Source organism: Hemiscyllium ocellatum, chromosome 1 (assembly GCF_020745735.1).
Source record: "Hemiscyllium ocellatum isolate sHemOce1 chromosome 1, sHemOce1.pat.X.cur, whole genome shotgun sequence".
Classification (NCBI taxonomy): Eukaryota; Metazoa; Chordata; class Chondrichthyes; order Orectolobiformes; family Hemiscylliidae; genus Hemiscyllium; species Hemiscyllium ocellatum.
This window is the reverse complement of record NC_083401.1, coordinates 76,152,097-76,296,275: the sequence shown is the minus strand read 5'-3', so window position 1 is coordinate 76,296,275 and position 144,179 is coordinate 76,152,097. Positions and strand designations below refer to the sequence as shown.

The 144,179-nt window shown below is 41.3% G+C and overlaps 2 protein-coding genes across 2 annotated transcripts; one reads left to right on the top strand and one right to left on the bottom strand.

Annotated features, from left to right (window-relative positions):
• Window positions 1-55,862: 55,862 nt before the first annotated feature.
• On the bottom strand, window positions 55,863-65,916 carry LOC132812189 (probable glutathione peroxidase 8). Its single transcript, XM_060822907.1, has 3 exons — window positions 65,677-65,916; window positions 65,099-65,360; window positions 55,863-59,397 (listed from the first exon to the last, which is right to left on the bottom strand). The coding sequence occupies exons 1-3, from the start codon at window positions 65,878-65,880 to the stop codon at window positions 59,234-59,236; spliced, it is 630 nt and encodes a 209-aa protein (XP_060678890.1). The 5' UTR covers window positions 65,881-65,916; the 3' UTR covers window positions 55,863-59,233.
• A 777-nt stretch (window positions 65,917-66,693) lies between these two features.
• LOC132836606 (cell division cycle protein 20 homolog) lies at window positions 66,694-143,531 on the top strand. The gene is made up of 9 exons (XM_060856375.1): window positions 66,694-66,786; window positions 71,839-72,376; window positions 95,649-95,768; window positions 100,349-100,536; window positions 102,301-102,395; window positions 104,911-105,142; window positions 112,059-112,184; window positions 115,239-115,356; window positions 143,371-143,531. Exons 1-9 carry the CDS (start codon window positions 66,694-66,696, stop codon window positions 143,529-143,531), a joined length of 1,671 nt encoding a protein of 556 aa, XP_060712358.1.
• The last annotated feature ends 648 nt before the right edge of the window (window positions 143,532-144,179 follow it).

Genomic DNA, 144,179 nt, shown 5'->3' with positions numbered 1-144,179 from the left:
ACTATTGAGAACACCAAAAGGATTTGATTTGATCAGCCAATTACTGCAACATACAATCTAAGCACTGGCATTGCATGGGCACGGAAATGTATACATGCAGAATACACACAGACAATACCTTTCTGGACTGATGGCAGCAGTCTCTTAAGGGAACTTACCACCCACTTAGTCACTAGTGTTAACCTGAAATGAGTTGTTTAACCTATTCAGGAAAATAAATGCGATCCACTCTCACAAGGTTTGGTTGAAGTCCATCCAGTAGTTTGTGAGATATATCATTTACAAAAAAGCAAACAAACAGAAGCAAAAACACTGCTCCATATTCTTCAATGGTGGAGGTAATTAGGAGCCAGCACTGATATGAAGAAGACTACAAGAAAAGGACAGTCACATTTAAAATAGGATTTGAAATGCTCATATATTCACAATAAAGTGTACTTTAGTATAAAGCAACTCCTGGTTCACAGTCACTGCTGCAATGTATACTATCTTGAAGATGTGTTGCAGTAAGTCAGGAAGATTTCTTCAAGCATGTTTTCCAAAAATTTGGAAATTCCTACCAGTGGATGGACAAGTACAGAAATTGCATAGGAACCCCATCACCTCCCAGAACCTCTTCCACTCCCATATTATCTAAATTTGATGTGATTCAGCTTCTTTCATGGTTACTGGGCTAAAGTTCTGGAATTTCTTGTCTAACAGCAATGTGTAACATAGACATGCAACACACAGATTAGAGTATGTCAAGATGGAGACCCCTTCCTATCTTCTCAGGGGCATTTAACATAGGACTATAGAAAACAGAAGTAGCAGTAGGCCATTCAGCCTTTTGAGCCTGTCCCACCATTTGTTATGATCATGGCGAATCATCCAACACATCTTCCTCCATATTCTTTGATTCCTTTAGCCCTGAGTGCTTTGTCCAACTTCTTCTTTAAGTTATACAGTATTCCTTTCTGGAATAGTGAATTTCATATGCTGACCACTCTCATCTCTTCATCTCAGTCCTAAATGATTTACCCTATATCCTAAGACTGTGATTTCTGGTTCTAGATTCCCACAATCAGGAACATGTTTTCTGCAACTACACTGTCTGGTCATGTGCGAATTCTATGGTTTCAATGAGATCCCTCCTGTCATTTTTCTCTACTCCAGTGAATATACTCCTCACTCATTCAACTTCTCCTCTTACGTTGATCCTGCCAATCCAGGAATCAGTCTGATAAACCTTCATTTAATTCCCTATGTAGCAATAGCATTCTTGCTGAGATATATGAGAACTGCACATGATATTCCAGGTATAGTCTCTCCAAGGCTCTGTATAATTGCAGCAAGACATCTCCTTTTCTATACTTAAATCCTCATCCTTAAGGAGGAACAATAAATGCTGGTCTTGCTAGCAACACCTGTACTCTGAGACTAAATTATGATATATGGCCAAAGATAATGTATGGAGGAAGCAAGAATAGGGAAATTTGATAACTATCTTAAAAGTAAAAAAAACCTTTCTTATTTATATATATAAAATTGATTCAATAATACATTTAAGAAAAGGATATTTGTATTTTTCTACTGTACCTCTCCCACCAAGTGAAACAGCTTTGATGTTAATCATTTTGGATGATCCCCTGAGGGCAATTTCAATCAATTACTCAGTCATTTATCTCTTTGCTGTTGTGGGAGCCAGTTATGTTTAAACTTACTGTTTTGTTTCTCTCATAACCATTTACATGTGAGCTTTAACATATGAAACTTCAAAACTCATTGTGCATTTTCATATATTTGGTGATGAATATATGAACTGACTCTGTGTTCTAGAAGGTGGAAATACCATTTTGTACCCACCGGATATGAAATACACTGCATTCTGAAAAGAAACCTCAGATGTCAATTTTCATTGCCCTTGAATAGATGTAGGGGCAGACGTTTAACTTGCTGCCTCAGTGTGTTATTAGTGTCACTGATCAACCAACAACTGCCAGGTCTTCTTTCCATTCAGGATTTTTACTGTCAGCCTGAAAAGGTAACAAAAATGGGACGAATCAATACAAATTGATTGCTGCTGATCAGTTGTGTGAAGAAATCTGACTGTAATCAAACTAAAATGCATTAATTTAAATGAACAAATTCAAAAGCATGGAGTTTTCTGACAGTTACTATAACTATGAGCAGCTGTTTAAATACAACATTACAAATTCAACACTTCCTTTCATGGAAACTTAGGTTAAGATTAATTTGTTTACTGTTCTGGAGAATTGTATGTGTTGGGGACTCCTTTCAGTCAATAATTGCAAAATCATTCACACAGCCTTATGAAACAGAAAAGCAATGATACTAACAGAATGAATCAAAAATTCTGGCGTACAACAGACAAGATGCTATTAAGTAAGAAACCATTCAACAACAACAATCGATATATTTCTATCTTGAAATGTCTTGAGGTGCTTCACAGGAACATTATGGAACATAATGTGACACTGAGCTACAGCAGGAGATATTAGATGAAGCTTGTTTAGACTTCAGGGCCTTGTCAGCTGGCTGGAGATCTATGAGAAGAGATCTGTGCTGCGAGCTCACTGCCTGATACTCAATTCCTTGATCAAGTGAAATGTACCCGAATGAGTGACCACAGCCCTCCCACCCTGAAGTGAAAATCTGCCTGGTGTAGCAGCTATTGGTAACACTGCATGACAACAGTCCTGCTTGCAGCTGAGTGACTTCCAATGGAGTCTTTAATATACCACTTGACCGGCTCATTTGGTAGTAAGGTAAGAAGAGTCTTTCTGACCTGTTGGTGAATTATGAAGCATTCAAACCATTCAGGAAACATATTCAATATTTATTTGAAAAGGTGGCATTGACCTTGTTGGGAAAATCACGTCATTCGAATGAATGCAGATATTTTCTAAGCAAACTCTTTCAAGATGCTATTACACATCTCCGGAGCAGCTGGGACTTGAACCTAGGCTTGCTGTCTCAGAGATAGGGACACTACCACTGTGCCACAAAGGTTCTTATTCAAATGAACACCCCTTTATTAATGAGGAAGAACTACAAATAGAGAGGATTAGTAAATCCAAGAATTACTGATTGCCACAAATTGCTGAGCAATTTGCACTTTTTCCTCACAAGAACTGGAACCACCATCAAGTGAGTTCCAAGAGTGCTGCATTTGCACTGTTCAAAGAATTAGATTCGCTGTAGAAAGTTAGACCAATATTTACTTATATAAATAACAAGTAATTACATTTTTAGTTATAAGATTTATATTCCTGCAAGTCAGTTAACCTCAGAGTTCAGAAAGGGAATAATTGATGCTGTGGAGTCTTAAACCGTAGGTTGCAAATCATAGCAAATGTGGAGCTTATTCAAGGAACAGCTACTGCGTATCCTTGATAAGTATGTACCCATCAGGCAGGGAGGAAGTGGTCGAGTGAGGGAGCCGTGGTTTACTAAAGAAGTTGAAGCTCTTGTCAAGAGGAAGAAGAAAGCTTATGTTAAGATGAGACATGAAGGCTGGTTAAGGTGCTTCAGAGATACAGGTTAGTCAGGATAGACCTAAAGAGAGAGCTAAGAAAAGCCAGGGGGGAACGTGAGAAGTCACTGGTGGATAGAATCAAGGAAAACCCTAAGGCTTTCTATAGGTATATCAGGAATAAAAGAAAGACTAGAGTAAGATTAGGGCCAATCAAACATAGTAGTGGGAAGTTGTGCGTGGAGTCTGAGGAGATAGGGTAAATGCTAAATAAATATTTTTCATCAGTATTCACACTGGAAAAAGACAATGTTGTCGAGGAGAATACTGAGATACAGGCTACTAAACTAAATGGGATTGAGGTTCACAAGGAGGAAGTGTTAGCAATTCTGGAAAGTGTGAAAATAGTTAAGACCCCCGGGCCAATGGGATTTATCCTAGGATTCTCTGGAGATTGCAGAGCTTTTGGCTTTGATCTTTATGTCGTCATTGTCTACAGGAATAGTGCCAGAAGTCTGGAGGATAGCAAATGTTGTCCCCTTGTTCAAGAAGGAGAGTAGAGACAACCCTGGCAATTATAGACCAGTGAGCCTTACTTCGGTTGTGGGTAAAGTAGTGGAAAGGATTATAAGAGATAGAAATCTAGAGAGGAATAAGTTGATTAGAGATAGTCAACACAGTTAGTGAAGGGTAAGTCATACCTCACAAACCTTGGGTTCTTTGAGATGGAGGATCAGAGTAAAGTGGTTGATTTGGTATATATGGATTTTAGTAAGGCATTAGATAAGGTTCTCCATGGTAGACTATTGCACAAAATATGGAGGTATGGGATTGAGGGTGATTTAGCAGTTTGGATCAGAAATTGGCTACCTGAAAGAAGACAGATGGTGGTGGTTGATGAGAAATGTTCATCCTGCAGTTCAGTTACTCGTGGTGTACCACAAGGATCTATTTTGGGGCCACTGCTATTTGCTATTTTTATAAATGATCTGGATGAGGGCGTAGAAGGATGGGTTAGTAAATTTATGAATGACACTGCTGGACATGTGGATAATGTCGAAGGATGTTGTAGGTTACAGAGGGACATAGATAACTGCAGAGCTTGGCTGAGAGGTGGCAAATGGAGTTTAATGTGGAAAAGTGTGAGATGATTCACTTTGGAAGCTCTAAAAGGAATGCAGAGTACTGCGCTAATGGTAAGATTCTTGGTAATGTGAATGAGCAGCGAGATCTCGGTATCCATGTATATAGGTCCCTGAATGTTGATAGGTTGTTAAGAAGGTATATGGTGTGTTAGCTTTTATTGGTAGAGGGATTGAGTTTCGGAGCCATGAGGTCATGCTGCAGCTGTACAAAACTCTGGTGAGGCCGCACTTGGAGTATTGCGTACAGTACTGGTCGCCACATTGAAGGACATGGTAGCATTGGAAAGAGTGCAGATGAGATTTACTGGGATGTTGCCTGGTATGGAGGGAAAGTCTTATGAGGAAAGGCTGAGGGACTTGAGGTTGTTTTCATTAGAGAGAAGAAGGTTGAGAAGTGACTTATTTGAGATGTAAGATAATCAGAGGGTTAGATAGGGTGGACAGTGACAACCTTTTTCCTCAGATGGTGATGGCTAGCAGGAGGGTGCATAGGATTAAATGGAGGTGTGATACATATTGGACAGATTTTAGAGGTAGTTTCTTAACTCAGAAAATAGTAGAGGTGCGGAGTGGCCTGCCACAGTAGTAGACTCGCCAACTTTAAGGGCATTTAAATGGTTATTGGATAGACATACGGATGAAAATGGAATAGTGTAGGATAGATGGGCTTCAGATTGGTTCACGGGTCAGTGCAACATCGAGGGCCGAAGGGCCTGTACTGCACTGTAATGTTCTATGTTCTATTCTGAAAAGTTTTTAAAACTAAAAGTCAAATGATGATAAATCTAATTTTCGTTTCTCTTGTTTTGCCTCACATATTCTAATCTTTCTTTCCCTCTGTTTAAAAAGAATCTTGGGCTGCTGCTGAAAGTGGGAAGAAAAGTGGATGACGGAACTTAACTGAACTGAAAATCTGAAGAAGGGTCATTGGCTTCAAAATGTCAATTCTGTTTTCTCCCCAAGGATACTGCCAGACATGTTGAGTTTTTCTAGCAATTTGTTTGTTTCACATTTCTAATATTCACAGGTCTTTATTTTGTACGCTCCTTTCAGCTGTCCACAACATGTTTGCATGGTTTAGAGAACACAGAACATAGAAAAGTACAGCACAGAACAGGCCTTTCGGCCCACGATGTTGTGCCGAGGATTAATCCTAATGGATGTAGGTTTGCTCGCTGAGCTGAAAGGTTCATTTCCAGACGTTCTGTTACCTTACTAGGCAACATCCTCAATGGACTTCATGCGAAGCAATGCTGAAAATTCCTGCTTTCTATTTATAGGTTTGGGTTTCTTTGGGTTGGTGATGACATTTCCTGTGGTGATGTTATTTCCTGTGGTGAAGTCACTTCCTGTTCCTTTCCTCAGGGGGTGGTAGATGGGGTCTAACTCGGTGTGTTTGTTGATAGAGTTCTGGTTGGAATGCCATGTTTCTAGGAATTCTCGTAGGTGTCTTTGTTTGGCTTGTCCTAGGATGGATGTGTTGTCCCAATTGAAGTGGTGTCCTTCCTCATCCATATATGAGGATACTAGAAACTGACATTGAAAAAGCCGTCTTAGTAAGAGGATTAAATTACAACTGCCAGGATGCGGACAAGAAAAATTTTTCAGCAGCATTAGGAACAACACTAAAAGACAACCAACTCACAGAAGAAACGCAACAATCCATCCTTACCACCCACTTAACCTTCAACAACAAAACTTACAGACAAACCAATGGAATACCCATGGGATCTCCGATATTAGGGTTCTTAGCAGAGGCAGTAATGCAGAGACTTGAGCAAACAGCTTTGCCAACCATCCAACCCAAACTCTGGGTCCGCTATATGAATGACACCTTTGTAATCACTAAATGAAACAAGTTAGAGGAAACCTTCAAGACCATCAATAATACCCTTACTGGCATAAAATTCACTAAAGAGGAGGAAAACAACAACAAACTGCCATTCCTAGATGTCACAGTAGAGCAAATAGCCAATGGGGAACTTCAAACCAACGTATACAGGAAAACAACACATACAGACCAAATATTGAACTACAGAAGCAATCATCCTAACACCCACAAATGAAGCTGCATCAGAACATTATTCCAGTGAGCCACCACACACTGCAGCACACAGGAACTATGCAGAGCAGAGGAAAATCATCTATACCATATTCAAAAAGAATGGGTACCCAATGAACACAGTCGCCGATTTCTCAGCAATAAACCCAAACAAGCAGACAAAACACATCCAGAAACCCTAACCACTCTCCCCTACATCAAAGACATCTTGGAAATGACCGCCAGACTATTCAGACCCCTTGGCAATATGGTAGCCCACAAACCCAACAACACACTAAAACAGCAGCGAATGAACTTGAAAGACCCTATACAGACAATGATCAAAACTAACGTCATTTACAAAATATCATGCAAGGACTGTAACAAACACTACATTGGACAAACAGGCAGAAAACTAGCCACCAGGATACATGAACATCAAAAAGACATGACCCTTTCTCACTAGTATCCTCACATATGGATGAGGAAGGACATCACTTCAATTGAGATAATATATCCATCCTAGGACAAACCAAACAAAGACATGCATGAGAATTCCTAGAAGCATTACATTCCAACCAGAACTCTACAACAAACACACCGAATTAGACCCCATCTACCACCCCCTGAGAAAAGGAAAAGGAAGTGACTTCACCACAGGAAATAACATCATCAACCCAAAGAAATCCAAACATATAAATAGAAAGCAGGAATTTTCAGCATTGCTTCACCTGAGGTCCACTGAAGATGTTACCTAGTAAGGTAATGAAGTGTCTGGAAATGAACCTTTCAGCTCAGCGAGCAAACCGACAACCAAAACCTCAACCTGAGCTACAAATCTTCTCAAAACTCGTTAATCCTAATGTAAAATGAAATAACCTAACCTATGCACCCCCAAGTCACTGCTGTCCATGCACATGTCCCTAATGACTCTGCTTTCACCACCACTGCTGGCAATGCATTCCATGCATTCACAACTCTCTGTGTATACAGGAGATGTGGGGAAATGCCTGCTCCAACCAATTTTGGGCAATCTGAGGTATGATTGTTTCTTCACACAAATTTCCAAATTTGCATTGACTTTGTACATTTCATATCAGCTAGGCCCTCTCTGTCTCACTATTAGCTGGGAAACCAACCTGCAGTCAGGCCACTAGTGTATGGACATTGCCTTCTGCTGGTAAATTATCAGCGAGGATGAGAGAAGTCCCTTGAGTAGGACTTAAGAGTCTCAATTGTCCAAGAGTCCAAGACCCAAAACCTCTTTGACTGCTGGTAAATTGCTAAAATAATAATAGATACCGATGTGTGATGGGCATGGTACTCCCACCATTCTACCCAATTTCAGGCCCCTAACCTGCCCACCAGCCCACTTCCAGGGGATATAATTCCACAGCAGCTTAACAATTCTTTATAAACTTCTGTAGTGTACAGGTTTGATCACATTGTATAGCATTGGCCAATCTAGACAGTGATCCTATGGTCTGTTAAGTGTCACAAAAGGCCAGCACCAAGCTTACTACCAATGCTAGTTTCCCAGATGCTGCATTCTCACATGGGCCCGTGTTTAAACATAGACAAAATTTCAAAGCAGGAATGTTGTTGCAAGGTTAAGGCTAAACAGAACAGATTGATGTACACAAATCAGGTAAGAATGGCAGGCTTCCCTTCCTAAAGGGTGTCGTGAGTTAGTTCAGTTTTTATGACAAATTGGTACTTACTTGGTTGCTGTTTCTGTTCTAACTTTCTAATTATCAATTTCTCTGTGGTGGGATTTAAAGTCATTTCATCAGATGACTAACTTACTTTTGGGAATTGGTTTAGCTCAGTTGGCTTGATTGTTGGTTTATAGAATAGTGTGATACTAACAGCGTGGGTTCAATTCCCATCATCAGTTTGAGCTTACTATGAAGGACTCTTCCTCACCTGAGGTCTGGTGGCCCTCAGGTTAAATCACCACCTGTTACTTCTTTCTCTAATGAGACAGCAGCCCCAATAGTCTGGTAAGACCATAACAATAATTCACTTTTACTGGATTACTAGTCTAGTAACATAAACCACCATTGCCACCTGTTAAGATCTACATTGACGATAAATCCTACACTTTGATGGTAAGTTTAGAGGACAGTGAAACATTTGCTTCTGATGAGGTATAGCCCTTAAACCTCGAAGTAGCTGGATTATATTTTTACACATTGTTTTCCAGACTTTTGCATTCATTTAATTCATATTATGTTCTTTTGCCTCACATTGTGCGTAGGAGGATGTTATGGGTTTCTTGGCACAGTTGCACATTCCATGCTTCACATCAAATGGCCACCCATTTCTTATTGAACCTCAGCTAATCCTGAATGGAATGAAAAGTCACTAAGCCACCTGTGCTATTATTAAAGCATTTGAAAAAATGCCAAGGTAGCATTTCTTTCTTTGATTTCTATTTACAATCACCTGAATCAAAAAAAAGGATGTATTTCCTTTCACTCTTACTTATTTATGTATTGCACTATTAAAAGAAAAACAAATATACAGAAACCTTCTATAATCTTTCTGTAGTTAAGCAATAACACAAAATCATTCAATAGATTGGGTTTAAATCTCTGTTATGTCTTCAAAATCATGCAAAACCAATTGACTTACTGACAACAGTTTAGGGAATTTTAAATGTAAGCAAATTTTGCCCAAAATTGATTAAATTCCTATTTGGAGTCCTGTATTACACAGTCATGGTGTCTCTACTTCTGGGCCAGAAGCTTGAGGTTCAAATATCCCTTCAGGACTTTATGGTTATGACGGGTGGGCTGTACCATGACCAAACAGGCCACTTATCAATCTTGTGATTTTTTTTGATCTGCTTATGTCCCATACTAAGAGCAGGGGAGTATCTTTATTAGCCTGAGCCATTTTCTGAAAATGAGAGATGTTCTGATTTGCTGATTCTAGAATTCTATTTAAATTGCACTGATTTTCTCGGTGCACAGATACTAAATAGACAATAGACAATAGGTGCAGGAGTAGGCCATTCTGCCCTTCGAGCCTGCACCACCATTCAATATGATCATGGTTGATCATCCTTAATCAGTATCCTGTTCCTGCCTTAACTCCATAACCCTTGATTCCACTATCCTTGAGAGCTCTATCCAACTCTTTCTTAAATGAATCCAGAGACTGGGCCTCCACTGCCCTCTGGGGCAGAGCATTCCACACAGCCACCACTCTCTGGGTGAAGAAGTTTCTTCTCATCTCTGTCCTAAATGGTCTACCCCGTATTTTCAAGCTGTGTCCTCTGGTTTGGCACTCACCCATCAGCGGAAACATGTTTCCTGCCTCCAGAGTGTCCAATCTTTTAATAATCTTATCCGTCTCAATCAGATCCCCTCTCAGTCTTCTAAACTCAAGGGTATACAAGCCCAGTCGCTCCAGTCTTTCAGCGTCAGGTAGTCCCGCCATTCCAGGAATTGACCTTGTGAACCTATGCTGCACTCCTTCAATAGCCAGAATAAATGGAAAACTTAAAATGGTTTCTTCATGTCAAAAATATTTAATTTACTGAGAAACTGAAACTATTTCATTGCCTTGTCTAGTTTTTATTTAAAGTAATTTCAATAGTGTTAAATTAGATTACTCACATTTGAAAGCCATGACACACTTATTAAAATAGCTTATTTTTAGTGGTAAACTTACTTCCAATTAATTTAATAAAACTACATCAGGTTACCACTGTTAAATGCATTTAAATAAATGGAAACAACTGTATTCTGTCACACTGCCTGAAGGCAGTGGTTCGTGGAAGATTTTCCATTTTGCATTCAGTAAATTCAGTTTAGTAGCAATTTGAAGTCTAACCTAACTGACGTAATTTCAATTGCAAATTGGTTGCAATGTCCCAATTACACCAAATGCAAAAACTCTAACTTATTTTGTTTGAGGTATTTATTGCGATATTTGCCAATGATCATCTTTTTTGGCATTTAAATATGAATGAACAACTATTTAAAGATGCAAAAGAAAAAAAAATCCAAGCTTATTTATTCTGTTTAGAATGTTATTTTGGTTACAGTCTTTCAACAGTTTTTACATAACCTGCAATCTTCTAATTTTTGGAAGAATACATTAATGAATCTAAAACCAAGGGACTTCTCAGAGCTGATGCACACAAAAATCAGCTTCTGGTTTTATCTATGCCACACAAATATATTGCACATATACATTGAAACACAGCATAGATTAGCATTACTGCTCATCTTCCACATCAACTACTCCTGTCTCACTTTCCTGACATTAACTGTCTACCATTGATCAATGAGCTAAGAAAATCATGCCCCTTTGTTGTAACAAAATTGACTACTACCACTTTGATGTAAATTGTCAAAACTTCCAATTTTACTCCCACCTGTCAAAGTTAGGGGAGGAAAAGCATGCTCATTATGTATCACTTACCAGTATTGATACTGCACACCCCAAAATTTGTCACTCAGTTTTGCACATTTAAAACTTTTTGCACCATTCACTTTTTTCTTATTTCCTTTGAAATGGGAATCTCTCAGTCTGATGTATCCTGCGTAGATCAAAGAGAGACCAGAAATCTGTATTTGTTCCGATGTTAATGCTGGTCATTGAGGTAGATCATGACTTTATATTGTCGTGTAAAATGAATGATAGTGAGGCAGCAACTCAATTTTTAGTTCCATTGATTTCAAATGCAGCTCACTATCACATTTTCTACACTATCACACAAAATCAAGAAGTACCCTAATTTGTGGCAATGAGATGTGTTAGGCTGATAACTTTTCTTTATTGTCTGTCCATGGACCACGTGGTTTCTGGACATCATCATGTACAATGGCACCGGAAAAGTTGTAAATCTTGATGTGAGAATGGTTGGTGTGAAACTGCTTCCTATTGTTTCCCTAAATAATAGTCCCAGGCTCCAGACAACTGTGCACTGTGCCACGTAGTTAGCTTAAAATTAAGTGTTTTTGGAATAATTGTAAATTACTTTCACTGCCTTATTCATTCACAGTGGAAGGAGTATTCAAGTGAAGCTAACATAGTCCGATCACGCCTCCCTGTGAGTTAACATGTCAAGATGGCTGAGGAGAAAACTGAAGAAAAACAATTATTTCTTTCTGACAATTAAGACTGGAGAGAAGGAAATATGCAATGGGCATCAAGCGTGTTTAAATGTCTCCCAGGGAGGTGACTGATGTCCATTATTGAGACATTCAGGAGTAATTTTTCTTCATTGCTGTCATGCATTGTGTTATGCGATGGTAGCACAGGAAAAAATGATAAAGAATCAGTATCTTCAGACCCTGGAATCTGCTCCCATGAACAAAATTCAAGCAGGGTATTTGTCTGTCCCTCCTGATCCACCCCACCTTGTTTTTCTTGTCTGGGATTCATTCCATATGCATCCCAGGCTCTCATTGAATTTCTTGCTGACCAGTTGAGAGCCTATCAATGTGATGATGGTCTGCAATATCAGAAGATGTAGCAAAGGTTCTTAAACAGTCAGAAAAGTTTTGAAGATTAGAGTCATGGCTCCCATTGAAAAGTTTGGCAGCCAAATATGGACCCGTCTTGGATGGAGTTGATAGTATGGTGCCGGAATTCCTGATGAAGGGCTTATGCCTGGGATGTCAATTCTCCTGGTCCTCAGATGCTGCCTGACCTGCTGTGCTTTTGCAGCACCACACACTCGACTCTAATCTCCAGCATCTGCAGTCCTCACTTTCGCCTACTTGTCTTTATTCAGTGTCAAGTGACTCACTGCCTTGATCAACAAGAATCCAACTCTAAACAATTTGCTAATAGTTGACCGACCAGTTTCTCAGTGAATCACAGATCTCAATGTCAAAGTCTGAACTTGCCAAAAATGTTTCTGGTCTGAAAGAATATCACTTGCCTAGTCTTTGTTAAACTGTTTTAAATATACTTCATTACTGTTTGTAATCTGCAGAAACATAAGTTTGTGCTCACAATTACTGTTTGAATTCAATTATTGCTGAACTTACTAGATGCTATTGTATTTTCTTTATTTGCCTGGACAGAATCTTATCAGGGTCTAAGTGATGTGATTTGGATGTGAACATAGGAAGTATAGTTAGTAAGTTTCCAGATGACACCAAAATTGGTGGTGCAGTCAACAGCGAAGTAGGTTACCTCAGAGTACAATGGGACCTTGATCAGATGGGCTGATGGGCCAAGGATTGGTAGATGGAGTTTAGTCTAGATAAATGTGAGATGCCACATTTTGGTAAGGCAAATCAGGGCATGAATTATACATTTAATTGTAAGATCCTGGGGAATGTTGCTGGACAAAGAGACCTTGGAGTGGAGGTTCACAGTTCCTTGAAAGTGGAGTTGTAGATAGACAAGGTAATGAAGAAGACATTTGGTATACTTGCCTTTTTTGGTCAATGCATTGAGTAAAGGAGTTGGAAACTCAGCAGGTCTGGCAGCATCATTGGAGAGAAAGCAGAGTTTACATTTTGAGTCCAGTGACCATTCTTTAGAACTGTTCCAGATCTGCTGAGTTTCTCCAGCAATTTCCGTTTTTGTTTAAAATCTTCTGCATCCTCAGTTTTTTTTTAATTTTATAAGATAAAGCCTTTCCTTTTGCATCTCATGAGATGGCAATCATGAAGATTATGGGTAGAAGAGATATTTCAGACAAGGGGTGGCATTCGGAGGACATCACCTTGCCACTCCTCTGTGCCTCTATTTCTCCCCAGATTGGCCAATTGAAGTTACCCACCCCCAAAACTGGCAGGCAGGTCCCCATGGTTAGCCAATTGTGAAACCAATTCTTATATGGAGGAAACCAGGTAATTGGGAAGGTGTTGAGTTGAGCCCCGTAAGTGACGTTAATTGATCACTTAAAGGCCTTTATTGATAGCAAATGAAGCAAGTCCCCAATAGACCTTCTCGACTAGAACTTAATTGGTCTATTCTTTTCATGGCTGGTTTGTTCAATTGTATCCTCTTCTCACCATCTCTTCCACCATCTCTGCATACAATTTCTAAATTTGTGAATGACACCACATTGCAGGTAAGGATATAGTCAATTCTGAGAATTGCAAGAAATTACAAAATAACATGAGAAATTTAAAAACCAGCAAATGAAGTTCACCATAGATAAATGTGAGATCATACAGTTTGGTAGGAAGACTTTGGATGTAACATTACTTGACTGGTATCTAGATCAAAGGGAATTTGGAAGATAAATATTTTCATCGCCTAATGCTTGATAATTTCGTGGCAGAGCAGCAGAAAGGGACCGATTGGCTACTCCTGCTCATACTTCACAAGTCTGTACATTTTGCATCACATGTTAACAAGATCATAAAAAATGAAACAAAAGACTAAGCTTTGTTAATAAATGGGTGTAGCTGAAAAATAAGCAGGTTATACTAGATTATAGTAAAACCTGGTTGGACCACACTTATATTCTGTGTGCATATCTGATCATTGTATTACAGACCTACTGGCAAGAGTATGAATATGAGAAAAGGACTGACAAACTTGTGTATTTTATCTTAAAGTTTTACAAAGTTTTGGTAGTGTGGTTCTTGAGGAAAAGAGCACAAGTAGAAGCCATCAATGTATGATTGTAACCAAGAAATCCAACAGGGAATTCAGTTCATCTTTATCTACAATTTTAGAAGAATGTCAAACTTGTTACTATAGGGAAAGGTTGAAGTGAACATGTAGTGATAGGAACTAGGTGGACTTTGTTGACTATGAGGCCCTTGATTGGGGTTGTTAACTTGGGACAATCAGGAAAGCCCTACCAAGCAAATATTAATAATTTAGAACTTCCTCAGTTCAGGAGACTGACTCTGAGCTGGCTGGCCACAGCCAGTGTACTGTACACAAGTAAATAAAGGGTGGCTTGGTGATTGGATATTGGCCTGTGTGCAGTTAGCTCAGAACTGTTTAGATGCATTTGGGGGACCCTAGCAATCATATGAAAGAGAGTGAATGGGGATTACGAAGATAGATGAAGATGAAGAAGGATGGGAAAAGGCTGAAGTGGAGCATAAATGTTAGGCTGAATGATCATATGACCATAAGCCATAGAAGCAGAAGTAGGATGTTCAGGCCATTGAATCTGTTCCGTTACTCAATGAGATTATGGCTAATCTGATGATCCTTAAATCCACTTTCCTGCCTTTTTCCCATAACTGTTGATTCCATTCCTGATTAAAAATCTACCTTATCCTTGAATATACTTAATGACCCAACTTAGACAGCCCTCTGTGGTAAAGAACTTCACAGATTAACTTGAGAGGAAATTTCTCCTTATCTCTGTCTTAAATGTGAGCCCTAGACTCTCTCACAAAGCGAAAAAACCTATTCACATTTATCCTGCCCAGCCCCCGAAGAATCTTGTATGTTTCAATAAGTTTGCATCTCATTCTTTTAAACTCCAATGAATACAGACCCAACTAATTCAATTACTCCTCATAAGACAGTCCTGCCATTCCTTGGATCTGTCTAATGAACCTTCTCTGGATTGCCTCCAATGCCAGTATATCTTTCCTTAGATAGGGGGTCCACAGTAATTCCAATTGTAGTCTAAATAGAGCCTCTCTACAGTCGGTTAATACAATACTGTAACTCAACAAACTCAGAAACCCTTTCAAGTGTTAAATTTATTGTATTATTTCATTAAAATATATGATTTTCACATTTACTTAGATTTTGCTATTATTTCTATTAGGCTAACTAACATTTTTGTTTCAATTTTTACTAATATTTTTAGTGGTTCGCTCCAACCCTGTTTTTCTCTGGTCCCATTATTTCTATTGTGCAATTTTCTATAACAGGGTGTTGTACGAAAATGCAACTATTGCATTATGGCAGATCAGACTGTATTTTTGTACAATTTGCAAATGTGACTATAATACATTCACTTTCCTCATCTAAGTCAGTAAGAGATATTGTGGTCCCAGCACTGACCTCTGTAGCATATCACCAGTTACAGGTTGCCATTCTGAAAGTGCTCCCCTTAGTCTCACTCTCTATCTTCTATTCGTTAGTCAATTCTCTATCCATGCTAATATACAACTTCTTCACCAGAACCTCTTATTTTATTATGTAACCTAAACTGTGGTACCTTACCAAAAGCTTTCTGAAAATCCGAGCATATTCCATCTACTGCTTCCCCTTTGTCTATCATTCTTGTTACCATTTCAATAAATTCTAGTAAATTTGCCAGGCCTGATTTCTTCTTCATGAAAGCACACCACTTCTGCTTGATCATACATGAACTACTCCTGTGCTTTATATCATAAATAGGTATATGTAAATCAATGATCATATTGAGGGAAACTTTGGCAGATTTTAAAGCCATAAGGTGACTGAAATGAGTAGATTGTGGGTAATTTAGAGGCATTGAGACATAGAGTTGTACAGCATTGATCCAAATTGTTCACCCCAACCAGATATCATAAACTGACCTAGTCTCATTTGCCAACCTTTGACCCACATCCCTCTAAACCCTTCCTATTCATGTGCCATCCAAATGTTGTAATTGCATCTGCCTCCACAACCTCATCTGTCAGCTTATTCCATACACACATCTCCCTCTGCATGAAAAGATCGCTCCTCAGGTCTCTTTTAAATCTCTCCCCTCTCACTTTAAAGCTATACTCTCCAGTTTTGGACTCCCCTGCACTGGGAATAAGATCTTGGTTATTAACCCTATCCATGCCCCTCATGATTTTTAAACCTCTTAAGGTCACCTCTCAGCCTCTGACACTCCAGGGATAAAAGCCCAGTCTATTCAGCCTCTCCCTATAGCTCAAAATTTCCAATCCTGGCAACATCCTTGTAAATCTTTTCTGAACCCTTTTCAGTTTAACAACATCTTTCCTGTAACAGGGAGACCAGAACTGAATGCAGTATCCTAAAGTGGTCTCATCAATATCCTGTAATGCTGCAACAAGATGTCCCAATTCCTATACTCAATACACAGATCAATGAAGGTAGTGTGTCAAATGCCTTCTTCATTACTTTGTCTACCTGCAACTCAAGTTTTCAAAGCACCTACATCACTAGGTCTCTATTCAGCAACGCTGCCCAGGGCCCTACCATCGACTGTGTAAGTCCTGCCCTGGTTTACCTTACCAAAATGAAACACCTCACATTTATCCAAATTAAACTCTATCTGCCACTCCTCAGCCCATTGGCCCATCTGATTAAGGTCCCACTGTACTTTTCTTCACTGTGCGCAACACTGTCAATTTTAGTGTCATCAGCAAGCTTACTATCTCTCATATTCACATCTAAATCACTTATATAAATGACAAAAAACAGTGGACTCAACACTGATCCTTGTGGCACACCACTAGTAACATGATTCCAGTCCAAAAAACAACTCTCTATCACCATCCTCTGTCAAAGCCAATTTAATATCTAATTGGTGAGACCCGCTGGATTCCACATGATCTAACCTTGCTAACCAGTCTACCATGTTAAACAACTTGCTAAAGTCCATATAAATATCTATGTCACCTCTTCAAGAAAATCAAGTTAGTAAGATAGGATTTTTCACACATAAAGCTATATTGGCTATCCCTAATCAGTCTTTGCCTCTCCAAATGCATGTAAATCCTATCCCTCAGAATCCCCTCCAACAACTTACCCATCGCTGAAGTCAGACTCACTGATCTATAGTTCCCTGTCTTTTTCTTAACACCTTTCTTAAATAATGGCACCACATTAACCAACCTCCAGTCTGCTGGCACCTTATTCATGCCTGTTGATGATACAAATATTTCAGCAAGGGGCCTAGCAATCTCTTGCCTAACTTCACACAAAATTCTGGGATACACCTGATCAGGACCCAAAGATTCATTTACCTTTATGCATTTTAAGACCTCCAGCAACTTCTGTTATAAGGACACTTTTCAAGATATCACTATTCATTTCCCCAAGTTCCCTAGCTTCCATGTCCTTCTCCACAATAAATACTAGTGCAAAATACTCATTTAGAATCTCACCCATCTCTTGTGGTTCCACAAATAGATGGTCTCTGAAGATATGGTAGAGAATGAGAGGACCCCATTTAAAGTCAAAGGCATGGTTGTAAGGAAAGGCTGGATAGACTGGGACATTTTTTCCTGGTGACCATGTAGAGGTATAAAATCACGAAGTGCATAGATAAAGTGAATAGGTGGACTTTTCCCCAGAATAGGGGAGTACAAAACTAAAGGTCATAGTTTTAAGATGAGAGGGAAAAATTTAAAAGGGACCTCAGGGACAACTTTTTCACAGAGGGTGGTGCATGGATAGAACCAACTGCAAGAGAAAGTGATGGATGTTGGTATAATTACAACATTTAAAAGGCATTTGGAGAGGTACATGGATGGGAAAGGATTTAGAGAATATGGGCTAAAGGCAGGCAAATGGTTTCAATTTAGAAAACCCTGGTTGGCATGGGCGAGTTGGGCTGAAAGGCCTGTTTCTGTGTTGTATGACTCAATGACTCTTAGAGGAAAAGTCGTTTTAATGCTGTGAATGTTTAGCTTCTGGAATACACTCCCTGAGAGGATGCTCCAGGCAGATTTATTTATGATTTTTCTTCATTATCTGAAGAGATAAACAAAACAGAGCTACGGCGAACTGACCCAGCAGTGAACTAATGTGCAGCTCTTACAAAGACCAAGCATAGGCATGATGGGCCCAATGACCTCCTCCTGCTCTGTAGTCATTTCATGATGCCATGGTAAATTTCGCCAGCTCCATCAGTTTCAGTTGGCCGCGGAGGAAGTGATCCACAACACAGTCTGTGGTCAGCAGTGAATGACAACGAAACTTAAGAATGTCTGGAGTGATCCGCTTTTGTGCTAAATCCAGAAGTGACAGTCAAATTCGGAATAGGAGAACGTAAGGATTGCAGATGCTGGAGATTCGAGCTGAAAAATGTGTTGCTGGAAAAGCGCAGCAGGTCAGGCAGCATCCAAAGAGCAGGAGAATCGACAGGATTCCTGAAGAAGGGCTTATGCCCAAAATGTCGATTCTCCTGCTCCTTGGATGCTGCCTGATCTGCTGCGCTTTTCCAGCAACACATTTTTCAAATTCGGAATAGGAACGACAATTCGAATGCTGACAGTTCGTCGTCAAAAAAACCCTGCCAATTTCTGCTTTCGATGCATCGAAAAAATAAATTAAGCTTAAACAGCCAGTTTATGATGTATATACATGGAGTGCCTGGCTTCGTGAGGGTTCTGATGTAATTAATCGTCTCATTGGCGAAGACAAACTTTAGTAAACTACAGCACCCTTCACATTTAAAGTGTTTTTGCCGGTTCTTTGGCTCCGTCTGCTATTGCAAAAGCTCACACATAAACAATGCAACAGAAGAACTAAGATTAAGCTCTCAGCTCCAGATATCTGACCAGGAAACTCCAGAATTAAATTCCCCTGAAAAACGAATACAATTGGAGGGAGAGAGAATTTTTTTTAAAAAAAGTAAACAAGAGTTAGTGGTGGATCAATAATTATAAATAAAGTGTGGGTATCGAGATTTCTAATTTTATTCCAGTACTAACCCACACCATTGTGTGGCACCTCTGATTATTCAGACCAATGACGGTTAAATCAACTGTTTTCTTCAGGTGTCGAGATTTGTAACCGAATTACAACGGAAAAAATACCTTTGTTAGGCGACATTTACAAAGGGTAGTTCTCCTTGTAGTTGCGCTGTGTTTGTTTCTTTTCTCCGATAGGCGTGCTTGTTACTAGGCGGAGTGCAGGCGGTTTGGAGCGGGGAGCTGTGATAGCGCCAAAGATGCGGGAATGGCGCTCGATCGCTGCTCGCTTTTCCCGGTCCCGGCAGCGCTGAAGCCGCAGTGGGCGCGGGGAAGGCCGTCTGTCGCCAAGGGAATCGCCCACCACACTCAGGAAAGACAAGGCCGACAGGGAGAAACACACACACACACACACAGGGATTGTCGAGTAAAAGTTGATCAATTATAGAGACGCTACTTGTGACTTTTTTCATATTACAGCCTACAAAAATGTTCACTGTTGACATTTCAGTGAATGAAGGATATATCTGGAGGTACGTTCCTGCAAGTGGAAATCCTCGGCCACATATATCCCAACAGGATCTTGAGAAAGAAATAACATCCTTAATAAATTAAGCCAAAATAATTCAATCGTGCGAATCTGGTAGAGATGCATAGCATTACAATCATCCTTTCGAAGTTATACCTGTATAACATTACTTTTTAAGGATGCAATAAGTTAATTTCCTAATTTGCTCCCTGAATTCATTTATTTTGAACGCAGGGCAGCCTAAATAGGTCACTTCTGCCGTTCCCTCCAATTGACTTGTTTTGTTAGGGTTCATTAATGCTACAGTTGGTTAGCTGCCGTTCTGATGTCAATAGTCTCTCATAACTCATCTCTTGAGTCCAGGTGTACTGTCCACATTTGGACCCAGGATGTGAGGAGATCAGGAGCTGAGTAACCCCAACAGAACGCAAATAAAGTCAGCTGGATATTAATTACCCCCTCCAAGTGTGTTTTTAGCAGGGGCAGCAGCAAATAGGAAGCATGTGTAATCCATCTGCTTACATGCAAAAGCTTCAAGAGCAGAATTTGACTCCTCACTTCTCAAGCCTTTTCTGCCATTTAATAAGATCATGGCTTATCTGATTACCCCAACTCCTTTCACCCTCTTACCAGGAATTTGGACAGGCTCTTTTTTTTAAAACAGCATTTAAAAGTGCAGGAAGATGCCCTTTGCAAATTAGGAGCACTCCTTAAGAAATATTAGCCCATATTCCTTCCTTCCTGCAGAGAATTTAATCCCCATCTCCTTATAAAGCTCAGCAAACTTTCCTTACTCAACATCCTCACCTGGATCAAGGGATTCATTGGCTTCTTCTTGAGATTGGTTGCAGTATTGGCAATGCCCTCTGCCGGTGCTGCGAGTTAATCAAATTGACTGATACTTCCTCCCTCTGAGAGCCTGAAGTCTCACTATCCACTAATGCAGCAAGCATGCAGCAAGCATGCAGCATGTTTTTGGTTATAGTACATTTCATAGTCCCTCGACTGATCGTCAACCTTCCTTCCAGAGGGAGTGGATGTAAGTCATCTGTCATACCATCTCCTCCAATAGTTTGGTTGAATTTGTCCTGTTTTTCATATTCTAATCATTGTTAGAACATATTTGGTCAGTTTCCCACAACGTCAGATAGGCACCAGTGTTTTAAATGTAAAACAGCAGCTTGGCTAGCAACAAATTTAGTCCTGTAGCACAAGTCTTCAGTATTATCGCCAAAATGCTGTCAGGGCCCATAGCCTTTGCAATATCAAGCATCTTCACTGTTTATTGAAAGTACATGGATGTGCCAAAGATCCTTAGACGGTGTCTTCCAGACTCATGACCACTTTCATCTTGAAGGAGAAGAGCAGCAGATTCATGGGAACAAAGCCATTTACAAGTTCCCTTCTAAGCCATTCACCATCCTGACTTGGAAATATATCACCAGTAACACTGGGTCAAAATCATGGTATTCCCTCCATAATGGCACTGTGGATCTACTACAGTACAAGAATTGCAGCAGTTCAAGAAGGCTTCTCATTACCACCTTCTCAAGAGCAATTGGGCAATATATGTTGCCAACCAGTGACGCCCATGTCATACAAGTGAATCAAAAACAGGGAGTGAATCAGGTTGGATGAAGATTAGCTGTTATGATGCTGGGAACGTGTCTAGGAAACTGAGATGAATCATTCACTCAGCACCTTTGCGTGAAGGTAATTTTCTTTGATTCTTTCAACTGCTACAGTCCATTTTTTGGAGGTAGACCCTAAATATTGTTGACGAGAGAGTTTGAAGAAATTTGAAGAAATGGTGATATACTTTAAGTCTTGATGGTAAGTGGCTTGGAGGGGAACTTGCAGGTGGTGGTGTTTCCATGTATATGCTACTATTGTCCTTCCAGATGGAATTGGTCATGGGTTTGGAAGGTTGAAGGAGATTTGCTGAATTTCTGCAATGCATCTTGTAGATAGTGCACACTGCTGTGACTGTGTGTCGGGGTGGATGGAGTAGATGTTTATGGATGTGGTGCCAATCAAGTGAGCAATTTGTCCTGGATGGTGTCAAGTTTCTTGAGTGTGATTGGAACTGCAGCCATAGACAAGGAGTGACTATTCCATCACACTCCTGACTTGTGGTATGTATATGTAGACCAATCCACCCCTATCCTCAGACATCCACTTGAATCCTGGCCATCCTATGTAGCAGCTGCCCTCTTAATTCAGATCCAGGCTGGATTTCTGAGCATACAAGGTGGGTGGGTTCAATTTCAGAGCAACTTAAAATCACTTCATATCGAAGGCCCAGCCAAGGACACCAAAAATGTTGCCTGAAAGGCGTTTGCAAAGCTTTTACCAAAGAGTTCTTCCCTGTGTAACCGACAAAAAGATAGGGAGTTGATTCAGACTTCCATTAAACAAACCCTTGTTTGTTTTAACTCTGTAAATACCAGTATTCAATACAAGACTTTTTAGTTCTTCTAACTTGGCACAGTGGTTAGCACTGCTGCCTCACAGCGCCAAAGACCCGGGTTCAATTCCCGCCTCGGGCAACTGTCTGTGTGGAGTTTGCACATTCTCCCCGTGTCTGCGTGGGTTTCCTCCGGGTGCTCCGGTTTCCTCCCCAGTCCAAAAGATGTGCAGGTTAGGTGAATTGGCCATGCTAAATTGCTGTAGTGGTAAATGTAAGGGATAGGTCTGGGTGGGTTGCTCTTCGGAGGGTTGGTGTGGATTTCTGGGGCCGAAGGGCCTGTTTCCACACTGTAAGTAATGTAATCTAAACTTAACCAACTTTAATTCAGAAATTGCTGTAAAAGTTCAGCAGGTCTGGTAGCATTCGCAAAGAGAAATCAGAGTTAACGTTTCGGATCCTCAGAACCGGACCCAGAATGTTAATTCTGATTTCTCTTCACAGATGCTACCAGACCCGCTGAACTTTTTCAATAATTTCTGTTTTTTTTCTGATTTACAAAATCTTTTGGTTTTTATCAACTTTAATAATTTCATTTAATTTCAATTAACTTTAACTTAACCTGCATTTAATTCATGTTACTAGGCGGCATGGTGGTTCAGTGATTAGCACTGCTGCCTCACAGCACCTGGGTCCCAGGTTTGATTCCAGCCTCGGGTATGGGTTTCCTCTGAATGCTCCCACAGTCTGAAGATGTGCAAGTCAGGTGAATTAGCCATGGTAAATTGTCCATAGTGCTAGGTGCATTAGTCAGAGGGAGATGGGTCTGGGTGGGTTGCTCTTTCGAGGGTTGGTGTGGACTGGTTGGGCCAAAGGGCCTGTTTCCACACTGTAGGGAATCTAATCTTAAAAAAACTCTATAATTTTGGCTTGAAACAAATTCCACTCCTAGTGAAGTGGCCAACTTTTGCTCTTGGCGTCGATCATGTTTCATGGTTTTTTTGTCTTCCCTGAAGATAACTTCAGGGCACATGATTCTTAAATGTTGATCCTGATTACACTATTGAAAATACTTTGACTTGCTACCGTTTATGCCAAAGTGTGCTCACTTTGCAGGAACTTCTCTGGCACTCAGCCAATGAATTGACCAAACCTGTTCACAATGTTCAATCCCCATCAACGGGGTTTAGTGGAAAACAACTTCCAAGTGCTTACACGAAGTTATAAACAGCCACATGCATAATCTATATAAGGTGCTAGTAATGCCAGTGTGTCTGACAAACCAGCAGAAAACTCTCTTACTTGGTCAATGCAGGATACTGCAGATCACAGTTTACGGGATGGGCCATAACATGTCCTGGCTGCAGTTATACCCAGGTCAGAGTTTAAACTAGGTTGACCAAGGTTCCCAGCATGCTTGATTGTAGCTCTTAACCAGTCTTATAGCCATTTATGCTACTGGCCACCTGACTATATGTTAAACCTTGTGCGGTCATTGGTGAACATCCTACTTCTAACCTTATGATGGAGAGAACGTCATTGATCAAGCAGCTGAAGATAGTTGGCCCTGAGGAACTCCTGCAGAGATGCCCTGGAGATGAGGTGAATGGTCTCCAACAATGACAACCATCTTCCTTTGTGCAAGGTATGATACCAATCACTGGAAAATTTATACCAAACTGAGAGAGCAGAGGTATCCTGAAGATAGCACACACTGGAAGTACAGTGCATTGATGGTGCGGGAGCAGGAATTCAAATATATTATGCCACTGCTCTGGCATAGGTGGGCCTTGGGGCCAATCCTTCTGGCTCAGAGGCAGGTGCACTACCACTGTGCCACAAAGCCCAACAGAGTCATTATCATTATGCTGAGTCCAACAGCAAGAGCATTAATCAAGCAAATTCAGGGGATGTCAGGATTATAGAATGTTGTTACATATTTTGGGTGAAGAAGGATGTTACGATCTCCTGAAAGTATAAATGGAGGTGGGCAAAGCCATAAAAATGGGTGGTATCAATTGTGAGTTGTCCAATTCAAGATTATAGAAATGATGAATTCATCTGTAAGATTGGTTAGAATCAACAAAGGCTGTTTAGTGCTGCAAGAAATGATATGACACAAACAAATGTTTCTTCTCTAATGTATAGTGTGCGTTTTAGCACTGTCACTGAAAGGGCATTAAGGCCATGGAAACACACTCAGAGTAGCTACATCAGGACAATGAAAGAGTTTGGAGGCTGGTATAATGAAATCTTGACACACTATAACTATTCCTTCAGGAGCAGAGAAGACTTAGAAATTTACAAGAGATTTTGAATATTATTAGATTAGTTACAGTGTGGAAACAGGCCCTTTTACCCAACAAGTCCACACCGACCTGCCAAAGCACAACCCACCCAGACCTAACACTACGGGCAATTTAGCATGGCTAATCCACCTAACCTGCACATTTTTGGACTGGGGGAGGAAACCCATGCACGGGGAGAATGTGCAAATTCCACACAGTCAGTCACCTGAGGTGGGAATTGAACCCGGGTCTCTGGAGCTGTGAGGCAGCAGTGCTAACCACTGTGCCACTGTGCCACCCACAAAATTTTGGTCAAAGTGAGTGATTAAGAAGACTACTTCCCTTGTTTCGAGAATCAATGGTGAGGTGTTATCAACTGAAAAGTATTACTAAGAGAATGGGAGGAAGATTAGGAGACATTTCTCTATGTAGAGAGTTGGACTGCTTTGTCAATGGCGGAGCAGACACCCACTGCAGTGCGGAGCTGCCATCTTCATGAACGCTGCCAGGATGGGAAGATCACTTGGATATTGGAAACAGAAGCTGCATGACTTGGCAAGGAGCCCATGGATGAAAGGTAATCCTTACACAAACACAAAGGTCTCTTCTGAGAGAGTTTCTTTTCACTGATTGGTATGACCTGTTGGTGAAATCTGGACAGTAGAGGCATGTGTGAGGTTTGGATCACCATTTAGTCCCAACCATTGGAACAGTTACCTCTGTTTCTTCTTTCAAGGAAAGTTAGATTGAAGCAGAGGAAGTTTCCAAGGGGGAACGAGAGAGTGGTAGCACAATGAAAGCAATTTCATAGAATCATGGAATCATAGAATCCCTACAGTGTGGAAAAAGGCCATTTGGCCCAACACATCCATACCAACCCTCCAAAGAGTAACCCATCTGGACTCATTCCCCTATTATGCTACATTTACCCCTAACTAATGCACCTAACCTACACATCCCTGAACCCTATGGGAAATTTAGCATGGCCAATTCACCTAACCTGCACATCTTTGGATTGTGGGCGGAAACAAGTGTACCCAGTGGAAACCCACAAAGACACAGAGAGAATGTGCAAACTCCACACAGACAGTCACCCAAGGCTGGGATCAAACTTGGGTCCCTGGTGTCTGACTGCTCGAAACAAATTACTATGGTTGTGTTAACCATTTGGCTAATTCATTCCATCTCAGTCTCTGGGCTTTAGCGTCAGTTGGTATATATCCATAAGCAGAAGCAGGAGCAGGGCACCCATGATTCACCAGGAACATTAAAATGGTGTCGACGCCAATAAGTATTTTGGGCCTGGAATGAGCAGATTGCCTTATGAGGAAGGGCTAGGCAGACTATGATTGTAACCTCTAGAGTTTAGAAGAGTTGGAAATGTCTTAATTGAAATGTATAAAATCCTGAGGGGACTTATCTGGGTAGATGTTGAATGGATGTTTCCTCTCGTGGGTGCATATGGAACTAGGTGTCATAAAGGGGGAGTGCATTTAAAACAGAGATGAAGAAACATTTTTTTCTCTCAGAGTGTTGTGAGTCTTTGGAATTACCTTTTTCAAAAGGCAGGGAATGCATATCTTTTAAATATTTTTAAGATGGAGGTAGATAGATTCTTGATTACCAAGAGGATGAAAGATGGTCAGGGATATGCAGGAGTGCAGAGTTGAGATTAAAATCAGATCAGCCAAAATCTTATTGAATGGCAGAACAGGCTCAAAGGGCCTAATGGCCTACTGTTGTTCCTTGTATGTACGTCCACATGTCTTCTAACTTCGAATATGAGCAGTTGGCATGGCTGCTCCACTGCCTTATGAAGTATAACTATTAGAAAATGTTTCCATGGTTGGTTTTGTCTGATATTCTTAAAATTCAATCATAGGATGTGGGAGCCACTGGCTCGGCAAACATTTATTTCCCAACACTAATTGTTCAGAGGGCAGTTAAGTGTCAACCACATTGCTGTGGGCCAAGAGTCTCATGTAGACCAACCAGGTAATGATAGCAGATTTCCTTCCAAAAGGACTTTAGTGAACCAACTGTTGATAATGGTTTTATGACCATCATCATATGCTTAATTCCAGGATATTATTGAATTCAAATTTCACCATCTGTCATGGTAGAATTTGAACCTGGTTCCCCAGAATGTTACTTGGGTTGCTAGATTAATAGTCTTCCATCTACTAAGATGCATCAGTGAGTGATGGAAATAAGCAGAGTTTGTGTGGCAATTTCCCAGGCCCATTTCTAGTTGAAAATTGTACTTGAGATTGTTGGATTGGATCCATATTTGGATATTTAAGAATCCTCTTGCCAGGAACAGGCAGTTGTGTCGGTGACTGCCTATGCACCCGCTGATAATTGATTTGAATGTCATGCAGAATTTTCATTGTTAATTGTATGCCTTTCAGGCAAGATTTCCTCATATCCCTGATATTTCCTTTATACCCAGGAAACATTGTAGTTTGTGCCTTTTGACAGTTAGAATCTTGAAGTCCTGCTCTTGATGGAGAGATTTTAACTTTTATCATTGGACAACAAAATGAAAGCAATGAAGAAGAAAATCTGTTAAGGTGTAAAACAGCCTGCTGAAAATTCACAACCGAATGTCATTTGGCTGGCAATAAATGTTACGTTGGCTCCAATGTGTGGCTGAGTTGAAATGAGGGAGTGATAGATAAAAGAACGAAGTGGAGGTACAGGGAAATAGACAAGGTTGTACTAAAACATTAGAGTGAAACTGAGTGATATAAAGACAGAAGGGGAAACAGCCCAAAATATTTCCAATATGATCCTCTATTGAAGGTACTGTGGATGGCAAGAGGAGTGATACAACACAGTGATATATATCCACAATATTATTGTTGTATTATCAGTGACCTGTCTAATCTAATCTATGTAATATTTAAAAAGGTCATTTTTGAATATGTTATCTGTGGGTCATTGTTAAAGGAATACATAAGGACGTATACTTATATGCTCATTTCTAATGATGCATTTCACTTTAGAGCAGCCAGAGTTGTTTTGAATGCATGTGACTTTCAGTGTTATTTTTGACTGTTCCCTTTAACTTCATTTCACACGTTTCACATTTAAATGACTCAAACTAATATTCCCTAATGTTTTTTGCCAATTTTAAAAACGCTAGTGTTGTAAGTAAGTAACATCTGTTACAAGAGAAATAAAACAGTTCATTGACATGTGAATCAGACAGTATAATTACTGAGTCTTAGGGCAGCAGTGGATGTGGTACCATATGTCAGTGTCATCTGCTGCATTATTTTATTAACAATGAGTTCTATAATTCACTCTTACTACCTTTTCCTAGACTTGTTTTATTTTCTACTTAACATTCAACAGTTTCAAATGAAAGTGCAACAACATGTAGAAGATTAAGAAAGATTTATGTAAGGGACTGTATATTGGTCCTGTTAAAATTGAATGAAATTTTAACTGTGTTGGAAACAATGTTTCTTTGCACTGCACAATTTCTGCCCCTTCTCTATTTGATATGTAAGCCCGAAAATGACATTGTTGCTCAATAGTCTGTTTACACTGCTATTGAATCCAAAAGCTAACCATGTGGAGGGATTGTTTGATTTGTGAGTTATTGAGGAGTTAGATCATTTGTGAATAGAATTAAATGAGATATATTAAACAAAATTGTTGCATGTTAAACAATAATCCTTTAGTTACTAGCTTTTGTCTTTGATGTTACACTTGTGTCATGGGGATATAAATTTGCAACAATCTGCATCTGGACATGTAACTGGTGGCATGATTCCAGAGCATGTTTGAATCACAATGTTGAATGTTAGTCTAAAATTGAGTCTTGGCCTCCTCTTCATAATAGTTGGCATATGTTAATGATTTATTCAATTGTCCAATTGAATTTGTGTCATTTACCTCGCTGGTGGCATTCTTAGACCTAGACAATATTCTGATGATATTGATTATAACTGGTGAAAGAGCAGTTTTACTAAGCTGAGAAGTAATCTGGCGAAACGTTACTCAAAGGTAAATCAGAGTTGTAGCTTTGTGAGATATTCAAAAGGCAAATAGAGAAGATGCAGGACAAAAATGTACTCCCGAACAAAAAAAAATTGGGCATTGTCAGGGACTATAATTATTTCCTTTGAGTTATGAACTGGAAATTGGAAGATGAACACTGCTATAAAGCTAAAAGTATCAGAAGAGTTTTTTTGCAGCTTAATGGTCAAGTGGGATTGTGTGTTGTACACTTTAGTGATACCTGATTATGTAACTTTCTGGAGCAATGCGAATACTTTGAAAGACAGACTTGCTGCTTGAGCCTTTGAGTTAAAGGAAAACTATTTAGTAACAGTCTTTTGGATTTGCTGTTCAAATGTCAGTTTCAGAGGTTGAAGGGTTCCAAGGCGGAAGATAAAGCTTTCTTCCTCCAGGCGTCAAGTGATGAGGGAGTGGGGATGGAGGAGGCCCAGGACCTGCATGTCCTCAGCAGAGTGGGAGGGGGAGTTGAAATGTTCAGCCATGGGGCGGTGGGGTTGGTTGGTGCGGGTGTCCCGGAGATGTTCTCTAAAGCACTCTACGAGAAGGTGTCCAGTCTCCCCAGTGTAGAAGAGACCACATCGGGAGCAATAAATCACATGTGTGGAAGCGCAGGTGAAACTTTGATGGATATAGAAGGCTCCTTTGAGGCCTTGGATGGACGTAAGGGGGAGTGGTGGGAAGGGGGTGGGGGGGGGGGGGGGGGGGAGGAGCTCTGTCCGTGTTGCAGTTGCACCACCACAAGGTTATATTTCCCTCACCACCCCTATCCACTTTCTGCAAAGAACATTCCCTCCACAACTACCTGGTCAGGTCCACACCCCCGAACAAGCCACCCTCCCCTCCCGGCACCCCTGCCACTGCAGGAATTGCACACCTCCTCCCTCACCTCCCTCCAAGGCCCCAAAGGAGCCTTCTACATCCACCAAAGTTTCACCTGCACTTCCACACATATCATTTTTTGTATCCGTTGCTCCCGATGCAGTTTCCTCTACATTGGGGAGACTGGACGCCTTCTCGCAGAGTGCTTTAGAGAACATCTCTGGGACACCCACACCAACCAACCCCACTGCCCCGTGGCTGAACATTTCAACTCCCCCTCCCACTCTGCTGGGACATGCGGGTCCAGGACGTCCTCGATCGCCATTCTCTTACCACCCAAAGCCTGGATGAAGAATGCCTTATCTTCCGCCTTGGGTCCCTCCAACCCAATGGCATCAATGTGGATTTCACCAGTTTCCTCATTGCCTCCCCTCCCACCTTACCCCACTTCCAGCTCAGCACCACCCTCATGACCTGTCCCACTTGCCAATTTTCCTTCCCACCTTTCCGCTCCACCATCCTCAATGACCTATCACTGTTACCCCCACCTCCATCCACTATTACACTTCCAACTACATTCTCCACAGCCCCACACCTCCCATTTATCTCTCCACCCTGGAGGCTCCCAGCCTCACTCCTGATGCAGGGCTTTGGCCAGAAATGTCAATTTTCCTGCTCCTTGGATGCTGCCTGACCTGCCTGTGCTTTTCCAGCAACACACTGTCAACTCTGATCTCCAGCATCTGCAGACCTAACTGTCTCCTGTGGCAAGTAACATTTGCACCACACAAATGCCAAACAATGACCATCACCAATAAGAGACACTCTAACCACTGCCCCTTGATATTCAATGATATTACCATCATGGAATCCCCCATTGTCAACATCCTTGGGGCTACCATTGACCAGAAACTCAACTGGACTCACCACATAAACACAGTGGCAACGAGAGCAGGTCAATGACGAGGGAGTAACTCTCCTCCTAGCACCCCTACGTCTATCCACCATCTACAAGGCACAAGTCAGGAGTGTGATGGAATATTCCTCACTTGCCTGCATGGGTGCAACTCCAACAACACTCAAAAAGCTTGACACCATCCAGGACAAAGCAACCTGCTCAATTGGCACCACATCTACAAACATTCAATCCCTCCACCACCGATGCTCAGTAGCAGCATTGTGGACTTTCTACAAGATGCACTGCAGAAATTCACCAAAGACCCTTAGGCAGCACCTTCCAAACTCATGAATATTTCCACCTGGAAGGACAAGGTCAGCAGGTACTTGGGAATACCACCAACTGCAAATTCCTCTCTAAGACACTCACCACCCTAACTTGGTAATATACCACCATTCCTTCAAAGTCATTGGGTCAAAATCCTGGAATTCCTTCCCTACTGGCATTGTGGGTCAACCCACAGCAAATTGATTGCAGTGCTTCAAGAAGGCAGCTCACTACCACCTTCTCAAGGGCAAATAGGAATGGGGTATCAATGCTGGCCCAACCAGCCATGCCCAAGTCCCACAAATGAAATAAAACTCTTTATATTCGTGTCAAACTATTTGTTTTTGACTGTCTTACTTATGAATAAATGAGTGTGTTTGGAGATTTAAAGTGGTTTGTTTACATTAAAATGAGTTTTTTTTGTGATTCGTTAAAGAATAGGTTCATAATAATATTATGCATGCCTAATCTAATTAATTTTTTCCATGAACCCACAGATGATGATGAAGAGTATGTAATTTTAAGAGTATGTTTGGCATGGATTTGAAATGTTAACCATGTTCCTCTCCACAGTTGCTTCCTGTCCTTATGAGCATTTCTATCACTTTCTGTTTTTATTTCAAGTCGTTAGCATTACAGATAGACTTTCTATTTGTTGATGTTCAGAAACTCAGTACAAAATTTGTCAAAATTACCTGATGTGGTCAGTACATCCGTGACGTTGCATTGAATTTTGGAATTAAGTATACGTTATTGAAACGGTAAGGATTGAACCACGGAGATTAGCTACACATAAAAGCACTTTTGGAATGTTTTTTTCAATAATTGGTTATCCGTTCACATAGTTTTCCCTGAAACATTAAATGTTTGAGTTCTTTGAACACGTTTTGAAATTATCCAGTGCTGTTACTTACTCAAAAGGTTCAAGTGAAAGCTACGACAATCAATATCACGTTTTGAGAAACAAGAGGAGATCTGGGAAGAAGGGATAGGAATGAATATTTTGCATAAATTGACAAATTAATTACGGGAATGGATAATGTAGGATCTGAACTATTATTTTGAATTCAATTGCGAGTATGGGACAAGGGAACTCAAGTTCAAACTAAATTTATTCCTGATATCAGGAAATTTTCTTCGTGCAATTAGTCACTAAGGTATGAATTAGATTTCCAGATAATGTAGTGGAGGTGTCTGTCCAGGATTTTTTAAACAGAGCAATACTGAAATGGGAAGAATTTGGAATCGTTTTTTTGGCATTTGTGATTCTTAACCGCTTTGCGAAGGGAAAGGCTCAAAGCTATTCAGTTAGAATTACCACAGTGCCACCCAGCGAGAACTACCTGTCAGGGAGATAGGGATGAATGGAATATTTAATTTAAAGAGGTCATTTCGTGGTTCATGATAAAGAGCAGTTATTGTTCAGTTTGTAAATAAAAAGCAATACTCTATCTGACCTTCAATAAGTAATTGGTCCCCGGAAAGCGAGGTTCCATACAACTAAGGACTGAGGACGCTGGAGATCCGTAACAAAAACATACATTTCTGGCAAAACTCATCAGGTTTGGCAGCATCTGGAGAGAGAAAAGGCAGAGTTAACGTTTCTAGTCCGGTGGTTCTTCATCAGAAGTTGTTTTATATTTCAATAGCTGGAGGACATTTCGAGAACGTAAGAACAGGTTCTTACATTCAATAAATCTCTATAGTAATAAAGTGAACCGACCCAACTATAGAAGGATTTTGTTAGGAACGTTTGTTGAAACATTATTGCAAAGGTTCACAGCTAGCATTTGAAAGATGCATGTGCATAGCTGCTGAAGGAAGTTTTTCCTGATTGCTCTGAGAAAATAATCCCAGCCGAGTAAATTAGGAAGTAACTGAGATGTGTAATATATTAAAAAAAATCAGTTGTACTTTCTGTTCATTTTTCTCAGAATTGTCTATAAATTTGAAATGCACAAGTATTGTAAAATGAAACATGGTGGTTATTTTATTCACAACACACTCCGAAAAACAGAAACAAATGACCAAGTAATGTGTTCGTATTCCTATTGGTTGAGGAAACAATATTATTTAAGTATCAGGAGAGTACTATGCTCTTTTCCATCCTTATGTCCAATTGCACTGTGAGACTGTGCAGTTTTGAAGGGGTCAACCAGCAATACAATCCTGGAGACAGGGTTTGTAAGATGCACACTATGTAAACTTTCTAAAGAGAATCTGTTATTACACAAGTCTGCAACAGGTGGAACCTGATCCAGGCCTCCTACTCAGAGCTAGGAACATTACAACTGAACCACAAGAGTCCTAGCATCCAGATGCTGGACGGATACTTCTTACTGAAAACTGTTGGGTAGCATTACTTTGTCATGTTACCTTCATTTTTCACTTTACAGCATTCCCCATCTGAATGTTTCCTGGATGTTGCAAAAAATCTCCAGTACCAATCAACACAATTTTGTTTTTGCTCACCACTGAGACAGAACCACAAGGAAACCATGTGTCAATGCTCACATACAGGGCCAAGAATCCATTGCACAACAATAGTGTAGATATTTTCTAATCAACCTATTGAGAGATGCTAGTACATACTCAAGGAAAAAGTGAGAGATGAATGCAAGCCTTCTAGCTCAGGTGTAGGGACGCAACCCCTGCACCACAAGAGCTCTTTTTCATTGTGTAGAATGTTAATCCTGATCTCTTCCATTAATAATAAATCAAAGTCAAATAAATGACTGTTTTAGCTCTTAAGATGCTCTTTACAACAGCATTGTAAGTTTCTAGTTCAGTTGTGTGAGTTCCAGCAGATTTCATTGGTCCCATTTCCATCAACCTGCAAACCTGGATCTACTGAAACAGGACATTTTGCCTCAAGATATAATGAATGCCCAAGCAGTTCAAAGCAAATCCCATTGCCATAGATTCTCTCCTTCGCCCCTATCTTTGAGGTCCACTTCGTCATTAAAGGTTTCCATCCGTAACAACATCCAAATAACTGCATTGACTTTGATTATTTTCTAGCTTCTTTCCTGTCTTTCATCATGCCTTCTCTAATAGCATCTTGCACATGTTACCCAGCTCTTACTTCCTTGATCAGTATTTTGACTAAACTACTAACTACCTACTCATAATTTCACTGTTACTGATATTCACTCTTCTCAGTTACTGTTATCCTCTCTTTCAAATCTGCTGTCACCATCCCTTGTAATACGAAAGAAAATTCTTGATCCCTCCTTCTGTGTAAACTATTGCTCCCTTCCCTCTCCAAAGTCTCCTGAATATGATGTCACTTCCCAAAACCTTTGATTTCCTGACTGAGTTATGCATTTTGTTGAGATGTGTATTGGTTCTAAGAATGTCCCTGCATTCCCAAACATTGCTGAAACTTTTGATTTTCTTACAAAGTTTTACATTTGGTTGAAATAAAGCATTGATTTTAACAGCATGTCTGTATTTTCTAGAAGTTTGCTAAAAGGTTTAATTTTCTTTTGCAAGTTGAATTTCTGACAGTTTCATGCATTGGTTGAGAGACATTATTGATTTTAAGAATACACTTGCATTTTCTAGAAGTTTCCTCAAACATTTGAATTTCTGGTGCAAAATTGATTTCTAACTGAATTGTGCATTTTGCCGGTATATACTATTGCTTTTAAATTCTAAAAAAGGGTTCAATTCACTCACCCCTGCCATAATACTGAAGCAGCTCTTGCCAATATCATAATGATGCACTTTGTGATTGCATCCTGTTTGCAGCCTTTAATATAGCTGACCACACCATCCTCCATCAATGCTTCTCCACAATAGTCTGGTTGGGTGAGACTACAATTATCTGATTCCATTTTCAATCAAACTTTAGCCAAAGAATCATATGACATCTTCCTCTCCTGCTCCTATGCTGTTAAATTTGGTGTCCCATATCCTTGGCCCTCTCCATTATGATGCCCTTCAGCAACATCAACTGGAAACATGACACCAATTTTCATGTGTACACTGACATCTAGCTCTAACTTATTGTTACTTCTCCTAACCTCTCTACTTTCTTTAAATTGCCAGACTGCTTGCCAGATATTCAGTACTTCCCATACTTCTTGGGAAGACCAAAGACCTTCTGTCCTCACCACAACTCTTAGTCCAACTCTATCCCTCCTCTAATAATGGTCTAAGGCCAAACTAAATTATTTACAATCTTGATTTCCCAGCTAAGCCTGAGTTGAACTTCTGACCATGTTGCTCCTGCTGTTTACACTCTCATCTGTACCATTGATACATTTATTTATTTCAACACAATCCTGGTTGGCTTTCCACATTTTCCTGTTCATAAACCTGAAACCTCAAAACCTCTTCTTGCTTGAGTCTGGAATTGCACCAAGTCCTGTCCATCCAAGTGCTGTTCTTGCTGTGACCTTCAGAGGCTTCTGATCAAACAATGTCTCAATTTCAACATTTCAGTTTGCTTCAAATTTGTCCATGCCATAATCCCTTCCTGTGTCTGTAATTTCCTTCAGCCTCTGAACTCCAAATTATCTGGTTGCTCTAATTCCAATTTCTTGAACATCTTCAACATTGATCAATCCCACATTACTGGTTCTGCCTTCTGGTGTAAAAACCTTAAGTTCTGGGATTCCCTCATTGAATTTCACCGTCCCTTAATCTCTCATTTCTCCTTTTGGATACCACCCAGTCATGTCTTAATCTCTTTATGTAACTCATTGTTTTAATTTATTTTACAATACTCTCGAGGGACACTTGTAAACTAGTGAAAATATCCCTAACTGTGGACCAGGAGGTCTGGATTCAAGTCTCACCAACCCCAGAGATGCGTCATAGTACTTCTGAGCAAGTTGATTATAAAAAAAACTTCTAACAAGGATTTTTGATGTTTATACAATGAAGGCGCCTTAAAAGTTATAAATCTGCACTGCATCCTCTTGATAGCTTTATTGTCTTTTCTGTAACAGAATTCCTAAAATTACACACAATTCTGTTAAGGTGGGATTTGCGTGAAAATGGGACTCAAATGATTGATCAGTTAAACTAGACTGAGAGGAAAAAGTGTGTGTCTTGGTTTCCTCGAGTCGAAATCTTCGGTGACCAGAAAATTCACAACATTTTATATTGACTCTGCTGCGTGTTTCTTTGCACGTTTTCTGTTTTTGTTTCGTAAATCTAGAATTTGCATTTTATTTGTCGTTTTCTAAGAAAAATAAAATCGTTATATTAACGCCGGAGCTTTGAAAGGGCAATTTCTAGGAGTTCTATGCTGGCTCAGAAACCGCATTGTCAAGAACTAACAAATGGAATGAAATTTATCTAAATGATTAAGAAATTGAATCGTTGAAACAAAGGGGGATTATATGCACTCTGAAGCAAAGAATGACACGCTACCGCAAGCCATTCAGCTTTGGAAGGTTATGATCGGTCCACAAACAGCATGACAATACTGTGTCTCTTGTTCCAATCAACTCTGGCTGTGGTCACTCACCGCGGTCCCGGGGTCTGATAAACTGCTAAAAAACAATTCTGGCGCCCCTGGAACTCAAATTCGCGCTCACCCTGAATCTCTGTTAAATTTATTCACGTCAGCCCTGAGGAACTATTATTAATTGTCTAATATTTCAGTAATCGCGTTCAAACTAATCCTGCCAATTGAAACTGTGTAACGGAAAACCGGCATTGAATCAGACAACTTCACGGTATTTACAGAAGTTACAAAACAGTTCAATATATTCACATTATTTATAGTTGGAATGATCTAAGTCCGTTACTTTGAGAAATCAACCGATCCATTTCTTTTCCTTAAAGTTTCTTATTTTCAGTTTACAAGAATGAGCGCTTGGGGAAAATTCCACGCTTCTGAAAACAGCCCACATCTCTCATTGCCAAATCACCACACACATGATAATTTGGAGATGCCGGTGTTGGACTGGGGTGTACAAAGTTAAAAATCACACAACACCAGGTTATAGTCCAACAGGTTGAATTGGAAGCACACTAGCTTTCGGAGCGCCGCACTCTGATGTTTTCAAACAGCATAAATATCTTTGAATTAAAAATATTGTGCAATTTTAGCTTTGATAACTTTCTGTCACCTTTGACACTTTGTACCTTCATGAGAACGGACTGTCAATATCAGTTGTAGCTCTTAAGATATAGCTTGGGGAACGGTTGATAAATGTGCGTCCAGCTATTTTAAAGCAATCAAACTATTCGGGTATTATTTATGCAGGGGATGTATAACGGCAAAAAAGTCCTATTTGTTCGTGTAAGGGCAGATTATCCCGCTGCATTTTAAGATACAGGAGTTTGAGCAATTATTTTGCGGTTCATTCACCATTTCAACATTTTTTCCTGCTTCTTCAATGTACTGGCAATGTTAATCAGTCTTACATTGATAGATGTTGAAATGATCAGATACTTATTATTCCCCTATTCCGCCCCTCTTCCCGCCTTAAGCTGCTCTCTGTTCCTGGGAATTCTTTCAGTTTCCAGGGCCCGCCATTCCTCTGTGAGCTGTGGCGGGCCTCGGACGGTCTCACCAGTTCACTGAGGTCGCATTCCCAGCCCGCAGCTCTCGGGAAGGGAATCCCTTCAGCCGACGTCGTGGGCTTGAGGGCGGTTCCCCAGTTGCCTACCTATTAGGGGAGAGCTGAGGTGTTTCCCGCTCGTCCCGGCGCTCAAAAGAGCTTTAAAAACAAAAGCTGAGAAACAGAGAGTTTCACAGGACAAGGAACTGATCCAGGATTCAGTACAGACAAGTACTGCTCCAGTCAGTCAGTCAGTCGCTGAAAGTTTGTACATGGTTCGACTGAAAAGGAACACAGGGGAGGCAAAGGAACTTTTTCAGATAGAAAAATAATCTTTCTCTTGTCCATCCTGCAGTAGTAGCTTAACCCGAGTTAACTTGCCATCTCGGAGAATGGAATGGGAATTAGAGAAGCTATTTCCCCGTAAAATCAAGACAGGAGAGGAGATGCAATGGGTAAGTGTCCCTTGAGAGATGGAATGGGTAAGTGCCCCTTAGTTTTCATCGTATCCCGTTGACAAATGCTACTGACACTGGAATGAATATTTAGGCGTCTCAGCTGAGAGTGAAGTTGGGAACTTGGGTGAGCGATCGTAATTTTAAAAGAAATCGGGTATCAAAGAAAGCAGCAGATTGCGGGTAATAGAGCAATAATTAGTGTCACTCGTTTCTTAGACATGCACATTCATTTACAGTTAGGAGTGAGAAACCTAATTTATTGCGGTATGTGAGGAAGTACACCTTATTTAACACTCCAGAAAGAAGCAGGTGACTGAGTGAGAGAAACAAATCTGTCCGTATTGACCTCTGAGCTGTACAAAGGACAAAAAATACATCCGTTTCTGTGTCTAGTACATTATTACCATTTTATTTTACAGGAGAAAATAATGAAGAAACTTGCCAATGAAACAAAGTGGAGTTCACCGCAGTACGGAGGCCGACTGTTGAAGGTACTGATTTCGAGTGTCAAAGGTCTTATCCACATCTTCATAACTGGGGCTCAGAGTGATTGCTAATTAAGTTGGCAATAAAAACATATTCAGAATGCAGACAGTTATTACATAGATAACCAATTACATAGCATTCCCTCTGTAAACTTGTAACGCTTCAAGCACAACTGTTAATCCTTCAACATTATGACAATTTGCATTTGTATAGTGTCGTTAATGTACTAAGATGCGATAAAATTCATTATAAAGCACATTTTACACAAGTTGCAGATGCCGGATTAGAAAATGTACCAATAGTTTGGGGAAAAAGCGTCGATTTAACAGCATGGCATTTACATTGTTCGTGATGCGAAGCCAAATGTTGTTCATCGAGGAGCGGAGAGAGAGATAGCGAGGCAGAGATATTGAAAAAGTACTACACCAGATTTCAAAACCCCGGTAGCTGAAGGTGCGCAAGACACCAAAATTATAGAAAAGCTCAGAGATCTTACACAGTTGTTGGACTGGAGCATGTTACTGAGGTAGAGAAGGACGAGAGATTCGAAAACAAGGATGAGAATTTTAACGTTTCAAGATCAGGAAGCAATGTAAATAAATATACGAGTGATGGGTGAACCTGGCGCAAGTTTAACATAGAGATAACAGAATTCTGGACAAGTTTAAGTTTACAGATGGTGAAAAACGGATATCCTTATGTAGCAACTTTTTAATATATCAAAATATATTTCACTAAACTAACCATTAAAATGTCAAATGAAGCAAATACTGAATTTAAGTTTCCAACAATGCTGTTTATATATTTTATGAACCATGGATGCATACAGATGATTCAATGTAGCAATCTGAGTTTGGAGTCAGAAACTAACTACAAACTACTTGGTGTGAATGACATTATGTTTTGTTGTCATTCCATCCACCATTTATAACAAGCTAAGTCAACATTAATTAACTAACAGTTTAAAAGAAAATGAAATGTTATGTGCGTTGTGTTAAATTTTTAACCTACAGTGAATAAAAATGTAAAATTTGTGAAGAGTGATCGAAGAACAACCCATACAGTGTCAGGTTTATAAAGAAAGGAAGTATGGAAAGACGAGAAGGATGTGGCAGTTAGGCAGTGTACTGCTAGCTGGCTGTTGTGTCTGTCAGATCAGCAGCTGCTCGCTACACTCCATACTACTGCACCTGAGAGCACTCCATCATCAGCGGTCTTCAAAGGCACCCTGACTGCTGCACCTTTGTGCTGAAAATGCAATTATTAGTCAGATATTTTAGTTGGCAGTTTGAGTACAATGCAATTCAAAAGAATCCTTGATACATTTGTCTCATTGGCTGTGTTTTGACTTAGTTGAGTATGATAGAATTTCCGATATCTTGTCACATGGTCTTGATTATACGCAGAACCTCTCGTCCACATGTAATCACAGGCTAATTTCCAAGATGATTACAAAAATACAAATAAATGAATTATGGGTCTAAGCACTAAAGTATAATAGAAATTGAACACTGGTAAGCAGTAATATATGATCAGAATGCTTATAACCATGGATTAAAGCAATTTTATTTTCCGTGAATTTAATTGAAGCAATGCAAATTAAGATACATTTTGTGATATCTTATGATTATAAACACATTGCAGCTGGGGTGGAGGGGACACAGGTAGTTAGAATGTGGGATAAATATAAGGCAAAGCTTATTTTACACTCCCCTGCAATGCCCTTTGCACCACTTTCTTTAGAACATTTACTGGTTCAATCATCAATCTCCCATTTCAGCTACAATCTTTGAGGGGCTCATTGCACAGTTAAATTTTCACTCTCATTGCATGAATTTAATGTCATAAATACAGTATGAATAGACAAATCTGCATTGAGGTGTTGATAGTGAGGCAATTTCCTTCAGCTTTTTTCACAATCAGCATACTGGTGCACATTATCTGAATTTAGTCAGACAGTGAGCAGTACCCTGTGCAGACATTTAATGCAGAGCTCTTGCAGCTATCCCTAGAGTGAAAATGCATGTTTTTGTTTGTATTTCTGTGAAATTGAACTAAATTCCAGTTTTTGGTGCAAAACCTAAATTACAGGTCAGAGGATTGGATAGAGTATTAAAAACTGCAAAGAATGACTAGAAAAATAATAGGGAAGGAAAATATAGAGTAAAAAAGAAAGGCACAGAAATATGAAATCCGATATTTAAAGAAGAAAATAACTAACAAAGTGAGTGTTTGCCTACAAAATGTCAGGCTGGAGGATTAATAATGGATAGTATGTAAAAGGAAGATGAATTAAACAGGTATTTTACATGATCTTCATTACAAAGGATAGAAGAAACATTCCAGAAGCAATGACTAAGGAGGAAATGGAAAAGAGGAAGAAAGTCAGGAAAATCACAGTCACTAGCAAAGTGGTAGTGTGTAAATTGTTGGAGATGTGGCCTGGCCAGTACTGAATCCTGAAGAACCTCATCTTAGAGCCTTAAAAGAAGTGGCTATTCAGATACTTGATGTATTGGTTTTCATTTTCCAAAACTTCCTTGATTTCAGAAATTTCCCATTTTACTGAAGGTTAGCAAATGTAATTTCTTTATTCAAAAAGAGAGGGTGACAGAAATAAGAAAAACTACAGGCCAGTTAACTTAATATCTGTTATAGGGAAAGGATATTAATGCCCATAAGACCACAAGACATAGGAAAAGAAGTAGGCCATTCAGCCCATTGAGTTTGCTCCACCTTTCCATGAGATCATGACTGATCTGATAACCCTCAACTCCATTTTACTAATTTGTCCCCATCATCCTTGATTCTCCTCCTGACTAAAAATCCATCGACCTCAGTCATAAATTTAATGACTCAAAGGTAAAGAATTCTACAGACTGACTACCCTGTTATTAAAAAAAATTCTCATCCGTTTTAAGTGGGTAAACTCTTATTCTTGAGATTATGCCCTCTGGTCCTGAAATCTCTCACAAACTGAAAATACTTCTCTGCATCTGCCCCAAGTTAAGTAAGGCTTCACTGTCCCATCTACCCCTTGCCTGCCACTTGAAAGCTGCCTCCATCCATCCAGTAGGTTTTGGTTTCAGCAGAGGGCTCAATTTCTGTCTGGGAAATTCCAGTTTTTGTGTGAAGACTACATTTACTATTCACTTTAGTTGACCTGAATGGTTACCAGTTGCTGGTGGGTGAGTAACTGTTTAGAAATGAGAAGCAGCTTTTCTCAAAAAGGTCAGAGATGGGTCTGTGCCAACAGACCAACATGCTGGCTTGTGCTGTGAAACTGGAGGCACTGTTGCCTCTGAGTCTGTCTCCTCCATGTTATAATAATCCTCAACTTTCTGATTTTATTATAGACCTCAGAACCATACCTGTTCAGTTTTCAATATCTTCCAATAAAAAATAACTTTCCTATCTAATTATTGTACTCTAAACTTACATTAACAATAAAGTTCTCACGTTTATACATATTTGTAAAGCTGAATTTTACAATCCCTTCCCACCTTATCTCTTCTAAACTCATCCTTACTTTCCTTGAACAATATCTGACCAATAGACACCTCCATAGATCCATCAAAGCTGATTCTTGTTAATTCCACCAAATGTTAAATTGAAATGCACTAATACTAGTAATAATACACATATAACAACATACTTTATGGTTAATGTTTATCTGTAAGATTGTTATAAATAACATATACAATAAATTGCAAATACCATTTTATTTTAACCACTAATTTAATTAACCGAAATACAAAGAAATTTGGAAGATTTATCTATACAATGAATGGGCCCTGAATTTTTGTAGGTGAGTTGTTCTGATCTTATGCCATTAACTTCCTCTACAAAGATTTTTGAATCCCAAGAGAACTGGTATCAATGGTCAATTGCAACATTTACACCTAACCCTCAAAATACAGGGATGGGGAATGGGAAATGGGTATGGAGGATAGCCTATTAATCTCCTATGCAGACCTCTTGCAGAATGCCAAGTGCATGCATTTCAAGAAAAGTGAAGATGGTGGTTATTTCACTCCACTGTATCTCTATCTATCAGGAATAGATGATCTAGATCCTAGAATTAATATGTATTTACAGCATATTTTGATGTTGGGTGTGGAATAGCTAAAGGTCAATACACTGGATGGGGAAGAGGTTGCAAGTTTTATGGAAGTTGTGGTTACATTTTTGGAAAATGAGGGTTATATGAGGACATCATGGGTATAACGGGATGAGAAATCTGTGATTTTTGGGCCTGTATACAAAAAAAATGGACTTGAATTCTTATAACTTTTCATAAGCAGCCCACTTCTCAAAGCACTTTACAGCTAATGAAATGCAGTGACTTGTAATGTAGGAAATACTGCTTCCTGAAGCGATTGGTATATATATATGGGGATTAATTTACATCTGTGTAATGTTGAATCATGAATAACTTAGTTGATTTTCATGAAAGTTGAGAAGGAATTTCAGAGAACCTTTCCAGAAATTTGCCACCTTTTTCCTCTGCCCCCCTCAAATACTGAGCATTACTTGCAGTTCATTTTTTTAATATGTTTCGAAACAGTAAATGAGTTTATGATGTTGATATTATTATAAAGTCTTTCACAAGTACACTAAAAGAGATCAGCGACATGACCTAAATGTAACATTTTATATTGAGAACTGTTCTACAGATCTGCTGTCTTGCCATGAACATTAATAAAATTTATTAATCTAGGCCAACAATGGCCTTTATGTTATTTCAAGCCATATATTATTCTGACAAAATATTTTTTACAGGAATCTTTGGACGAAAGCATCTTTAAGCTTACATGTTGAAGTGCTTGAGTCAGGCAGGCAGTGTACAGTTAGCTGGCTGCATATTGTTTAGACAGCAGCCGTTAAGTACCCTGCCACCTGCCTCATGGTTAGTGCCTCTGTTGTTTCAAGACAAGGAAAAGGAACGACAAGTGAAACAAATAATGCTTTACATATTTTGTGCCTGGTGGTAAGGCAGTGTAACGTTAGCTGGTTGTATTTATATCTAACACCGGTTAACTTACTACTGCCCTCCTACCGTGCATACTTACTCTACCATTGTTCCCTGCAGGCACCTACGTTTGAAAATTCAATTCCATTGGAACTGTTCTGTCTGGTATTAATGAACAAGTTAGCATGACAGTCTATCATTGGTTACTTTTAAAGTTTATGAATGCCTTAATTAAATGATGTATAGAGTTTAATACTATGCTTTGGAATGCTTATTACTAATATTGCAGTGGAATTCCAACTTAATGGGATTTTGGAGTTAAATCTGTATTTATGGCAGATCAGGAAGAGCAAAACTAATTGCTTTTTCAATCAAGTTTGATAATTTTTGAATCAATTTTCTCCTCTTTTATTCCCTGTTTTTTGTATAAAGTCCTTTTGAGTCTTGTCAGTTGGATGCCTGACAGCAGATGTCTGCCACTGACAGATATCCAGCTAAAGAGCCAATTACTTACACAATTACATTGTGTATTGGGGCTTTATCGAGAACAGTGAATGAGAGTTAAACAGGAGTATGTGTGTTGATTAGGCAGTGTAATGTTAGCTGGCTGCAAAACATGAATCAGCAACTACATGCACTTCCACATCAGCTCATGTCCCTGCAACTGAACAATCATATTTATATGGCAGCTTTAATGATGCTGATGGCCCAAGCTTTTTCTTAAGCTACTGTTGCATTTCTCTCTGAAACGCAATTATAGGTTAAATCACTTTCCAATTTTAATTGACAATAGGAGCTGCACTTTGGGGGCCTAATATTCTTTATTTGACCAATGCTAACTAATACAGTTTCCCAGTGTAAATGTTGTATAGCGGCTGGTGCTTCATAAAGTAATTTTACAACATGGAAAGAGGCCCTTTGGCCTATCATGTCTGCACTAGTCATCAAATATTCATCTATTCTTATCCCATTAGCCAGCACGTGGGCCCATAGCCTTCTATGCTATGGCTTTTCAAGTGTTCATCAAAATATTTCTTAGATGACTTGAGGCTTCTCGTCTCCATCATCCTTGCTGGCAGTGAATTCCTCAAATATCCTTTAAACCTCCTGCTCCTAACCTTAAAATTGTGTGCCCTGGTTATTGACCCTCTACTAAGGGGAAATATTTCTCCCTATCTACCCTGTCTATGCCCTGTAGAGCTTTCTACACCTCAACCAGATCCTTCCTCTGCCTTCTCTGTTTTAAGGAAAACAACTTTAACTGACCTAGACTCTCTTCAGATGACTGAATCACTCCAGCTCAGGCAACATCCCGATGAATTTCTTCTTCACCCTCTATAATGTAATAACATCGTTCCTGCAGTATGGCAACCAGAACAGCACAGCTGTGGCCAAATTATTGTTATATACAACTCCATTGTAACCTCCCTGCTCTTGTATTCAATTCCTTGACAAATGAAGCCAAGTTATCCACATGTCTTCATAACCATCTTCATTATCTGTATTGTTGCCTTCATGGATTTATGGACATGCATATCAAAGTCTCCCTGATCCTTTGTACTGACCAGGGTCCTACAATTCCAGGTGCACATCTTGCCTTGTTAGTTTTCCCAAAATCCTTCACTCTGACTTTTCAGGATTAAACTCCACTTACCTTGTTCAGCTCACCTGGCAGCCCATATATCACCCTACAGCTTTCCTCCTTGCTATTTAGCACACTGCCAACTTTTGTACCATCTGTAAATTTACTCATGATACTTCCTATGTTAATGTCGAGATCATTAATGCACATAACAAACAGCAAGGGACCCAGCACTGAACCATGTGGTATGCCACTAGACACAGGCTTCCAATCACAGAAGAACTCTTCTGACCATCACCATCCTGCCACAAAACTAATTTTGGATTGAATTTGTCAAATTGCCCTGGACACCAGGGGCTTTTAGACTCTTGATCAATCAGCTATATGGTGCCTTGGCCAAAGACTTACTGAGATCCATGTAGACTGCATCAACAGCACTACCCTTATCTACCCACTGTGTCACCTCCTCAATATATTCTAATACATTTGTGGGACAAGATTTCCCCTTTATAAAGCCATGCTGACTATCTTTGAATAATCCCTGCATTTCCAAGTGGAGATTAATTTTGTCCTTCAAATGTTTTTCCAAAATTTCCTTACTGCAGATGTTACACTCATGGACTTGCATTTTCCTAGTTTACCCCTATCATCTGTCATCCAGAGGAGAGAATTTGAAAATTAATTCCAGAGCCCCTGTAGTCTCCTGCCTCACTCCCACAGCAGCATTGGATACATCTCATTTGGGCCTAGGGAGTGACCCCCTTTGAACATCGCTAAAACTGCAAATATCTTATCCCTTGCAATGCTAATCTGATCAAACACATCCCTCTCCCTTATTTCTATATCTATATTGTGAATACAGATGGCAAGTTCTCATTTACAATCTTTATTCTTTCTACCAGCTCCATGCAGCGTTTGCCACTTTGATCCCTAATTTACCCTACCCATCATTCTTTGTTGATAATATATTCATAAAATGCTTTTGGATTTTCCTTCATGTCACCCACCATTGTTTCTCTTCTCGCACCTCTTTGCCCTCCTAATTGCTTTTTTAACCAACTCCCTGAACTTTCCACATCCCTGTAGGGTGTACGCTGCTGTTTCTCCTTATGCAAGTCAATGCATCTCTTGGCATCAAGGATTCCCTGCATTTGTTGGTCCCATGTTTCACCTCTTTTGGGAATACGTTGGCCCTGCACACTCATGATTACATTTGAATGTCTCCCATTCATCTGATGAGGACTTTCCTGTACGTAGCTGCATCTAGTCCACTTTGGTCAGATCCTATCTGATCATATTAAAATCTGCCTTCCCACAATTCAGACCCTTTATTTCACATCCATCCTTTTATCCATAATTATGTTAAATCTTACTGAATTATGAATTCTATCACCAAAATGCTCCTCTGCATTTCCCTTCTAATAATTGCCTGGCTTCATTCCCTAAAGTTGAAGTTATTAAGTTCTACTCATAGGGTCTAATTTAGGAAAATCCAGGTGGACAAAGTGGTGAGGAAGATGTTCGGCACACTTTGGTCAGAACATCGAGTATAGGAGTTTGGATATTATGTTGTGGCTGTACAGGACTTTGGTGAGGCCACTTTTAGAATAATGCATAATAATTTTGGTCACCCTTCTCTCACCTTGCGAGGGTGCAGAAAATATTCACAGGGTGTTGTGGGATTGGAAGGTTTGACGATAGGGACAGGCTGACTGGGCTGGGGTTCTTTTTCCCTCGCGCATTGGAGGCAGAGGGGTGACCTTATAGAGGTTTATAAAATCATGAGGGGCATGGATAGGGTGAATAACCAATGTCTCTTTCCCAGGTTGTGGGAGTCCAAAATTAGAGGGAATAGGTTTAAGATGAGAGTGGAAAGATTCAAAAGGGACCTGAGAGGCAAATCTTTCACCCAGAGAGTGGTATGCATATGGAACAAGCTGCCAGAAGAATTGGTGGAGACTAGTAAATTTTACAACATTTAAAAGGCATCTGGCTGTGTATACAATTAGGAAGAGCTTTGAGAAATTTAGGCCAAGTGCTGGCAAATGGGACGAGATCAGTTTAGAATATCTGGTCAACATGGACGAGTTGGACCAAAGGGTCTGTTTCCATGCTCTATCTAACTCGCGCATACTGCGCTGTGCCTCAGCCAATGCGCAAGCTCCAAAACCTGGTGCTCAAGCTAATTAAACCAGTGGCACTTCCTGCAGATGTGGTCATTTGCTTTATCAGGAGCACCTAAGATTTCCCACATACTGCAGGTGATGCAACACATGGGACTGAAATCCCCTGCTTATCTAATCTTGGTCTTAAACGTTTTTCCTTTACTTTAAGTTTATTCTTCTTCCCTTACCTACTTCAGTTTATTTGTATTACTTTATTATGTTGGTCCTGACTTCTACTTATTTCTGGTACTTAATAATACTTTTCAAATTTATAGAAATTTGCAGATAGTCCCTCACAGCTTATTTCTTACCAGCCGATGAATATATAGATTTATGTGATATCACACTTTTTTAAACAAAAGACTGCAGGACATTCTTCCCAGACGGCTTCACCATAAAGCTGTCTGCAGGATACTCTTCCCAGACTGCTTCACCATAATGCTGACTGCAGGATACTCTTCCCAGACTGCTTCACCATAATGCTGACTGCAGGACACTCTTCCCAGACTGCTTCACCATAATGCTGACTGCAGAACACTCTTCCCAGACTGCTTCACCATAATGCTGACTGCAGGATACTCTTCCCAGACTGCTTCACCATAATGCTGATTGCAGGACACTCTTCCCAGACTGCTTCACCATAATGCTGACTGCAGGACACTCTTCCCAGACTGCTTCACCATAATGCTGACTGCAGGATTCTCTTTCTGGGATCACGGATACTAGATCATGGTATCAATACAAATAATATAGCAAAGCTTTGTGTGATTATGCAACCACCAAAACAGACTGTTAGGGTGGGCTGGGTAAAATGTAACAAATATGAGTTGGAGTGGGCCCTATAGTCCTTCAAGCCTATTCTGTCTTCCAATAAGATCATAGCTGATCTTCCACCTCAACTCCACATTCTTACAGTCATACAGTCATAAAGATGTACAGCACTGAAACAGACGCTTTAGTCCAACTCGTCCATGCCAGCCAGAAACCCCACCCTAATTTAGTCTCACTTGCCAGCACCAGGCCCAGATCTCTCAAAACCCTTCCTATTCATATGCCCAACCAAATGCCTTTTAAATGTTGCAATTGTACTAGCCTCCACCACTTCCTCTGGCAGCTAATTTCTCTGCGTGAAAGTTGCCCCTGAGGTCTTTTTTATATCTCTTCCCTCTTACCCTAAACCTATGCCCTCTAGTTCGGGGCACCCCCACCCCAGGGAAAAGACATTGTCTAATTATCCTATCCATGCCCCTAATGATTTTATAAACCCCTATAAGGTCACCCCTCAGCCTCTGACACTCCAGGGAAAACAGTCCAGAATATTCAACCTCTCCCGATAGCTCAATTCCTCCAACTTTGGCAACATTTTTGTAAGCCTTTTCTGAAACCTTGCAAGTTTCACAACATCCTTCTGATAGGAAGGAGACCAGAATTGCACACAATATTCTAAAAGTGGCCTAAGCAATGTCCTTTACAGCCACAACATGACCTCCCAACTCCTGTACACAATACTCTGATCAATAAAAGAAAGCATACCAAACATTTTCTTCACTATCCTATCTACCTGCAACTTTCCTTTCAAGGAACTATGAACCTGCATACCAAGGTCTCTTTGTTCAGCAACATTCCCTTGGACTTTACCATTAAGTGCGTAAGTCCTGCTGTGATTTGCTTTCCCAAAATGCAGCACCTTATATTTATCTAAATTGAACACCATCTGCCACTCCTCAGCCATTGGCTGTCTGAACAAGATCCCTTTGTAATCTGAGGTAACCTTCTTCGCTGTCCACTACACCTGCAATTTTGGTGTCACCTGCAAATGTACTAACTATACCTCCGATGTTCACATCCAAATCATTTATATAAATGATGAAAAGCAGTGGACCCAGCACCAATCCTTGTGGCATTCCACTGGTCACAGGCCTCCAGTCTGAAAAACAACCCTCCACTACCACACTCTATCTTCTATCTTTGACCAGTTCTGAATCCAAATGGCTAATTCTCCTTGTATTCCATGAGATCTAACTTTGCTAATCAGTCTCCCATTGTCAAATGCCTTACTGAAGTCCATACAGATCACGTCTACCACTCTGCCCTGATCAATCCTCTTTGTTACGTCTTCAGAAAACTCAATCAAGTTTCTGAGACATGATCTTCCACACATGCAGCCATGTTGACGATCCCTAATCAGTCCTTACCTTTCCGAATACATGTACATCCTGTCCCTCAGGATTCCCTCAACAACGTACCCACCAACGATGTCAGGCTCACCGGTCAATAGTTCCCTGGCTTGTCTTTACCACCTTTCTTAAATAGTGGCACCACGCTAGCCAACTTCCAGTCTTCCAGCACCTCCCCTATGACTATCAATGATACAGATACCTCAGCAAGGGGCCCAGCAATCACTTCCCTAGTTTTCCACAGAGTTCTAGGGTACGTCTGATCAGGTCCTGGGGATTTATCCACTTTTATGCATTTCAAGACATCTCGCACTTCCTCCTCTGTAATATGAACATTTTTTAAGATGTCACCATCTATTTCCCTATATTCTATATCTTCCATATCCTACATGTTTCAAGTTTGAGTTCTTGGACTCTTGAGTTAATAAATGTCACGTGTTTTTATGTATGTCTGAAGTTCTAAATATTTTTGTAGCCATCATGATTTCTTTCAAAACAGTCTTCAAGGCCTAATTTTAGAATTAATTAATTGTGTAGTTTTGTAGGGTTTTACCACTGAAAAGGATAAACAAGCTCCAGTTTAGAAAGTCAGGGTTTTTTTTTGTTAAGCTCTTGGTAAACAAGCCATAGTTTAGAGTGCTTTTTTTAAAGTTTCATTTTGAGCTTTGAGTAATCCTCTGAAATCATTGGACGAAGACAGCAGTGTGGAATAGGCCTCTTGAAAATGGAAACACATAGTGAAACTAAATTATCTGAGAATAAAGAGTTAGTTTGGCTTGGAGGAGAATTTGCTAGTGGTGGTGTTCCCATGTATCTCCTGCCCTTGTCCTTCTAGATGGAAGTGGTTGTGGGTTTGGAAGATGTTGTCTTGGGATCTTTCCAGGAATTTCTCCACTGCATCTTGTAGATAGTCCACAGCGCTACTATTGAGCATTGGTGATAGAGTTAATGGATGTTTGTGGATGTGGTGCTAATCAGGCAGGCTGATTTGTCCTGGATGGTGTAAAACATCTCGCATGTTTTTGGAACTGCACATAGAACATAGAACAGAACAGGCCCTTCGGTCCTCAATGTTGTACCGTCCTGTGAACTATTCTCAGCTCGCTCCCCCTACACCATCCCATCATCATCCATGTGCTTATCCAAGGATTGTTTAAATCTCCCTAATGTGGCTGAGTTAACTACATTGGCAGGTAGGGCATTCCACTCCCTTACCACTCTCTGCATAAAGAATGTGCCTCTGACATCTGTCTTAAATCTATCGCCCCTCAATTTGTAGTTACGCCCCCTTGTACAAGCTGACGTCATCATCCTAGGAAAAAGACTTTCACTGTCTCCCCTCTCTAATCCTCTGATCATCTTGTATGTCTCTATCAAAACCCCACTTAGCCTTCTTCTTTCCAAAGAGAACAGACCCAAGTCTGTCAGTCTTTTCTCATAAGACCATCCCTCCAGATCAGGCAACATCCTGGTAACTCTCCTCTGCAACTTTTCCAATGCTTCCACATCCTTCCCAAAATATGGCAACCAGAACTGCACTCACCTTGGATAAAGTGCCACACGAGAGGCTGCTGTGCAAGGTGAGGGCCCTTGGTGTTCGAGGTGAGCTACTGGGATGGATTGAGGATTGGCTGTCTGACAGAAGGCAGAGAGTTGGGATAAAAGGTTCTTTTTCGGAATGGCAGCCGGTGACAAGCGGGTTCAGTGTTGGGGCCGCAGCTGTTCACGTTATAGATTAATGATCTGGATGAAGGGACTGGGGGCATTCTAGCGAAGTTTGCCGATGATACGAAGTTAGGTGGACAGGCAGGTAGTACTGAGGAAATGGGGAGGCTGCAGAAGGATCTAGACAGTTTGGGAGAGTGGTCCAGGAAATGGCTGATGGAATTCAATGTGAGCAAATGCGAGGTCTTGCACTTTGGAAAAAAGAATAAAAGCATAGACTACTTTGCAAACGGTGAGAAAATTCGTAAAGCCAAAGTACAAAGGGATCTGGGAGGGCTAGTCGAGGATTCTCTAAAGGTAAACATGCAGGTTGAGTCCGTGATTAAGAAAGCGAATGCAATGTTGTCACTTATCTCAAGAGGTTTGGAATATAAAAGCATCGTTGTGCTACTGAGACTTTATAAAGCTCTGGTTAGGCCCCATTTGGGGTACTGTGTCCAGTTTTGGTCCCCACACCTCAGGAAGGACATACTGGTACTGGAACGTGTCCAGCAGAGATTCACACGGATGATCCCTGGAATGGTTGGTCTAACATATGAGGAATGGCTGAGGATCCTGGGATTGTATTCATTACAGTTTAGAAGATTAAGGGGAGACTTAATAGAAACTTACAAGATAATACATGGCTTGGAAAGGGTGGACGTTAGGAAGTTCTTTCTGTTAGGCGAGGAGTCTAGGACCCGTGGACACAGCCTTAAAATTAAAGGGGGCCAATTCAGAACAGAAATGCGGAGACATTTCTTCAGCCAGAGAGTGGTGGGCCTGTGGAATTCATTGCCACAGAGTGCAGTGGAGGTCGGGACGCTAAATGTCTTCAAGGCAGAGATTGATAGATTCTTGATGTCACGAGGTATTAAGGGCTATGGGGAGAATGCTGGTAAGTGGAGTTGAAATGCCCATCAGCCATGATTGAATGGCAGAGTGGACTCGATGGGCCGAATGGCCTTACTTCCACTCCTATGTCTTATGGTCTTATGGTCAATGGCCACACTAGCGTTTTGTGTAGTTGCAGCATAATATTGCGGTTCCGGAACTCAATCCCTTTACTAATAAAACCTAACACACCGTATGCCTTCTTAACAGCACTATCAACCTGGGTGGCAACTTTCAGGGATCAAATGTACATGGACTCCAAGATCCCTCTGCACATCCACACTACCAAGAATCTTTCCATTGATCCAGTACTCTGCCTTCCTGTTATTCTTCTCAAAGTGCATCACCTCACATTTAGCAGCATTGAACCCCATTTGCCATCTCTCAGTCCAATTCCGCAGTTTTTCCAAGTCCCCCTGCAACCTGTAACATTCTTCCAAACTGTCCACTACTCCACTGACTTTAGTGTCATCTGCAGGTGGGGAGTATTCCATCTCACTCCTGACTTGTGCCTTGTAGAGGGTGGACAGGCTTTAGGGAGTCAGGAGGTGTGTTACTCACCACACTTTTCTAGTCTTGAATCTGCTCTTGTAGCCACTGTGTTTATGTGGTGAGTCCAATTGAGTTTCTGGTCAATGATAATCCTCAGGATGTTGATAGTGGGGGATTCAGTGATGGTAACACCATCGAATGTCAAGATACGGTGGTTAGATTGCTTTGCATTGATAATGGTTATTGTCTGGAATTTGTGTTGCATTTGCCATCATTGCCCAGATCTTTGAGTATTGGTGTTTGGACATTATACCGAGGTTATACATGATATTGGTAAGGCCTCTTCTGGAGTACTGTGTCCAGTTCTGGTCACCCTGTTATAGGAAGGATATTATTCAGCTGGAAATGGTTCAGAAGAGATCTATCAGGATGTTGCCAGGGATGGAAGGTTTGAGTTAAAAAGAGTAGCTGGGACCTTTTTCACTGGAGTATAGGAGATTGAGGGGGTGATGTTATTGAGGTTTATAAAATCATGAAGGGCACAGATGGGATGAATGGTTGTTTTTTTTCCCCATAAGGTGGAAAGTTTCAAGAAAAGGGAATGTATTTTTGAGTTGAGAGAAAGATTTGAAAAAAGACATGGAGTAATTTTTTTGAAACACAGAGGGAGTGAACTTCTAGAGGAAGCAACGGATGCAGGTACAGTTACAATGTTTAAAAGGCTTTTAAATCAATACATGAACAAGAAATTTTAGGAGGGAAATGGGCCAATTGCAGGCAGGTGGGATGAACTCATTTAGTTTGGGATTATGATTGGCAAGGATTGGTTGAACCCAAAGAGTCTGTAATTGTGCTGCATGACTCTTATCTCAATGACCAATCCTTTTGCAAATTATTTTAATAGCCACATTCTGAGTATGTAGGCACTGCAGGATATGCCAACTATGGAAGAATGGCCTTTAAATTAGCCCATATTGTGAACTCAATGTCTCAAGTCAACTAAGTAATGACAAATTTGCTGGTGATTTTATAGGCTAAGGAAAGTGAGGAACTAATACTCTGATCTAATAGTCTTTTCAATCACTTTTGAGATGCAGAAAATTTGATTAGAGAAGGACATCAAGTGGCATGGTGGGTCAGTGGTTAACCACTGCTGCCTCAAAGTGCCAGGGACCTGATTCAATGCCATCCCTCAGGTTTCTGTGGAGTTTGCACATTCTGCCCATCTATCTGTGGGTTTCCTCCGGGTGATCTAGTTTCCTCCCACAGTCTAAAGATGTGCAGATTAGGGTGGATCGGGTATGCTAAATTGCCCATCATGTTCAGAGATATGCTGGAGAGTTGGATTAGCCATGGGAAATGCAGGCTTACATTAAATGGGGGGGCGGAGATGATCTCTTCTAGAGGTCGATGTGGATTCAATGGGTTGAATGGCCTGCTTCCACACTGTAAACATTCTATGATTCTTGGAAACTTTAGTTTCAACCTGACTTGGTTAGCATTGTAGATCCAGTGCTTCATGGAATAATTATCTCGGAGATGCTGAGATATGACAGATGAAACCAAGGTGACCAGACACTCAAGAAAAATGATCTCATGACATTTGCATTATAGTCCCAGGAAGATAGACTGTGTCAGAATGTGTAATATTATCTGCTTTTGTAAATTTATATGCCAAAATTAAGTTAGAACTTAAAGCAACAGCAATAAAAAAGTATCTATGGCTATGTTAATGAAATTATTTGAACCCACCTAACCAAAGGACAATGGTATACACCAAATGCTGGGAAAAAGGAATGGAAATTTTTTTAACAGGGAAGTCATTGCATGATTGTAATTAATAAGATCTGGACTCTTCTCTCTGTTTCAAACACATGCACGGGACAAGTAATTTAATAGTTATCCTCCTGCAATTTTGAAAGCTGGTGATAAAGAATGAGTATTGAAAATGGCTTAGGAGCTGAAATGCAGCGTGACAGCACACCAGGCCAGCCAGGTCACACTACTCTCTTCATTGTAAACATGGATTCTATGGGGTCCGTGGGTTATTACAAGGAGCTGCAGTTGCATGAGTCTGCCCTATTTTGATGTCACTTGACATCAAACCTTGATATGTTCAATAGCAATAAACTATAGAATACTGTTCCATACTTTGTTCGTCATTGAAAGCAGCACAAAATATTAGCATGGATACTGCACAAATATACTCACTTAGGGAGTATGCCATTCAGTTCCTCTTGCCCATTCTGACACACGCAAATCATGACCCCCATAAAATCTCAGCTTGGCCTCTGCTGGTATTAATGGGCATCCCCATTAACAATACCTACCTGAGAGTTCTATGAACACTGGCAATTATCCTGCACATCAACAAAATTGCCATTCTTCACCTACAGATGAAAATTTCATGGAGGTAGGTTTTAAAATCTCATTTAGAAGATGTAAGTATACTTACCAGCATGCATTACAGAAACTGAGTTCTCACCAAACGCCTCCTCAGAAAGAAAGGCTAATTACAAACAAAATCTTATTTCCCTGTAGAACCCAAAATGTATTGACCTATTTTTGGATATATGCAATGATTGACATTCTTCACTTTATGGCATAGGATTTTCATGAGGTTCACAAGATTTGCATTATATGACTGTTCTTCTAATCTGAGTGCTAAATTGCCAACTTTTTATTCGGAGGCTGTGATCATGTGTTTTAGATTTGCCAGCCAGGGGAAATATTTTCTCAGGATTTATCTTGTCAATTCCCATAAGAGATTTCAATGACATCACCTCTTGTTCTTTCAAATCGCAGGGAATCTAGGTGTAGTCGACCTAACCTCTTCCCATGGCACAATCCTTTCACACGAGGAATCTGCCTAATGAACCTTTGCTGCATTCCCTCTAAGGGAAGTATGTTCTTCAGGGTGTCAGTTTGCTCACTGAGATCTACAACCCGACCTACAAATCTTCTCCAAAATCTCAAAGTACATCCTTCCTTGGTTAAGGAGGTTAAAACTGCACATAATCCTCAGGCATGGCCTCATCAATGTCCTATATAAGTGTTGCTGAAGGGAGCAGATACCAGAAGGAGAAAGTGCATGAAGAGATTTGGAGATTTTGGGTTGGGATGATTTATGGGCAAAGGGTTTAAGAAAGTAGATTTTGATTATATGCTGAAAGTGACAAAGAATGTATCAGAAAACATGAGTCTAGATGTATTTTACTTGAAGTTTTTCTGACAGTAGGGTTGACATTGAGAAGTTGGCTATGCTGATGGTAGTTGGAGTGGAGTTATTCAGATAATCATTGAGCAGAATGGATGAAGCTGAGCTTAAGTGTTATCGATGATCCTGTTCTAGGTCATGAGTTTCGGGTGGAAAGGATGACATTGGTCTTGCCACCATTGAAAAAGAAGAAACTACGGCTTACAGCCAACTTCATTGGAGTGGGAACCCATTAACACTCACAACAGTTGTGGGAGAAATTCTGCCTGTGGACATCATAGCATACATTATCTCCTGCTTGAGTATTAGATTAGATTCCTTACAGTGTAGAAACAGGCCCTTCAGCCCAACCAGTCCACACCAACCCTCCGAAGAGTAACCCACTCAGACCCATTTCCCTCTGACTAATGCACCTAATACTATGGACATTTTAGCTTGGCCAATTCACCTGACCTGCACATCTTTGGATTGTGGGAAGAAATCGGAACATCTGGAGAAAACCCATGCAGACACGGGAGAACGTGCAAACTCCACACAGACAGTTGCCCAAGGCTGGAATACGAACCTGGGACCCTGGTGCTGTGAGGCAGTAGTACTAACCACTGAGCCACCGTGCCGTGAAAGTGTGCAATGCAAGCATATATTGAGGATAACACATAAATTAATGTCACTACTCAAAATATTACAAACATTCAAAATAAAGTTTGTTTATTGTTTTTGCAGATATTGTATACAAAGCTTGAGATTTGGATTCACATTGAGATACACATAAATATGCACTTTTGTTTCTAAACAGAATCCTGCACAACAAGGCTGCCACAGAGATTTTTCTTTAGATCAAATACCTTGGCCCTTGAATAAACTGGAAAAGTGTGACCCATTGTGGCTTTTGTTCTGTTTTTATATAATCACAGTTACTGTATTGCAATCACATTTGCTGTCATTGAACAGAAACCTTCTAAACAAAGAAGACAGCTACAGGTCTCACCAGAACTAAATCTCTTAAAGACATTTTAACAAGTATCTCAAAATTCAGTTTGGTAATAATTTGAGTTGATTTTTCTGAAATTCAAAAATTCCCCAAAAAATCATATACTCATCCATTCCCTCCATCCCAGTATCCGAGGCATTTCCCTCCCATCTAAGTTCTCAATCCCAACCCTGAATACATTCTTCTGAGAAAGCAGACTACACCATACCCATCCTCACCTCTGTAACCAGGACTGATGTTAACTATACATGCCCGGGTCTGACAGGTCAATCATAAGCACAAAACTTCTAACTTCAAGCTTAATGTTCAGCAACACTATTCCTAGCTCTCATTTCAGTGGCAATTCTGATAGCATTCCTTTTCACTATTTTGGTGAATAGGCTGGGCTGTTTTCCCTGGAACATCGGAGGCTGAGGGGGCGACCTTATAGAGATTTATAAAAGCATATATAGGATAAATAGACAAGGTCTTTTCCCCAGGGTGGGGGAGACTAGAAATAGAGGACATTGGTTTAGGGTGAGAAGGGGAAAATTTAAAATGGACCTCAGGGGCAACTTTTCATGCAGAGGGTGGGGTGTGTATGGAATGAGCTGCCAGAGGAAGTGGTGGAGGCTGGTACAATTACAACACTTAAAAGGCATGTGGATGGATATATGAATAGGATTTGGGCCAAGTGCTGGCAAATGGGACTAGATTAGGTTAGGATATCTGGGTCTGTATTTCCATGATGTACATCTCTATGACTCTAGAAGACAGTATTGAAGAGAGAAACCAAGACAGAAAATAATAGATGCAGAACAGTAACAGAGACACAAAGCAAACTAGAAGAGAGAATAATACTAAGGGAAATACTAAGGGATAAAGTGTAATAAAGCAAGTAACATGCAAGAGATATAAAGAATAAGAAAATGATATTTAAGGAATAGTTGAAGAGTAATTGAGAGTGAAAAGGAGTAACACAGAGTATGGAATGGTAATGAGGAGAGCCTCCTAAACCTCTTGTCATGTCAAGATGGTCATGAATAATGTTTTGCTTTTCACATAACAGTCCAAAATTGTTACTGTCCAGCAAACCCAAAGTGCATCACAAGCTACATCCAATTTCATCTGTGAGAAAAGTTCTCAAACCAAATGATCTGAAGCACCTGCTGGGAATAATTTTTGTTTCATGATATTGAGAAATCACTTGTCTAAACTGAATTGTTTAAATCACAAACATGAGATCTTTATACCGTAAATTCACTTCTGTGAGCAATGCAAGTAACTGATGAAAACCATCAGAAACTAGAAATGTATACTAATGGCTTCACACACTTTTGGTTGCTGCAATTTTATCCAATATACAACATCGGAAAAAGGATGATACAATAAATTGCAATGAGAAAAAATGCTTTCTTTGTGATGGTGTTACAACTCATGATGGAGCACATTACAGAGATTTACTTTATGGAATCAGAGTGGACTAACCTGTATCCACTTCTTTGAATGCTGAAAGTGACCTTTCTGAACTTGTAATTTTTCTTTAGGTACACACACTGTCAGTCTTGGAAATTACAATTAAAAATTATTGGATCACACACAGGAATGTATACAAATATGACATCACTTAACCAGTAAAATTAATCTGTAAAATTTACAGATCTAAATCTTTAAATTAATGTTGCAATGGTGTGAACATGAACACAAACTCAGTGATATTACATTATTACCATGTAAAAACTGGCACTTAAAGTGATGTATTTAGAGATTTAAGGGAATTGTTATCCAGATAAAAAAAGACTTGCTTGTTATTATCTCAAATTTGCAAAGAGTGAAACATTTACTGATGCATCAATACCCACAATCAAATTATGCTATTAACCTGGTTCTTCCCGAATTGAAAGTAAATGTCCAAATAAGCAGTGCAGCTATTTGTTCTTGAACAGGTAGTGCATCTACTTCAGTGCAAACATTTCTAATAGTCAACATGGTGACTAGTAATCTGTGTTTTATGATATTGATTTGGTCTGTTGTTGGATATGAGTCCATGTACAAAATATTCTAACACCCTTTAGTTAAAAGACATATAATGCATTTACATACGCAAAACCAGAAAGCTGTTCAATTTGAATTACAACTTTAGGGTGTAGGTTTGCTCACTGAGCTATAGGTTTGATATCCAGACATTTCATTACCTGGCTAGGTAACATCATCAGTGGCGACCTCCGAGTGAAGTGAAGCTTTTGTCTCCTGCTTTCTATTTATATGTTTGTCCTGGATGGGGTTCCGGGTGATGTCATTTCCTGTTCGTTTTCGGAGGGGTTGATAGATGGTATCTAGATCTATGTGTTTGTTTATGGCGTTGTGGTTGGAGTGCCAGGCCTCTAGGAATTCTCTGGCATGTCTTTGCTTAGCCTGGGACAGGAGACAAGCAGGAGACAACAGCTTCCCTTCACTTGGAGGTCGCCACTGATGATGTTACCTAGCCAGGTAATGAAGAGTCTGAATATCAAACCTACAGCTCAGTGAGCAAACCTACACCCTAAACCTCAACCTGAGCTACAAACCTTCACAAACCATGCATGAATCACAGCTGATGTATACAACAGTAAATGCATTGCACATCAACTGCAATTGGAAGAGAATCTGTTTATTCTTAGTGGTTATCTTTTATTACACTTCAACAATTTAAATTGATTTCAGGATTACCACAGTGTGTCAATACACATGCAATGGTATTTGACAATGACCTACAAAGCTAGAATGGTATTCTTTAAATGAATTAATAGACATATTTTCATTTAGCAAAGCAGGTCACTTAAATGTCAATTGGTTTTAGCTCACAAAAAAAAATACTTACTCCATTGTACCTAATGCACATCTGAAAATATCTGTAGGAAGAGTTGTTCACCTGACTTAATAATTTTAGATTTGAATATCCATTATGAAATCCCACAATATCTTCAGGCATCTTGATATTTCAGCACTGTAAAGTTCACTGCCAAGTTAAACTGAAATAGGGCCTAAGTGCTTTAAGACTGATTACTCTTTTTTTAGTTTCCATGTAAGTTGTCAGGTACTGCTGTTCTGTTTCAAAATTCATCTCTTTTTCTCAATATGATATTTGCCACTAATTCTGATACTACTTGTTTGATGGCTGACAATGGATCTTCAGTTCGCCAGACCTTTATCACCTGTCCCTTTGGGTTAACCAGGTATTTCCAAAAGTTCCACCGAGGCTCCATATTTGTAGTATCTAAAGTAAAAAGAAGTAATTAGTCTTTATAGTAATGAAGATATCGACTAGGAGGTACATTTCTGAGGTCAAGTTACAATTGGCTAAAAGTTGAGGACTTCATCAGAATAGCAAGTGGTCATTAATTGGGACCCAGAGTGACTTGTATTATGGGCATAGCAGCGTGCAATATCTACAAATGATCTGAAGTGGAGAACGTGGTGTTGGACTGGGGTGGACACAGTTAAAAAAAAATCACACAACACCAGGTTATAGTCCAATGGGTTTATTTGGAAGCACTAGCTTTCGAAGCACTGCTCCATCATCAGCTTCCAAATAAACCATTGGACTATAACCGTTTGTGTGATTTTTAAAAATGATCTGAAGAAAGAGGTGAAAGGAAAGCTAATGTTATGGATGATACCAAATTGGGAGGAAGGAATGTTTTTCCAGCAATAAAGAAGAAGAAGCCAAATGCAGAGAAATCTGTGTAGGGTAGCAATGAGGCTGACAGCGTAAGATGATACCTGATAAGGACAAACACAAGCTAATTAGACTAAAGAAGGGAAATAAACAAAGGGAATATAAATTAAACAACCTTAAATAACAAAACATAACACAACAAAGATTAGAGAGCAAATGTGGAGAGATCATAGAAACAAACCATATACTTTGCCAACTGTCTGGAAATGCTTTAAGGATGTCCTTGTTTGGTTATCCCTTGGAATGATCATATGCACTTACAATGACATGCTGAGGTCAGAGAAGTAAAATACTTTGAATTAAAACATCACATCAGTGTGGAAGCAAAATATGACCAGCAGGAGGACTGGAAATGCTGGTAGGATCAACAAGAGAACCTTCTATAGAAATATGGTTATGCAGGGCTTGTGATAGATGTCATTAACATAATCTGCATAGTCATCAACACACAGATCTAATCCTTCACTAGTAGCAGTGTGATCACCCAGTACTGTACACATGACAGTCTACTTTCTAACATTTCATTGCTGAGATCAAGCTGGCTTTTTTCCTCACTTCTTGTAAATGTAAGCAATGGCATTTTTTCAATATGTCTGTGTGGTATAAGGCAGCAGACTTGAGAATTGCTAAATTGTAACTTTACCAAAGGTTCACTTTCTAAGGTAAAAGGTTTAAATCTCACTCTGACATTGGCTTTCATAACTGTGTCACCCCGATGATATTCCCTAATGCCATTTCACTTATTACAGTAGAATTTCCTGTAAAGGTGATGATGGTTGCCATGGCTTGGAGATGCCAATGTTGGACTATGGTGGACAAAGTTAAAAATCACACAGCACCAGGTTATAGTCCACCAAGTTTACTTGGAAGAACTAGATTTGAAATTTTCCATTTCCTTATCCTTCTTTTCCATCTTGGCACATAATGGTCTGCAACTGTTCACTCTCAAAGTGAGATGCTAACTTAAACTCTGTAATTCCCTTCCTAAATGCACTCTCCTATTCCACCTTAAAGTGAATTTTTAGAACTAACTCTTTAAAACAGACTTTGGTCATCTCTCCTAAAGTATCTTTATGTAATTTGGAGTTAAATATTGTTTGAAAATGCTCCTGTGAAACATCTTTTGGGAGTTTGACTAACTTAAAAGGCAAATTGTTAATCAATGAAATTGTTTTTGTTATTCAAAGGTATTCTTCCATTAAAGTGTAGGAAGCCAAGGTTGTGTGAGGAGGGTCATTTAAAGTCAATGGAAATGTTACTCCTCACTCCTATCAGTGCTCAAAAATGATCAATGGAAAATGCTACTGTGTAACAACATGCTACTGTAATTAACCGTAACTAAATAAATTCAATACATTTGGGCAGTAGGCATTACATAAGCATTGAAATGGACACAATAATATTTGGCTCTGATTATAATAAATTATAATTACTCTATGGACGTCTCATCTGCAGTTGATGTACAAAGGGCAATAGAAGAAAACCTTATATTTCAGAGGTATGTACATTGGCCAGTAAAAGCTTAGTTGATGTTACATAAGGGCATGGCTCCATGTATTTCAGTTAGTATTTTATGAAAATCACATTGTAATTTAGAACAAAAACAGTTACCTCAGATTGAAGCCACATCAGCTTATTTTCCAACTGAGTTTATTTTTAGCCCTTTGATGACCTGTCTGACACATCATTTAAATAGAATAGAGAATGATATGTTGCTCACCCCAGTCTGCTCTGAAACGTGTTGTTGAGTTGGGACAGTTCACTTGATGGATTTATATATACATGGGCCATTCATACTTTAGTGCTTTAATGCCATTTTTAGTACATTAGTTTTATAACTTTAAGGTTGTTTGAGAATTAGAATGATGCAAGAAGCATCTAATTACTGACTTAGTTTTGGTCCTGTAATTAAAAATGTGGAGGTATGAATAATGGGAATGATTTTAATCATGGAACAAATGTGGCTATCCCACAGATGTTGATGCAGAGAGGTTGTTTCATTTTGTGGGAGAGTCTAGCACCAAAAGGCACAATCTCAGGATAAGGACTGCCATTTAAGACAGAGATGCAAATCTCTTCTCTGAGGTAATGAATATGTGAAATTCTTTACCGTGAGTGCTGCAGACAGTGGGTTGTTAATTATATTCAAGGCTGAAATAGGCAGAGTTTAAATTAGTTAGGGAATCAAGGGTTTGAGTAAAACAGACTGACAAACAATGTTGAGCTTGGTGTCATCTATAAGGACCGGATGTTCTGTTGTTGATATACCTAAAGGAAAGCAAAATGGATGGGTCTTGGAATATCTCTTGTTGTGACACAATGTCGATGGGAAGTACAATGCTAGAGAGGCTTTGACAATGATTGAATAATAAGACAGGGACTAAACAGCAGTGGTCATATGCACATGACTCCAAGACAAGATACTGGACAAGGAAAGTGTTGTCGACTGTATCAAAAGTGACAGAGGGACCAAGTTAGATAAGGACAGATAGAGTACCTTAGCCAAAACTACAGCAGATTCCATTTGTCACCCAAGTTAGGGCTGTTTTAATGTAATGGCAGTATTTCGGTTTGAGCAATGGGGGATGGACACTAATCTATGAGACAATATGCTTAAGGACCTAGGATATAATTTTTAAAAAATTGGGATGGAGTGCTCGTAAGTAAAATATAGAGGGGCTGAAGGTTTAACTTTTTGAGAGGAGGTTATTAAGACTTTTGCAAGGCTGAAGAGGCTGGATCAATGATTATATTAGCTAAGCCTGGCTATCAGGAAGGTACATTGATGATCATGTGTTTAAGAGAAATGAAGTGGAGGGAGAAGAGGGCAAGTCCCTTGATGAAATGACTTGGATTTGGTGGATGGTTGAAAAAGAGGGAGTGACACATAAGGAGTCGATCATTTAGTTCCTCAAGTTTATCATTTAATGAGATCATTGATTAGATTAGATTAGATTCCATACAGTGTGGTAACAGGCCCTTCAGCCCAACCAGTCCACACCGACCCTCCGAAGAGTAACCCACCCAGACCCATCTCCCTCTGCTGATCAGTGACCTAATACCATCAACGCACCTTTCTCCCATATCCCAGGCCCATCAATCTCAAGGTTAAAATGATCAATTGCCACTTTTGGAACAGCTTTCTAAACTGCTATCACCAGTTTTTTGTACCAAAGTAATTCTTAATGCCATTCCTAAAAAGACTAGTTCTGATTCTGAGATTAGATCACCTAATTTTCAATTCTCTAATCAGTGGAAACAGTGGCTGAATCTTATCATAAATCAACTGTGTCAATTTTGCAAATTTCATGAAGGGTTTCTCTCCACTATCTTCCTGAACTGCCTCATCACTTCTGCACTATACCCCCTCAGTGCCCCAATCAGCAGCTTCCCTGAATGTTTTGTTTTTTTTTGCTCTGGACAGAGGATAATTAGCACCCTACTTGGCCGACAGGAACCTGCAGGTCCCTCCTCATCGAGTTATGGCCTGAGATGATGGAGGGCCACAGGAGCAAGCAGCAAGTTCAAGTCACCAGGAAACAACTTTGATTTTCATTTTGAGAACTGCCTAGTTTCCATTTGGTAGGCAGGGGAATAGGAAACTGCAAATCCAAGATGATAGAATATTGAGGATAGGAATGCATGCTAATAGGCTTCTCATTCCACCCACATACGAGAATCTCACCCCAACATTGACAGCTTGGTTAGAAAATGGGACATTTTACTCTTGATGCTGGGAAGCTCCTCACTGTTAGCCTTGTGCAATTTCCCCAGCTTTCTCAGCAATGCACATGTCATTCAGGGGTGAGGAAGATCCCACTTAGTGTCTTTCTTCTGACTTTATCAGTTCTCCATAATTGTTAAAAAAAACTTGGATCATATTATCCCTTAAATTCTTGCAATTACAATCCTCATCTATATATTCTCGCCTTGTAATTTAACATATAGAGTCCACATATCATTGATGGGAGGGCAGTGGTAATTTAATGCCAAGACATCCTTCCTAAGTTTAAGACTGAACAATTGTTAATTATTCTGTCATGAGAATTGGGTGTCACTGGCAAGACCAACATTTGTTGTCCCATACCTAACTGTCACTGAAGTAAGTGGTTTGCCGGGCCATTTTAGAATCAACATATTGCTGTGGCTCTGGAGCCACATGTAGCTATGGTCTTATTAGATTTTGATCAGTTGGGGAATCAAAAGAGATAGGGAAAGGCCAGTAAAATGATTGTGAGGAATGCTGGATCAGCCAAGATCCTATTGAATGGCAGAGTAGGCTTAAAGGGCTGAACAGCACATTCCTATTCCTATTTCTTATGGTCTTGTGATAACAAGGCCCTTCCCTCAGGGCCATTGTGAATCCATTTTGGGTCGTTGGTAACCATACAGCTAAGACTAGCTTTATGTTCTAGGGACAGAGGTTCAAATCCCACTATTGTGGCTGGAAGAATTAAAATCAGTTGAACAAACTATAAAGCTAAGACTAGCTTTATAGTTCAGATTTTGTTTTATTCAACAGATTTTACATTCTTCAAGCCACTGTGGTGGGATTTGAATCTATATCCCTGGAACATTTGTCTGGGCCTTCGCATTACTGTCTCTGGAGTATGACCACCACACCATTGCCTTTCTCTACAAAAACTCCAGGCATACAAACATAAAGCACTATGGAAACCCAGCAAGTCTGTGGTGAGTCAATTAATGTTTTGTCTCAAGTTTCTCTTGTACTTTCTGTTTTTATTTCTAATTTCCAGCATCTCGCTGGATTTTCCTTTCACAACTCTGCTCCTAGCATAGTCGAAAAGCTTTCTACTGATTTATAATCAGGTTTATCCTTTGTATTGTAATACTCCAGATAAGAATTTGGAGGGTGGAAGGGAGAGAGACGGGCAAGATTTGTCTCAGTAATGAGAATGAAGCAGCAGAGATAGTTAACAGCCAAGTCAAATAAATTTTACATCTCAATATAATGGTTTTGAACAACTTTGTCCATAAATACAACTGAAGTGAAGAACAAATGTTTAATTTTAAATCATTATTTCTTAACAGTCAATAAAGTTTTAGATTGCTGGAAACGTTCAGCAGGTCTGGCAGCATCTGTGAAGAGAAATTATTAACTGCTGAGTTTTTCCAGCAATCTCTATTGTTTCTGATTTGCAGCATGCACAGTTATTTCAGTTTTACTTTTTAAAAAAGAGATTATTGTTTTATCAAGACACGATTAAAGCTGCCTTACCTATAAGATAGCGAAAAGCAGGGTCACTCTCGTTGCCTAACACTTTGATCTTGCCGAATATGGGGAAACTGACTCCATAACTGTTTTTGGAGAAACTGTCGATGTGGGAGTTACTGCCGGGCTCTGATTTCCCGAACTGGTTGCAGGGGAACGCCAGCACGTTGAAATGCATGGGCCCAAGCTCCCTCTGCAGCTCTTGGAGCGCTCGGTAATTGTCGTCTGTGTGCTCGCAGTTACTCGCCACGTTTACAACCAGAGAAGCCTGGAGGGAGGTAACACAACACCCAAAACATCCCTTAACTGCTTGATGCAATCATAATTCATCAAACAATAGCTGCTGCACAATCGATCCCAAAGAATATGTGACGAAAACAGAATCTATTATGAAAACAGAAGCTTTTTTGGGGTATGACTGCCAAATAATTCAAAGATTTTTAGGACAATGCAAACCCAGTCACCGCGAACAGACAGTAGTGAAATACAAACTAACACCCACAGACTGACACACTCCACACCGACTGATGTGTTAAAAATTCGTACAAAAACGCCAAAGGAGCCAAGATTCTGATGCAACTCACTTTGCCTCTGTACTTTTCCAAGGAGACGAGCTTCCCTTTGGAATTCAGGACTTGGAAAGAATAAAAATCTTTGTTTTTGGGTTTAGAGAGTTTGAATTGCAGAAAACATAACGCAGCGAGGCAGACCATCATGCAAGTGAAGACGGCGAAGATTCGGCCTTTGGGTGTCGAGGTTTTCAGCAGGAAAGCAGGCACTGCCTCCATTGTGCTGGGAAAGAAGAATTGTGCAGACGGCGGGAGGAGAAGGGAGGGGAGGGGATAACAGACTTGGTAACTTGAGATCGCTTGCACTTCCCTTCTGCATTAACTCATGGCCACCTCCACTGCAGACTTCTTAAAAAAACTTTAAATTTCCATTGAATTTGGAGAAAAGACAAGTGAAATATACATTCAGACAGAGATTTGCCTGTTGGTACAATTCATCAAAACAGTCTCCTGCTGAGCTAAAATCAAGTTCCATTAGTTTATTTGTTAAACATAGTCTAGCTCAGATTTCTCCAGCTTCCTCATTTCCCCTCCCCCCACCTTGTCTCAGTCGGTTCCCTCAACTCAGCACCGCCCTCCTAACCTGCAATCCTCTTCCTGACCTCTCCGCCCCCACCCCACTCCGGCCTATCACCCTCACCTTGACCTCCTTCCACCTATCCCACCTCCATCGCCCCTCCCCCTAGTCCCTCCTCCCTACCTTTTATCTCAGCCTGCTTGGCTCTCTCTCTCTTATTCCTGATGAAGGGCTTATGCTCGAAACGTCGAATTCTCTATTCCTGAGATGCTGCCTAACCTGCTGTGCTTTGACCAGCAACACATTTGCAGCTCAGAAAAGGGGAACCTAGTTTCTTCCTCTCCTGTCATCCCCAGCAGTACCCTTCTGCTGACACTCATTGGTTTGGCTGAACTGGGCCTCACCCTCAATAATTTCTCCTTTGAATCCTCCCACTTCCTCCAAACAGAAAAATAATGGAATACTCGCCACTTGTCCAGATAAAGGCAACTCCAACAACACTCTAGAAGCTCAAAATGATCCTGGATGAAGCAACCTACTTAATCATTAATCCATCAACAATCTTAAAGCGTTACTCCATCCATCATGGTGTTGCAACTGGTGCTCAGGCAAGGGTCCTTGACTCATTGTAATTTCCTTTATTCAACCCTGCTCTCTGGTAGTTGCCACTATCTTAACACAAATGAACCCTTCCTTGTGGATTATATCCAAGTCCACTGAATTTATGTTCTAAAAATGTCAATTTAGCCATACTTTCTTGAGTTGCAGAATGAGTTAGGGTTTGGATGAAGGTGATTTTGTTAGTTATCAAAACACGAGGAAGAATAGAACACACACATACACACAAATTAGAAATAAAAAGTAAGAAAAAAAAACAATTAAAACATTTGCATGCATCAGTGTTCTGAAGAAGGGTCACCAGCCTCGAAATGTTAATTCTGATTTTTCTCCACAGATGATGCCAGACCTGCTGAGCTGTTTTTTTTTTAGCAATTTCTATTTTGGGCATGCATCAGCCTTTGGTTTGATTGTGTGAAATAGATGGTAGAATGATTTTGCTGTTATGCTGGGTGATTCTGATAGTATTGAATGGGTGATTTAGAGATTCTGGGATCTGCAGATTAGCTCAATGGAGTCAGCTGGTTTCCTGTTCTACTGTGGCTTTTGATCGATGGTTTGCTTCCAACAATCAGAGAGAGAGCCTTTCCTCCTTTTTCTTTTTACCGTCAACTATAGGAATATCTAGTAAATGTTCATCAGCTCCAACTTTCATCAGCTCTATAGTCCAGTAACATTAGAACACTAGAACTTACACATCAGCACTACAACCCCAGACTAGCATGCACACAACAGTGCAGTTGCTTTTCAAAATTCTTCCTGTGATGTATTTCTGGCAGAGGAGACACATAAATCCCTTTCATATTTATTTCTGTTACCTCACATTATGTCCACATTATGTGGATAGGTGATGGTTCACATTTTTTGCATTGCACCACTCCTTTCGAAGCAGCCATTCTGAAATACCTTGACACCCCTCCACATGTGACATTCCATGCTCTCTCTCTCTCTCTCTCTGTCAAGAATGGGTGCATTCCACATAGGAAATTTCCTGAACTTCCATGCTTTTTAAAAATAATAAAATAAAACAGCATATATAACTTTAATGTTCAATGTGTCCATAAGTAATTTGCAGCTTTTGGTCCATTGCTCTGACACTTACCCCATACGATGAAAGCAATTAGATTAATCTCATTACAGTTAGAAGTGAAAAAGAATTGAATATAAAATAGCACATTCAAATACACATTCAATCTGCCAGCCTTGGTCAATATTATATTTTTAGATTCTAACTTTGCATTTGGCAAGGCACCGGCAATTACATTTGATTTCCTAGCAATGGATATTTAGATGATATCTTTGGGGAAATCAACTCCAACAGAATAACATGGTATTCTATATTTTAAACCTTTCCACAAACGAGAGGCAGTAGTTAGTATAGTAAGTGACATTTCCCACAATGTTTGAGAATCAGTGATAAGCTGAAAAGTTCCTTCTCCACTGTGGAATATCATTTCTGTTTTTTTTTAGTTTTTGTAGATGGGCCTGATTGGTCCGTCTATGACAAATTTGTGTTCTTGAAGGAGAGTCTGATGTCACTTACATCAATGGCTAAATGTTCAGTAAAAGGTTATAGCTGCAGACACAGGCTGGTCAATTATGACAGCCTTCAGTCCTTTGAAAGCTGCTTGTTGTATATCAATCCATTTAACTTTTCATTTCTTTCATAGCAGATCTGTCGATAGTATGTATGTTGACATTTAGGACACATTTAGGTTAGAATCTACACATCTCCAAGACCCTTGTGATTTCCCCTTATCATTATAGAAATGTGGAACCGTGCAATAACTTGGACATTTATAGCCCTGGCCTGGTCAGTACTTGTCCTTAACCTGCTTACTACGTATCCTACATAGCTCACTTGGGTCTTGCCAAACCTGCTTTTTGTGAGATTGACCGTTAAGGTTAGCTGACTGTATTTTCCAAAACAAGGTTTGCAGTTGCAACAGGTGTGCAAATTCGGTGTCACTGTCCATTTGGAGTTTGTCTTTGTACGTTATCCACTATCTGATTAGTCAGTCTTTCAAAGGTGGCTGGGGCATTTTACTGTCCAAATGGCGTGACATTGTTACTGTCTGTCGGGGGTTATGAAGTTGGTAACTTCCTCTGCACAGCTCATCAAGGGAACCTATCAGTATCATCTTGGGCAAATTTATCATTTTAATTTAAGTTGCCTGACTGAGCCTGCCTAGGCAATCTTCCAGCGGGGTAACTGGTGACTGCATTAACCTTTTAGTCTTGTGCAGCTATCTGGTTTGAACGAGAAAACAACTGTGGAGTTCCAGCCGCTGCTGCTAGGCTCCATTATTTGGTGTTTCAGCATGTGATTTATCTCCTCCCAAATCTGGGTCAGCTTCTCTGTGCTGAGACCATAAGGATGTTACTGGAGCCAGTAGCAACAGGACAGACCATCAGCGTCACTAGATTTATAGTCTGGATTATCAGTGTAATATGCTGTGACCTGCGTTTGAATGTTACTATGGTAGATGGTGGAATTTGAATTCAGTAAAAAAAAATCTGGAATTAAAGATCTAAAGATGACCATGAAACCATTGTCAATTGTTGGAGAAAACCCATCTGCTTCACTAATATCCATCAGGGAATGAAACTGCCATTCTTAGCTGGTCTGAAGTATATGTGGCTCCAGACCCACAGCAATGTGGTTGACTCTTCCCTCTGGGTAATTAGGGATGGACAATAAATGCTGGCCTAGCCAGTGAGGCCCATATTCTGAGAATGCATTAAAAAATATTGTTAGATAATTAAATATATAGTTGCTTCTTTGCTGCTCCTGTACAGACCACTGAACTGGGCTTTTAACAGTTCACCTGGTGTTGTTAGGAGCACTGATCTCCTGCGTAAAGATTTGGTTCTTAGCATATTTATTGACAAATTTTCTGATCACTATCTGGGAGATTTTCAAATATTCCCAGGCCACATGACAAGCTCTCTAGAGTGACTCTGGAACACTGTTACATAATCCACATTGGAGACTTCCTCCTGTTGTTCTAAAAACTTTCCTTGATTAGTTTTGGAGGCCTTCACACTTAGTAAAATAATTCAAAAGGAGTAATACTGCTCATTGGTTTCTTTGCAGAGGCCAGTATCTCTTCACACCCTTTATTTACACATGGACAGTCCTTGACACTGATCCAGTTCCCTCATAGCCAGCTTTCAAAGTGAACAGAATCTCTGAGGCTCTTATTCTAATCTCTTAACCAGGGCTCCCTGATTGGACCAGATTAACAGCACCAATCAGGGAACTCCAATTCTATGAGGTCTACCTGGCCAATCTTGTTACAATCACTACAGGGTGAGTCCTAGGTGACAAACAAAAGAAGATCTCGTCCTTGATTCCATTCATGGTGGTTGTCATGACAATGGATCTTAATCTGGAATTATTCATAAATGGTTTGAACTTTTTAAGTATAACCCATGCTTTCTAAAAGAGATTCATACAAGCCAAAAGTTGCTTGAGAATATAAATTCAGTAGCTGCCTGAAAATCTCTGTATGGATAATATATGGATTACACCTGAAGAGTTTTGAGGGATCTTCAAACATCAATACTTCAAAGGGAGTGATGCTGTTTTAAAAAATGAAAAGTGTTCTCCAGTTGCAGAAGAGAGATTGGGTTGCTGATTACTCCTCTTTCAGCAGAAAAACAACGTCCATTGTGTAGTGTCCCAGACTGCAGACATGAGAGGCAGTTTTGGGTCAAAGATGTGGTCATATTTTACATTTCCAGGATTACACAAGAAAAGAGGTTAATAACCAACGACATCCCCAGTCTCTGAGTACTCAAGTGCTGGCATACCAGTGTGCTAGATTAGGGTTTGAATTCCTCTGTGCTACTGTAAGCTATGAAGGGACACAACGGAGAACTTCCATGAGACCTTCCTGCTTGTATAGCTGAAATCAAATAAAATCTGTGTCTGATTGATACAAAACATTCATCAGTAAAATCACTGTTGAAGGATATTGGACTAACCTCTTTCAGCTAACTGCAAGAATGAAGAATTTCCAAACAACTACTTAACTTATAATTGTCCTTACTTATGTTGGGTATGATTTGTCTGAACAGCAAACAAAACAACACTTTTCACTGTATCTCAGTATACATGACAATAAGAAATTAAATCAAATCAAAGTCAGTAATACTGGAATCAACCATCTTAGTAGCCGCAATCTACTCACCACAGACAGGTCAAAGACAGATAGTATTTTCTTACTTATATTCTGTCGTATTTGTGTCTCACATTATCTTTTCCCATGTTTAGCTCACTATCAAAATCAATTTTTCTTGAACTCAAGAAAGCTTTTTCTGCAAAATTGATTCCTTTTAAACATAAATTTACTCAGGCTGTGAAAAATTAACCATGAGGGAAGGGATTCTGTTAAAATTAAAATTATTGTGACCAACTGAGACAGAGTTGAGTAAAGTGGACGTTCCAGCGTATCCCGCCTTATCTGGTAGCACAACAATTTTGGAGTATTTCACTAAAATTGTCATGAACTATGGATCCTGTCTGGGGACTCAGTATAACAGAGTACTCATGAAGGTTTGCCCTGATCATTGTTTCAGGGTTTGGTGCTACTTTTCTAGCAGTCGCTATGTCTATCAGTGATTTACACTGAAGACTTGAGCTGGGTCATGCCTCAGTCATCCCTAACTACAGGAATATCTTGGACATCCCACAATAAATCCTGCAGGTTTTACTCTGGCCTCTTTAGGCAATATTAAGATGTGGACCAGGAATTAAATTGCCCAGATTTCAAGATCCATGGAGCCCCTGCACCATGATTCCTATTCCCAATAATAAAAGAGACAGAGGACTGAAATCACGTTGTCAGCACTAAACCCTTTGTTCCAGAGCCTTTAATATTACAAAGAGGGCATGTTGCACTTCACATGTATTGGTTGCAAGTCCCCCAATGTTTCTCTCAGACTTTTCCTGTAGTTTTCATGTTTTAAAATTTGTCTCCAATTCCTTTTGACATATATTTTCTGTCTCTCTCTCCATTTCTTTATTTGATTCGCAGGTGGCAGAAAGAGGAAAGCGGATGGGTTCTCTATTCAAAACCAGTTCCACAGGCAGCAGGGTGAAATGGGAGCTGCCAAGTCCCGTTGCCAGTAGCAGCCCTATTGTTGCAAGGTGGCAGAACTTACCCAGGAGAGAGTGCAGAAGGACAGCTGCATCAAGTGGAGCTCCAGTAGTGACTGTAATAGAGGAAGAAGCAAGAACTAGAACTGGGCGATTAGCAGGTGCAGCAACTAAGGCTAACACTGTGACAGCAATAACAAGAGACCAGTATAGGGCTGGAGTAGAAGTTGTATTAATGACACAGGCAGAAGAAAGGACATTAATAGCAGCTGAAGATGGGGCTGAGGCAGGAGATGACAATGAAACTGGATCTGTGACTGCTGGTGGGACAGTGACAGCACCAGAAAAGGAGACTGGGCCTACATTTGAGGAAGTCATGAAGACAGAGACAGATGCAGAGGAATTAACCAAACAGACTCTCCCCTGTAGGAAGAAAGCTTTTCAGCAAGCATGTTCAGGACACTATGAGTCTCCAGGTATGTGTTCAGTCATATATTTATATCTCTAAAGGATATTTTAAAAACAGTTGTCCTTTTTGTGTGTTGCAGAAAGGATTGTGTCCTAATATTTTGAATTTTATGTTTTAATATAATAATAGCCATAATTCTAGTATGTATTTCCTCTGTCAAATCACAAGAGTACATCTAATAAATTCCCAGAGAATTATCTACATTCCAAGATATTGGCAGATTGAAGTAGGAGGAACAGCATCAGTCCCCAGTTCACAATTACCTGCATTGTTATGAATAAAGCTGGAAACACATTTTGAATCACTTTAAAAGTGGATTCAGATTTCATCCCATTTTTGACCTGTCGACTCCATCAGCATTATCTTAAAATTGAACAATTGAAATTGCACATTTCCTCCCTTCTTTCCCTAATCACTGTGGTAACTTATCAACTATAATATGAGTCATGCGAATCAAAAGAGAAAGAGAGAGAAAGTATTGAGAGGTGCATGTCCCGAGGTTGTAGTGACTTGACTGATTTCAGATGGGTGGGCTGAGGAACATCTTTGGGCTCCCCAGCCGTTTGCTATCCAGTGCTGACCCCTACTGGTAGCATGTTTGAGTGTCTATTTTAAAAAGAAGTGGCCTGGTAAACCTGACAATCATTGCTAAGGTTGCCTGTAAATCATTACATCATGGGCAAGGTACTGGGAAAACTTGAAGAATCATAACCAATGCTTTCAAAATTGTGGGCAAATGCAGAAAACTGACAAGAAAACGAAGATCTGTGCAGTCTGAAGGAATTATAAACAATAGTAAAAGAATTTCCCTGGAGTGGAGGAGTCCAGAACTAGAGGGCATATGTTTAGGGTGAGAAGGGAAAGATATAAAAGGGACCTAAGGGCCAACTTTTTCACGCAGAGGGTGGTACGTGTATGGAATGAGCATGCTAGAGGAAGTGGCGGAGGTTGGTACAATGACAACATTTAAAAGGCATCCGAATGAGTAGATGAATAAGACGGGTTTAGAGGGATATAGGCCAAGTGCTGGCAAATGGGACTAGATTAGGTTAGGACATCTGATCCACATGAACGAGTTTGACCAAATAGTCTGTTTCCGTGCTGTACATTTGTAGGAGTATGTGGCTCAATGGTTAGCACTGCTGTCTTGCAATACTATGGAGTAAAAAGTGAAGTCTGCAGATGCTGGAGATCAGAGCTGAAAATGTGTTGCTGGTTAAAGCACAGCAGGTCAGGCAGATTCCAAGGAACAGGAAATTCGACATTTCGGGCCAGAGTCCTTCATCAGGAATGAGGAGAGTGTGCCAGGCAGGCTAAGATAAAAGGTAGGGAGGAGGGACTTGGGCGAGGGGCGATGGAGATGGAGATGTGATAGATGGAAGGAGGTCAAGGTGAGGGTGATAGGCTGGAGTGGGGTGGGGGCGGAGAGGTCAGGAAGAAGATTGTAGGTTAGGAGGGCGGTGCTGAGTTCAAGGGAATCGATTTAGACAAGGTGGGGGGAGGGGAAATGAGGAAACTGGAGAAATCTGAGTTCATCCCTTGTGGTTGGAGGGTTCCCAGGCGGAAGATGAGGCGTTCTTCCTCCAACCGTCGTGTTGTTATGTTCTGGCGATGGAGGAGTCCAAGGACCTGCATATCCTCGGTGGAGTGGGAGGGAGAGTTAAAGTGTTGAGCCACGGGGTGGTTGGGTTGGTTGGTCCGGGCGTCCCAGAGGTGTTCCCTGAAGTGTTCCGCAAGTAGGCGGCCCGTCTCCCCAATATAGAGGAGGTCACATCGGGTGCAGCGGAAGCAATAGATGATGTGTGTGGAGGTGCAGGTGAATTTGTGGCAGATATGGAAGGATCCCTTCGGGCCTTGGAGAGAAGTAAGGGAGGAGGTGTGGGCGCAAGTTTTGCATTTCCTGCGGTTGCAGGGGAAGGTGCCGGGAGTGGAGGTTGGGTTGGTGGGGGGTGTGGACCTGACGAGGGAGTCACGAAGGGAGTGGTCTTTGCGGAACGCTGATAGGGGAGGGGAGGGAAATATATCCCTGGTGGTGGGGTCCGTTTGGAGGTGGCGGAAATAACGGCGGATGATACATTGTATACGGAGGTTGGTGGGGTGGTAGGTGAGAACCAGTGGGGTTCTGTCTTGGTGGCGGTTTCCTCCAAACTAAAGGAGTTTGCCATGGGCACCCGCATGGGCCCCAGCTATGCCTGTCTCTTCGTAAGATATGTGGAACAGTCCATCTTCCGCAACTACACTGGCACCACCCCCCCACCTTTTCCTCCGCTACATCAATGACTGTATCGGCGCTGCCTCGTGCTCCCACGAGGAGGTTGAACAGTTCATCAACTTTACCAACACCTTCTATCCCGACCTCAAATTCACCTGGACTGTCTCAGACTCCTCCCTCCCCTTCCTAGACCTTTCCATTTCTATCTCAGGCGACCGACTCAACACAGACATCTACTATAAACCGACTGACTCCCACAGCTACCTGGACTACACCTCCTCCCACCCTGCCCCCTGTAAAAACGCCATCCCATATTCCCAATTCCTTCGTCTCTGCCGCATCTGCTCCCAGGAGGACCAGTTCCAATACCGTACAGCCTAGATGGCCTCCTTCTTCAAGGACCGCAGATTCCTCCCAGACGTGATTGACGATGCCCTCCACCGCATCTCCTCCACTTCCCGCTCCTCCGCCCTTGAGCCCCGCCCCTCCAACCGCCACCAAGACAGAACCCCATTGGTTCTCACCCACCACCCCACCAACCTCCGTATATAATGTATCATCCGCCGTCATTTCCGCCACCTCCAAACGGACCCCACCACCAGGCATAAATTTCCCTCCCCTCCCCTATCAGCATTCCGCAAAGACCACTCCCTTTGTGACTCCCGCGTCAGGTCCACACTCCCCACCAACCCAACCTCCACTCCCGGCACCTTCCCCTGCAACCGCAGGAAATGCAAAACTTGCGCCCACACCTCCTCCCTTACTTCTCTCCAAGGCCCGAAGGGATCCTTCCATATCCGCCACAAATTCACCTGCACCTCCACACACATCATCTATTGCATCCGCTGCACCCGATGTGGCCTCCTCTATATTGGGGAGACGGGCCGCCTACTTGCGGAATGCTTCAGGGAACACCTCTGGGACGCCCGGACCAACCAACCCAACCACCCCGTGGCTCAACACTTTAACTCTCCCTCCCACTCCACCGAGGACATGCAGGTCCTTGGACTCCTCCATCGCCAGAACATAAGGCGCTCTTCCTCCTTGGAGGAAGAGCGCCTCATCTTCCGCCTGGGAACCCTCCAACCACAAGGGATGAACTCAGATTTCTCCAGTTTCCTCATTTCCCCTCCCCCCACCTTGTCTCAGTCGATTCCCTCGAACTCAGCACTGCCCTCCTAACCTGCAATCTTCTTCCTGACCTCTCTGCCCCCACCCCACTCCAGCCTATCACCCTCACCTTGACCTCCTTCCACCTATCACATCTCCATCGCACCTCCCCCAAGTCCCTCCTCCCTACCTTTTATCTTAGCCTGCCTGGCACACTCTCCTCATTCCTGATGAAGGGCTCTGGCCCGAAACGTCGAATTTCCTGTTCCTTGGATGCTGCCTGACCTGCTGTGCTTTAACCAGCAACACATTTACAGCAGTTGCAGTACTATGGACCCAAGTTCGCTTCCAGCCTTGAGTGATTGTCTGTCTGGTGTTTGCAATTTCTCCCTGTGTCTGTGTGGGTCCCCTCTGGGTGTTCCTGTTTCCTCCAACAATCGGAAGATGTGCTGGTCAGGTGAATTGGCCATGCTAAATTTTCCATAGTCCTCAGGGAGTTGTGGATTTGGTGCATTAGTCAAGGGTAAATGTAGAGGATGGGATACACTTTGGAGGATCAGTGTGGACTTGGTAAGCCAAAGGGCCTGTGTCCACATTGTAGGGATTCCAAAGTTATGAAGTATTCATTACATGAAATAATTCCAAGAAGAATTAATTTTAGTGACAAATTTGCTATGAAGCTAGGTGGTGCAGTAACATCATACATGTATTATGCTGTTTGCTACTTCCCTGTGATATGGAAGGTGGATCACTAAACAGATGGCAGCCATTTGGCCCACCATTTCTGTGCTGGTTGACAAAGATCTGACTACATTTTCCAGTTTTTGGTCGATAGCACAAGTGAATATTTAAATACTGCTTAAACGTCTGAGAGTCTCTGACATAAGCATTCTTTCAGATAGTGAATTCCTGACTCTCACCATGCTCTAAGTAGAAAAAGTAGTAGTTTCCCTTTTAGTCTTCTACTTCTTACCATAAATCTATGCCCCCAGTTATTAATTGCTACTCAGGACAGAAAGTGCCTTCCTATCCAACTCTTTATTCTCCTCACCAACTTATACACCTCTGTCAGATCTGCTTCCGACCTATGATATTACAAGGAAAACAAGGTCAGCCCACCCAATCTTTCCTCATAGCTCAGACCCTCCAGCCCTGGCAGTATCCTGGTGAATGCCCTCGGCACCCTCTTTTGTGCAATCACATCCTTCCAACAGAAGGTACTCACCTTGTTGCTGAAACCGCTTTACCCACCTGATCAGTTTGTGGTATTCTCCTGCAGTTTTTGGCTATCCTCCTCACTATTTACCACCTGACCAATGTTTGTGTCATTCAGAAACTTCTTGATCATACCCTCCACATTTAGGTCCAATTCATTGGCTATTCAGCCAATTCTAGATCCAATGTGCCACTTTGCCTTGGATCCCATGAACTTTTATTGTCCTGATCAGTCTGCCACGAGGGGCCTAGATCACCTCAGATGCAGTACCCTCGCTGACATTCCTGGTTACCACTTCAAAATGTTTGATCAAACTTGACCTTTCCTTAACAAATCTATACCAACTATTCCTGATTAATCCATATCTCTCCAACTACAGATATATTCTGTTGCTCAGAATTCCTCTAATAACTTCCTCACCACCAAGGTTAGAGTGACTGGCCTGTAATTTCCTAGCCTATCCTTTTCTCCCTAGTAGATTTGAAAGTTACTGCCAAAGTTCCTGATATCTCCTCTTTACCTCCATCTAATCTGAACCTGCAAATTTATTCACTTTTAACACTGCAAAATCTGCTTATACCTTCTCTTTCTCTCTCACTAAATTAATTGCTTCTAATAATTCACAATCCTCCACCCTGATGTCTATACTTTTTTATGTGAAGGCTGATGCAAGGTATTCATTAAAGACTGTGTCCACATCTTCTAAGTCCACATGTAGATTATCTAAAGGCTGCTCTCCTTTCCCGAGTTATTCTCTTGCTCCTTACACCTTCGGGTTTTCCTATATTTGTCCTGCAAGTGCTTTCTCATGCATTCTTATGTTTCTGTAACAACACAAGTTCTGCAATGGAAAAACACAGCAGGTCAGACAGCATCCAAGGAGCAGGACAGCTGGAGTATCAGAGTCGAGAGTGTGGTGCTAGAAAAACACTTGCAGGAATCCTGCTCCTCGGGTGCTGCCTGAGCTGCTGTGTTTTTCCAGCACCACACCCTTAACTCTGATACTCCAGCATCTGCAGTCCTCTTTCTCCAACAACATCGTGATACCTCACACCTGACAACCAGGTTTTGACCCAGAATGGAGAGGGAATGGTGCTCCCAAAAACCTTGTTTCTACTTCACCTCAGCAGTATTTATGCTATGCATTAAGACTAGTTTCTGAATGTTTACAGAATGAAATAATTCCAAGAAGAATTAATTGTACTGACAAATTTGCTATGAAGCTGCAGCTAGGTGGTGCAGTAACATCATATATATATTATACTGTTTGCTATTTCCCTGTGATATGGAAGCTAAAACACTAAACTTTAATTAATCCAGCTATGATTCTTTAGAGTAGATGCCTGCATGTTGTGTAGAATTGGTATCCAGTACTGAGGACCATTGGTCCTCAGTGGTGATCACAGTTAGCAAAACTAATCACTGCATAATGACCATTTTTAAAAAAGGTAATTAATCAAATGACAATTACATACCCAGAGTTGACTCACAATTAAAGAAACTGGATATGGTGACAGGTATATGTGGTGTAGAATTTTGTTTTCAAGTCCATTATTATATTGTAAAATTATAAAGGAAAACAATATGCACAACTGTGTTTATGTGTCTAGTCATATATAGTCTTTTAATCTTTTGGACAGCTTCAGCAATATTTCAGTACTTAAAGTCAGCATCATGTCTTCAAAACAGTTTTTCACAGAAATGCTTTAGTGAAGCTGAAACTCATCTGTCTGAGGGATACATCTACCTGAGACATATTTCCAATCCAGGAATCCAGACTCAACATTATGCATGTTCATGTTAGATATAAAATGATAAAATTCCCTTTACTCTGACATACGAATGTGTCTTAGCGCCTAAGTCATTTCGTACTATATTGCATTGTGAAGTAAATCCAAACTAGACAAGTTTTACTGTTTGCCCATATTCATTAGAAATAATTCCCAATTTTTGTTTTGTCTACTTGTGGGTCTTAGGTATTGCTTGCTGGCCAGCATTTATGGCCAACCCTAGTTACCTGTGATAAGGTGATGGTGAGCTGCCTTCATGAATTGCTGCAATCCACATGATGTGAGTTGATCCACAATGCCCTTAGGAAATTCCAGGAGTTTGACCCAGTGACAGTGAAGGAGCAGCAATATATTTCCAGATCGGGATGGTGAATAGCTTAGAGGGATATTTGGAGGTTCCCATGTATCTGCTGCTCTTGCCCTTTTAGATGGAAAGATTTGTAAGGAGCTATCTGAGGACATTTGGTGAATTTCTGCAGTGCATCTTGTAGATAGTACACACTGCTCCAAAGCAGCATTGGTGGTAGAGGGAACGGATGTTTGTGGGTGTGGTGCCATTCAATGGGCTGCTTTATCTTGGATGATGTCAAGCTTCCTGACTGTTAGAGCTGCACCCATCCAGGCAAGTGGGGGCTATTCCATCACACTCCTGACTTGTGATGATGGACAAGTTTTGGATAGTGCAGTATTCCTAGCCTCTGACCTGTTCTTGTAGCCACTGTGTTTATGTGGCGACGCCAGTTGAATTTTTGGTCAATGGGACCCCCAAAAATGTTGATAGTGGGAGATTCAGTGATGGTAACAACATTGAATATCAAGGGGTGGTGGTTAGATTGTCTCTTATTGTAATGGTCATTGCCTGGCATTTGTGTGGTGTGAATGTTACTTGTCACTTGTCAGTCCAAGCCTGGATATTGACTAGATCTTGTTGCATTTGAACATCAACTGTTTCAGTATCTGAGGAGTTGCAGTTAGAACTGAACATTGTTCAATCATCAACAACCATCCTATTTCTGACCTTATGATGAAAGGAAGCTCATTGATGAAGCAGCTGAAGATGGTTGGACCCAGGACACTAGCTTGAGGACCTCCTGCAGAGATGTCCTGGAGCTATGGTGACTGACCTCCAACAACTACAATCATCTGCCTATGAGTCAGGTATGACTCTAACCACCAGAGAATTTATCGCTTGATACCCATTGATTCCAGTTTTGCTAGGGCTTCTTGATGCCACACTCAATTGAATGTAGCCTTGATGACAAGGGCAGTCACTCTCACATCACCTCTGGAATTCAGCTCTATTCTCATGTTTGAACCAAGGCTACAATGAGTGGCCCTGGCAGATTCCAAAGTCTATATCCCTGAGCAGGTTATTGCTGAGCAGGTGCTGCTTGATAGCGCTGTTGGTTACACCTTCCATCACTTCACTGGTGACTGAGAGTAGACTGCTGGGGAAGTAATTGGCCAGGTTGAATTTGTCTTGTTGTTGCGTATTGGACAATTTTCCACTTGTCCGGTAGGTGCCAGTGTTGTAACTATATTGGAAAAGCTTGCTTGGGGAGTGGCACGTTTTGGAGCACAAGACTTCAGTACTATTGCTGGAATGTTGCCAGGGCCGATAGCCTTTGCAATACCAAGTACCTCCAACCATTTTTTGATTTCACGTGAAGTAAATTGATTTGACCGAAGACAGATTACTGTGACAATGAGAATTATTGGAGGAGGCCGAGATGGGTTATGGGCGGCACGGTGACACAGTGGTTAGCACTGCTGTCTCACAGCGCCTGAGACCCGGGTTCAATTCCCGACTCAGGCGACTGACTGTGTGGAGTTTGCATGTTCTCCCCGTGTCTGCGTGGGTTTCCTCCGGGTGCTCCGGTTTCCTCCCACAGTCCAAAGATGTGCGGGTCAGGTGAATTGGCCATGCTAAATTGCCCGTAGTGTTAGGTAAGAGGTAAATGTAGGGGTATGGGTGGGTTGCGCTTCAGCGGGTCGGTGTGGACTTGTTGGGCCGAAGGGCCTGTTTCCACACTGTAAGTAATCTAATCTAATCTAATCCACTCGGCACTTCTGACTGAGGATTGCTGCAAATGCTTCAGCCTTATCTTGTGCACTGATGTATTGGGCTCTTCCATCATTGAGGGTGGAGATATTATTGGAGCCTCCTTCTTAGGTAAGTTGTTTAATTATCCTCCACCATTCATGACTGCAGAGCTTAGATCTGATCCATGGGACCATAACACATAGGAGCTAAAATTAGGCCTTTCGGCCCATCGAGTCTGCTCCACCATTCAATCATGGCTGGTAAGTTTCTCAACCCCATTCTCCCACTTCGTCCCTGTAACCCTTAATCCCCTTGACAATCAAGAACTTATCTATCCCTGTCTTAAATATACTCAATGACCTGGTCTCCACAGCCTTCTGTGGCAATGATCCCTTGGTTGAGAGATTGCTTAGCTCTGTCTGTCACTTGCTGCTTATATTGTTTGGCATGCAGGTTGTCCTGTTTGGTAGCTTCAACAAGTTGACATCTCAGTTTGAGGTAAGACTGATGCTACTCCTAGCATGCCCTCCTGCACTCTCCACTGAACCAGGGTTGATCCCCTGGCTTGATGGTAATGGTCGAGTGAGGGATATGCCGGGCCATGAAGTTGCAGATTTTGCTGGAGTACAACTCTGCTGCTGTAAATGGCCCACAATGCCTCAGAGATGCCCAGTTTTGAGTTGCTAGATCTGTTCGAAGTCTGTCCCATTTAGCACGGTGATAGTGCCACACAACACGATGGAGGTTATTCTGAATGTGATGGTGGAACTTCATCACCACAAGGACTGTGTATTGATTGCTCTAACTGATGCCGTCATGGACAGTTGTATCTGTCGCCAGCAGATTGATAAGGATGAGATCAAATATATATTTCCCTCTTGTTGGCTCCCTAATCAGATGCAGCAGATTGAAGCAGCCACGTCCTTCATGTGATATTAGGCAGAATGGATTTTTATCTAATTTACTGATCCAGATTTTATCCAGGTTGCAGAGACTAATTTATAATTGCCACCTTTTTCTCACTTAGCTAATTTTTAAAATTATATATTAAACATTACAAATAGCTAAAGATATCGCTTTGTCTTTAAAATAATCTGTTGAAAATAAGCTGGATATTATTTTCTCCTTTTGTAACTGTGCCCACAGCTGCTTTTGTGAACTCTTTTTGTTTTTACACTTGACCAAAATGACAGAGATTGTGAACCGGAAGAGAGTATCTGCAGCTACTTCTGCTGATTATGGCCTCCATATACAACCCAACCAAAGTCCTGCCAATCAATTCTCAAGTAATTGTAAAGAAAGCTATGCAGTAACGAAACAGGTAGGCAAACATTGAGTGTCTTAGAAGTAATCTTGCCAAGTTGATAATGTGACTTATTTGAGAAAATTCCTACCTCCTTTGCTTTAATTCAGGCAGTTGATTTTAATAGAAAAGCTCATAAGACTGACCATTAGTAAAGTCTGTAATAAAAGGTTATTTTACTTTTGATGCAAGGCTTTGAATAATAGGAATGAATCCAGGGTACCTGCCTTGAGATTTTTTTTGTCCAATAAACTTTGAATAACTTAATTGATACCTTCGTTACAATTAGAGTGGTGCTGGAAAAGCACACCAGGTTAGGCAGCATCTGAGGAGCACGAAAATTGACGTTTTGGGCAAAAGCCCTTCATCAGGACTGAAGGCAGGGAGTCTCCAGGGCGGAGAGATAAATAGGAGGGGAGTGGGGATGAAGGTGATAGGTCAGAGATGAGGGTGAGGGAAGGTAGCTAAGAGTACAATGGGTGGAAGGGGGTGGGGATGAAAGTGATAGGTCAGAGAGGAGGGTGGAGTGGATAGGTGGGAAGGAAGATTGGCAGTTGGGACAGGTCATGAGGATGGTGCTGAGCTGGAAGATTGGAACTGGGATAAGGTGGGGCGAGAGGAAATGAGGAAACTGGTGAAGTCCACATTGATGCCGTGGGGTTGAAGTGTTCTGAGATGGAAGATGAGGTGTTCTTCCTTCAGGCATCGGGTGGTGAGGGAGCGGCGGTGAAGGAGGCCCAGGACCTGCATGTCCTTGGCAGAATGGGAGGGGGAGTTGAAATGTTGGGCCACAGGACGGTGGGGTTAATTGGTGCGGGTGTCCCAGAGATGTTCCCTAAAGCACTCTGCTAGAAGGCGTCCAGTCTCCCCAGTGTAGAGGACACCGCATCGGGAGCAACGGATACAATAAATGATATTGATGGATGCGCAGGGAAACTTTGTGGAAGGCTCCTTTAGGGCCTTGGATGGAGGTGAGGGGGAGGTATGCGCACAGGTTTTGCAATTCCTGTGGTGGCAGGGGAAGGTGCCAGGACGGGAGGGTGGGCTGTTGGGGGGACATGGACCTGACCAGGCAGTCACGGAGGGAACAGTCTTTGTAGAAAGCAGAAAGGGGTGGGGAGGGAAATACATAGTTGGTGGTGGGGTCTGTTTGGAGGTGGTGGAAATATCAGCGGATGATGTGGTTTATGCGGAGGGATCCCCACCCCCATCTACTCATTGTACTCTTAGCTACCTTCCCCTACCCTCCTCTCTGACTATCACCATCATCCCCACCCCCATCCACCTATTGTACTCTTTGCTACCTTCTCTCCACCCCCGGTCCCCTTTCATTTACCTCTCCACCCCTGAGGCTCCCAGCCTCAGTTCTGATGAAGGGCTTTTGCCTGAAACGTTGATTTTCAGGATGCTGCCTGACCTGCTGTGCTTTTCCAGCACCACTCTAATCTAGACTCTGGTTTCCAACATCTGCAGTCCTCACTTTTGCCTAACTTGGTTACAATAACAGAGGAATTTGGTATATTCATATTATATACAAACATGATGCTCATGGTGCTAGATGGCAACATAAAATTACAGAGAGATTTAAGGAAATAGAGAAAATTGTGGTAAATGGATTTCAATTCAGGAATATGTGAGGTCATCCATTTTGGGCATTAAAAAAAGATAAAATAGAGAACTTTCAAACTCATGGAAAGCTAGAAATATTGATGGTCTAAAGAGACTTAGGGATCCAGATACACAGATCATTAAAATGTCATGAACACATTTGGAAAATAATGAAAAATAGCCTAAAATAAAATCAAGAACTGCAGTTGCTGGAAATGTGAACCAAAAGCAAAAATTGCTGGAGAAACTCTGCAGGTGTGGCAACATAGAATTCCTAAAATATAGATAAATGCCCTTTAGGCCTATCAAATTGCATGACCTCTCCAAAGAGCATCCCATTCTGTCTCTGTAGAGGGTCTTTACCCCATGGTGAAGCATCCTAATTTGCACATTGGTATTACAAATCCACCTAACCTGTACACTCTTTGGACTGTGGGAGGAAACCATAGCATCTGGCAGAAACTCATGGGAAGGATGTGCAAACTTCACACAGTTAGTCACTCAAGGCTGTAAGTGAACCTGGGTGAGGCAGCAGTGTAGCCATTGTCCCACCTTTCTGTGGAGCAAAGGCAGAGTCAACAGATCAAGACAAGTGACCCTGCTTCAGAACAATAGTAGCTAGAAAAAGGTGGTATATGGGGCGTGGGTGTTGGGAAGAGGGTAAAGGAGTGAGATAATAGAATTAGATAGAGCTCAGAGGGAGAGAAACTCAGTTAAGCAAATAAGGAAATGGATAATGCTATGCAAGGAAAGGAGAAAAGCTGATAGGGGATCATGAGTGGGTGAAAATGGGTTTACTGTGCTGAAAACGGCCATGTGATGGCAAGGCCTGGGGTGTAGCGTGGGTAAAAGACACAGAAAAAGGAGATATCAGAACTTGATATTGAGTCCTGAAGGCTACAGGATCGCAGAGCGGAAAACGAGATGCTGTTCTTCCAGCTTGAGCTGGGGCACGACAGCAGGCCTGAGACAGAGATGTTGCCATGGGAACACAGTGGTGTGCTAATATGATGGACAGCTGGAAGCTCGGGGTCATTTTTGTGGACAGAATATAGGCTTTCTGCAAATCTCATGATTTGTCACCCCAGTGTTGAGCAGACTGCATTGTGAGCAGTGAATGCATGGGACTAGATTGAGTGAAGTGAAGGTTTACTGGAAAGTGTTTTTGGGGCCTTGGATAGTGAGGAGGGAAGAAATGAATGGGCAGGTATCACACCACCTGCGATTGCAGGGCAAGATGCCAGGGGGTGTGGGAAGATGTTGGGAGGGTGTTCAGGAGGGAATGGTCTCTGCAGAATGCTAATAAGGGAGGGGAGGGGAAAATGTGTCTGGTGGTGGCATCCCACTGGAGGTGGCTGAAATGGCAGCTTATGAACCTTTGGCCATGGAATGATGGCCTTTATATCAAGAGGACTAGAATGCAAGAGTGTGGAACTACATGCTACAATAGTTATGCAAAGCCTGGTTAAACCACACTTACACTGGGCAGTTCCTGGCACCAAACTTTATGATGAATATATTGACCTTAGAAGAAATGCAGCGGAGTGTAGTGCAGATTGGTGTCTGAATTTAAAGGGTTTAAATTACAAAGAAGGGTTAAATAAATTAAAGCTGTTTCCCTGGAAGTTAGAAGGCAAAAGGGGTGATTTGATTAAGTTTTCAATATGCTGAGGGAGTTTAGACAGTGTAGATTGAGAGAAACTGTTTAGCCGTCAGGCTGAATTCCATTTCATGAAAATAGAAGTATTCAGTGTTCGGAGCCTGGAAAGGATTTTTGAGGAAATGGCCTATTATTAGATCCAGGATCTAGTCAAATTACGGACTAAAAGGCTACAGGCCCCTCTAGCACAGACATATCAGCAGTCCCAGCATCAGACGTGCGATTTGCGGTGTCAATAAGTGAAAGGACAGGCAACTCTGCATTAAGGTATACCTCTGTTAAAATCCTTAAACTGAGCCAATTGTCATGGAGGGGCAGTCAATCCACAGCCTTGCTTGTGGCTATAGCTGCCGATGGGTGAGATTGTGGTTGCGAGGGGACATGACTATTATGATTATGATTTGGCCCTCTATTTGATTGCCATGAGGCTGCCTCCATCCCTCTGTCTCAGGGATTTGGCCTAATTTGGAAATGAGTGGCAAAACTCCAGTCAGTATCAGCAGAATGGTTCTAACTCGGCCCTTTAAGATGCCAATTAGGCTGTTCTTTCCAAAACAGTCTTTCAAAAATGGCCCAGAGGCAGGAGCAAGCCAGTGGTCCATCATAGTGACAAGGAGTCAGGTGCCTGATGCCTCTCCGACTGCTTCTCCAGTCATTTCTAAATTTAACCCATTAGCTTTCTTATCTTTCCACAGATTCCATTAGACCTCCTTTATTTATTCTTTTCATTATTAAAACTAGTGTTCATCATCTTATACTTTCCAATAGAGACTGCAGGATGCAATGCCTTCCAATTTGAACAAGACCAGAATTGTGACCATCAATGGAAAATCTAACAAAACCTGTCAAGGTAAACTGCTATGGCAGTGCATTTTTTTTTCAGACAGACTGAATTTTCACTCTTAAAATTAAGAAAAATCCTTGTTTGTTTAAAATCAATGCACTTGGTAGAGGGATTCAGAGTCATGAGTTCTGACCTCCAGCATAACAGATTAGGAACTTAAATGCAATTAAATAAATATGTAATGAAAGCTACTATTGTCAATCGTGGTTATGCAACTACTAGATTGTTGTAAAAAATACATCAGCTTCACTAACATTCTTTAAAAAAAATCCACTGTTCTGACTGGATTTGCCTATATTTGAGCCTAGACCTCCTGTTTTGTTGGCACTGCTGATAGGGCAATCATTTATTGTTCACCCCTAACTCTTGAATACCACAGAGTAGCTTGTTGGTCACTTAAGAGGACAGTTCGAAGTCAAACATATTGCTGTCCCAGTCTGAACGTTGTTGATTTATCTTAAGTTTTTTTGTTGAAAGAAATTCATTCGCATAACATCAGTTCAAAGCGTAGATAGCAATATGTGGCACTACCTCTACTGGAAGAATCTACACCAACTGCTATGCAAATAATATTTTTTTCTCCTTTGTTTCATCTCTGTGAACCAACATTCTAACCATCGAGTTATGATACTTATACCACAGACCTGAATCTTTGTAACAGGTCTCTTGTGAGACATTTTATTGAATGCCTTTTGAAAATCCACACTATATTGACCATATAATCTTCAGTCATCCAATTCATCACTTCTTCAACTAACCCATACAAACCTTAAATGCTTGCCAATTTGACATTGAATAATAAATTCTAAGAATTAAGCAAAAGTGTATTAAGTTCATTTATCTGTATTGTTGTAGTATATCTTTGAATAATGATGCTTCATCAATTATTCTCTGTTTTTGTGGTATAATTCCCATATTTAAGAAAGAATGTAGAATTGTGACTGATATCACTGATAATGTGTCTGAGTTCTTTCAACAGACTAGTTCCATCAGTGCCTGCTAATTGAACTATCCTGAGTTCTGCTATTTTTTTCAGAACCAACACCTTTAGTACAGTTACTTTTTAAAGAAATTATTTGGTGGGATGTATATGTCACTGAGAAAGCCAGCAATTGTTGGCCTACCCACTGTCTTGCCAAGCTATTTTCTGGACAGCTCAGATTCAATCACATTGCTGTGGATCTGGAGTCACACTTAGACCAACAGATTATCTTTCTTAAGGCACGTTAGTAAACCAGATCAGTTTTTACAACAACTGATAACCGTTGTTGTGGTCTCCATTGATGAGACCAGCTTTATAGAATTCCAAAACATTAATTCAGTTCAAATTCCATAGATGCTATGTGGGCTTTGAATCTATGTCCACAGGACTTTATCCTGGGTTCTGGATTACTAGTCCAGTGACATTACTATAACATTACTATCTTCAATGATCATTTCGATTTCTTTTGTAGACTGTTATGTACATTTCTACCAATATTTGTAAAAGGTATGCAATTTATTTAACTATTTATTATCTTTGTCATGCCTTTTGTGTTCAGTTAGATTACTTTCTTTTAACTTGAATTATCCTACAGTCTATTTAATTAACCTATTATTTTTATACGCTTACAAAAGTCTGCAGATAGTGGTTCATTGCTTTGTATACATTTTCAGTGTACAAGCATGCCTACATTTCATTAGTTTGTAACGTGCTTTGCAATATCATGAAATGTGTTGTGAAAGTACAGGTTTTGGTTTTTTTAAATTTCTTTTTCTATTATCTGCTAGATGACTTTTGCATTCTGTTTTGGCACTTCTTAATTTCAGTTTTTCCTAGTTTTATCCTACATTTTTGAGGTATCCCTTCCCTTTCCCACTAATGTGTTTATCTTTCACCACCTCACAACCTTTCTTTTCCTTTCTCCTTAGACAATGTTTTTAGATAAAATTACAGCATTTATTCCACAACTTTTTAAACATTCTTTCTTGCCAACTCTACCTTGACTGCTGCGCAGTGGCTCAGTGGTTAGCACTGTTGCCTCACAGTGCGAGGGACCTGGGTTTGATTCCAGTCTTGGATGACTGTCTGTGTGGAGTTTGCACGTTCTCCCTGTGTTCTCTGGATGCTCTGGTCTTCTCCCACAGTCCAAAGATGTACAGGCTAGGTGGGTTGGCATTGATGAATTGTCTGTAGTGATCAGGGATGTGTAGGCTGGTTGGGTTGGCCATGAGAATTGTGGGATTATGGGAATAGAGTAGGGTGCTGGGTCTAGGTGGGATGCCCTTCAAAGGGTTGGTGTACATTCGATGCACCAAATGGCCTTTTTCCACACTTTTGATCTTCTGCCGTGATTTAATCCTCTCCTGTTGGCGTTATTACCCTCTGCACTAGCACTGTTGCTACTTGAGCCACAGTTGAAAGCTGCTCCTTTAGCATAGATATCCTTATTGCAGAAATTGATTCATTTGTTCTAGAAAGTACATTTAATGATTGTTCAGCATCGTTTTTCAGTATTATGTTGTAATCTGGCTTTTAATTGTTCTTTGTTTCTGAAATATTATTTTTCTAGATTAGTTCATACTGTTTTTGATGATAATTGATGGTTGGGAGTCAGGTTGGGGGGGGGAGGTGATGCACAGTAGAATGGAAAAAGTAGCAACAGCATGAAGATAACCACTGTACAATCTTTTGCACGATCTTTAAGACTATTGGTCAAGGTGCACTCTTTCCTCTTGCAGTCTGTAAAGAGCTTGTGTGATATGGTTCATTTCAATTCTTGTAGATTTTTATTTGCTCTAGCTACTTCCTGAGACAAAGTGGCTCTATTGACCACAAGACTACAAACCTCATTGTTTGTATCTTCCCACATTGAACAAATTATTTTTAGAATTGCACATAAGATTTCAGTCATTACCAGAAAGTTAAACTTTAGTGATTAGGGTGTACCATTTTAAATTCAATATTCTCTGAGTGCTTAACTGTTTGAAGAAATAACCTATTGAGATGTAAATGTATCCAAGCAAAGGCTAAGAAAATGATAGAGTTAACATTCGGAGATTTCAGAAATTCTTAGAAGTCACTTAAAATTTAAAAAACCTCAATCTTAACCGTGCAGTATGTGAGTTTACATGAATTGAGAAATCAAGGTGGAGTGGCATGATCCGTAATCGATTCACCTCAGGAACAATGAATAAGCAAAGTGAGGATATGAATGTGATGGAGGGATATTTGAGTCTGAGAATGATTTGGGTTGCAGGGGCCTTGGGTTTAACATTGTTGTACTGTGGAGGTCCACACAATCAGGTTCTCTGAAGCATGCCTGATAACGACAAGTGGCTGCAGGTACCCTGGTTACATGATGCTCTTCATCCTCCATGTGGGCAGATGCAGAGCAGTCAGTGCACTCATCTCCTACAGCTTCAGTCCTCTCTGCATTACACAAAGTACAGCAAGCCATTACCATTCTCAATACACTTAGTGGTGCTTACTGAAATAATCTTCCAGACCTGTCCAGGCATCTAAATTTCATTTTCAGCTACACAAAGGCTTTTTCAAAGTCCGTTAGTCACATGCTCGGAAGATAACCCTTGTCTCCAAGGCGTGATTGGCTCACTCTATTTGGACATACAAAGACCATAGGTTTTGTGGCCGGATTGAATAATTTTTTTCTTTATTTTTCATTTTTCTGCCTTTATATTCTATATTTTGTTTTTTTTCCCCTATCTTTTAAGGCAGTGCCAGAGAGTGGGAACACTTTACAACACTTTTCATTGTATTCTATAACAAGATACATATGACAATAAATAAATAAACTCATGGCAATTACCAGGAGATGTTGACCAGATACATGTGAAAAAAGAACCTTCTACTGGTTTTGTGAAGTGGAATCCCATCTGATTGAGAAGGATAATCTGAAGACACCTTGATTGACTGCACACAGGGACAATGATGACCCCAGACAGAATGGTTGTCTGCAGGACATGCACTGGCTGGCACTTCACTGCCCTGGGCTTTGTTTCTGTAAATGACTGAGACTTAACTGAGGAACATTTATAGTCAAATAAGACAAGATATCAGAGGCTAATGGGCATTTTCCAGATGTCTGGCATCCCTCCGCAACACCAGGAATAAGTCAGCTGTATGGCAATGGCCTCTCAGCATCCCAGGATTCGGGTTGGCGAGGTAATTATTCGAGGCAGGCTTTGATGCCTTTCGTACTATCTGGCTGCAGAAAAGACAACAGAGTCCCCGTCGAGGAGCAACCCCCCCCCCCCCGCCACCCCCCCACACCCACACTCCCCTCCCCAACCCTCCACAATGGCAGTCTGGTTATTCAAAGTGCTATGTGATTGCCTTAAGATGGGCGCCACCAATAGAGACAAGGGGGCAGGACTAGAAGCATCTTCATTATAGCCCCCACTTCCATGTTCACTTTTTTTGCCTCCTCGGCCCACAATTCTCTCCTAACATTGAGCTTGTGGACATTTTACTGCACAGTGAGGCACTGAATGGCCCAAACTGTATTTTCATCAATCCTGTTTAAGTCAGGGAGACTGGGGTGTGGAGGGTTGTTAACGACTCAGGCAATTCTGATCAGTAAGAGCACACATTCAGTATGAGAGACATTTCTAATAGCTGGGAATTTGTATCCAAGCTAGTGAATGGTATGCATGGCTTTTGTGAGGGTGCAGCCTCAGAATGATTCACATTCTCTGCAGTAATTCTTATGCCACCTCTTCTCGGTTGGTTGAAGAACTTGTGGAAAATGAAACAAATGTATTTGAACTGACAAAGTGAGAGAGGACTGAAGTATCATTGTGACAAGATCATAGTTTGATGACTGCTAACATCAGACCAAAAAGAGGGAGTGCTGAATATTGTGTGATACTTATTGTCACCAGATTGAATGTGCTGGAAACATTAATGGTGATGATGCACATGATATCGTAAGTCTGACATCGAGTCACAAATTATTTGATTTCATTTGATTATTTATTGTTACATGTATTTTCTTTTCATTGGAGAAAAGAAGGTTTGGGGAGATTTGATAGAGGTGTACAAGATGATTAGGGGTTTAGATAGGGTAGACATTGAGAACCTTTTTCTGTTAATGGAGTCAGCTGTTACTAGGGGACACAGTTTTAAATTAAGGGGTGGTAGGTATAGGACAGATGTTAGGGGTAGATTCTTTACTCAGCGGGTTGTGAGTTCATGGAATGCCCTGCCAGTAGCAGTGGAGAACTCTCCTTCTTTATGGTCATTTAAGCGGGCATTGGATAAGCATATGGAGGTTATTGGGCTAGTGTAGGTTAGGTAGACTTTGGTCGGCGCAACATCGAGGGCCGAAGGGCCTGTACTGCGCTGTATTTTTCTATGTTCTATGTTCTATGTTCTATGTATTTCATGACAAAAATACACTGAAAAGTGTTGTACTGTATAGTGTTGCCACTCTCTGGCACCATCTGAAAACACACAAAAAAACAAAATGTAGAATATCAAGGCAAAAAAAAGAAATCAAATTCAATGGTAAATCCTTCTCGTTAAGTGCTCAGCCAAGGGCCTGGTTATCTACACACTGAGAAGAAAGAGTTGGAAGAAGTGTACTAGAAAGCTGTAAATGGTATACATGATTTGGAGAGGCCGGTGTTGGATTGGAATGTACAAAGTTAAAAATCACACAACACCAGGTTATAGTCCAACAGGTTTAATTGGAAGCACTAGCTTTCGGAGCGCCGCTCCTTCATCAGGTGGTTGTGGAGGACACAATTGTAAGGCACAGAATTTATAGCAAAAATTTACAGTGTGATGTAACTGAAATTATACATTGAAAAATACCTTGATTGTTTGTTGAGTTTTCATCTGTTAGAATGACCATGTTAAGTTTCACTTCTTTCATATGTAAATCACAAAATGTTTTTTAAAAAAGTTACATTCTCAAGTTAACTGTAACAATTGGTGTCAGCCAGATAATATGTTGAAGGTGTTAGCCCCCTGTGTTCCCTGTCTGTGCCATAATGTTTAGACTGAATCTAATGTAAAAAGTGAGTTAACAGAGTCTTACATGGATTCATGCAGTTTTTGAGCAAAGTACAATGTAACTCTGCAAGTACAAATTCACCCCACAAATGTATATGTAAATGTGTGTGTGTGTGTGTCTGTGTGTGTGTGTGTGTGTGTGTGTGTGTGTGTTTGTGTGTATGTGTGTGTGTGTGTGTCTGTATGTGTCTGTGTGTCTGTCTGGAGTGGGGGGGGGGTTGACAGTGTGAGAGAGAGTGTATATGTGTGTGTGTGAGTGTAGAGTGTCTAAGTCTGTGAGGGGATGCATGTGTGAATGTGGGAGTGTGTGTGTCTGTAGGAGTGTGTGTAAGTGTCTGTGTGCATGTCTGTGTGTACGTGTGTCTGTGTGAATGTGTTTGTATAGGAATGCGTGTGTGTGTGTGTGTGTGTGTGTAGGAGTGTCTGTGTGTGTGTATAGTGCAATGGTGATCGCCGGTTGCGGCCCTCCCTATGGGTACTGAACTTAGCTATCAGCCTCTGATTGGCCACTTTTCGCTGCTGCCTGTCCTGAAGTCAGCCTGGAGGATGGTCACCCAAAGGTCAAGGTCGAATGTACTGGACCGCGGAAGTGTTCCCCAACTGGGAGGGAACATTCCTGTCTGTTGATTGTTGTGTGGTGCCCATTCATCCGTTGCCATAGACTTTGCTCGGTTTCCCCAATGTACCGGCCCGGCTTTCAGGACAACTCCATACAACTCTGTCACGGTGGACGCTGCAAGACGTGTCAGAGTGTGGACATAGATACCACCATTACGCGTGGGGACACCTCCCACCATGTACGTGGCAAAGTTAAAAATCACACAACACCAGGTTATAGTCCAACAGGTTTAATTGGAAGCACACTAGCATTTGGAGCGACGCTCCTTCACAATCACCTGATGAAGGAGCAACGCTCCGAAAGCTAGTGTGCTTCCAATTAAACCTGTTGGACTATAACCTAGTGTTGTGTGATTTTTAACTTTGTACACCCCAGTCCAACACCGGCATCTCCAAATCATGTATGTGGCAGGTACTAATGTGACTCAGCCAACGTTGTCTATTTTATATGCTGCAGGCAAGGATGCCCTGAGCATGGTACATTGGGGAAACTGAGCAAAGGCTACGGCAACGGATGAATGGACACCGCACAACAATCAACAGATAGGAGTGCTCCCTCCCAGTTGGGGAACACTTTAGTGGTCCAGGACATTCGGTACCCATAGGGAGGGCCTCAACTGGGATCTTGGGTTCACGTCACACTCCAGGTGACCACCATTGCACTATACACACACACAGACACTTCTATATACACACACACAAACATGCAATCCTATACACACACATATACACAGACACATGTATACACAGACACACACACAGACACTCACACACACTCCTACAGATACACACACTCCCACATGCATTCTCTCACCGACTTAGACCACTTTACACTCACACACACACATATACACTCTCTCTCACAGATACTCACAACCCCCCACTCCAGACACACACTCCCACACTCACACATGCACCCTCTCACAGATTTAGACACTCTACACTCACATACACAGACATATACACTCTCTCTCACACTGTCAACCCCCCCCCCAAGACAGACAGACAGACACACAAACCCATACGCACACATATACACATACATTTGATTTGCATGTGAAAGAAATGAAACTATCATGGTATTCTAACAGATGAAAGACTCAACAAACAATCAAGGTATTTTTCAATGTATAATTTCAGTTACATCACACTGTAAATTTTTGCTATAAATTCTGTGCCTTACAATTGTGTCCTCCACAACCACCTGATGAAGGAGCGGCGTTCTGAATGCTAGTGCTTCCAATTAAACCTGTTGGACTATAACCTGATGTTGTATGAATTTTAACTTTGTAAATGGTATACTGTATAAACGAATATTAATAAAGTCTCTACAAAACTTCCATCAGAAATGGCCAATAGTCACTTTCGGTTAAGATAAAGACAATGATGAAGCTCATTCAGAGAAGGAACAGTCTTTATCGAGAGAGCTGCATCAACAGTGGACTAGAAGACAGGTAGTGCTGAGATCCCATGTTAGGCAGAACCAGGAGAGTAGAACAAAGCAGTCCGTGGAAGTAATACAGCCCAGGCAATAGCCATATCGGTACCAATCAGCTTGGAGGCTTCTATCGTCAGTGAACAGGCAGACCGATATTCTACTCAGGCCGACCCCCCCCTGCTACCTGCAGGGGGAGAAAGAAGAGACCTATGAGTGTGAGATACTGAACGTTTTAAATACAACCTACAACAGCATAGCTGAAAATGTGTTGCTGGAAAAGCGCAGCAGGTCAGGCAGCATCCAAGGAGCAGGACAATCGACGTTTCGGGCATAAGCCCTTCTTCAGGAGTGAGGAGAGTGTGCCAAGCAGGCTAAGATAAAAGGTAGGGAGGAGGGACTTGGGGGAGGGGTGTTGGAAATGCGATCGGTGGAAGGAGGTTAAGGTGAGGGTGATAGGCCGGAGTGGGGGTGGGGGCGGAGAGGTCAGGAAGAAGATTGCAGGTTCACCTGCAGCACATTTTCAGCTCTGATCTCCAGCACCTGCAGTCCTCACTTTCTCCTTCAACAGTATAGGACCATTACATATTAGAATGTCTTCAAACATTTGAAAATCTTCATTTTTTATTCAGTAATAGTAAAATTGAAGAAAAAGAAACAAACAAATAGAAGCTGCATTTGTCTCTGAGAACAGAGAGGGACCATTGTCTTTTGAGCAGCAAGAAATTCACGGCCAATGAAGAATCATTGCAGCCAGTGCATGTACATGGAACTGGGTGTCAAATAAGTCCTGTCTGACTTGTTGTACCCAAAAGTCTTTCATGATGAAGGTGATGTCCTGTTCAATATTCTCTTCTTCCTCCTTGGAAGACTGCTGCCACTCTCTCAGTTCTTCAGTGTCTATCACATCCCCTGTTTGCCTGCTCCAGTTGGGCAGAACACAGCTTGCTAAGATTCCCTGTCAAGCCCATCTGACCTTAAACACGCATTGGTTTATACTTTCGTCTCCTGATGTTACCCCAAATCCCAGCTCTTTGGTGTACTTTGTCAACAATGATGTTGCACTCCCTCCCTGTAAAGGTCAGGAAGGCCATGACCAACTTCCGCAGTAACCTATGTCCTCCAGTGCACTTTTGTCTCCCCTTCCCCTTTATATCGAGTTTCACTCCTTCACGATTGTTATCTCCTTTGCATCCTAGCATGCTCCTCCAATGCCCAGAATGGCTCCCCCAGCCCTGAATGATAACTGACCAGACCTTGAACTGATCGCCAAGAGACTTACCATGACTCCCAGGACTGGATGTGATGTGATGCATTTATTTACCAATTATTGGCTAAAATTTATGTCTAGATTTTGATTCCAAACTAAAATAATTACTGGTGCTATAAATGATATTGAAATTCTTGTTCTTTGTTTTAGTTTACAAGAACAATCTCGGTGACACGTTTTGGGGTAAATGTGATCATACAAAAAGAAAAAGATGTACCTCTTTCCTCCCAATGAAAATCTTAGATGCTCCAGGTCTGAAGGATGATTACTGTAAGTATTATTATATTTCTGGGCTTTACAAACATTTTCACTTGGCCCATGTATAAAATAAATGTTCCCGTTTTAGGAACCATGTAATTTTATGATTGGATTTTCCAATCACAAGCCTCACATCAATTTTAAGACACTCTTGAAAGTAGAAAAATACTGGATTATTCTTGCTCTGGACTTTGTCGATTTTCTTTCCGGAAATCTAAACATACATGAGAAAGTGAACAAAATCTGTTCATTGTAATGACAAGGACAGTAGCAAAGCCAGACTCAATGATTGGATATCATTTGAAAAGATTAAAAGGAATGCAACAATAATCTGATATGATCAACGAAGGAAGTGGTTGATATTAGATTTGTTCCAAAATATGTGTCAAAGGAGGAACATTACAACGTGTCAGTCTATTTCAGTTTTGCTGAAATTATTTGAATATAATGTTGTAAAATAACTTCAGAAAACAGAAACATATACTTAAGGGACGTAAATAATTCCACTATGTGTAATGATACGTATTCCAAAGAAGCACTCAGAATGAACTCTACTGTCTAGAATCAAATGCAAGTCTAATGACTTAAAGAATCATGGTGTCCCTATAGTGTAGACCAAGGGCTACCTTAAATATCGAATGTCATATTACCAGGATAAGGCATGACGTGTAGTCAGCCAAGAACTACTTCGCCCCATTCAAGTAATGAATCTGTGCTGTTAGAATATTCTGCATCTCACTGTTGCCAACTGTGCTAATTGGTTCCATTTATTTGGTATGTGCAGTTAGAAATATATTTTCTTAACAGCATTTTTGGAGCCTGAGATAATTCAAAATGAAGGCCACAGTGAGGATACACTGCCTGGGTTAATTAGCTGACCATAGTATCATTATAAATATCAGCACAGACCAATGATGATTCCTGACCCTGATTTCTATTCAACCACCATTGCAGGAAGATACAAGGCTGGTGGAGCATAATGTGGCAATGACACTTCATGATCTGTCTGATCAGATACTGAAAAACAAATAATGTTCATGGATCTGTGCATCAGCAAGCTGTCTATGGGCCTAGCATTTTTTTTTTATTGATGTAAAATGAGTATAGTTCTGGTATAGTTGTCTAGAATTTGAGATATAAATCTGAGATGTCAATGTTTCAGAGCTGAAAATGTGTTGCTGGAAAAGCGCAGCAGGTCAGGCAGCATCCAAGGAGTAGGAGAATCGACGTTTCGGGCATGAGCCCTTCTTCAGGAATCTTTCCTGAAGACGGGCTCATGCCCGAAACGTTGATTCTCCTGCTCCTTGGATGCTGCCTGACCTGCTGCGCTTTTCCAGCAACACATTTTCAGCTCTAATCTCCAGCATTTGCAGTCCTCACTTTCTCCATGTCAATGTTTTACCCTGTCTAAAATTCCAGTTGAATCGTTTGTTGGTCTCCAATGTATGTAAATGCCCATGACAACAAGGGCAAGGAAGCTGCTGTCCTAATGATTCAGTCACTTACTCCAGAAATGCACCTGACTTAATTTAAAACTGTAGTAAAGAGTGAAAGATTACTTGCATGGCTTGCCAAACCAGGAAGTGGTTGAGTTCACAAGCTTGAACTGTGCATAAACTTTGTCTGCAATATTAGCTTTGACTGACGAGAATAGAAAAATATTTTCTCAGCTGTGTTTGGAACAAAGGACTAGGCAAACTTCCTTTCAGCCATTTCAGACAGGTGAACCTTTTGTTGTCCATCTTTCAGTGGTGAAGGCCATACTACTGTGTATATTCTGTACATGTCACTTTGTTTTTATTGCAACTGCAGAGTGTTTTGAAAGTAGCATGGTTAATTGTGTTCCTTGTGTTAGATTGCAATTTGGAACAGAGATCCAACAAGCTTTTGAGGCCTGATTTTAGCTCAGCAAATTGTTTTTCAATTTCTTCAGCAATAGTCTTACTTTCAAGCAGGAAACTGTTGCCTTACCGAAAAGTCCCTTCCTCAATTTCCTTGATGGCTTGTTCTTTTTGTCATTTTCTACAATGATATAACAGGAAGTGACCACAAGGACATAATCACCATTGATGGCTTATTGCATTGGAACACATGTATGATATAAAGAGAAGAACTGGAGGCTTATTTTTTAGTTGCTTCCATGGTATGTTTAACTGGAAATGCCAGCATTAATTGTCCACCCTTACCTTGAGAAGCTGATGGCGATTCACTTTCTGTCCATGCTGTGCATGTAGTGTAAGCATATGCACATGGCTGTTCAGAGGAAATTCCATGATTTTGACCAAGTGATGGTAAAGGAAGATTGATAGAGCTCAAATCAGGAGACTGCGTGACTTGGAGATGTGCCTTAGAACTGACAGGTAGTGGTGTTCTTTTATATCTTCTGCCTCATCCTTCTAGATGTTTTAGGTTTGGAAGGTGATGTTGGAGGAGCCTTGCAGTCCAAGGCAGCATGTATTTCAGTTTTTGATGTATTCTCAACCTCCTTCATGTTTGGCTTAAAACTGCAGTTTTGATCGTTGACTGGCTGGGTAGTTGCAACATTAGAATATTTGGCTGTTGGCTAGAATGGAAAATGTGAATCCCACTTTCAGTTGTAATTCGCATTATGGCTTTTCTTAAGAGCTCTTCTCCATTTAACTAAGGAAGAAGAGGAAATAGCACAGGAGGGATCCACAGGGAATTTTTAAAGGAAGTCTGCAGACACCTAATTAACTGACATAAATCCTGACATTCCAATGGGCTCCCCAAATATTCTATTGTAGGTCACCCTACTGTAGGAAGGATATTATTAAATTGGGAAGAGTGCAAAGAGATTTTTAAGAATGTTACTGAGACTAAAGGGTTTGAATTATAAGGAGAGGCTGGATAGGTTGGGACTTATTTTCCTGGAGCATAGGAGGCTGAGGGGTGACCTTATAGAAATTTGTAAAATGATGAGTGGCAAAGATAAGGTGAATAGCCAAAGGATAGGGGAGTTCAAAACTAGTGGCATGGGTTTAAGGTGAGAGGGGAAACATTTAAGAGAATCCTGAGGAGCAATGTTTTCATACAGAAGGCGGTGCATATATGAAATGAGCTGTCAAAGGAAGTGATAGAGACGAGTATGGTCAGAATGGACATGTTGGGCCGAGGAGACAGTTTCTGTCCTGTATGACCCAGTGTGACTGGGTTAAGTGGAGGTTCTGTTGTCTTGCTGCAAGGTCTGCCTATGGTCCACAGGGGCAACATTGAGAGACCAGGATAACCCCAATGGAATTTCAGGGCCTAGTAGTTGCTGAGAAAATAGATAAAATAAGCACCAGGCCAGAAAATGTGTAGACATCTGCATGACTTCACAAGTGAATGCATTTATTCATATTGAAATAGAACATGCAGGATAATCTTAGCAAGTCTGGCAGCATCTGTGGACAGAGAAAAACAGAGTTAATGCTTCGGTTCCAATATGACTCTTCTTCAGAACTTGGAGTAATAATTGGCTATTGCTGTTGCTAACTTAATTTGATTAGTTCTTAATTTGAGTGGTTCTTAGTCACATTAGCCATTTGGCTACAGTATTTCAGACATGATGCAATAAAATTGTTTCTCTAAAATGTTTGAAATGAAGCTGTCTCTCTATCAGATCTTAAACAATTTCCTGTGTCTTTAGTCAAACTCTGCAAGGTTGCAATCTATTTCTCTGAGGACAATTCTCAGGAATATAAGAAATCTTTTTTATTAGAACATAGTGTAGGAGTCTAGACATGAAATGTTAGCTTGCTTTCTCAATGGATGATGCCTGTGATCTCCAGCATTTGTTGTTTTCAGTTTTTTTTATTCGAACAGTTTATTTGAAATCGTACTTTTCATACAGACATACAGGCTTAAAATATTTGAACATTACAAGCTTTATATGAAGATCTTGTCTTGCTAATATGTTAACTGATTTTTAAATTATTACTCAAATGCAGTTAAATTATTGTATGATCATCTGTGCATGACTAATACTGTACGACAATGACTTGATCAATGCTGTGGTTAATACACAACACAAAATGTCTTCTTTAGCCTTATCTCAAAATCAAAATGACTCCCTTGAGCTTGTTAGTTATCACAGTGAATAAATATTCAATTGAAACTAAAATCTAACCATTTAGCCACACCCTATTACCAAAAATGCTTGTCCATCACTTCCATTCTTCCATAACAACACTGCATCCAGTTTTCAAGCTTAAATTTGAAATTCTCATTCTTGAGTTTAAATTCCTCAATGGTCTTATCTTTCACAACAATATCATCGCTTTAACCTTATAATAACTAGTTAATTCCCTGTCCCTTTAATCCCAGAGACTTGTGCACCTCCTATCACATGTAACTATGCTTTCTGTAGCATGGGTCTCATTTTCAAATATTTCCCCTTTCAATTCCTTTGTCTCTTTATTCAGCTCAGTCTTCTTAAAAGTTACACCTTTCAACAAAGCTTTCAACCTCACTCAATCTCTGAGCATGAATTTTCTTCCCTCTGTGTGTTACCTTGGGACACTTTCGATGGTAAATGTACCATATAAAATGGAGATTTATGTTGTTATGTTATTCTGCATTATATTTTCTAGATCTTAATTTGGTTGATTGGAATGCTGCAAATCTGGTAGCCATTGCTCTATCTGATACAGCATACCTTTGGCACCCAGAGTTGGGAGTGCATGAGGCTATAAATGTGGAGTCAGGATACATCTCATCAGTCGCATGGATTGAAGATAGAAACAATCTTGCAATTGGAACCAGTGCTGCTAATGTGCAGGTGAGAAGTATTAACTATTGTCTGTTCAGCTTGATTTTATTAACCAAGTAGATTTTAGCAAGCACTTCTGTTTTAATTAAAATTTTATTGCACTTTGATCTCAAGTAATGAATTCTGTCTTGTAGTAATAAGCTGGAGATACTAACAACACTGTAGGTCTGTCTGTCTTTCCTTCCACCCTAATTTTGGAGGGTTGGGTAATGGACTTTCATTGGATTGTTCCATTGCAAAGTGGTTTGCAATTGTATTCTGCAGGATGGCTAACCAGGAACCTCCTACTCTTATTGCCTGCCATTGGGAAAAAAATATAGGCTGACAATTACTGGCCTGTGGTTCCCTACTTTTTGACTCCTTCCCTTTTTGAGTAAAGGAATTACATTTGCTATGGTTCAATCTAAGGAACTTACTCCCAATCTGGAAAATTGAAAACAATGCACTAACTATTCATTTATCATTTCTGTTAAGACCTTAGGGTCATGTCCGTCAGGATTCTGAACTTTATCAGCCCACAACTTCAGCAGTTTTCTCTGTATCCCTAGTAGTTGCAATTTTCTTGAACCTTTCCCTTCCTGATTAAAAGCTATTACTCAGATGTTACTTGTATCATCTATGGTGAAGACTGATGCAAGATACCTGCTCAGTATATCTACCAGCTTCTTATTTTCCACTTACTATTTCTCCAGAATCATTTTCTATCAGACCATTTTGTTAGCTCTTCACTTTATCAAGTATTTATAGAAATTCTTCCTGTCTGTTTTTATATTTCCAGCTAGCTAATAGAATCTGTACTGTAATCACTTGACAGCAGCCTTTGTCACTTTTCACAAATTCTTGGTATGTGATTGTACAGGCCTGACATAGCTGGCACCAGACCTTTAAAATTAACATTAAAATCTATGTGTGCTATCTCCCGATTTGCAAATAAATATTTTTAAGGCAGAGATAGATAGATTCTTGATAACCAAACTAATGAAAGATTTTCATGGGTATGTGGGACCATAGAATCCCTACAGTGTGTGAAACAGGGTATTTGGCCCAACAAGTCCACACCAACCCTCCGAAGAGTATCCCACCCAAACCCAATCCCTTACCTAATGCACCTAACCTACACACTCCTGAACACTATGGCTAATTCACCTAACCTGTACATCTTTAGACCATGGAAGGAAATCCAAGCACCCAGAAGAAACCCACACAGACTTAGGGAGAATGTGAAAATGCCACACAGACAGTCGCCCGAGACTGGATTCCAATCTGGGTCCCTGTGAGGCAGCAGTGCTAACCACATGCCATCGTGCCAAGGTGAAAATCAGATCAGCCGCGATTGCATTGATTGGCAGAGCAGGTTCGAAGTGCCGAATGACCTTGTACCATTTTCAAATGTTCATACAAGAGGTGCCATGTGGACCTCATGGCTTAAATTAAACCTTGTGTTAAAAATTTTTAAAATACAACTCGTGGATCTCTGTTCATTTTTCAAATAGATGGATTATGGATGGAGGCCTGCAAAATTTGTTCTTAAACCAGCAAATAAATTATTTATATATGGAATGTTTTTCACCTTTAAGTGTTATAAGAATGCTATTGGCATATGGAGAAGCATTCTGCAAATTATAGGATACTAGCTTCAGCAAAAGAGGATAAAAGGAGAGGGAACAAATGACAGTTCTCACTGTTTAGTTTACATGTATAACAGTAGATTATGGTAAAATGGGAATATTTTGTCACAAATATTTTTCATAAAAATTATTTTTAAAATTCCAGCTGTGGGACATTGAGACAAAGAAGAAATTACGCAACATGCGTAGCCACAGTTCAATGGTTGGTGCTCTGAGCTGGAATAGCTACATTCTTAGCAGGTGTGTCTTTACTACTCCAACCACCACACAATCTCCATGTATGTACTCATACGTTTCAAACATGTATCTTACACTTAAGTGTTTCACAAAATTATCTTTAACAAGCCAGATAGTTGATTATTACAATTTGCCAGATTTTTACTCCTTCGATTAAACCCAGTTTTGTTTAGATAGTTACTGACAAAACACTTACTTTACAATCCCTTCAACAGAGGGAAAAAAAAATGCAAAGTTAAAATAAAATCAAACAAAATACCTTATTGGTCTAACTGCACTGCCAATTTGAAAAACATTGCTTTATGATTTTAATATTTATTTGTGGTTTTGAACCAATTTGGAAGTTGTAATTAACATTTCTCAGTCTTTCTGTGAATATCTTATTTTGTACCCCTTTGTTGATTAATGTCAGTATTTTCATAGAAAGGGAAAAATTACCATGAATTTCAAACCCGGTGTGGTCTATGTTTTATGATAACATCAGTCATAGTTAATTGACACCAGACAGTCTGGCAGATAATTAAAATCCCCTGTATAACTAACTTACTCTGTCCCACTGCTCATATAGGCGCTGGTATTAACTTTTTATAGGTGAGCAAGGGGAAAGGTAGTGGGCCAACTAAATATACTGATCAGGTTCTAATGACCCCATTGGGACCTGCCTGTAATACTAACCCCAGGCTTGTATGACAAAGTCCTCTGGGTCTCTCAACAAAACCTTGGTTGTCCAGAGACCATTGCTTCCTTTCCCTTCTGATCTTTCTAATACCCTCTCTCAAATATTTACCTTACCACTGAAGATCACTTGATTTGAAACCCTGGTGGACATCTTTATACCCTTTGTGAGACACAAAGCTTTTCCTGCTGTGTTTGTTTGAGAGACTGAAGTAGTTACACCCAGGCATCCTGCTGTGAAAGGCTAAATAGTCTCCTGTAAGTTTGGCCTGAGGCTGCAGTGAAGATTTATCCTTAAAACCATTAGGTATAGGAGCAGAATTAGGCCATTTGGCCCATCAAATCTGTTCTGCTATTTGATCGTGGCTGATATGTTTCTCAACTCCATTCTCTTGCCTTCTCCCCATTAGATTTGATCCCCTTACAAATCAAGAACCCTTCTATCTCGGTCTTAAATACACTCAATGATTTGGCCTTCACATCGCTCTGCAGCAATGAGTTCCACAGATTAATCACTCTCTGGCTGAAGAAATTCCTCGTTAGCTTCGGGCTGAAGGGTTGCTCCTTTCTCTCTGAGGCTGTGCCCTCAGGTCCTAGTCTCTCCTAATAGTGGAAACCTCTTCTCCATGTTCACTCTATCCAGGCCTCTCAGTATTCTGTAAGTTTCAATGAGATCCCCCCTCATCCTGCTCAACACCATTGAGTATAGATCCAGAGTCCTCAACCACTTCTGATATGACAGGCTCTTCATCCTCAGAAACGTTCTTATAAAAGTCCTCTGGACCCCCTCCAAGACCATCACATCCTTTCTTAAATACGGAGTTCAAAACTGCTCACAATATTCCAAATGTGGTCTGACCAGAGTATTATACAGCCTCAGCAGTACATTCCTGCTTTTGCATTCTAAGCCCTTTTGACATGAATGCTAATATTGCTTTTGCTTTCCTTACTGCTAACTGAACCTACATGTTAACCTTCAGAGAATTCTGAACTATAACTCTGAGGTCCCTGTGTACTTCAGGTTTCTGAAGCCTTTTCCTGTTTAGAAAATAGTCTATGTCTCTGTTTTTCCTACCAAAGTGTATAAGTTATTTACAGGGTAAAGTTCCCTTTAACCTTCCCCAACAACCTGTCTTTAGCCACCCAGGAATTGTAACCTTTTTCAGAAGCTTTCTTCAGAGAATCGCGACAGTGTGGAAATAGGCCCTTTGGCCCAACAGGTCCACACTGACCCTCTGAAGAGACTCATTCCTCTACTACTCTACATTTACCAGGTAAAAACAATGACTGCAGATGCTGGAAACCAGAGTCTAGATTAGAGTGGTGCTGGAAAAGCACAGCAGGTCAGGCAGCATCCGAGGAGCAGTAAAATCGATGTTTCGGGCAAAAGCCCTTCATCAGGAATCCAGGTCTTCAGTGCTGTGAGACAGCAGTGCTAATCACTGAGCCACCTGTCTGGATGATATAAGCAATTGTTGCTAAGTTATAAACTGTAAAGCACCACCTACCGCATCCTACCACCTTCAGTATGCCCAATAGGAACTGAATTACAATTGTTCACAGTTCCCTACATAGTATTTCATCTGCCACTTCTTTGCCCATTCTTCAAGCCTGTCCAAGTACTTCTGCAGCCTCCTCACCTCCTCAACAATACGTGTCCCTCCACCTGTCTTTATGTCTGTAGTGTGGCACACTCGTGTATTGCTGGAAGCTAAATATATTCACGCATAGGGCCTTCCTTTTTGTAGAAAGGAAGAACATGTATATGCACTGCACCTGTCTCCACTGCACCTGACTGCCATTTACTAACTTATGTATATTTTCATCTACTTCCTTTCTGTAGTGGCTCCCGATTTGGATCTATTCACCACCATGATGTAAGAATTGCACATCACCATGTTGGCACTTTCTGTGGTCACACCTCTCAAGTGTGCAGCCTTAAATGGTCACCAAATGGTGCAGTACTCGCAAGTGGTGGCAATGATGGCCTACTGAATATCTGGCTTAATGATCCAGGAGCCAACATTAACAGTAAACCAGATATGACCATTAGTAATCATCAGTCAGCTGTAAAGGTGAATATGCTGAATTGGTAATAATGTTGTAATGCATGTTTTCTGTGTTCTGCTACCCATCAGTTCAAAACCTTGGTTTGGCAAGAGGCAGGTTGTTGGTGAAGCTTAAAGAGAACTTTACTCTGTAAATAATCTATACAGCCTATCATTGATAATGCTCGACACTAAAGCTAGATGCCCAAATAGGAAACATTCTTCCATCATATTCTTTATCTTGAATACTATAGGATTGCATTTTGGAAAAGCAAATCTGAGTAGGACTTATACACTTTATGCTAAGGTCCTGGGGAGTTTTGCTGAACAAAGAGGACTTGGAGTGCAGGATCACAGTTCCTTGAAAGTTAGAGTCGAAGGTAAATAGGATAGAGAAGAAGGCATTTGGTATACTTTCCTTTAATGGTCAGAGCATTGAGTATAGGAGTTGGGAGGTCATGTTGCGGTTGTACAAGACATTGGTTAGACCACTTTTGGATTATTGCGTACAATTCTGGTCTTCTTCCTATTGGAAGGATGTTGTGAAACTTGAAAGAGTTCAGAAAATATTTACAAGGATGTTGCAAGGGTTGAAGGATTTGACTATAGGGAGAGGTTGAATAAGGTGGGGCTGTTTTCCCTGGAACGTTGGAGGCTGAGGGGTGACCTTACAGAGGTTTATAAAATCACGAGAGTCATGGATAGGATAAATAGATCGGGTCTTTTCCCTGGGGTGGGTGAGTCCAGAGGTAGAGGGCATAAGTTCAGGGTGAGAGGGACCTAAGGGGCAACTGTTTCACACAGAGGGTGATGTGTGTATGGAATGAGCTGCCAGAAGAAGTGGTGGAGGCTGGTATAATTACAACATTGAAAAGGCATCTGGATGGGTATATGAACAGGAAGGGTTTGGAGGTATATGGGCCAAGTGCTGGCAAATGGGACTAGATTAGATTAGGATATCTGTGGGGCATGGACAAGTTGGACCGAAGGGTCTTTTTCTGTGCTGTACATCTCTATGACTCTATCATTCTATGACTTACTCAAATTTCTGAAAAATCCTAATTAAGCATTTCCTTGGTAGCACTGTCAACTTTGGCATTATTTATTAGTGAATTAAATATTTTCTTCGAAGAATGTATGTTAAAAGTTATGAGGAGCTCACATAGAAACTGAAGCAGACTTCATGTGTCAAATAGGAGAAAGTGAGGACTGCAGATGCTGGAGATCAGAGCTGAAAAATGTGTTGCTGGAAAAGCGCAGCAGGTCAGGCAGCATCCAAGGAGCAGGAGAATCGACGTTTTGGGCATAAGCCCTTCTTCAGGAATGAGGAAGGTAAAGATAAAAGGTAGGGAGGAAGGACTTGGGAGAGGGGCGTTGGGAATGCATTATGTGGAAGGGGGTTAAGGTGAGGGTGATAGGCCGGAGAGGGGGTGGGGGCGGAGAGGTCGGGAAGAAGATTGCAGGTCAAGAAGGCGGTGCTGAGTCTGAGGGTTGGGACTGAGATAAGGTGGGGGGGGAGGGGAAATGAGGAAGCTGGAGAAATCTGCATTCATCTCTGAAACGTTCCGCAAGTAGGCGGCCTGTCTCCCCAATGTAGAGGAGGCCACAGCGAGTGCAGCGGATGCAGTAAATGATGTGTGTGGAGGTGCAGGTGAATTTGTGGTGGATATGGAAGGATCCCTTAGGGCCTTGGAGGGAAGTGAGGGGGAAGGTGTGGACGCAAGTTTTGCATTTCTTGCGGTTGCAGGGGAAGGTGCCGGGAGTGGAGGTTGGGTTGGTGGGGGGTGTGGACCTGGTGAGGGAGTCGCGGAGGGGGTGGTGTTTCCGGAATGCTGATAGGGGAGGGGAGGGAAATATATCCTTGGTGGTGGGGTCTGTTTGGAGGTGGGGGAAATGACGAAGGATGATACGATATATCTGGAGATTGGTGGGATGGTAGGTGAGGACCAGTGGGGTTCTGTCCTGGTGGCGATCGGAAAGACCACTCCCTCCGCGACTCCCTCGTCAGGTCCACACCCCCCACCAACCCAACCTCCACTCCTGGCACCTTCCTCTGCAACCGCAAGAAATGCAAAACGTGCACCCACACCTCCCCCCTCACTTCCCTCCAAGGCCCCAAGGGATCCTTCCATATCCATCACAAAATCACCTGCACCTCCTCACACATCATTTACTGCATCCGCTACACCCGATGTGGCCTCCTCTACATTGGGGAGACAGGCCGCCTACTTGCAGAACGTTTCAGAGAACACCTCTGGGACACCCACACCAACCAACCCAACCACCCTGTGGCTGAACACTTTAACTCCCCCTCCCACTCCACCAAGGACATGCAGGTCCTTGGCCTCCTCCATCACCAGACCATGGCAACACTACGCCCGAAGGAAGAGTGCCTCATCATCTGCCTAGGAACTCTCCAACCACAAGGGATGAATGCAGATTTCTCCAGCTTCCTCATTTCCCCTCCCCCCTCACCTTATCTCAGTCCCAATCCTTGGACTCAGCACCGCCTTCTTGACCTGCAATCTTCTTCCCGACCTCTCTGCCCCCACCCTCTCTCCGGCCTATCACCCTCACCTTAACCTCCTTCCACCTATCGCATTTCCAACGCCCCTCCCCCAAGTCCCTCCTCCCTACCTTTTATCTTAGCCTGCTTGGCACACCCTCCTCATTCCTGAAGAAGGGCTTATGCCCGAAACGTCGATTCTCCTGCTCCTTGGATGCTGCCTGACCTGCTGCGCTTTTCCAGCAACACAGTTTCTGTGGCTCTAATATCCTCGAATTCTAAGACACTGAGAAATAACTGAACCTATAAGAAATAGGCATGTTTTGATTGTTCAAGCTGAATTTTCAGTTGAATGTTTTCTGGTAAACCACAGTCTGTTTGGCCTTTCCTGCTATTTTTAACAGGGGTGGCTTAGAAAACCACAGACGTTCTCCTCATCTCTTCCCATAACTTCAGCAGGAGACTGGTGGAATCCTCAGAGAAGTGATACAAATAGCTGAAATTTTTTTTCATATTTAAGGGTTCCATTGGTTTCCAGGAAGCTGGGACAGGTCTCAACAGGCCAGTAAATTAAATACCACAACATATCAACTGTTCTTTTTATTGATCATTTCATTTTTAAAAAATATAGCACACTCTCAAATGGCGTGGAATTTAAATCTGTTGTCAGTATAATGTTTAGTGCAGGATAATCGAGGGAATAAATGTAACACTGGCGACATGAAGCAACATCTGGGTAGCACAATGGTTCAGTGGTTAGCACTGCTGTCTGATCATGCCAGGGACTCGAGTTCAATTCCAGCCTTGAATGATTGTTTGGAGTTGCCATGTTCTCCCCGTGTTTCTGTGGATTTGCTCCAGTTGCAGGTTAAGTGAATTAGCCATGCTAAATTGCCCATTGTGTCCAAGGTTGTGCATGGTTAGGTGGGTTAGCCATTGTAAATGTGGAGTTACAAGGGTAGGGATGGTTGGATGCTGACTGGAGGGTAGGTGTGCATTTGATGATCTGAATGGCAACTGCAGGGATTCTATGATCCTATTAATCTGCACAAAACCCAAAACTTTTCAAATATCAGAATGATTACTCAGAACCAAAACATTCTTGGGTGAGCAAGGAGGTTCCGCATCAAAGCCATATGTTCCACATGTAGCTTCATTTACTCTGAATCAATCTGTCTCTGAGGTCCTTCAGCCTGTCATGAACCTAATCCCTTGATCTTCATTAACATCTATTGTCCTGGGGCAACTGCTCAGCTCACAGTTACATAAAGCTGGCTGACCCACAGCAACTTTAAATGACAGTGAACCAGATGTCACAAGGTTCCTGAAGATGAATATTCTTAGCATGCAATTTGAATCCGTGGCATGGGTGAGGTATGAGACCCGACCTCCTACTGCCATGTTGCTGACACGATTTTAAATTTCAAACTTTGACTTCTAGACCAAATAATATACTTTTGGCTGAGAGCTCAGAGCACAATGAGAAAGCTGGAACACCTTGGGGGCAACTGAACTTTTGTATGACTGACAACTCAGACCGCCTGATATGTCAATTTCACAATGTTTGTCTACTGCAACTTCATGCTTTCAAGTACCTCACAGTTTCAGCACTGAAGTTTTAAAGATTCTATTCTGAATTATTGATATTTTATTTGGGTACATTGAATCGAGGTTTTGCAAGCACAGTGGTCTTAATATGATGGAAAATTGTGTTTTAAAAAATATACATGTTTAATGCATACAACTGTCAGTTCAGAGTTCACTTTTATCTAGTGTGTAATATGAATGGAATGGATGTATGGAGTCTGTGGAGGATGAAGCATTAGGTGAAGTGAGGCAACACGGTCTTCCTGTTCATTCCTTTCAGCTAGACAAAGTATTTGACACTGAATTTATATCCAAACCTTTCCTGGGTTTGACTGGTCTAGTTTCACCTGGGATCCATCACACCCCAGCCTTCAGAGCTGATATTTTCTGAGGTTAGAGCATGAAACAGGGACTTTACCCAACTCAAGTTATCAGTCTTGAAGTTAAAATTCTGCCCTATTAATTCGGTGTTTCACTGTCCACTGATGTTGTTTGACTTGTTGAGTATGTCTGACATGTTCTGCTTTTCGTTTAATGTCCAGCATCTTGAGTGAAATATTAAATCCTGACTAGTATTAATCCCCCTTCCAAAGAACAGAAGCACCGAGGTCAGTAATGTTCCCACAGTTGTCCCAATTTAACTCCGTGTAGACCTGGATTCAAACTTGGAATATTTTAGCATTTAGAATGAGTACAGTGTAACAAGGCCATAGAATGTGGTGTCTACCTTCAGTGGGAGTGATTCAAAAACAAATAATTCCATTTTTATTTGTATCTTTTATTGCAGTTTGATTTTCAAATTTACTTCAATGCTGGATGCTGTTTAACAATATTTATTTTGTATCTTTGATGGAGCCTAATATGCTTTGTTTAATCAGTTGCTTAAATAGTTTGCTGAGAATTGCGTGCCCAGCTAGGTATGTTTTGTGTGTGCTGGGAAGTGGAGAGCATATCTAATGTAGATCAGCTAACTGGCCTATCACATTTCATCTGCCCACAAACTCACTGTCACAATACAAAAGTGAGCGGGCACTAAAATCGGCAGTCCATTTAACTTGCCTGGATCTGAGATCCATGGGGCCTCCGATGTGGATCTGCCTGCAGTCCCAGCAGTGTCAACAGAAGAGTTCTGGTGCTGCTTATATTGTAAGAACAGCCTGACAAATCAGGTTGGCCCTAAAAGGGGCTGACGTCCCACTAAGAATTTGTTTAGATCACTCAGAATACTTGCTGGTTGCTCACCAGCTTCTAACTGCTCGTTTAGCTGGCTACTAACTTTTCTACTGGAAGTGTAATGGGGTCTGGGAGGAGTGAGTCAATTCCCTCCTTCCCCAAACCAAGTCTTCTGTCAAGTGAGATTAGCTGCTCTCCAGTGTCTGTTTGCTGTGGCTGTTGGACTATTGTTTAAGGAGAAAGTGAGGACTGCAGATGCTGGAGTTCAGAGTCAAGAGTGTGGTGCTGTAAAAGCACAGCAGGTCAGACAGCATCTGAAGAACAGGAGCATCGATGTTTGGGCAGAAGCCCTTCATCAGGATGCTTTTCCAGCACCATTCTCTGGACTATTATTTAAGTATGAATTTGAATTGAGTAATCAGAGCTCAAATGCCAGTGACATACAGAAAACCAAGAATGTGTGAAGTTTAGCCATAACATAATGAAGCTCTCGATTGAGTTTTTCCTGTGATGAAGTTTGGTCTTCAGGTGAAACTGGACAAGAGTTTGTCTACATTAATTCTAAGTGAAACAAACAAGTGGAACTTGATTATTGTAATAGTTTGAGCTAGTGGAATCTCAGACAAATGTTTTTGTTAGATTACTTGCAGTGTGTAAACAGGCCCTTCGGCCCACCCAGACCCATTCCCCTACACCTAACACTACAGACAATTTAGCATAGCCAATTCACCTAACCTGCACCGTTTTGGACTGTGGGAGGAAACCGGAGCAAACCCACGCAGACAATGTGCAAACTCCATACAGAGTCGCCTGAGGTGGGAATTGAACCTGGGTCTCTGGCGCTGTGAGGCAGCAGTGCTAACCACCGTGCCACCGTGCCGCCCAAATATTATTAATATTTTGAAGTTAGACAGAGATGCGTGGAAATGGGAGGTATTCTTGTTAAGTAAGTAAATATGTAGGATATCATGGGTCCTCATTATATAGTATGTTTGCAATGACTACTGCATGTCAGAAAGTTGTGTAGTTGTAGTGGTAGATCTCTGAGCTCATGCAACAATAGCCACTCTGTCTAGTCTCAAGAGAACACGAGAAATGTTTGTATAATGCTCCTGAGAATGTGGTTAACTATGATCTGACCTTGCTGGTATAAGTCAGATGGATTGCCAAAGCAGCCTAATTATCTATTCTTTTTATTTTATGAGCTGTACATTCCTATGGTTCCATTATGAAACTGTGTTGTGCCATGATCACATGAGTCATCAAAGAGATAAAACTCATTCCTTCTTAGTAGTTCATCATTATGAAAACTTCCCCACAGAGATTCAACAGTTCTAATATTGGTGAATGGTAGTATTGCTGGGATAAATTGTTGGGTGGGAATTAAACTAAAAAAAAAATTGCTCAATCTTTATAAATACCACACAACTAAAAATATAATTGCATTTTCCACCCATACAGGCAGAAAAAACATTCCAGAAACATACTTTATCTACTGGATGCCAGGTCAATCCATTGTGAAGTTATTATTAAAATGGATTATTGACAAAAAAGTGCACTGTATAGTTCGAATAGTATAAATATTGATATATTTGTATTTGCAATTGCAGAAAAGGATAGTGGTGTGGTTAGACAAAAATAAAATCTATTATTTAATAATAGTTTTGTTTTCAATAGGCCATGAACTGGTGCCCTTGGCAATCAGGAATACTTGCTGTGGGAGGAGGAATGAAAGATGGACATTTGCGTCTATGGGACACAAAGTGTGGGACCTGTATCAGAGATGTGGATACAAAATCACAAGTGAGTCAATAAGAAAACTTGCAACAGAATCAAGTCTTTTCATTGGGAGAATCTGCAATATTATTCATTGATCTTGCTTTGACATAATACCGTAGGAAGGAGACATGGGGTATTTATTTTCTTTGGGCAGCTGGAAGTCTGTGGTTTCAGAATATATTGCTGTCTAGAGAGGTTCAACTTTCTACAATATATTCTAAGTCAGAAAAGATCTGGTCTCTTCTGATTTGGTCCTCTGGCCTGCCGATTTGTCTGGCTCTATGGTCGGTATAAATGTTTTAGAGAAGTACAATGGAAAGTTGATGAGTGTGCAGTGAAGGAGCCTGTTCCTGATGTGTGCGAACTGTGCTTACTTCTTCAAGACTGCACTCTAATTCCCATGCATTCAAATTGCTTTCATCCTTTTTAGACAAGGTTTGCGGCCATTACTACCTAAATAAGTTGACCGCGTCAATTCTTATGTGAGTACCCGTCCTGAACAACGATGGGCACAAATTAATTTCCATTGCTTTAAAAGCAGCTGACTTCATACACGTCAACACCTTTCCACCTTATTTTCATACATCACAGACGTTTTGAGTCATGAGTCTTTTCAAAAGCATTGGTCAGCTTTAATAGGTCTTGAGGTTTGCAATTATGTGTAACATCTAAGGCTTGTCATGGTTGACCATATATATGAGAAATATCTTTGAACCTTCTCGGGCTTACAGCCAGAATCTATTATATGTGTCTATATAAATGAACTGGTGGTATTTTGTAACCACAATAACGTCAGACTTACATTGCTTAATAGAAATTCCTGGTTCTATTTCTTCAAAATGTTACTTATTTTAATTCACTAATGGAGTATGGGTATCACTGGCTGGGCCAACAAGTTTTGTCTTTTCCTAGTTGCTTTTGAGAAGGTGGTTATTAACTATCTTCTTGAACTCTGTAGATTGACACACAATGATGTTACAAAGGGAATTCAAGGATTCTGGCCCAATGATATGTTGTTATATTTTAGATGAACCGAGCTAAGATGTAGTCGTTGATCACAGTTGTGCTGACAATATTGATGAATCTTTAAAATATGTTCTGTCAACTATGGCACTGTGTAATCTTTGAAAACAAGTTGTATGGTGTAGACTGATCCTGTCAGCAATACATAACCTGCAGAACATCCAATCACACAGAGCAATGTACTAAACTTTTGAGGCAGTTTGTATGCTGGCCCATTAGCCCCTACAGAATTAGGTAAACCATCCAACTGCCATATTCTCTTTGTTCATTTTCAGAGCTTCTGAGTGTTTGAATCAATTTTTTTCTAAAAAAGTGTTCAGAATATGGACAATGTTGACAAAGCCCTACATGGTCTGAGGTAGTTCCTCTTGTTATGGACCAGGCCAGACCCCCTCAAAACATTTGAAGAAGATTGCCCAGATCCTAACTTTTGTTGTGGTTTTAGGCAGATGTGAAGTGGATGTTCCAGAAGTGATGCAGCTGGCCAAACCACTCAGCTTGAAGCAAAACAGAATTTATTGGCACATGAACAAAAGAAAACAAAATTTAGAATAACATAACTATTTGAAAATTCACCTGACTCAAAAATGCAACTTACCAAAGAACAGTTCCAATTTCCTGCAACATCCCTATGAACACACACCTTGGCAAAAGAGGGTAAATTCTTACACAGGTTCTTATAGGAGAGATGTCAGAGAGAGAGAGAGAGAGAGAGAGAGAGTCAGCCAGAAAACCTCTGTTGAATCAGGGAACTTTCCTCCCCAGCAGCTTTCTTTGATCAGCAACTTCAAAAAGACAGCTTGCTAAAGCAAACCAAAACAGAAAAATCCCTGAATTGGGAGAACTGGCCACTCACCTTTCATTGTACAAAACAACCAAACCTAAAAGCCCTTTTCTCTAATTATTGCCCTAGGCAGTATCTATTAGTCAGTATTAAAGTAGCCAGTTCAGACATATTGGCACCTCTGCCTTTATGACCCCTCTAAAAAAAAATGTAAGGGGAAAATAACCTTGTTAAAAGGGCAGCATTGTCACACTCTGAACAATGGAAGGTATTATGGTAATGACATATCACTATCCAAGGTTGGGTTGTGGCATTTATAAAATATGCATTTTGAAGTATTTGACAACAGCTCATGTGAACTGGAGCTAAATCACACTTTTCCTACTGTTTGCTGTATTTCCTTCTGAATCAGCGCACATTAGTGAATGTGTCTCACAGCAGCATTCCTGTTGTCACCAGCTGAGCTCACTGGTATAACCAATGCCAGATATGGGCATTTCATTAGACCTGCCTTACATTTGGAATAGGAAATGGAATTCATGCAGTGGTAGAAGAGGCATGAACACCTACATGGCTGACACTTAGAATCCTACCCCTCAAGAAAGTAATAATGCTGAGCAAACATATCATATGATGCAGACCCAACAAATTCAACATATTGGATGAGACCTATTTCAACAAGACTTGTCCATGATTCAGCAAGATGGCAGTTACCACGTTGTGCTATTTATGGAGGTATGAAACAGCAACTGTTGCAGGGATAGCCTGACTTGTTGTGGTTTCAGTCATCGTTCTGTTGAACTTTTATGCAGCAAGTCAATTTTAAGTCACTTCTGTTGACATTGGGCTAGTTGAACAACACTTCAAATGTTTGTTTGATGGAGTAACAAGTTTGTCACTTTTTCAGTGGAAGGGAAAATAAAAGCTCAACACTGCTATGAAATGATTTTATAACTAAAAGTAATAGATAGAGAAAGGTTCATTTCTTGCCAGGTCCCTATGTTATTATTTTCTAAGAAATGGATTTGTCTGAGGCTGATGTCAATTGTTTTGAAAAAAAATCGCAGGCAGAAGTCTGTCCTAACAAAATTTCATTTTAATTTCAATTTTAAACCTTCAGCAAAAATTGGTAGCAAGTCTAAAATGATGTCTTGGCTGCAAGTTGGCTTATTTCAGGGACACAAGTTCCCTAATGTTAAAAATGTGGAAGATCCTGACATTTGCATAAAATAAAAAATTCTTACTGTTGATACTTGGTTTTGTTTCTTCAGATTTGTTCATTACTCTTCCTATCACAACACAACGAGTTAGTAACTGGCCATGGATTTCCCAAGCACCAGGTCTCAATCTGGAATTACCCAACTCTTGTGAAATCAGCAGACCTTAAAGGTATGACTCTTACAGATTATGAGAAAATATAAATATCAAGAGTCACAATCTACAGACATTTTTTGGACTTGCAGCAATATCTTGCGTAGTCAGTATAGATTACTGATCATAGTGCCAGAGACCTGGGTTCAATTCCCGCCTCAGGCAACTGTCTGTGTGAAGTTTGCACATTCTCCCCGTGTCTGCGTGGGTTTCCTCCAGGTGCTCCGGTTTCCTCCCACAGTCCAAATATGTGCAGGTTAGGTGAATTGGCCATGCTCAATTGCCCTTAGGTAAATGGGTTTGGGTGGGTTGCTCTTCGGAGGGTCGGTGTGGACTTGTTGGGACGAAGGGCCTGTTTCCACACTGTATGTAATCTAATTATCCAAGATTTTGCTGTGGCTAAATATCTTGACAGCAAAACAGCATATCTGGCAAAGTATTTGTTCATTCATTGTCAATAATCAATGATAATCAAATTTCTGATGTACTGATAATGTGGCCAAACCCAATAGGTTTTTGTCCAGGTTTTTTTATATTAAAAATGTCAATAAGTAAAGAACTTAAGAGACTCAAATGAAAGCCAAGGATTATGAATGCTGGAAATTTGAAATAAAAACTGAAAGTACTCTCTTTCCACAGATGTCACCAGACCTACTGAGTTTCTTCAGTACTTTTTGTTTTTATTTAGGATATGTGGCCATCCAGTGGCTGGAGGTAACATCTATGCTGAGATCTTTAATATAGTATAAGTGAGTGGGAAGTACTTACATAGAAATTTGCAGTGAGAAATGTTCTGAAGGAAATGTGACCAAAATGTATGATAAAAAATGAAGTAAGCTTTATAGATCATGAAGAATCTGAAATTACTCCATGAAGGTAGTATCCCATCACTAAGTCGCCCTTAATTTACACGTGCAAAGTACATGACACTGACCCAGCTAACTCAGAGCCAGCTCTCACTGTGAACAGAACCCCTGACAATCCTGTTTATATCTATCAACCCTGATTGGACCAAGTTAACAGCCCCAATTGGGGAACTCATTCTATGAGATTCACCAGGCTGACCTTGTTTCAATCACGACAGAATCCATTTGAGGTTTTTAATATGTAGATTACAGCCATGAAATCTCAATGTTTCGGGGTAATTTAGCCATATAATTAAGCTGGTTGACATGGGATTTAGGGCAAGACACAGTTACACTGGATCTATATTGTCTTGTCTCTCTCTGTTCAAATTTCCACATGAAGTGGGCACTGTGTTTTTTACAGGAGGAGTGACATGGCAGACTTTGATCTCAGAGAATAACTTGTTCATTGTCACTTCATTGATTGCTTTTTTCTTTGTTACTTAGTTATGAAAAAAAACTGATTTATATGGGGGGGGGGGGGGGAATGCAACAAATACAAAATCAAAGCTTCAGAAAAATCTTTAGGTGTCATGGCTGTAGGAAATAGCTACAACAATTTCTCTTCACCCTTCTCTCCCATGCTGACATCCACATGAAGGAAACAAGCATGCTGTCAAAATATCCTCACAGGCCTGACTTTGAGATATTGGCAGCACTCAGAACATGTGGCAGTTCCACTCTAAAATAAAATCAGGACTTTTATTATTAATGTTGAAGATTGCTGCAAGTCCATTTTCTTCTTAGTACGTTGACTGGAAGTAGCAATGATGGTGATTCAAACAGAAAAAAGACATAAGTTGTGATTCTTTTATGCCTTTCAACAACAGCCCTTCCTCACTGAAAGTGTATATTGTAATACTGAAGTAGAATTCATGGTGAGAATAATTTTGAGGCTAGACAATAGACAATAGACAATAGGTGCAGGAGTAGGCCATTCTGTACCATCATTCAATATGATCATGGCTGATCATCCTTAATCAGTATCCTGTTCCTGCCTTTTCCCCAATAACTCTTGATTTCACTATCCTTGAGAGCTCTATCCAACTCTTTCTTAAATGAATCCAGAGACTGGGCCTCCACTGCCCTCTGAGGCAGAGCATTCCACACACCCATCCCTCTCTGGGTGAAGAAGTTTCTCCTCATCTCTGTCCTAAATGGTCTACCCCGTATTTTTAAGCTATCAGTGCTATTATTATAGTAGAGGAAATATGACAATAATTTCTGGGTTATGTACACATCAATTAAACACAGAAATCCAGATTTTTTTGTCAGAGTTACTGCCATAGAATATACCATTGTAATCTACAACAAACAATTCAGCATTAAAATAAATGCAATGCACATGGTTTTGCTATATTCTCTCAATAGTTCAGTACAAAAAAGGCAATGAAAATTTAGGACTTGTATATTCAGGAGCAAGTGGATTTCTAATGGTATTATAAATGAAACTTATTGGTGAAAAATCTCCCCAAAACTGAAAAATTAATTCTATAAGAATGGAGTCTTATTCTATCACAAAGAAATGAGTGGTATTGGTCTAAAATATAAAAAATCCAACTTTTGACACTTTTTCATCCTCTTATATTTCTACTTTAATCAAACCTGTATTTCCCAATCTTTATTTTGCTCACTGTGCATAATTTAATTCTAAATTCTATTTCTTGCTTATTGGAAATACTTCCTGACTTTAGTTCTTATATTATATTAAGGATTCTTCAAAATGATATGTTGAAGTACCTTATTGTTGCATTGTCAGTTTATATGAGCCACAGGTCATTAGAGAATAGTGAACTGGAAAACTTGCTGAATTAGAGGAAATCTCCACTCTACTGTGGGTCATTTTCACTGAAATGAATATTGAGTGCTATTATTTAGCCACTGAGAGCATAATCCGGGCTCCTGTAATTGTTACTTGGTTACTGCTGTTAAACATTGTTTGGCTACAGATACAAATGATCTGACTTAATTTTTTTTGTATTTCTTTGCTCTTGTTTCTCCCTTAGAGAATGGTATGGAATGTTGGAAGAATTTTGCAGCCTGGTTTAAAATGCATGTATGCTTCTTACATGGCCAAAAGCACCTAGAGTGGGACTTGAACCTAGGATCTTTGTATTGACGCTGATTCATCTGCTGATGAGCCATTTAAGCTGCTCGATATGAATAGTGTTTATTAAGTTCTGTGTCATACTAAACTAGTTATATAGCATGTGAAACTCTGGGTGGTGACTGAGGCTTGCTTGCAAATTACTTCACTTGCAAAACTGTCTGGACATCTCTGATCAGGATGTGGTTAGCTGTACTTCAAGTTGAAACGTGCCAAAATGTACTTCTAGATTGTACAAATTGTGATGGCTTTATCTCAAATTATAACTAAAATCATGATTATATCTTGACGCAGTCAACATTTCAGCTACACCAAGATAGTTGAGTCACTGAGCCATGAAGGTAATTTCCTATCTGATTGGCTGTGTTTGTCTTGCATGTCCAATAGGAGCATAGTGAGCATAGTCTATTTGACAGATTCTAGGAAGAACATTTGGGTTGACTCTTACCAGTCATCAGTAAAGTGATATTTTTGTTGAGTTTCATGGAGAGTTTCTTTCTATGAGGCCTAGCGAGTTTTCTCATCTACTCATCCCAAACATGCATCATTAGTTAAATTCCATGCCCCTATGGTGCCACACTTGAGAGTCTCTAGCTCTATTCTCCCACCCAATGTAGGGCAAGTAATTACTCCTGCAGGATCCCTGGCTCCATCTCTCATTGTGCACCTGTCAGACTGTAGCAGCCATGCTTCTTGATGAAGGGCTTTTGCCTGAAACATTGACTGTCCTGCTCCTCAGATGCTGCCTGACCTGCTGTGCTTTTCCAGCACCACACTCTCAACTCTAATCTCCAGCATCTGCAGTCATCACTTTTGCCCTGCAGCAGCCATGCCCAATTCATAACATTTGCCCTGGACATGGTGGATAAAGAGAAATTGGCACCCCACTTTGAGGATTGGAGATCCAGCTGGACAGGGGGTTGCACTGGATGGCTGTCTTCTGCACCCAGGACTGGCAGAGGAGGCCACATCAGATGTTGCCAGCCATCTGAGTCTTAGACTTTGAGACAAAGCCAGTTGTTTGAAGTGCACACAGCATGTTTGCCATATAAGCTGTTGACACCAAGAGTGACATAGTTTGGTGTCATACAGCAACATGTCCGCTCCATTGACTGATTACTGCTGACAACCATGTCAAGCTGTCTGGCTTTGTGTCGATACAAAATGGCAAGGCAATGCAAGTAAAGGCAAAGCATTGAAGTAGACTCTACCAGAGCCATTGCTCAGAGAGCAGCTCTCAGATGCAGCCTGGTCCAATCCATAGGCTGGGTGTCTGAGCCTGCATGCACAGTGTCCTTGCAGCAGGTTAATGGTGAACAGATATGTGTTTCACTGAAACAAAGTTTAAAATGGAGTTTCTCAGGAGTTGATATTAGGACCCTAGCTTTTCCTGATGTATGTACATAAATGGTCTAGGTGTGCAAGGGACAGTTTCAAAGTTGTGGACAAAAGTTGTAAACTGTGAACATGTAAACTTGTAAACTTGTGGACAATGTAGGACTTCAAAAAGATATTGACAAGTTGGTAGAGTGGCCAGTTATTTGGCAGTATGTGATGAAGGCTTAAAAATATGATAGAACAGTTAGAGAGAGCTTTTTAAGAAGTGTACAATTCTTAGCTTCATTAGTAGAGGCACAGAGTATAAGGGCAGAGAGTTTATGCTAACCCTACATAGCATATGGCCTGGAGTGCATGAAGGTTTTCTAGAGCTCTCAGGGTTGCAGGCACCACCTGGCAAGAGGTGGGGCGGAGAAGGTCAGTGGATATCAGGGTAGTCCTTCAGCACGGATAGCCATGGCCATTGTAGGGACTTTCTATGGAAACCCTCAGGGAGGCTGCAGGTTTAATATAGAAGCCTCCAGACATGACAAAGTTCTCATCCACTGTTGCTGGTAAAATCTCATGGCGGTGAAAAGGAGCCATTTGGTCATTAATTGGTCATCCTGTTAAGTTTTTCTTAACTTTCTGGAGACACATAGGGATGTCGTGGTCATTGGCACAGGATTTGGTGTATTCATCATTCTGGTACGGGCAGTGTAACCCACACTACAGATTTGGACCATAAGAACAGTCATTGCTGCTTGTGTACCTCTCAGTGTGCCATGGGACACCTGTAAAGGGGATCAGTCCAACCCAGGAGACTGTCAGGGGTTTGCCTCACGGTCTCCCAATGTAGCAGTGGGTCCTGCTGCCATAAGGAAAAAGGTGCAGTTCTGGTTGCCCTGCTATAAGAAAGATGTTGTTAAACTGAAGATGGTTCAGATGAGAATACTGAGATGGCCAGGAATGGTGGGTTTAAATTATAAAAATAGGCTCGATATGCTGGGACATTTTTCATTGAAGCGTAGAAGGTTGAGGGGTGATCTTATAGAGGTTTATAAAATCATAAGGGGCATAGATAAGGTGAATAATAAGGGTCTTTTCCCTAGGGTTGAGGAGTTCAAAACTAGGAGGCACATTTTTAAAGTGAGAGAAGAAAGATTTGAAAAGGACATGGAGGGGTGGCATCATTTTTATACAGACAGTGGTTCGTGCGTAGAATGAACTGTCAGAGGAAGTGGTGTATGCAGGTACAATGTTTAGAAAACATTTAGATACTTACATGAATAGGAAAGGATTGGCGGGATGTAGGCCAAATGCAGGCAGGTGGGACTAATTTGTTTTGGGAACATTGCTGACGTGGACCAGATGGACTGAAGGGTTTGTTTCCATGCTGTATGATTCTATGACTCTATGAAATGGCCTTTAATTTGACAATACATTGCTTCCATTGGTTAAAAAGTGAGCAGTTTTACTGAAGATGTATGAAATATTGAAACCAAGGGTTCTCATTACATTTCATTTTGGAAGTGCACTAACTACACCACACCATTTTGGAATCAAATATTCTTTTTTTTAATAATTCTGTTGTGAAAATCAAAATGAACATAGTTATCTCCGTAGAGATCTGCTATATTACTCACTGTGATTTGGTTACTGGGTATATAATCATAAAAAGACAGTTGAATGCTGAAGTTGTAAATTCTATTTGGGTTAATATTCACATGAGATAACTTGCTGAACTCCATAGATCATCACATGCCACTGACATAACAACTAACTTCTTAGCAGTTGAGGTGGGGATTGAGGATGACGGTATGGATCCAAAGTTGATAGAGAGCAGAGAACTGCAGTGAATGGTTATAACTGATATGATGGACACTGTTTTATATAGTGTGTGTGTGTGTGAGGCACTTGGAAATACAGGTCACAGTTCTGATGTTTGCAGATAGCATAAAACTCAGAAGTTCGGTAAACAGAATAATAGATGGTAACTGATTCAGGAGGACATTTATATAGAGTCATAGTCATAGAGATGTATAGCACGGAAACAGACCCTTCGGTTCAACCCATCCATGCCGACCAGAAATCCCAACCCAATTTAGTCCCATCTGCCAGCACCCAGCCCATATCCCTCCAAACCCTACCTATTCATACACTCATCCAAATCCCTTTTAAATGTTGGAATTGTACCAGCCTCCACCACTTCCTCTGGCAACTCATTCCATACCACCCTCTGTGTGAAAAAGTTGCCCCCTTAGGTCTCTGTTATATCTTTCCCCTCTCACCCTAAACCTATGCCCTCCAGTTCTGGACTCCCCCACCCCAGGGAAAAGACTTTGTCTATTTATCCTATCCATGCCCCTCATAATTTTGTAAACCTCTATAACGTGACCCCTCAGTCTCTGATGATCCAGGGAAAACAGCCCCAGCCTGTTCAGTCTCTCCCTATATCTCAAATTCTCCAACCCTGGCAACATCCTTGTAAATCTTTTCTGAACTAGGAGACAAAAACACATGATCTGAGAAATTTGCTCCTTTTCTGGCCAGAACAGAATCAATGAGTTTTTGTGGCTGTCTTTCAAAACAGGGAGAATGGGGAGAAACCTGGCAAAAACAGTCTCATGCCAACCTCTGGCCTATCACAATTGTGTTTCTGGAAGAAACGTTTCTATCCATCATCATTTCTCAGTCCTGGCCATGCTTTATCACTGAGCTTGATGTGATTAAAGAAAAGGTTTAGATGAACTTTCAGGCTCAATTCAAACACTATGAATCTGGACTCATGCAATACAAATTACTGAAGAATGGGCAAACGTGTTCAAATGAGACTCCCCTTTCAATAAGCTTTCCTACTGAGGGTGGGTGAGTGAATGAATTTTCACTTGTTCCTCCATTTGTCTGTAAATAACATACCCTAGACTATTCAAAATCGTGGTGGTTGTGCATTTTTGCCTCTAGCAGGATACCTTTACTGACGCTATCTGATACCGCAGTGCTTACGTTATCTCTTGTAAAGTAAGAAGCAAGGTCATGAATAGTGTAGTACTGAAAGATCCAACAGGCATTCAGCACTGCTCACAAATACTGTGCATGTCTCCATAATCTGGCAGCTTTGAGGCTAGGTCTTTGCTGGACCACAGAATTTGCCAGACTACAAGAGCTCAAGTATATTCAATGCTCAAACACATTAAAAGTTACCTTGCCTCGTAACAACTGCATGCCCAGTGAATGATTTTCCAATTGGGTCGCACAAATAAGAGTTAGGGTATGTAAATGAATAAAATAAAAAGTAATATGAATAAACATTGGTGCTGGACCACAGAGATTTCCTGACCTCAGAATGCTGAATTTTGGATGTACATTCTGCACGTTCAACTATTCCATCCACAGGCACATCCGTATCTGAGTTAGCTGCTGAGTTATTTGGTTACAAAGAATATTATGTTTCCAACAGTGTGTCATGCTTCAAATGACCTGAGTTAATATGGATTCAGAGACCTTTATACCCTTACGTTACATGCTATGCATATAATATCATGAGTAAGTCTCTTAAAGGTGTATTAACACACTGTCTCTTGAAGATGTCCTGAAATGCTGCCTGTGTTACATTTGTTTAGAAGCTTAGAAACATAGAGTATAGAAGTCATACCAGGCCATTTGGCCCATCGAGTTTATTCCATCATTCAATATGATCATAGGTGATCATCCAACTTTCTCCTCATATACTTTAATCTCTTTAGCTGTAAAAATGTATTTCTATCTCCATCTTTAAAACATTCATTATTTTGATCTCAACAACTTTCTGTGACAGGAGATTCTACAGGTTTGCCAATCTCAGGGTGAAGAAATTTCTCCTTGTCCCAGTCCTTATTCTTAGACTGTGACCTCTGATTCTGGACTCCCTTGTCATTAGATTAGATTAATTACAGTGTGGAAACCGGCCCTTTGGCCCAACAAGTCCACACCGACCCGCCAAAGCGCAACCCATCCATTCCCCTACATTTACCCCTTTACCTAACACTACAGGCAATTTCACCTAACCTGCACATCTTTGGACTGTGGGAGGAAACCGGAGCACCCGGAGGAAATCCATGCAGACACGGGGAGAATGTGCAAACTTCACACAGAGAGTCGCCTGAGTCGGGAATTGAACCGGGTCTCTGGTGCTGTGAGGCAGCAGTGCTAACCACTGTGCCACGGTGCCGCCCACATTGAGAGCATCCTTCCTGCATCCACCCTGTCCAATTTATTCCCTAACATTCTTCCCTGTTTGCCACCCAATTTGTAATTCATTTCAGTGCACAACCTGCATGGATCGGTTGGAGCAGCAGATGGACACACTTAGGAGTGTGTAGGAGACAGAAAACATCATAAACAGGAGCTTTAGAGATATGGTCATGCCAAGGTTCAGGCTTATACATGGGTGGCCGCTGGAAGGGGCGCGCAGACACTGCAGGAGTAGCCAATGGCTATCCCTTTGCTAACACGTGTATGGTTTTGGATATTGTTAGGGGGAATGCCTATCGGGGATGGCGACAGCAACAGCCAGAGTAGTGGCAGCACAGCTGGCACTTTTGTACGGGACAGTCAAAGTGCAGAGCAGTAACAGTTGGTAACTACATAGTCTTGGGCACAGATAGGTGTTTCTGTGGGAGCAAAAGAGACTCTAAGGTGTTATGTTGCCCCCATGGTGCCAAAGTCAAAGATGTCTCCTAGCAACCATGGGATATTCTCATAAAGGTAGGACGAGCAATCAGAGCCATGGTACACATTGGTGCAAACGAAAGGGACATAAGGAATGATGAGGTCCTGCAAAGGTGATTTTAGGGAATTAGGTAGGAAGTTGAAAAGCAGGACCAAGAGTTGTAATCTTGTCATTACTTCTTGTGCTACATGCCTGTGAGGCTAGGAATAAGAAGATAGTACAGACAAATAAATGACTAAAGAGCTGAGGTAGGATGGAGGGCTTCAGGTGTGTGGATCATTGGGATATCTTCCAGGGCAGGTGAAACCTGTATAAGGATGGATTGCACCCAAACTGGAAGGGTACCAATATCCTGGCAGGGAGGTTTGCTAGAGCCACTTAGAAGGGTTAACCCTGTGTGACAGGGCAGGAACCAGAGCAATAGGTCAGCAAGTGAAATGATGGAGGAGGAGACAGAGACTAATGGCAGTAAGACTAAGAGGAAGAACAGACAGAGGAGGCTTCTGAGCACAGCAGGACTGGCAGTCTGAAATGTATTTGTTTTAATGGAATATGACAAGTAAGGTAGATGAATTTAGAGAATGAATTATGACATATAATTGGAACAATGAACAAAGAACAAAGAAAATGACAGCACAGGAACATGCCCTTCGGCCCTCCAAGTCTGCGCTGATCCTTGATCTAAACCTGTGCCTATTTTTTAAAGATCTGTATCCCTCTACTCCCTGCCCATTCATGTATCTGTCTATCGTGCCCGCCTCTGCCACTTCTGCTGGCTAAGTGTTCCAGGCAAACACCACCCTCTAACTTTCCACGCATATCTCCCTTAAATGTTTCCCCTCTCACTTTGAACTTGTAACACCAAGTAATTGAGTCCCCTAGTCAGAGAAAAAGCTTCTTGCTCTCCACCCTGTCTATACCTCTCATGGTTTAAATAATCCTAATCCAATCAACCTCTCTTCATAGCTAGCACCCTCTATAAAAAAAATGCTATTACAGATATTTTGTTGAGAGAGGGACAAGACTGGCAGCTTAATGTTCTATGATTTAGGCAAAATTGAGAGGAATGTAGGAGAGGTGGGGAGTTGTATTACTGATTACAGAGAATGTCAGAGCTGTACTGAGGGAGGGCATCTTGGAGGGTTCATCCAGCGATGCCATATAGATAGAGCTCAGGAATAGGAATGACTTTGCTAGGTGTGTCCAGAAGAGTTTCTTGAAACAAGATGTAAATAGTCTATCTGTGGAATGGGCCATATTTGTTCTGGTATTGGTATATGAGCCTGGCCAGGTGATTGAAATCTCAATAGGGGAGCATTTCAGGAACAGTGACCACAATTTTCTAAGTTTTCAGTTACTTTTGGATAAGGATAAGAGCAGCCCTTGGGTCAAAGTACAAAACTGGGGGAAGGGCAACTGTAACAATATTAGACAGGAATTGGGGACTGTATATTGGAGGCAACTGTTTATTGGTCTTGATCTAAATCTGTTCTCAAACCTGTTATGTGGGAATCTTTTAAGGCCAGTTGCTTAGAGCTCAGGACCGGCATGTTCCTGTGAAAATGAAGGATAAGGATGGCACGATTTGGGAATCTTGGATGACAAGAAAAATTATGACCTTGGTCAAAAAGAAAAAAGGAGGCCTACCTAAGGTTTAGGAAACTGAGGACAGACAGAGCCCTCAGTCCATCTACCTCAGCTACACTGGCACCATCCCCCACCTTTTCCTCCGCTACATCGATGACTGTAGCGGCGCTGCCTCGTGCTCCCACGAGGAGGTTGAACAGTCCGTCCACTTTACCAACACCTTCCACCCGACCTCAAATTTACCTGGACTGTCTCAGACTCCTCCCTCCCCTTCCTAGACCTTTCCATTTCTAACTCGGGCGACCGAATCAACACGGACATTTACTATAAACCGACCAACTCCAACAGCTACCTAGACTACACCTCCTCCCACCCTGCCCCCTGTAAAAATGCCATCCCATACTCCCATTTCCTTCGCCTCCGCCGCATCTGCTCCCAGGAGGACCAGTTCCAATACCGTACAACCCAGATGGCCTCCTTCTTCAAAGACCGCAAATTCCCCCCAGACATGATCGACGATGCCCTCCACCGCATCTCCTCCACTTCCCGCTCCTCCGCCCTTGAGCCCCGCCCCTCCAATTGCCACCAGGACAAAACCCCACTGGTCCTCACCTACCACCCCACCAACCTCCATGTACATCGTATCATCCATCGTCATTTCCACCACCTCCAAACAGACCCCACCAGAGATATATTTCCCTCCCCTCCCCTATCAGTGTTCCGAAAAGACCACTCCCTCTGCGATTCCCTCGTCAGGTCCACACCCCCCACCAACCCAACCTCTCTTCCCGGCACCTTCCCCTGCAACCGCAAGAAATGCGAAACTTGCGCCCACACCTCCCCCTTACTTCCCTCCAAGGCCCCAAAGGATCCTTCCATATCCGCCACAAATTCACCTGCACCTCCACACACATCATTTACTGCATCCGCTGCACCCGATGTGGCCTCCTCTATATTGGGGAGACAGGCCGCCTACTTGCGGAACGTTTCAGAGAACACCTCTGGGACACCCAGACCAACCAACCCAACCGCCCCGTGGCTCAACACTTCAACTCCCCCTCCCACTCCACAAAGGACACGCAGTTCCTTGGACTCCTCCATTGCCAGACCATAGCAACACGACAGCTGGAGGAAGAGCGCCTCATCTTCCGCCTGGGAATCCTCCAACCACAAGGGATGAACTCAGATTTCTCCAGCTTCTTCATTTCCCCTCCCTCCACCTTATCTCAGTCCCAACCCTTGGACTCAGCACCGCCTTCTTGACCTGCAATCTTCTTCCTGGCCTCTCCGCCCCCACCCCCTCTCCGGCCTATCACCCACACCTTGACCTCCTTCCACCGATCGCATTTCCAGCGCCCCTCCCCCAAGTCCCTCCTCCCTACCTTTTATCTTAGCCTGCTGGACACACTTTCCTCATTCCTGAAGAAGGGCTCATGCCCGAAATGTCGATTCTCCTGCTCCTTGGATGCTGCCTGACCTGCTGCGCTTTTCCAGCAACACATTTTCAGAAAATAACTTAACCAAGAGATAGGAGGGTGAAAGGGGGCCGTGAAATGCATGTTGGCAAACAGGATTAGGGAAAATCCTGAGGTGTTTTATATGTATTTAGGGAGAACAAGGGTAACTAGGGAAAGGGTATGTCCACTCAAGGAGAAAGGAGAGAATATATGCTTGGAGCTGGAGGAAGTGGGTGAGCTCCCTAATGAATATTTAGCTTCGATATTCACAAAGAGAAAGGACGTGGTGGATGGTGAGTATAGAGAAGAATATGTTGGTAATCTAGGGCACATTGATATAAATTAGTGATAGGTGTTTTGAAAAGCATTGAGTTGGATAAATCCCCTGGACCTGATGGGATCCATCTGCCAAGAAGTGAGGGATGAAGTTGTTGAGGCCTTGTATGAAATCTTTGTTTCCTCTTTGGTCACAGGAGAGTTCCAGAGGACTACAGAGTAGCCAATGTTGTTGCTTTGTTTATGAAGGACAACAGGGATATGCAAGAAACTACAGGCCTGTGAGTCTTACATCAGTGCTAGAGAAATTACTGGAGAAGATTCTTAGGGAAATAATTTACTCACATTTGGAAAAATATGAACTTATTAGTGATAGGCAGCATGGCTTTGTGCAAGGGAGGTCATATCTCACAAAGGATGAGGGTCGACTTGATAGAAGTTTATGAAATTATGAGAGGCATGGATCAAATTGATAGTTGGAGTCTTTTTCTCAGGGTGGAAAAGTCAATTACGAGAGGGACATAGACTCAAGAACAGAATAATATAAAGGTAAAAGGGGGGAAATTTAAAGGAGATGCAAGAGGCAAGTGTTTTTACACAGACGGGTGATAAGTGCCTGGAATGTACTGCCAGAGAAGGTGGTAGAACCAGATTCAATAGCAACATATAAAAGCATCTTAAGGTATCAATAAATAGGCAAGGAATAGAGGGATGTGGACTGCATAGAGGCAAGGTGTTTTTAGTTTAAAAAGGTACCATGTGTCAGCCCAGCCCAGGCCTGTTCCTATTCTGGACTGTTCCTTATTCTTTACTTCAGTTATGAGGATAGACTGGGTCTGCTTTCCTTAAATAGAAGAAGTGTATGATGAGATCTAATGGAAGCTTTCAAAATTCTGCCACTCCATGAATTTTGGTGTCTATCAGGTAGAAAATGTTTGCAAGTCAAGGTGAGCTTGTATATTGGCAATACAGTGTGATTTACCAATTCATGGAATTGGAGATCTGTACCATGTTGAGACAGTGTCTAGTAGTTTGCACTGTGGAGCACCAATTACTTAGGTACATATCGTTAGGATGTCAGGTGGTAACATGTTGGCACTAGGTCCTGTGTCAGATTTAGCTTTTAGAGTATGCTCACATTCCTTTTCAGGACAGATGACATTAATGGTTGTAACAGCTTCTGGGTGGGATCACATTGTAACAGCCTTATGCTGCCAATATGGCATATGAGTTGAAAAATGTAATACTGAAAAAGTGCAGCAGGCCAGGCAGCATCCGAGGAGCAGGAAAATCTACGTTTTGGGCATAAGCCCTTCTTCAGGAATGAGGCTGGTGTGCCAAGTGACCTGAGATAAAAAGTGGGGGGGGGGAGGGGGCAGAGAGGTCGGGAAGAAGATTGCAGGTCAAGAGGGTAGTGCTGAGTCTGGGGGTTGATCCTGATGAAGGGCTATGCCTGAAATGTTGATTCTCCTGCTAATTATAATGATATATTATGGAAATGTATGGAAATAAGTTACCATTCCTCCACTGTTGCTGGGTCAAAATCCTGGAATTCCCTTCCTAATGGCATTGTGGGTCAACTCACAGCAGCTGGACTGCAGCAGTTCAAGAAGACAGCTCACCCTTACCTCCTCAAGGGTAACTAGGGACGGGCAATACATACTGGGCAACCAGCAACGGCCACGAAGCATGAATGAATAAATAAAATAAATCTGTGTAAAACGTCTGTTGGGCCAAATTTGGAGTATTGTGTGCAGTTTTGGTCATCACACTATACGAAGGATGTGGAAGCTTTGGAAAGGGTGCAGGATGTTGCCTGGATTGAAATGTATTAGCTATAAGGTGAGGTTGAACACACTTTGATTGTTTTCACTCAAGCATTGGAGGCCAAGGGGTGATCTGATAGATATTTATGAAATTAAGAGAGGCATGGATAGGGTGGATAGGAGGAGTCTTTTTCCCAAGGTGGAAATGTGAAATTCTAGGGGTCAGAGGGTTAAGGTGAGGGAAGAAAAGTTTAAAGATGTACAAGGCAAGTTTTTTTAACCAAAATGGAAGATGCCTAGAATGTGCTGCCAGAAGAGGTGGTGGAAGCAAACACAATAGCAACATTTTAAAGGCATTTGGACAGGCACAGGAACAGGCAGAGAATAGAGGGATATGGACCACATGCAGGCAGATGGTGTCGGTTTAGAATGGCAGACATGTGGGCCCAGGGCCTGTTCCTGTCCTGTACTGTTGTGTGCTCTAACAACATCATGAAACATATAATTAACGTGGTTGTCTGATGGCTAGACACGATAATGCTTATTAGCGTAGATAACCAATTTGTGGTGTTTCAATGCTTTGTTTTTTAGGCCAGCTTTGTAATCAGAACTGCAGACAAATGGATTCCTTTCTTTAAAGTGTGACAGATCTTCTGACATGAAAGAAAGTAGGTTTTAATCAGAAATAAAATAGGTCTGGATCTTGGCTTGTCTTATCTACAGATCTGAACTCACAGTACATGAGGTTTCTGGTTGTCACTTTGTTACTGATTGTTACTTTGATATTCAGGGCTGTAATCTAATTGATCTTAGGTTTTAAAGCATTTGCCACTGAAATCTAAGACATTTTTCATAGATGGACACTACTGTTAATCATGATGTGAGTTTTACCTCCAGCAGGGTCATTTTTTCTGATGTGAATGTGCTTATGCTATCAATCATAACGTAAGAAAGTGGGACATGAGTAACATAGTATTGAAAGAATAAACAGACACATATTACAGCTCACTAATATATACAAGATATTGCATTTAGAGACATATTGTGTCTGGGCTAACATCAAGGTATTCTGTTATGAAGAGTACATGCTTTCATCAGTACGTCATGATCTGAGTTTAGGTAGAGTCCAAGACATTTATACCTTCATAATAGATGCTATAAGATGGTGAGGATATCATGAGAATATCTCTACAAGGTATATTCACGTACTGACCATGAGACAGCACAACAGCAGGCAGGACATACATACAGGTAGTTCTCCTAAAGCCATAGTTGCAGTCCAGTGAAACCTCGCTTTTCAGAAATAATGGGGCCGACAGGAAAGTGGGGTTGGGGCAGACCAGCAGAAAATATCACCACGATTGCTCAAAAATCACCCAAAAGTATAGCACAGCCTGAATGAAGGTTGAAATCATATTTATTAATGAAACAAAAGTAAATTTAACTCAGTACATTTAAAAATTGTAAGAAAGCTGCTCTCTGGACAGTACCTCTCACAGAAAGCTGCTCTGTCGGTAGCTGACATTGGCGCATGTGCAGAACAGCATAAAGGTTGGAGCACACATGGCCCATGTGCAGAATGGCACGGACATCAGCACATGCACACACCGAAGTGCGCAAACCGATCTCTGCTGGAAAGGTAAGTGTTCTCGAAAATTCCTAATTCTTCTGCGACATTATAGCCAAATCGAGTTGCTGAAATGCACATAATCCCAGAACTACCTGTACAGAAGACCCACTCATTTCGGACAGACTGATATGGGTAGGACTTCCAAATTTGACCTGACTACCACCTTAATGGTTTAAGAATGTTTGGAATATTCTGTGCAATTCTGGTCTCCCTCATTTTGGAGAATGTTGTGAAACTTGAAAAGGTGCAGAAATAATTTACAAGAATGTTGCCAGGGTTGGTAGGTTTGAGCTATTGAGAGAGGGTGAATAGTCTGGGGCAGTTTTCCCTGGAGCGCCAGAGGCTAAGGGGTGACCTTATAGAGGTTTATAAAACCATAAGGGGCATGGATTGGATTAATAAACAAGGGTCTTTTCCCTAGGGTGGGGGAGTTCAGAACTAGAGGACATAAGTTTAGGGTGAGAGGGGAAAGATTTAAAAGAGATAAAGGGGCAACTTTTTCATGCAGAGGGTGGTATGTGTATGGAATGAGCTGCCAGAGTAAGTGGTGGAGGCTGGTACAATTACAACATTTAAAAGCCATCTAGATGAATATATGAACAGGAAGGGTTTGGAGGGATATGGGCCAAGGGCTGGCAAATGGGACTAGATTAATTGAGGATATCTCGTTGGTATGGACGGGTTGGGCTGAAGGGTCTGTTTCCATGCTATACATCTCTATGACTCTATTTACATTAGCATGGAGTAACAGCTGCAAAAGACTAGACTGAAGTATTTGTATTCATCTTCAGTTTGAAGTGATAAGTGGGTGGTACATCTTCTCAATTTCAAGAGGTCCTCAGCATCACAGATACACTAGCTTCACTCCATGTGATGTCAAGAAATAGCCAATGGCACTGGATACTGTAAAGGTTGTGGGCTGTGACAATATTTTGGCAATAGTGCTGAAGAATTGTGCTCCGGAGACTGTGCACCCCTAGCCAAGCTCTTCCAGTGCAGTAATAACACTGGCACCTACCCAACAGAATGTCCTGTAAGCAAAAAATAGGAAAAATCTATCCCGGCTAATTATCAGTTCATCAGTCGACTCTTGATTATCAATAAAGTAATGGAAGGAGTCTTCAGCAGTGCTATCAAGCAGCCCTTACTCAGGAAGAACCTGCTGAGTGATGCCCAGTTCAGATTTGACTGGGACCACTCAGCTACTAAACTCATTACAGTTCAAACATAGATCGAGGTTAGGTCAAAGTGACAGCCCTTGATATCAAGTCAGCATTTGACTGTGTGTGGCATCAAAGAGCCCTTGTAAAACTGGCTTTCAGCACATATAAAGAGAGACCTCAGTGGAGTATTGAAAATTTAGGGTACCTTAAGAAAGCAATTAGGAGAGCAAAGAGTGGGAATGAGAAAACACTGGTGGGTGAGATTAAAGAGAATCCCATGATAATCTATAAATTCATTAACAGGAAGAGAATAACCAGGGGAAGAATAGATCCCATTAGTGAAGTTGGAGAACATTGGATGGCACAGTGGCTCGGTGGTTAGCACTGTTGCCTCACAGCTCCAGGGATCTGAGTTTGATTCCAGCCTTGGGTGACTGTATCTGTGAAGTTTGTACATTCTTCCTGTGACTAAATGGGTTTGCTCTGGTTTCCTCCCACAATCCAAAGATGTGCATATTTGGTGAATTAGCTATGCTATCCCATAGTGTTCAGGGATGTTGAGGTTAGATGCATTAGCCAGAGATAAATGTAGGGGAACAGATCTGGGTAGGTTACTCTTCAGAGGATCGGTGTGGACTTATTGGGCTAAAGGGCCTGTTTCCACAACTTTTGGGATTCTATAAATTAAAATTGTTATGGTGTTAAATAAGTACTTCATATCTATCTTTACTCAGGGGAAGGAAAATGTAGATACAGAATTTGGGGAGAGGTATGGCGAGGTTATTGAGCAAATTGCATGCAGGGAGAAGAGGTATTAGAGGTTTAGAGAGGCTTAAAAATGGACAAATCCCTAGTCTGAATGAGTTGTATCATGGGCTGCTGTGGAATCTGAGGGAATAAATTTCAAGAGCTCTGATCCAAACTTTCAATTCATCCCTGGCCACAGGAGAGGTGCCAGAGGAACATAGCCAGTGTGGTTCCACTTTCAAGAACGGTGGTAGAGATAGGCCCAGCACTACAGGAATTGGAAGAATTACACAGACTCTCAAATCATCTCCACTTGGACAGGCAAGGTTTCATAAGAGATAGTCAGCATGGCTTTGTCAGAGCTAGGAGAAAGTGAGGACTGCAGATGCTGGTGATTAGAGTTGAGAGTGTGGTGCTGGAAAAGCACAGCAGGTCAGGCAGCATGCAGGAGAATCGACTTTTCAGGTATAAGTCTCTCATCAGGAATAAGGCTTGTGGGATGGAGGGCTGAGAGATAAATGGGAGGGGGGTAGGACTGGAGGAAAGGTAGCTGAGAATGCAATAGGTAGACGAAGGTGGGGGAGGAGGTGATAGGTCGCAGAGGAGGCAGGAGTGGATAGGTGGGAAAGATAATGGACAGGTCAGAAGGGCGGTGCCGAGTTGGAGCTTGGGACTGGGATAAGGTAGGGGGAGGGGGAATGAGGAAACTGGTGAAACCCAAATTAATCCTGTGTGGTTGCAGGATCCCAAGGCTGAAGATGAGGCGTTCTTCCTCCAGGCGTCGGGTGGTTGGGTTTTGGCAATGGAGGAGGCCCAGGACCTGCATGTCTTTGGTGGAGAGGGAGAGGGTGTTGAAGTGTTCAGCCACGGGGGTGATGGGGTTTGTTGGTGCAAATGTCCCGGAGATGTTCTCTGAAACGATCCGCAAGTTGGCGCCCTGTCCCCCCCAATGTAGAGGAGACCACATCAGGTGCAACGAATACAGTTGACAATCTTTGTAGAAGTACAGGTAAATGTCTGTCGGATGTGGAAGGACCCTTTGGGGCCTTGGATGGAGGTGAGGGAGAGGTGTGGGGTGCAGGTTTTGCACCTCCTGTGGTGGCAAGGGAAGGTGCTGGGGGTCAGATTAGGGCTGGTGGGGGTGTGGACCCGACAAGGGAGTCATGGAGGGAATGGTCTCTCTCTCTCTCTGGAATGCTGATAGGGGCGAAGAGGGAAATATATCCCTGCTGGTGGGGACTGTTTGTAGGTGGCAGAAGTGGTGGGGGAATCTTGTGATGTTTGCAGAGATTAGTGGGTGGAAGGTGAGGAGCAGGGCGTTCTGCCCTTGTTGTGTTGGAAGGGTTGGGGTTCAAGGGCGGTGGTGTGGGAAGTGGAGGAGATGAGCTGGAAGGCATCATTGACCATGTGGGGAGGAAATTGTGGTCTTTGAAGAAGGAGGCCATTTTGGATATTTCTATGGTGGCATTGGTCATTCTAGGAACAGATGCGGCAGAGGTGGAGGAATTAGAAATAAGGGATGATGTTTTTACAGAAGGCAGGGTGGGAGGAGGTGTAGTCCAGGCAGCTATGGGAGTCAGTGGGTTTGTAGTAGATGTCCATAGTTAGTCGGTCACCGGAGATGGACATGGAGAGGTCCAGGAAGGGGAGGGAGGTGTCCGAGATTGACCAGGTGAATTTGAAGTCGGGATGAAAGATGTTTGTGAAGTTGATGAACTGCTCAACCATCACCTCTGAGGATGTCCCATCCACAGCATCCAACCTCATTGTCCGTGAATCCCGCACCGCCTGATTCTGCCTCCTACTGAAGATTCAGAAACCTGACTTCCCCAGCCGACCCATTGTCTCAGCCTGCTCCTGTCCCACTGAACTCATCTCTGTATACCTTGACACTGTCCTGTCTCTCTTAGTCCAGGAACATCCCACCTACGTTTGGGATACCACCGACGCCCTTTACCTCCTCTGATACTTTTGTTTTCCCAGCCCCCTACGCCTGTCTTCACCATGGACATTCAGTCCTGCTACACATTTATCTGCCATGATGAAGCCCTTCGTTTCTTCCTCTTACACTGTCCCAACCAGTACCCTTCCACTTATACTCTCAACCTCTTGGCTGAACAGGTCCTCACCCTTAACAACTTCTCCTTTGAATCCACCACTTTCTCCAGACCAAAGGGGTATCCATGGGCACCCACATGGACCCCAGCTATGCCTGTCTCTTTGTTGGGTATGTAGAGCAGTCAATCTATCACTGCTATACTGGCACCATCCCACACCTTTTCCTCCATTACATTGATGATTGTATCGGCACCACCTCCTGCTCCCATGAGGAGGTTGAAAAATTCATTAATTTCACTAACACCTTTCACTCCAACCTCAAATTCACTTGGACCATCTCAGACACTTCCCTCCCCTTCCTGGACTTCTCCACCTCTGTCTCTGTTGACTGACTAACCACGGACATCTACTACAAACCCATAGACTCCCACAGCTACCTAGACTACACCTCTTCCAACCTGTCTGCTATAAAATTTCCATCCCTTATTCCCAATTCCTCCACCTCCACTGCATCTGTTCCCAGGATGTCCAATTCCACCATACAAAATCCCAGATTGCTGCCTTCTTCAAAGACCGCAATTTCCCCTCCCACATGTTCAATGATGTCCTCCAGTGCATCTCCTCCACTTCCTGCATGTCTGACCTTAAATCCGACCCCTCCTAATGTATCAAGGACAGAACCCCCCTGATCCTCACCTTCCACCCCATCAACCTCCGCATACATTGCATCATCCTCCGCCACTTCCGTCACCTACAAACAGACCCCACCACTAGGGATATATTTCCATTCCCACCCCTATCAGTGTTCTGGAGAGATTATTCCCTCCATGGCTCCCCTGTCAGATTCATGCCCCCCACCAGCCTTCACCCCACTCCTGGCACCTTCCCCTGCTACTGCAGGAATTGCAAAACCTGCGCCCACACCTCCCCCCTCACCTCCGTCCAAGGCTCCAAAGGAGCCTTTCACATCTGACAGAAATTTACCTGTACTTCCACAAAGGTCATCTACTGTATCCATTGCACCCGATGTGGTCTCCTCTATATTGGGGAGACAGACGTCAACTTGCAGATTGTTTCAGAGAACATCTCTGAGACACTCGCACCAACCACCTCTACTGCCTCGGGGTTGAACACTTCAACTCTTCAACTTTAATACTGCATATTAATTTATAGTGAAAACACATCATCAAAGTTCCATTGTGCATTTCCAAGGATAGATTGGGTTTGGATATCTGGTCGGCATGGATGGGTTGGACCGAAGGGTCTGTTTCCATGCTGTACATCTCTATGACTGTATGACAGATAAATTATTCTGTGCAAATATACTTGTGCATTATTAGTGATTCTGCCAATCTTTAGAGCTCCCAGTATATATTATAGCCATTAGTTGCTCTGACTATTATTGAATTAAAACATTACTGTCAGCCAAAAAGTATGAGAGATTCAAAGTATATATATTTTATATATGAGGTAGTCTTATAGCTGTACTCCTCGGTAAGGTTATCAATTTACTATCATATTAATTTGGAGTACTGACATCAGAGGCTTTATGTTGTACTTATAGTGTTAATAAATTATCAATTTGGTAAAGAGAAGGGAAGTAACATTTAGTATTTTTTTATCATGATTTATTGTGTGAAATCTTTTGATGCGTACACACAGGAAAAAGTGCAATAAGGAATTAAAAGGCACCTGTTTAATCAAACATACGGACATCAAACTCTCATATTTTAATTGCACAGAAAACCTGTGTTTGAAATATTGTGTTTGCTGCCCTTAATTAAAACAATCCCAAGATATATTCTTTACACAAAATATTTTCAATGGCAGCTCAAGTTATTCAATCAATTTCATGATGATGGTACGTGGGACTATGACATTGAGATAGAGGATCAGCCATGATCCGATTGAATGGTAAAGCAGGCCTGAAGGATGGAGTGCTCTATTTCTGCTCTTAGCTTCATACAAACTATATTAAAAAGTTATTGTGAGACCTTCTAATAACTATGGAAAGAAAACCTCCCCCTCCTAGTCCATCAAGGACATGCAGGTCCTGGGCTTCCTCCATCACCTAACCCCAACCACTTGAGGCCTGGAGGAAAAACTCCTCTTCTTCCGCTTTGGGACCCTGCAACCACACGGGATTAATGTGGATTTCAGCAGTTTCCTCATTTCCCTCCCCACTATGTTATCCCAGTCCTAAGCCTCCAACTCAGCACTACCCTCTAGACTTGCTCATTGTCTTTCTCACTTCTCTGCTCCAGCCTCCTCTCTGACCTATCCCTTTTCCCTCATCTTCATTTACCTATTGCATTCCCAGCTACCTATCTCCCAGTGCCCCACCCCCCACCTCCAGCCCACAAGCCTCATTCCTAATGAAGGGCTTATGCCCGAAACGTTGATTTTCCTGCTCCTTGGATGCTGCCTGATCTGCTGTGCTTTTCCAGCACCACTCTGTTTGTCAGAGCTAGGCCATGCTGAACAGATTTGATTGACTTTTTCGAGGAGGTGATCAGGTATGTAGATGATGGTAGTGCAGTTGGTGTAGTTTATGTGGATTTCAGCAAAGCCTTTGATGAGGTTTCACATGGGAGACTGATAAAAAAGGAGAAGCACATAAGATACAGGGTAAATTAGATCCAAAATTGTCTTAGTGATTGGAGACAGAGGGTAATGGTAGAAGGCTGTATAACTGGAAGCCGGCGTTCACTGGCCTACCATAAGGATCAATATATATATATATATAAATCATAAAGATGAGAATGTCTGCGGATGACATGAAGTTTGGCGGGGTGATTAACAGTGAGGAGGAAAGTGACAGTTACATGAGGGTATAAATGGATTGATCAGATGGGCAGATCAGTGGCAGATGGAACTTAACCCTCTTAAGTATGAGGTGATGCCTTTTGAAGAATTAACAAGACAAGGCAGTACGCAATGAATAACAGGACACCAGGAAGCTCAGAGGAATAGCAGAATCTTGGGTGCACAGACAGGTGACCGGACAAGTTAATAGGATGGTTAAAAAGACATATGGGAAGGTCGCCTTTATCAGTTGTGGCATAGATCATAAAAGGAGGGAGGTCGTGTTGAAGATGTACAAAACTTTGATTAGACCATAACTGGAGTACTGTGTGCGGTTCTGGTTGCTGCACTGTAGGAAGGATGTGATTGCACTGCAGAGGGTGCAGGGGAGATTCACCAGGATGTTGCCTGTGTGGGACAATTTTAGCTGAAAATGTGTTGCTGGAAAAGCGCAGCAGGTCGACGTTTCGGGCATGAGCCCTTCTTCAGGTCTCCTGCTCTTTGGATGCTGCCTGACCTGCTGTGCTTTTCCAGCAACACATTTTCAGCTCTCATCTCCAGCATCTGCAGTCCTCACTTTCTCCTGGGACAATTTTAGCCATGCAGAGAGGCTGGATAGGTTTGGTTGTTTTCATTGAAGCAGGGAAGGCGGAGGGGGAGCTGATTGAGGTGTATAAGATTATGAGGACCATGAACAAGGTGGACTGCAAGCAGCTTCTGTTGAAGGGTCAATAACGAGGAGGCACAATTTTAAGGTGAAAGGCAATATTTAAAGGGGATTTGCGGAATTCTTTCTACCCAGAAGGTGATCTGAATCTGGAATCTGGAATACGTGGATAATAGTAGAGATGGGAAATCTCCCAAACTTAAAAGTGTATGTGGGTGAGCCTTCAATATTTATATTACTCAAGGCAATGGACCAAATGCTGGAAAGTTTGAATTAACACTGTGAGTTTGGCACAGCCTCGATGGGCCAAAAAGCCACTTCTGTGCACATTGGCTCGAAAGCAGAATCAGAAGCAAAACACTTCATTGGTTGGAGTCTTACCTGACACATAGGGAGATGGTCATGGCTGTTGGAGGTCAGTCATCCCAGCTCCAGGACATCACTGCAGGTTCCCTGGATCATCATCCATCATCAATTGATTCATCAATGACTTTCCCCCTATCATAAGGTCGAAAGTGGGGATGTTCACCAATGATTGCACAATGTTCAGCGCCATTGTTCTGTCCTCAGATACTGAAACAGTTCATATCCGGCTCCGACATTCAGGCTTGAGCTGATAAATAGTATCTAACAATTGTGCCATATGAGTGTCAGACAGTAACTATGTCCAGCAAGAGGGAATCTTGCCACTACCTCTTGATCTTCAATGGAATTAGCATGATTGAATCGCCGTTTTCAACAGTCTGGGGGTTACTATTGATCAGAATCTGACTGGATTAGCCATGTAAATATTATGGTCATAGCAGTGGCTTAGAGGCTAGCAATTCTTTGGCAAGTAGCTCACCTCCTGACTGCAGTCCCTTTGCAGCATCTAGAAGCCCCAAGTCAAGATTATGATGGAATACCTCCTACTTGCCTGGATGAGTGCAATTCCAATAACGCTCAAGACTCTTGCCATCATCCGGTCAAAGTAATTTGCTTGATTGATATTTCATCTGACTCCCTTCACTACTTTTCCACTGGCACACAATAGCAGCAGTGTCTACTATTTACAAGATGCACTACAGTAACTCATCAAGACAGTACCTTCCAAATATCCCATGAAAAAATGTAATAAAATTTACCAATGTTAACTTTGGTAAGCCTTCTTGTTTTCATAGAAGCTTCTGCTGTGTTTTCATTCATATATATAAGATATGTATAATCTGGCTAGCTTTCTCTTGTGTTCTAATTTTTTACTTTTTGTTTGACATTAGATTTATATTTTGTCCAGTCTTCTGACCTATATCTCATCTTTGTGCAGTTATATAATTTTTCTTTAACTTTAATACTATCTTGAACTTTTCTAGATTACCATTGATGGTGAGTCATTGCCTTTGAATTATGATTTGGAGATGCTGGTGTTGGACTGGGGTGTATAAAGTTAAAAATCACACAACACCAGTTTATAGTCCAACAGGTTTAAATTAGAAGCACTAGCTTTTGGAGCACTCCGAAAGCTAGTGCTTCCTTTGAATTATTAATTCTCATTTGAATATATTTATCTTATGCATTCTAAATATCCCCTTAAGTGCCTGCATCTCTATTGACTGAGTCTTAACCTAATTTAACATTTTACTTCAGCTAACTCTGTTTTCGTGCCTTCATAGTTTCCCTTATTTAAGTTTAAAATACTAGTCTTCGACACACACTTCTCTCCTTGAATCTGATCGCTGCTACTTGGGAGCACCTTTTCTATATGAGATCATTAATTAAATCTAACTCATGCACCATACTAGGTTTGATCCAGCTGCTGTCTCATAGAATCAGACAATGCCTACAATGTGGATTGTGCCAGAATGTGCTGTTACAAGAAACTATCCACTATCTACAAGCTCTTCATTTAGGCAATCTCTGTCTACCTAATTTTTCCAATCTAGGCATAGATTAAGCTCCCTGTGATTATTGCTGTAACTTTCTGATAAACTCACTGTTGGCCACCATTTGCCACACGCGTCCCACTGTGAAATCTCTATTCTGTCTGCAGCCTTAGTCATTCTTCAGACATCCAACAAGCCCTCCCATTCACTTTCAAACACCTACTTGACCCCGTTGATCATACCAGGTCCTTTCCAAGTTGCTTTCCTTGTCTGAGGGCCAATGCGAAATGATACTGTGGCCACACATTCAAAAGTTGTTCATTAACAAGGTGTCCAAGAAGGTGCTGGGAATGTCTGCAGCTCACCAATCTGTGGTAAATGAGGTGCAATCCATTTGGGATCAGTGGGCTAACCAGTTTTTGCATAGTGTTTTGGAAATGGCCTAACTTTAAAGGTAACAAAGTTAATATCATAAATGGAAACGTGCTAAATTCAGTTTTATGGTTTAGCTATACAGTTTACATCAATGCAAAGTAAAGTCAGTTCAGCAGCAAAATGAATTGCAAAATGTAATTTTGAGTGCAAAGTGAGTTCAAGCACAATTGGGCATGAGGTGTGAAGTTACCATCAGTGGTATGCTCACAATGTTTTCCTTTCACATCCATTGCAATATGCCTGCAGGCTTGCACAATTTTTTTTGTGAAGTGTCTTGATGAAAGTAAAAGAAATAAGAGAAAATCTGAATCAAAAGTGCACTAAGTGCTGAAAACACATCAGATCAATTGTATTTGTAAACAGAAATTAAGGTTTAAGTTTTCAGCGCAGATTTTTCATCAGTATTGATCATTGAAAGGTACGTTAATATTAACATTAGTTTGTTTGAATTCTTTGACAAGGCCAGTATTTGTTGCTGATCCTAACTGTCCTTGAATTGAATAGTTTGCAAGGCCAATTCAGAGCTGAGCAATGAAGAGAAAGTTGCCGTGGATCTGGACTTACATGTAGACCAGACTGAATAAGGACAGCTGATTTTCTTCCCTAAAAGAAATGCACGAACTTGATTAGTAAGGCCAGCTTTCAACTCCAGATTGTACTGAATTTAAATTCCAGCAGCTGCCATGCCATAATCCTGGAGCATTAATCTGATATTTTGTTTACTAATCCAGATATCACCACACTATTACCCCATTTACTTATGATGTACTCTTTTTTTGGGACTATTGAGAGTCAATTAGTTCAATCGGCTGGATGGCTGGTTAGTAGAGTGATGCCAACATTGTGGGTTCAAATCTCACACTGGCTGAGGTCACCAATAAGATCTTACGTTCTTGAACTTGCCCTTCACCTGAAACGTGCTGATCCTCAGGTGAAATACACCAGCAGTCATCTCTCTCTAATGGGAGACCAGCCTTGCAGTACTTTGGTTACTACTACTATATTTCACTCTCTTTCCAGAACTAGGAAGCCCATTTTGTTTGTGAGCACTTACTACTTTCATTACAATTTTTCTGTTTTTCAATCGCACAGAATCCTTGTGTTTTCTTTTCAGCCTCCAGCTCAGCAGCTTCTTGGTTCCTTGGGTTGGATCAATACCTATAGGAATTCAGAAGGAAGAGAGCACATCTTAATGAAATAGATCAGATTCTGAGAGATGTTACGGATGTTCTGAAGAAGGGTCACTGGAACCGAAACATTAACTCTGGTTTCTCTCCACTGATGTTGCCAGACCTGCTGAGTTTCTCCAGCAATTTCAGTTTTTGTTTCCAGTTTCCACAGTTCTATATTTTATTTAAGATCCTGGCAGGGATATTGAGAAATTGGGTGGAGTCTTGTTATCCCAGAAGCATTTGGAGGCAGGAAGGCAACTTAATGAGGTGGAGAGGTGTCATAACTGAACCCTGCTACTTTCCCACCTCCACCAGAAATTAATTTTGGGACAGAAAGACCCATGCTTGATCTTCTTGCCCTGCAATCAACTGAGGCCCTTAATTAAGCACCATTTGTGGGTGTTAGCTCTATTTCCTTCATGACTTACCCTTGTACAAGTGAGTTTGTCTCCATGCAATGTGCCTCATAAATTAACCAGTGTGTGCAGCTTATCAGCTATGGGCTTGAAGCCCCTGATCAAAAGCAATCAGGTCCTGATGGGTGGACTGGATATTTGGCAAGGAGTTGTCCACTGAGAGCCAAGCCCTGGTGTTGTGTCTGAATTCCCTATCATTCTCTTATGATCCCTAACGCTTACAGTCCTTCCCCAACAAATCACTTACCTTCCACCTTAGCCCTCGGTGATTCGGGATGCTATTCCAATAAAATACCACAACTTCCTGTATGGCTCTGCTGAGTATGATATGCCTGCTTGGTATTCCTTTCCTTTTGATCTAATTCCAGGCATAGGTCTGCTGGTGGCCTTGCTCATTCTTAATTGACTTTATGTTCAGCAGGCCTTTCCTGAAGAGGCAACAGAGTCTCTCACCAACTTCCAACACCTCAGCAAGATTCCGACTGATGTTTCAATTTGTAGAGCTATCTAGGAACTAGTTTTTTCCACATTTTATGTATCATTCAATCTTTTGAATGTGAGAAATTTTGAAACATGATTTTTAATATTTTGGATGTCCCTAGAGAGCCAAAGGCAAAGCTATTTTAGTTTCTATTGGGATGCCAGTGAACCTAAGTTCATAAGGAGATGCAGGTGCATCAAACCAAGCCAATAAGAATATAAGAACCAGGAGCAGGAGTAGGCCATCTGGCCCTTCAAGCCTGCTCTGCTATTCAATAAGATCATGGCTGAACTTTTTTTGGCCTCAGCTCCACTTACCCCTCAACCCACCATAGAATTTAATTCCTTTATTGTTCAAAAATATCTATTTTAGTTTTATAATTTGTCCTCTATTCTGTAATTTGGACTGATCTAGCGAACTCACTCATGAAATAAAGATGGTATCATCATTAATGTGTGTATTCTCTTTTACAGGTCACAGAGGGAGAGTTCTGCACCTGGCATCCAGTCCTGATGACAGTGTAGTGTTTTCAGCAGCAGCTGATGAAACGGTTTGTTTATGGAACTGTGGCACTGCCAGTGAACAGAAGCTGGATGTAAAACAGGCGATCAATGGTGAGGCTTCACAATACTGACTGTCAGGAGCAAAGCACTACAATAGACATTGCTGTTTCAAAAATATTGCTTTTGAAATCTGTCACCCTTGAATCTTTGGTGTAAAGTATCTGCTGTGATAGTTTTGAAACAGTGTTTCTTGAAAGATGTCAATATTAATATTCAGAGAGACTGTCTATATTTGTACAAGGAATTTGGAAAGTTAGCCTATAGGCACAGTCTGCAATTTAGAAGGTAAGTGATATGTTGGCCTACACTGTAAGAATCAGATTTCAGGAATAAAGAAGTCTTGGCACAATTGTTTAAGGTTTTAGTGAAACCAAAGGTAGAATATAGTATGCAGTTTTTGTCTCCATATTTAAGGAAGGATTATTTGCACTGGATTCACTAAATTGGCATCTGGGGTGAGAGATCTGCCCTATGATGACAATTTGAGTAAACTGAGTCTATATTCTTAGGAATTTAGCAGAATGAGAGGCAATCTCATTGAAACATACAAGATTCTATCAGGACTTTATAGGGTAGATGCTGAGAGATTTGTTTCCCCTGCCTGGGAATTTTAACCATGGGGTCACAGTCTCAGCTCAAGGGATTGATCATTCAGGAGAGTTGAGGAAAAATTTAGGTTTGTGCATCTTTGGAATTCTCTATTCCAGAAAATTATGGAT

Bases quoted from the DNA above. Each gene is read 5' to 3' on its own strand.
- LOC132812189 (XM_060822907.1), bottom strand. From the start codon at position 65,880: ATGGAGGCAGTGCCTGCTTTCCTGCTGAAAACCTCGACACCCAAAGGC. The intron at 65,361-65,676 runs GTGAGTTGCATC...ACCTCCCTCCAG, and splicing joins TGGAAAAGTACAGAGGCAAA to GCTTCTCTGGTTGTAAACGT. The intron at 59,398-65,098 runs GTAAGGCAGCTT...TTTTTACTTTAG, and splicing joins TGCTTTTCGCTATCTTATAG to ATACTACAAATATGGAGCCT.
- LOC132836606 (XM_060856375.1), top strand. From the start codon at position 66,694: ATGATCCTGGATGAAGCAACCTACTTAATCATTAATCCATCAACAATC. The intron at 72,377-95,648 runs GTATGTGTTCAG...TCTTTGTTTTAG, and splicing joins AGGACACTATGAGTCTCCAG to TTTACAAGAACAATCTCGGT. The intron at 95,769-100,348 runs GTAAGTATTATT...TATATTTTCTAG, and splicing joins AGGTCTGAAGGATGATTACT to ATCTTAATTTGGTTGATTGG.